The sequence below is a fragment of the Uloborus diversus genome, chromosome 1 (genome assembly GCF_026930045.1).
Source record: "Uloborus diversus isolate 005 chromosome 1, Udiv.v.3.1, whole genome shotgun sequence".
Taxonomy (NCBI): domain Eukaryota; kingdom Metazoa; phylum Arthropoda; class Arachnida; order Araneae; family Uloboridae; genus Uloborus; species Uloborus diversus.
The window spans coordinates 143,702,665-143,812,186 of record NC_072731.1 but is presented as its reverse complement, the minus strand read 5'-3'; the positions used below and the strand labels follow the sequence as shown (position 1 = coordinate 143,812,186).

Genomic DNA, 109,522 nt, shown 5'->3' with positions numbered 1-109,522 from the left:
TTAAGATGTCTAGGCGCCCTAGGTCAAATACTTTTTTGGGGTCCTCTATATTAAAACTTCATAACATTAACCATTGGCTGAAAGTAATTTCTGCCCTTTTGGGGCCTCGGCGCCCAAAGAAACGGACTAGTCGGCCTATTCAGCTATCATCAGGCCCATTGGAGTTAGAATTTTTTGACACAAACAGATTTAATTGGAAATGACAGTAATTTTACATGCTTTCATTCGACCATTGTTGTTTATAATTTTATCTTTTTCAACACATGTTCCGAGCTGGAGGCCGACGATGTGTCATCTCATTGAAGCTCTGAGAGTTGCCAAAAAGCTACTAGATAAAGTAAATTTTCCTCGCCAGCAAGTGTCCTCAGAATGGTGCGGTTCTACTCCTGAATTGAAGGCAAAGCTAGGGTGTTGTTTAGCAGTAAAAAGTAAAGTTAAAAAGTTGAGAAAATTAAAACTTTTCATATTATTCTAGATTTCTACAATGGGTGGTTGCCCTACATGCTACTATACACCATTCTGTGTAGTATTATGGAAATTTATTTTATTATACAAAATAAATATAATAAAAACCACTATCAAAGTAATAAATTAAAAAAAAAAAAAACTGTTGTGGAATTGGGGCAAAGTGAAATAGTTAAGGTAACTTACTTTTTCCAAAATGAACAAATTAGAAATTTATTCTGAAAATTACGGTACAGAAAGGAAGGAAAATATGTTTTGCGATAAAACTCGCATTGAATAAGTATTTTTTAAATTTTTGACAGTAAGTTTGTGCTTAGAAAAAAAAACTATTAATTTGAATTTTGAAATTTTGAATTCAAATTATCTATTTCGCAATCACGAGTTGCGACACGACTTACTCATTGGAGTTATTGTTTCTAGAAACGGCTCCTGTCCCTCTTCCAGGGCGGTTACGTGTGTATATTGGTGTGTGAAGGCGTGTGTGCATACATGTGTACGCTTGTGTGTGTGCGTAGACCTGTGTGTATGCACGTAGGCGTATGTGTGAATTTGTATGTGTGAGAGTGTGCATGTGTTTGAGTGTGCATGTTTGTAGGACATGGACACCACCGACCAGGAGCAGCGGATTCCGGGGGACAGTACTCAGGACCAGGTGCTGCAGAGGCCCCTGGTCAAAGCAGAAAATGGAACCAAACGCCAAGGACGGTGAAGTGAGAACAATAAGCAATCGTGATTGCTCAAAAAAAAAGGTGGTAATTTTTCATCTTATTTTTCCCCATGGGGCAAAGTGAAAAATGAAATATTTTCTTAATGAAAGTTTTTTAATTCGATCATTAAAGATATTTTTTGTTAAAAAAGTGTGTAAATAAAAGAATGAATGAATAAATGAAAAGAAAATGAAGGAATAAACGACAATAAATTAATGTGGGAATAAAATAGTAAATGATTAAGAAAATAAGTCAATAAATGAATAAATAAGGGAAGTATTTTAGAAGGAAGTAAACGAACTAATTAATAAATGAATACGTAAGTGATTTGATAAAAGACCGAATATGATACAAGCTATTTCACTTTGCCCCGCATGGACATGGTTAATTATACAATACAAATAAGTTTAATACCAAGAAAATAAACACTGCACTGAATATTTGTAAGGAAGCACTTTAATGATTTTAGTGGGTGGAAGGGGCTTCGAAGTGTAGCATTTTGAAGACTTTATTGTTTTAGACCAACTAGGAAAAAGGAAAAAAAAATGACGGGGAGGGGGGGAGGGTAAAAGGAATAGGAGGTGTTGGACTTTGTCAACAGTCATCAATAACTTTTGAAATTTTTTATTTTAAGGTTCTTTTCAAAAGCAATTAAAATTTTTTCCCAATATTAGGTGATCTTTGGAAGTAAGAAAGAGTTCAAAAACCCTTCTCTGAAAGGTACAACGCAGTTTAAGGTCATCTTTATAGACGTTTAGTGGTAAGGAGCGGTTTTAGGGATTTTCCTCTGAAACTTTTCAAAAGGAAATCTTATAGGCACAATTGCAGACTATTTTTCATAGTAACTAACATCAGTGAAAGGGTGTTGCTTCGGAACCCTCTTCCAGAAATGTTTTGAAATTGATGTCCGAAAAACGCCTAAATAAATGCGTTTTTAGGACATTATTTTCCATTATTACTCCAACCGAACCACAATATTTATTTTTGGTTCGTAATTTCTGGGAAAACCTGGAATTGTCAGGGAAAATGACATCGTTAAAAATGTCAAGGAAAAGTCAGGGCATTTAGGACATTTTCCAAATCTGTCCCCAAAAAACATTTTTTTTTTTTTTTTTTTTTTCAATTTTTCCCCAGGGAATTTTGTTGTATGAGATCTGATATTCCTTTTTATCTATATTTCCAAAAAAAAAAAAAAAAAAATTGAAAAAATTTGAGGCAAAATGACGCTGGTAGTTAAAAAAAAAGTGACGACCCCCCCCCCCCCCCAAAAAAAAAAAAAAAAAAAATCCACAGTCGCCATTTTTGACCCTCAATAGTTCCCTAGAGAAAAATTTCTCGGGTGAACAGGAATTATGCACAAACTCAACAGGGGAGAACACAATTTACTGTTTCAGAAGCACAAGCCTGAAGGTGGGAGGATTAATCAGGGAAAATCGTTTTAGGATTGGAAAGTCTTTTCAGCCACGTGTGAAACGTAGTTGCAATCTTTGGTCATTCACAAGATGGAAGTACACACGATCATTAAATGTTTAAGTTTCCAAAAACAAATATTATAATGTTTTTCTCTTTCAGTGTGAGCGACAGAAAGTATTCTATGAACAGTTAGGTGTTGACACTCTTTATCTTAAGTCTATGTTCATGTTTTTTCAATTGGGAGGTTAAATAAGTTATATCTCCGGAGTACCTACTACGATTTGCATCATTTTTTTTTCTTGTAGCATATTTAAACTATTCTCTCTCTTGCTATGTAGAAAAAAGGAGAAGGGTGTTTTTTGTTGTTTTGAAATAAAAAAATAAAGTTTGTTTTGCAGAAAATAAAAGTTTTCGAAAACTTTAAATCCCTTTCAATAATAAAAAAGGCCAAAAATTTTCAGAACAATTAATAATGGACTCTCAAAGGATTGTATCAATAGTTAATCGCTAAAAAGTTGTTTACTTTTGAAAAGAATTGTGTAAAACCTCCGGTTCAGACTTCGCAAAAATAAATAAATAAATAAATAAATAAATAAATATATATATATATATATATATATATATATATATATATATATATATATATATATATATATATATATATATATATATATATATATATATATATATATATATATATATATATATATATATATATATATATAAGTATTAAGAATAATAATTGAAGAATAGTAAGAATAGTATGAAAAATATTTTTAATGGAATTATTTTGCTTTTTTTTTTGGACATTAAAGGATGGAAAAAAAACATTACTGTTGAAAACTTTTCTTAACATAACTTGTTTGGATTACGTTACACCTGACAATGAACTTCTCAGTAAGTACTCCACAACTCTAGATTATTTTAAAACCTCTTTGAAACTTATTGATAGAAAATCTGACTTTTTCATCTTCTGATACAAAGGAAATAGTAAAAAGAAATTAAAAAAGAAAAAAAAAAATACGTCCGCGAAGCATGCCTTTCATTTCACATTTTATAATCGACGAAAACTATGTGTCGATTAACTTTCACAGCGAACGGTAGCCATCTTTGATGACGTCATAGCAGGAGAATGGGACAGGTGTCCATCCAAGTCCAAAATACTTTCTAGGACACACTAAACATTTTTGAAAAAAAATTATTCCTACTCAAATTTTTCTACAGAAGTGCTGTCAGATCCAGGACTATTATATATAGTCAGTCAGAGTAATTTGCATGGATTTCAACACATGCATTTGAGATGCGCTTTCACGATTTTAGAACGGCGGCCAATCAAAGGAAAAATGAATTTCGTCATTTCATGACGTAAAGCACGCACGTGTCTAAGATCGGGAAATACGTTAGAGTCATTGAATTAGCATTTGTATCTTTGCAAGATAAACGAAAACCGGGATTTTATTAAAGCCAAATATTATATCAAAATAAGCATAAAGAATTGAAAATATCATTTGGAATTCCCAATAAAGAGATCAGCAAGGAATCATAAGTTAAAAAAGAAATAATTTAAAGTTAAACAGCTTCCTCTTTACTACTCGACTGAACCTTAAGGATGTATTTCATCAACAAATTTCTAAATTTTCAATATTTTTTAATTTTAAGCGCCAGTGTTTTCACTTCCTCAGAGTTTGTGATTCAAAAAGAAAATAATTTCATAAAAAAAGAAAGAAAAAATATATGTACGTCAATGATTTTTGTTCAAATATTTCGCTTCAAACGCCTATCAGTTTGCTTTCAAAAGAAAGAAAAGAAAAAGTAACGTGAAAAGGTACTTCTTTTTTTTTTTTTTTTTTTAAATCTAATTCTAGGAGTGATTGGATGGGTTTGCTTTAATAATTACTTCGCATTTAAGAGCCATTGTCTGTAAGAATCAGGCAGTTTAAAGCATTTGTGATTGTTGACATTTTTAATTTTTTTTATCTTCACATATGTTGTTCCTTATCATGAATGTAATGTAAATCCGAAATTTGAGCTTTGTCTCACTGACCGTTTTTGAGAAAACAATTTTTTTTGTTTAGGGGGCGTGGCACATTTTTGCCGGTTTTTCAAATTTGCAGATTTTAATGTGCTTGTTGCTTGAAGCACCCTTATAATGACATGGATTTTTTAATTCCATATTACTATATGGTCTTGTTAGATACTGTTACAGCTGTCAAATCGGTGACACTACGAGGGCGACGCCCACATACTCCGTTTAAAAATGGCCGAAAATGAATTTTTTTCTATATTCAAGGCCAATTTTCTCAAAGCGCCTTCATGATGACACCAACATTTTTAGATCATTTTTTAGCCACACTTATATACATCAAAAATATGTATCAAAATCGGTGTCACTATAAGGGCGCCAGAAGATATTGGAACTTTTATTCAATAAATTTCACAAAAACACAAATATTTAGAATCTAATTACAACTGTCGCCCTCATAGCAGATATCTGATACTACATTAGGTTGATAACTAACATGATTGTCTAACATTTGCACAAAAAAAATCGGTGTCACTCCTATTATTTTTGGAAATATAATCGTTCGAAGTTAGTACGTTATGGCGTTTTTTTTATATTTATTTATTTAATATTTTCACACCCAGATTTTTTTTGAACATATTTATTTTTAATTTAATACAAAGAAGTGTACCTTATAACATAAACAGCTTTGGGCAGCAAGAGAGAATCTTTTTCTTGAATAGAAAATACCCGTTTTGATATAGGTACCAGGTGGATCTATTATGCATAACATGTCTAGACTATTATACCAATACTCGTCTTGTTTTTCCGGCCAAACAAATTTATTTATTCCAATTGTTCTTGACATGAATTTGACCTAAACTTGCAAATGGTCAACTTCTACTATTTTTCTGGGATACCATGTTTTCCCATGCTTCAGTGTGACAAAATTAGCAGTTTTCAATAAGAGATGACCGTCTTTCTGAAATTGGTTTGATTTGATTCTAAATGTTTTCTTCGTTTTGGTCTACGTTATCCTCAAATTCAGTTTCAGATTCTGAATGTTCGCTTTCTTCAATATTCTCATTTGATGTATTGAGAATGCATTGGTTTTTTTTTTTTTTGTTTTTTTCCATCGAAAAAAAGGGATAGGATTTGTTTCATAGTACAATACTCTGAAGCAACGAACAGTTTTTTCCCCGTTACGAACTGCATTTCTCATCTAGTGTGTAACTTGACAGGGATGTTGTTTTTTCCCAGTATTTTCACCAATCGTAAATTGTTCTTATAAATACTTCTGCTTTGAAGTGAACTTGAACTGAGCTCGTAAAGATAGGGCCCATCCAATTTCAATTAATTGAACTTTTGGTAATGCAGGGGTATTTATTAGTTGAAAATTTTAAGCATTTATATAAGATGTTTGTAAGAGCTTCTCTCTATACATCTTTCGTATAAAATCCATTTGCAAGTTGAGGTCAAAGGTATGTCAAGAACAATTGGAATAAATAGATTTGTTTGGCCGAAAAAATAAGATGAGTATTGGTATGATAATCTAGACATATTATGCACAATACATCCGCTTGTACCTATATCAAAACGGGCATTTTCTATTCAAGAAAAAGACGCTCTTACTGCCCAAAGCTATTTATGTTAAAAGATACACATTTCTGTATTAAATTAAAAATAAATATGTTCAAAAAAACTATCTGGGGGTGAAAAGATTAAATAAATAAATATAAAAAAAACGCCATAACGTACTAACTTCGAACGATTATATTTCCAAAAATAATAGGAGTGACACCGATTTTTTTTGTGCAAATGTTAGGCAAGCATGTTGGTTACCAACCAAATTTAGTATCAGATCTCTGCTATGAGGGCGACAGTTGTAGTTAGATTTTAAATATTTGTGTTTTTGTGAAATTTATCGAATAAAAGTTCCAATACCTTCTGGCGCCCTTATAATGACACCGATTTTGCTACATATTTTTGATGTACGTAAGTGTGGCTAGAAAATGATCTAAAAATGTTGGTGTCATCATGAAAGCGCTTTGAGAAAATTGGCCTTGAATATAGAAAAAAAAATCATTTTCGGTCATTTTTAAACGGAGTTTGTGGGCGTCGCCCTCGTAGTGTCACCGATTTGACAGCTGTAACAGTATCTAACAAGACCATATAGTAATATGGAATTAAAAAATCCATGTCATTATAAGGACGCTTCAAGCAACAAGCACATTAAAATCTGCAGATTTGAAAAACCGGCAAAAATGTGCCACGCCCCCTAAACAAAAAAAAATTGTTTTCTCAAAAACGGTGAGTCAGACAAAGCTCAAATTTCGGATTTACATTACATTTATGATAAGGAACAACATATGTGAAAATAAAGAAAATTAAAAATCCCAACAATCACAACCTGCCTGATCCTTACAGACAATGGCTCTTAATTTAAGCATTTGTGTTTTCAATAGAATCGATGTGTGTTCACTTGTGCCAAGTTTTTTTTTTTTTTTTCAAGGAAGAATGGTGGGTGGGGGGGGGGGGGGGGCGGTAGATGAAAGTAAGAACAACTGCTCTTACTCGTTTTAGTGAACAACTTTTCTAATGTTGAAAATATGCCTTCTGAATCCACACAAGGAGGTGGCACATCAATAAATGCGCGATGCTCCTTCGCTAATTGCTTCGAAATCTTTCATCTTCAAATAATCTGGTCTTTTGCGTCCGAGCGGACTGGGTTCCCCAAGAGGGCACTAACCGTGATTCCCAAAGGGTGCACCAGTTCGAGGACGCAAAAGAAAAAAGAGAATAAATTGAAAATTAAAAATAAAATTAATGAACAACGAATAAAGCGCACAGGAAAAAAACAAACAAAGAAAGGCGCACATGTTTGAAGACGCAAAAGAAAAGCAAAAAGAAAAAGAAAGAAGATATGAAATTTTGGCATTTTAAATTTAAATTATGTTTTTCGCAATCACGAGCGTGTCTGTGTTGGCTTTCGTGTATGTGTACGTTGGCGTGCGTCAGGGGGCGGATACAAAAAAATCTTTTGAAAGTGGCACGGGAAATTGGTTAGCCCCCCCCCCCTCCCACCCTACCGCTTTCGACGTTTCATAACAAAGTTTTAATGACTTGATTTTTAAATGTGCGTATTTTTTTTTTTTTTTTTAGGATTCCTTCAGGTCAATGAATCTACTTCTAAGTACATGAATACTATGCACTAATATAACTTTGAATGTGGACGGAAAACATCTTTAACGTTTCAAGCCATTTAAATACAAAATCCAATATAATGTCACCGAGATGCTAGACTATGAGCGGCTTTACTTAGGAACATTATCATAATGATTATAACACGAGGGCAATGTTATTAAAATAACCCATACCTTACTTGACTTTTTAAAAATTAATTTAATAAGAAAATCATATCTGAATAACATATAAATTTTAATGAAGAATTCAGAAACTATTTCTGTTCGAATTTCAAAACAGTTGCTGATTTGTTCTTAAAGTCATGACAGTTGAGATAACATATTGCTACTTACCGTTTCCATTACAAATCATGGATTTCCAAGAAACTACCATATGATTTTTTTCATTTTGCATTTTTCATAAGCTTAAAAAGAAATCTGTTATTTCGCAAATAGGTTCCTGAATCAAAATGACTCTTTTAGGTGCGCCAACACATTAAAAAAAATGTTAATTATTGATTCAATCAAAGAAGAATTAATGGACGAATCGCGACAATGCGGTCCCTTGAATCCGAAACCAGTGAGTTAAATGTATTCTGCAACTCTGGGCACCTGACTCCAGTAATACTTCTTTAACAAATAAAAATGCTTTTATTCAAAATATGCTGTGTGTGTTTTCTATTCTTTTTAATTAACTACGTAAAAAATGCAAAAGAAAGGTCAATTAAAAAGTAATAAATAAAATAGTGAAATTAATTCATCCTTTTAGGGCGGGGCACGGGCCCCCTGAGCCCCTCCTAAAATTCCTAAAATCCTCTACTGACGTGTGTGTGTGCGTATGTATGCGACAATGTGTCGGCATGCGTGTGTGTGTGCAGCATCGGGAGGGGCCTTTCGACGGTGGTGCTGTAGACGAAGGCGGGGGGGGGGATAAAATTATAGGAACGTCATTCAAAGGTCAAATGAAGACAATAAGCAATTCGTGATAGCGAAAAACCATTGGCACACTGCTTCAAGGGTGCAAAAAAAAAAAAAAAAAAAAAAAAAAAAAAAAAAAAACCACACACACACACACACACACACAAAACAAAAATAAATAATAAAATAAGAAATAAGGGTGCAATCGGAAACAAGGATCGGTTGTCTTGGTACCCCCCGCAAGCGTTCGGAACCGCTTGCGGTTGAACCGGTGATGTCACTTAACTGCGTTCGGAAACGCTGCGGTCGTTTTTTGGCGGTCGACTGGTAGCAACTAGAGATCCTAAATATGGATATAATACGGATCCTAAATCCGTATATAGGATCTCTAGTAGCAACCTGTCGCAGCGCGGTCTGGAAGCGGTTAGCGAGGTCACAAACATCGCAAAATCTGTGTTGGGTCATCCGGTCGTGTTTCATGTTTTGATCGTAACGCACGTGTGACTTTCCCCATCACGAAAGTTACGCTTTGATTGGAGCGTCGTTTGCTGCTGAACTAGAACTACCGCGGTGTAACCACAAGTGTTCGGAAACACAACTATTCTACCAGGCTTCATAAAGAAATTCCAAATACGTCATAACCACACCGGACTAACCTACTAGAGTCGCTTTAAAGATAGGCCGACGCATCAGCTTTTAATCTTAGCCATTTTGAATCGGATTTTTCATTGTTGCGCAAGTAGGGTTGCCACAGCAAAGTTTCGGATTTCGCCACCTTTGTTGAAAATAAAATTTTATTTAATAAACAATTCACGTGCCGCTAATAATTGCTCTCGGTGAACAATCACCGAACGCGATAACTCGCTTTAAAAGACAACCACTCAAACACGCGCTCCGATCAAAATGGCTAATCTTAAGCTGATGCGTCGACTCGTATATATTCGCAACTCCAACAAACTATAGAGGGCACTGCAGCCACCGTCTAATGGCGGATGAAAAAGGTAAAACAAAAGCACGCCGTAGGGTAGAAAATGCTAATAAGCCTAGTAATTTTTGTTTGTATGCATGACTTTTTTGTTTTACTCTTTTTAAATTATTTTTTAAAGCCTTGTGGATAAATAATCCACGTAGAAAGAAATGAGAAATCAAGAAGCATTAAAACGTTAGAACTTAATGAAAATTTCAGTTCGTAGTTCTGAAGCAGCCATTTCCACGATGTTGAATTCGATATTTATCAATTCTTGATGGAACTACATTTTCACTCTAACCATAAGAGCACTATAAATATTTCATGTAACAAAACTTTTGTTTACCAGTGTTATCAGAAGAGGAAGATGATACTTTTTTGTCTTGTTCGGCTAGCGCTAATTGTTTTACATCTGTAGCTGAGTTATTTCCCAAATTGCCGAATCGGTTAATTTTAATTTTTTCTGTTACGTATGTTTCTAATTTCTGAATTATGATTTAATTCTGTCATGCATTATCAATAAAATTCTCACGGATACATGGTGGTAGTTTTCTTTCTAATTGATATTCCATTTTTCTTAAAACTTATTGAATTCTGTAATGTATCTACCATTTTATTCCACACATGATAAAAAATAAAAATGGTTTACAACTGACATGCGAAATCCCGCCAAGGGTTCTTTGGTTCTTTGCTCGCACAATACTAAAACTAGAACCTTAAACTATAATCCCACTATTTTGGCGATGAAAATTCTCAATGTTAAACATTTTTCTCATTTCGTTCTACGATAATATATTCAAGAAAATATTTTGCAAGCTGTCCATTCCCACTAAATGCTGCAGTAAAATTAGGTTAGTTAAATTAATTATTTTTAAACTAGGTGTTGATGAAAGCCCCCCAAACAGCACAAATCGTCCCAAAATCGTAGAAGTAATGTATCATCAACGTGATCACATGTACCGAAATACTCTTAAATTCGTAGAGAACTGGTTGATAAAATAGCAAAATGTCCGCCCAGCACAGCGATTTTACGTGAAATCGCTGTAGATATGATATGACTTTCAACATTTTTGGGAACAATTCTCAACGTTTTTTGGATGCTTACAAAATATCAACGATATTTCTATTTTGGTTATATTGTACTCTGGAGGAGTTTTCAACGGATTTTAGAGGTTAAATGGATTTATCTACTAATATTAGATGAACTAACAACCTGTTTCAGAGGATTTATCAACGATTTTCTCATGTGTTTGTGTCACGAAATATCTACATAAATTGCATCTTGGTAAATTAATTATCAATAATTTATAGACTGTTTGCACACTTTTTGAAAGTCTGAAAAACTTTTTTACCCTCAAACTTTTTAAAACAGTAATATACTTAAGATTTTTTAAAAAATCGTTTAAATAAAATTCAAATTTGGAATATAACTCAATAAAATAATTAAGAAAGACAAGAAAAATGAAATAATTTTTAAATTAATTTCAAATATAAATAAATATGTATATTTTATTTAAATAATTTAATAAAAAATGGCTGATGTTAACTATTTTTAGCGTTTAAAAAAAGTAATTTTAAAGATTTAAAACTTCCAAAAAACATGCCAGTAATCTATGAATCATTGATAACCTATTTTGTGTTCATATTTAAGTAGACAATAAACCATTTCTTCTGTATGCACAAATCACAAATTTTATTCCAGCAATAATCTGAACAAAAAAACAAAATAATAATAATAAGAAGAAGAATATGAGAATTTTTAATTCAAAGCTATCTCTACGTCGTTCTTGACGATCAAAGCATTGTTTCTTGAATTTAGAAAACATAACTTACAAAAACTTAAAAAGCAGGCAATTACTTACTTCACGTTAATACAAGAAGTCGCTAATTCATTTACACACTCACACTCGCAACAATACACAAGCCGAAAACTGACAACGTGGAAACATACTACAGTCAGTAAATAGCCATTTTTCTAAACTGAAATTGTTGCGCATGAGCAGATTAAACAGTTTTCAGACATGTAAAAACTCGTCAAAATGATTACAAAAATTAGAGATACGCTATATACTATAAATGTAAACTTTCAAACATATTTTGGATTTATTTTGAAACCTGTGCCAATTTCGTACTTTTGTCAACCATATTTGGAAAAGCCTAATTACGTGAGGAAATCTACATCGCGTCGATATCCGTTTGTGATATGTCATGAGTTTTGCACCAGTTCAACGATATAACAACGAATATTGGAAGATCTGTGCTGTCTGGGCCTAATTCGTTTGCTTATGTTATCAAATCCTTCTGTCGAGCTTAAGATTAAAAAAACTCATATTCTTACAAATTCACACAAAACAATAAAAACAAACTTACCTGGTATAACATTATCCTGTTTCAAAAAAAAAAAAAAAGAAAGAAAAAAAAATTGAACTTTGACATCTTGAATTATTCAAATTATGTTTTTCGCAATCACGAGTTGCGACAGGGCTCTACTCATTGGGGGCTATCGTTTCTTGAAACAGCTCCTGTCCCCCCAAGCCTACCCCTCCTCCTGGGCGGTTACGTGTGTATAATTGTGTGTGTGTGTGTGCAGGCGTATGTGTATGTGTAGGCGCGCATGCGTGCATGTGTAGGCACGTAGGCGTGTGTGTATATGTGTGTAAAGGCTTGTGTGTATGAGCGTGTGTGTGTGTGTGTGTGTGTGTGTGAGCGCGCGTGTGTGTAGGACATCGACGTCATCGACCAGGAGAAACGGATTCCAGGAGGCAGTGCTCGGAGCCGCGCCTGCAGAGTCCAGTGGGCGGTGGTGCTAGTGTCCCTGATCCAAGCTAAACTAGTATGTTGTGGCCATCACGAAACTTTCTTCTATATTTTTCTTTTTCTTTTTTTTTTTCTGATCCCTCCCCATGCTTGACGAGGAAGCAATATTCCCAACAAAAACAAAATTACACATGCAAAAACTTGACCCAATGTCTGAATTATTGCAAAAGCAAAGCAAAGAGCGAAAATTAAAAGTTATTTTAAAAGCCTTGCTTGAATGAATTACAAATATTTTATTTGTTAACAAACATAAGATGGCAACAGTTAAAAATTTTAAATCATTGAGATCATAGACTAATAATAAGAGTAGACCGAGCTTTCTCATTCTTGCTGATGAAGAAAATTGGTTCATAGATGTATCATGTGACTAGTGGAAGGGCTTGGCGAAGACTTTGGCAGCATGGTTGCTAGATGGCAGCATTATCTACAGTTTGGCACTCGACATGTATTTTACGACAATGTGTTTTCATTAAAAAAAACTTCCAGGAGCAGAGATTGAACTGTTTTTCTTTTAGTTATGCATTATTTTGACATTAGTAATAGTTTTTGATCAGTTTTCGGTAACTTTTATATTTTATTTGGAGCTGTCAGCGTTGGCGTGAACGAAATGGCGTAAACGTTTTGCGTTAACGCAAAAATGTACTAATCGCTATCTTAAATTGAAACTGTAGGTAAAAATCTTACCGTTTGCTGATTCTTCTTGGTCGCTTGCATCTTTTATTGCTTAGAGAGTTATTGAAATCGACTAAAGAAAATGCACAATACTATCTAAACGAAAAACTCACTATATTAACAAAATATTTACAACTTAGAATAACAAATTTACAAATCGGACTCCATAAAAGATCATTCTTCCGTGTTCCATAAATTCTATTTATTTTATTTCGCGCTGGCGTTGATCGTCTGCTACGATTAACGCCCGCTGTTGCTAGGATATCCACCAGTCACATGGTTTGGTTTATGAGCAGCAAAAGGGTTGCCATAGCTCGGTCTACTCTTATTATTAGTCTATGATTGAGATAATATTTCCTATCATTTCCATACAATTAAAATCACGAGAAATACGCAGACGACAATCTATTACGATTTATCTTTCTTATTGTTGCATTAATAAAAATATTTTTATTCGCAAAAAAAAATCAACACCTCTTGGAGCGATCGGCGTCAAAATAGAACCAAAGCCTGTTTACATATGGATTCACATATATTCCAAATTTCAACCAGAACGTAGCATTACTTCTTGAGATAGGGCACTCAAAATGGAAAAAAAGAACGGGTGATTGCGCTGCCCCCTTTTTAGCTGTTGACACAAAAATAAAATCAGTTCTTATACCCACTAAGGGCTACTTGCCGATAAATTTTTCTTTCATTCCGTTCATTATTTCTTGAGATACAGCAGTCACAATTGACGACAAAAAACGTTCTATAGCTCAACCCCCGTTTGAGTTATTGACACCAAAATTGAATCAGCACCTGTTCCTGTTAATACCAACATATGGACCAAATTTTGTTTGATTCCGCCAGTAACTTCCTGAGGAATAGCAAGCACGCGTAACTCGAAAAACGTCCCATTGCTCCACCCCCCTTGGAGGAATTCGCGCCAAAAACTAATGGGCACAAGTTCACATAGGGGCACATATGTGTACTAAATTTCGTTCGATTTCATGCGGTAGTTTTTGTTGTAGAGCGGCCACAAAAAACTGGTCACACACAGACGTGACACACATACATACACACACACAGACAGACAGACATTTTCCAAAAATGGTCGAAATGGACTCAGCACACCTCAAAACGTTCGAATCCGTCAAAATTCGAAATTCGAAAATTTGCACGAATCCAATACTTTCTTCTATATATTAGATATAGAAGAAAGTAAAAAGGAACCGGACATCAATGACGGTGAAATGAAAGCAATAAGCAATCGTGATGGCTCAAAGAAAAAAAAAAAAAAAAAAAAGAAAATTAATTTGAATTCTGAAATTTTGAATTCAAATTATGCTTTTCGCAATCACGAACTATGATCGGACCTACTCATTGGAGTTATTGCTTCTAGAAACGGCTCCTGTCTGTTATTGTTTCTAGAAACGGCTCTTGTTCTTCCAAGTCTGCCCCTCCTCCTGGGCGGTTACGTGTACATAGTTGTGTGTGTGCGTAGACCTGTGTGTATGCACGTAGGCGTGTGTGAGTGTATTTGTGTGAAGTCATATGTGTGTGAGCGTGCGTGTGTATAAGACATGGACGCCCCCGACCAGGAGAAGCGGATAGCTCCAGGACCGTAGGAGCCGCGCCTGCAGAGACCAGTGGGCGGTTGTGCTGCAGAAGGACCTGATCCAAACTGAAAAAGGAACCGGTCAAGTGAGGATAATAAGCAATCGTGATTGCTCAAAAAAAAAAAGAAAAATTAATTTGAATTTTGTCATCTTGAATTCAAATTATGTTTTCCGCAATCACGAGTGTGTGTTTGTATGTGTGTGGGCAGTTGTGTGTATGTGTAGGTGTCTGTATGCATGCGTGTGTGTATGTGTTTGTGTATGTATGGTGTTTGTGTATGTGTTTGTGTGTGCGTGTGTGTTGGTGCGTGTATGTATGCGTGTGTGTGTAGGATATGGACGCAACCTGGAGACGGTTTTCGCTAGAGGAGCAGCATCGTGAGGCCGGCCGCCGCGACGGGTGGTGCTGGCAGAGGGTGGCGCCGCGCCGGTGGGAAAAATGATAGCACGCCAAAAACAGTCAAATGAAAGCAATAAGCAATCGTGATTGCTCAAAAAAAAAAAAAAAAAAAAAAAAAAAAAAAAAATGCATCCAACAGACTAGAATTTCATGCTAATGCGAAGTTTGTTAATCCAGATTTTTCTTGTGTTTACGCTTTCGCCATTTACGAAAATCATCTCACTTCTTAGAGAGAAATAATGAAAACTAACATTATTTTGAGAAACTCGAGAATACCAATAAGTGACGAAACAATTTCTGTTGCTGAAAGCAATATATGACACACCGAATGCGTTAATAAATATTCATAACAAACTGCCTAACTGCCTAGGTTGACCAGCAGACACACGTGGAACGCAATGTTTTACCTTTTTATTTAATTTTTATAAATCACCGCAAGGTAGCGTATTCTACCGCTGGAGTTGCGAATAGACTAACCATGCGGTGTAACCGGTGGATCATTTCCGAACGCAGCCTAAAAATTAAATACATAAAAAACAAAGACATCTGGTTCGAGAGTGCAAAAGTAACGTTAAAGAAATAATAAATAAACGGAACCGCACAAGTTCGAGGGCGCTAGGGAACTCAGGAGGGAAGGTGCACTTGCCCGCGGCCCGATGGTCCGTTTTATCTTTGCGTGAGTGTGTTTCTTTGGGGCGATGGCCGATGCGGGACTCTAGCCGATGCGTGTCATATAGAGGGGGCAAGGAGTCAAAAAAGATTTGAAACAGCTGGTTTGGCTGTAAAATAGCTGTAAAAGTTGTAAAAATGCAAGAATGGGCGCTACTTTATGCTATTAGGGCCCCTACGGGGCTCGATGTGCAGTAAGAATCTCAGTAATGTCATATACCATCAATGACGTCACGTAGAAAAAGGTCAATGGGAATTTATTCCCAGATTGAACAACCAATGAGATGTGTTCTTCACTTTGCTCCACCCACTTTATTTTGTGAATATTCGCAGGATATTACGGCATTCATGTTTATGTGTATGTATTTTGTTGGTTGATAAAGAGATGTAAAAAGACGAAAGATTTGAATATAAAGTAATGAATGGCCCATAAAAGTAAGTAATTATGCGAACGTTTTGTATTTCATCTCTTGTTATCAAACCTTACTTGATTAATTGATTGTAGAATTGATTAAAAAGGACATCTCCGTCGTATTCGCTGAGTGAGTAGTACGACTAGCCATTGAGTTTCTCGGTTCTCACTTTGCAACTTAAATTGTAATTTTAAACTTTATGAATTGCATTTTTAAATTATTGCAATGGTTTTTTTTTTGAACTCAGACTGTCTTGATTGAATTGTGATGCGACAACAATTTTAACTATTGCTGTTTGTATTGTATAGCTTCCTAACATTACGTGCTTGTCACCAATACTGAGTATTGTTGGGCGTTTTCAGTATATGAATTGTACTTTTTTTTGAAGGAGTCGAATTCGTTTCCAATGAACTCTTACTTGTTTAAGCGTGGTCTTTTCATTTGCAATTATTTTCACTTGTATGCGTTTCTAGAATATTATACAGTATGATTTCTATATTTTCTACTTTCTCAAATGCTTTTAATGTTAGTTGAAATTGGATATTATGAATGCTTTATTTGTATTTTTTAAATCTGCTTACAGTAAACATGTTTTTTAGTAGTATCATGCTGTTAAATTCGAGGTATGCAAAAAGCACAATTTTCTGGAGCAGAAACTAAAAGGTATTTTTGGGCAAAAAATGTCATATTTTTGAAAACACTTGAATTATAGATATTTTGCATGATCAGAGTTAAAGCGGAAGTCATCAAAATTTAGGTATAGGAGCTTAGAAAAGGTGCTAAGAGACGTGCACCATGTGTTAAAACTAAGCAGCTATTAAGCACATTTTGTAACCAAAAGATTGAATCTCTCCCAGACTTATAATCTAGTTGTTAAAACCCTTTAAATGCTAGATCAAACTCCAACTTGTATGTATTACAACTTGGGATTAATATTAAGGCCATAGCCAGAGGGGGGAGGGTCAGGGGGTCAGAACCCCCTTCCCCCCCCAAAATTTTCAGAGTTGCATGCTATAAAAAAGTTGTAAAAGCGTAAAAATTCGCCTTCAAACTCCTTCGTACTGCCTTATATCCTTTTTGGGTCATTCCATTTTAAATCAACAAATGGGGTGTCCATCACCATTTTTGATCTTGATGAAAATTTGTATGTGCATTCCTTTTATTTTCTAGACCTCAAAAAAAAAAAAAAAATAAATATTTTATTTTTAAAAAATTTACTTTGATATATCTAGGCCATTTTTGTTGTTGGCACCAGCAAAAATAAGGCATTTTGATGCTTTGTCTTATGGGCAACAACTTTTTTTCTATCAAAGCTTTTGAGCTCAAACATAGCTCATTGGAATGCTAAGAAAAAGATCTTTTCATATATCACATCAATAAATTTCTCAGATTTAACCCGGGAGAACTCGCGGTACCTTTTGTCGCACTAACGCTCGGGGGGGGGGGGGGCGCAATGGTTAGGCCCGGAATGGTTATTTCAGCAAATTAAGTTTGCAAAATAGAAAAAAAAATGTTTTTTCAACACTGAATTATAAATAGATAAACAGCCTCTAAAATATGTTTTAAAAAGTTAGGTTTAAGAAAGTTTTATGATACATGAATCTAAATCTTCTTCTAAGCATTACTAATGATTGCTTTACTGTTCTGTGTCAACTTCTTCTTCATCATCTTCATTAAGGGAGTTCTCTTCAGTTGAAACTTCAACCAACAAGGTCTGCAACCTCTTCATTTCTTCTTTGTAGCTTAAATAGCGATGCATTTCACAACCTCTTCCTTTACATTCTCTATCTGAAATGAAAAGCCTGAGCGCTCGCTCCGGGCCTCTGAGGCCCAAACCGAAATTTTCTGAGAAAAAGGGGTAATGTACATTCCAGAAAAGCATGTGGTCAGTATGTAGGTCACCTCGAACGCAGCTACTGTGGACCTCATTCATTTCTGTTGAAGGGGTGATTTTTGGCAGTGTAGTTTTGTAATGACCGGGCCTGAGAGGCCCGATGCGGGTTATCCCAGGTTTAAAAAAAAAAAAAAATTCAAGGTCAAAATTTGCAATGAAAAACTATTTTTTTACCACTTTTGAAAATTAAAAAACCCATGAAGGGTTTAGAATAACCAGCCCTATTTTTCATCATATATTTATATGTATGGCTACTTATTGTATAAAAAAAATGGCTTGTTACTCCGCCCGCTTTATGAAATATGCTCCCCCGAAGTTGCAAATTTTTAAGAAAATTCAGTTTTCAATGCTAAAAAAATTCATGTGGGGGGGGGGGCAGATAAAATTTCTTTTATTTCTGGTATTTCAAGTACTTTTTACCAGCTTTCTAACCAAATAAAAGTTGCTTTGTTATTGAAAGGTGTTTAGCAAATATAAGGGTCTGAATTTTCAAATAATTGCACTGAAACAACGATATTTTTTTTTCACTTTTTAATCTTAGTTTTTTTATTGAAATGTGTGCCCCCCTTGCAAGAATTTCTGGTTAAGTGTTGTGAAAAATTTGGAACCTGAAGAGCCACCATTTCATTGCCAGTAAGCATTCAGAGTTTCAAAAAAAAAAAAAAAAAGACGCTCTGGATAAGGGGGGCGCCCGTAGGCAAAATTTTAATGGGTGAGGGGAGCTCAATATTTTCCTCATGGTTTAGCAGGATATTTTCCCTGTAGAAACCAATTTCAGTACCGATTAGATTTAATAAAATTTAACATTTTTAAAAATAACTTCTTCGTTAATGGCAAAAGAAGAAATGTTTTAAAGTACTCTAATTTCTAGGGAAGGGGGTGAGCCCCTACTTTCCCCTCCCCCACCTACTATATGGGCACCCTTGGATAAGGTAGAAGTTTTAGTTCTGGAGACTTCTCATAAAAGTTTTCTTGTGTTGTCCAAGATGATGTCCAGACCTATCACTGGTCAGGTGTTCAATGCACACTTCATCCTTTTGTTGTATACTGGCAAAAAATGGAAATGTTCAAGCTGAATGTTTTTGCTTTGTAAGTGATTACCTGGATCACAACACTACCACAGACAAAGATCCTTGTTGAAAAAATTAAGGCAAACCACCCTTCAGTTTCAAAATTAACCTATTTTCAGATGGGTCTGCTGCACAGTATAAAACAGAAAGAACTTCATTAACCTCAGCCACCATGAAGAGGACTTAGGTATAAAAGCAGAGTGGCATTTTCTTGCTATGTCCCATGGGAAAGGCCCATGCGATGGGATTGGTGGAACAGTAAAGAAGCTAGTTTACAGCGCCCAATTAATAATCAAATCTTAAATCCATTAGATGTACATGATTATTGCACCAAGCATATTAATGGTTTAACATTTTTCTATGTTTCCTGTGATGATGTTAACATAGTAGCAACGGATCTTGAAAAAAGATATAAAGCAGCACTGCCACTGCTCCAAACTGTCTTTTCACTGCTACAACCCTATCAACAGACATATCATTCATGTCAGAGGCGCATCTGTTCCTTCAGATTTTACAATTTTTCAGGTCATGAAAGACGAACCTGCTGAACAAAAAGCAAGAATACGATCGAAATTATCAGATTTAGTTTGCTGTATGTATGATAGTGACTGGTGGCTAGGAGAAGTGTTGGAAGTAAAAGTATTCAATGTAGTAGAAGAATACAGGATTCAGTTTTTCATCTTAAAGGGCCTGAACATCATTTAAAAATCAAGTGATAATGACTAAACTTGGGCTCAGTTGAAAGACATTTTAAAAATGTTGATTGCATCAGAACTATGGTCTGTACAAGGAAGAGGTCACAATATCACACCTGTGATGTGAGTGAACATTTATCAATTCTTCTCCGTGAGACAAAATACTGAAGAAAATATCATTGAAGGACTTGTGTCTCTAACTTAAAAATGTTAAATTGTATTTTTAAAGTTCAAATACAATACATCATAACTCTTCAAGTCTTTTTTTTTTTAAACCATTTAAAGCAAAGAATGAAGTATGTAATTACATTTCAATAAAAAACTAAGATTACAAAGTGAAAAAATAAAGCTTTGTTTCAGCAAAATCATTTGAAAATTCAGACCCTTATATCTGCCAAACACCTTTGAATAACAAAGCAACTTTTATTTTGTTAGAAAGCTGGTAAAAAGTACTTAAAATACCATAAATAAAAGAAATTTTATCTGGCCCCCCACATGTATTTTTTTAGCGTTGAAAACTGTTTTTTTTAAAAAAATTTGCAACTTCGAGGGAGCATATCTCATAAAGGGGTCAAAAAAATAAGCCAATTTTTTTTATACAATAAGTAGCCATGCATATAAATATATGATTAAAAATAGGGCTGGTTATTCTAAACCCTTCATAGGTTTTTTAATTTTCAAAAGTGGTAAAAAAATTGTGTTTCATCGCAAACTTTGACCTTGAAAAAATTAGTATTTTTTTTTAAATCTGAAATTTATTAATATCATATATGAAGAGATCTTTTTCTTAGCTTTCCAATGAGCTATGTTTGAGCTCAAAAGCTTTGCAAGAAAAAAGTTATTGTCCATAAGACAAAGCATCAAAATGCCCTATTTTTGCTGTTGCCAACAACAAAAATGACCAATGTATCAAAGGGTAATTTTTTTTAAATTAAAAAATATATTTTTTGGGGGTTCTAGGAAATGAAAGGAATGCACACGTAAATCTTCATCAAAATCAAAAATGGTGATGCAACAACTTTTTGAAAATTTGTTGATTTAAAATGGAAGGACCCTTTTCTTCATTTCCAACTGTTGCCATTACCCTTTTGGGCAGTACATTAATGCAAATTAAATTTAACAAAAAGATGTGTTAAATGATATCTAGGAATATAAAAGTGCTACTTCCTGAGCAGACAGTGGGTTTTGGAAGTCATGTGTTATTTTTGTGCACAGTTAGGTCAATATATGCTAGGGGGAAAAAAGCTTTTTTTTTTCTTCATTGTATCACATGAAACAAATCCAAAAAGAAAAGAATCCTGTTATTCTAATACCATATACAGTCGAACCTGTGTATCTCGAACCTGCTTATCTCAAAAATCTGTCTATCTCGAAATTTTTTAATTTCCCTGCGTTTGCAGCCAAAATTCAATGTATTTTCCATGTTTATCTCGATCCGAAAACCTCTATATCTCGAATTTCAGCAGTGTGGTAATTTTCGGATTTGAAGCCCAGTCGTCTTCAAAACAACCAACACCTTTCCTTAAACGCAGAAACAGTAGTCTTGTCCTCAAAGGCAGAGAGGTCAGTGGATAAAAAGGAGAAATGCGTCCAGGAACAGGTTGGTTTTCTAGGAAGACCAACAAAAGGACAGTCGGTTTTGAGGGCTTTCTCAGAAGCAGAGCACAGGGCAGAGAATGGGACAAAGAGGTGAGGAGTGGGCTTGACAGATTTGACATGTGGATTGTGGGGTGAGTTTTTCAAGTTCAAGGTTAAAGGTCATTCAAATTAAAAGCCAATGATAGGTGTGAAAAGAAAGTTAAAAAGATTCTTTTAGAAGATGAAAAAAATAAAAATTCTAGAATTTTCGGACGGCAATCCATGAATGAAAAAAAATGAAACTGCTGCTAAGTTTAGTATTCTAGCTAGCACGCTTTCGACCATAATTAGAAACAGAATATCAGTAGAGCAAAAGTTTTAGTCAAATAAAACTGCGAAAAATATTTGAAAATGTGCTTTCCAGATGTGGACAAGTGCGTTTTAAAATGATTCCCCCAATGCAAGGACCAAAGTGTTCCAGTAAGTAGATTAATGCTACAACGAAAAACGGAAGATTTTTCCAATGATGGATTTTCAGCCATAGCCAACTTCAAGAGGATAGTTTAATCCAAAGAAATCAGGCACAAAAAACAATAAAAGACTATTTTGTTTGAAAAAGGTGTGCTTAAAATTTCATTACTGTCAAAATGATTCCTTAAACTTGCAATAATTAAAGTACTTGGAATAAAATAGTAAATACCTAAAAAAACTAATACGGAAGAATTTTAATCTTTGGCATGTATTGTCTTTAGTATAAAATACAAATTTTCATCATCAGATTTTCAAACTTCAATAAGTTTCTCAAAACCTCTTTATCTCGAATTTTTTTTAACTTTCTGTGAAATTCGAGATAGACAGGTTCGACTGTATTTCAAAGAAAAAGTAGTACAAGAACATTAACATCTTTAAGTAGTGTATCTTTTGTTTTAAATCAACTATAGAAATGAAATCATATAATTTTAAAAAAAAGTTTTTTTTTTTTTTTTCTGTTTGTTTTGTTTCTATGTAGAAAGCTTGTTTGGCAAAAAAAATTATGTTTAACACAGGAACTTCATTATAGCAAGTATAAAATATTTTACCCTTTGAAAACTATTTTCTGCAAAAGTGTAGAAAAATATTTGAAAATATAAAAGTAAAAAAATGCAGATATGAAATAAATCTTAAAAGTGGTAAAATTAATTTAGTATAATTTTTGTAAAAAATATTATAAAATTAGCCTTTCCTTTTTTTACCCTAAGTTATTATTTCCAAACATGTGTAACATGAAAATGAATGTATAATAAACAAACACTTAGAATAATGTTATAATCATTGAAATTTAAGAGAATTTTTTTTTTTTCAATCACTTGGGGTAGGTTAGGGTCCAGCAAACCCCACAATGAGGTGGATGGACATACCCCACTTTCTTGGCCCGAAAAAATGTCATAATATTTTTCTTTTGTGACGGATGAATTACAAAACTGCAAATAATTCTAACTATTCAAACTTGCTTTAAGAAAGAAGTTCATTTTTTCTATGAACTCACAATCGTCCCTGATCAAAAAAAAATCCTGCAGAATACAGTTGAACCTCAATAACTCGAATATTCCTTTATCTCAAAGTTTTCATCAGGTCCCAAAACTCTTGAGACTGTTTTGGAAACTTTCCATAACTCGAGCTACCAATAACTCGAACGTTTTAGCCCGTCCCTTGGGACTTTGAATTATTGAGAGTTGACTGTATTTAATTTTGTTCTTAGTTATGGATATTTAAATGTTTAGAAGATGTTAGAGCTAGAAAAAGTAGTTTTGTATTTAAACTGCTAAAAAGTTAAGAAGAAAATTTTAAAAATGCTCTTTTATTTAAAAAGGTCTTTGCTATATTCATTTTAATGAAACAATGACATAACTTTCATTTTTATTTTCAAACTCCTAACTGCACTGCTATTTTTGACTAGGCAAAATATGAATGAAAAATGGAAGTCACTAAAGAAGAAAGCTGCAGTTGATTCTGATTGGCTCACTCATGCACAAGTAGAGCATAATAATACTTGAATCATAAGATGTCCTAAGTACCACTTTTAAAAAAATTACAATCTATGTGGTAAGTTTTTTTAAAAATTTAAGTACTCAAGTTTTCACATTTTCATACAAATGCTTCGTTTCATACTTTTGGGTAATTCCATATCAAATCAACCAATGGTCAAAACGTCATGTCTTTAGATTTTGCTCATTTTTTGTTCCAATGGAGTATTACCACAACAGAGAAAATATACAAAGTTTTGGATTTTTTCACTCATTTGTTTTTGAGTTATAATATATTAAAGTTTTGACGAAGTTGAAAATTTTTCCTGACACATTTTCTTTAAACGGCCGTAATTAAAAAACTATTTGACTCAAAGAGTTAAAACTGGTAGTGTTTTGTTCTGTATATAATAATGTTTTATAAAATATATGATATGACCTAGTTCTACCTTTTTCTTTTTTTTTGACATTTTTTTGAAATTTTTTTTTTAATTTAAAAAAACTCGAAATCAAAATTTTTAATTTTTTTTTGAAAAAAATTTATGTTATTAAGTCTTACTTTAGCAACATTTATGCAAAATTTCATGATGGCATTATTGTGGTATCATGAGAAAAAAAAAATGTTTCCTCTTTCAACATCTTTATTCATGTAACAATTCATACTGCTTGATCAGCTGGTTCATCCAAAGGGGGTGGAGGATGGAGGGATGGCAAAGACTGTGCCATTAAGATTTTTAAGGGGATGTTTAAGGGGCATTTTTTCTGTAAAGAGGTTTCATCCCTGTAGGGGGGGGGGGCTGTACAGTATTTGAGGAGGTGTTATTGGCACCCTTGACTTGATTCCTTTATATATATATATATATATATATATATATATATATATATATATATATATATATAGATGTTTATTTATACAGAAATATGTATGTATATATATATATATATATATATATATATATATATATATATATATATATATATATATATATATATATGCAGGTTTTTTTGAATAGTCAAGAATTAAAATTTATTAACTGAAAATATATTAGTCTACTTATCGATGGCAAATGGTCCGGAATCGAAAGTGTTGAAATAATTCAGTAAAGCAAAGGTCTCCAATCAACATTTTTTTCAATCCTATGTTCATGGGTTGATACAGTAGAAGGGCTTGACCACCATGAGTCATGCTTCAGCACCTACATCCCTGATACCCATCCCCTAAGTAGCCACTCCCACTCATCAGCTGCCTGCTGTAACGAACCCTTAGGCTTTCTCCTGGTGTAATATGAAACACGTCTGCTTTCTCCCACTACAGAGGCATTGAAATCTTCTGTACTTTGTATGTTCTTGGATAGTGCACATTCTAAATTTTACTGCTTGCTTTCTTTGAGAAATTCCCCCCCCCCCCCCAAGTTTTATTGTTATTTTGATGTTAAATTTATGCATATTTTTGTTGTTAAGAGCCAACTTTCAGTTGAAAATGGATAAACAATGGAGCATATTTTGCTGCAATTCATTTAAAAAGGAAGGACATTGGGTGAAAAAAGATCTAAGAACTATACTGAAATCTTACATAAGAAGAAAGTATATCTATACTATATAGGACTTACAAATTGAGTTCTATAGTAGCAAAGTGAGTTACACACATCTCAAACTGCTTCTTAATGGGCTTAAAAAAATATTAAATTTTATATTGTAGCAATTAAATTATACATAAATAAAACTTAAATTTGCTTTTAAAATATGGCTAAAAAAGCTTCAGTAACTTTTAAATTGAAGTTTTCAAATTTAAATAAAATTTAGATTTTTGATTCAATAATAAATATTTTTTCACCGAAAAAATTGTTTGAACTTGTTAATATGCTTGCAATACTGCCAAGTACTTGTTTCTCTACGCAATAGTCCCGGTTTAAACTTTTAACTACTTTTCATTAGAACAAATGTTTTTTACAAATAAAATTAAAGCAACTGTTTCAAAGAGAATTTTTTTTTCTCCATGATACCACAAAAATGCCATCATGAAATTTTGAATTTATGTTGCTTAAAAAAGTCTAAGTACCCTGTTTTTTTTTCCCCCAAGAAAATTAAAAATTTTAATTTTTACAAAAAAATTTTTTTAAATGATTTTTTTTGTAGCTAGGTTTTGTTATATATTTTTTAAAGCCTCCTAAAATACTAAACAAAACAGCACAAGTTTTAACCTTTTAAGTCAATTAGTTCTTTGATAATAGCCTTTTAAAGATTACTAAACGATGTAAAATTTATGATGCTTCCAGAGTTAAAAAAATTTATAACTTTGGAAAGAATTGTTGAAAAAATTTTGAACTTCAGATTTGTCATCATGGAGGTGTGTATCATAGACAGATAAAAAATCATTACATTCCAAAACATTGACGTTAAAAATTTATTTTTTATTGGTTGATTTGACATGGAATGACCCATTAAAGCACTGTTAAAAGAGGAAAAAAAAATTTCTGCATGATACCAAAAGAATGCCATTTTAAAATTTTGAATAAATGTTGCTAACAAAAGGCTAAGTAACATATATTTTTTTCAAGAAAATTAAAAATTTCAATTGTGAATTTTTACAAATTAAAAAAAACTTTTTTATTAAAAAAATTATAATTTTTTTTTTAGCTACTGGGCTTTGTTATATATTTTTGAAAACCTTATAAAAGACTGAACAAAACAGCACCAATTGTAGACTCCTAAGTCAAATAGTACTCTAATAATAGCACTCTTAAGATTTTAATCAATGCAAAATTTCGGATTCCTACAAAATTTAAAAAATACATAACTTTGCTAAGAATTGTTGAAAAAATTTGAAACTTCAGTTTTTTCATCCTGGAGGTAAGTATAATAAACAGACAAAAAATCATAACAATCCAAAACATTGACCTTCAAAATTTATTTTTTTTGGTTGATTTGATATGGAATGACCCTTTTATGACCTTGTGACAACCCTGCAATGCGTCTAGGGCAAGATATAGAAAAAGGGTTCATCATTTTCATTTGTCTGTTGTACATTGTCTCACTTAAAATTTCGTTATAACCAGAGATATAAAGTTTCTGGAAATTTTGAAGTATGGACCAAATTTTCTGTTTTTTTTTTTTTTTGGACTGTTTTCATCTCTAATTATAACACAAACGTAGTTTTTTCTGAAATTTGTATGAATTTCTTGTTTACATAAAATATTATAACCTTTTGTGTGTGTTTCTGGGGGAAGGGGGGCGGGAAGGAGCGACATCACAAATTGCCACCCTGGGTGTTACTCATGCTAGATATACCGTTGCGTATTCTAAACATTTACAGTGGACCAAGATAATATAGACAAACACGGCGAACGCCGTTTCCAAAAAATTTCCAAAGTTTGCAGAAATTTTTTATGTTTTTAAACAAATTTCTGTAATACTACTTTTTTTTTAATTTTGATGAGCAACAAATGTTAATCTCCAATTTTGAGGTACCCCAATTGATAATACAGTAAAACCCCTCCGAACGGACATCCCTCAAAGGCAGACAATTTTTAATTCTCAGATTCTAAGGCAAAGAACATTATTAAACCCTTCTCCTGTGAACACCCCTCTATTGAGGGTGAAAAAATTTGTCCCATTAGTGTGCTTATTAGAGAGATTTCACTGTATCATAAAAGGAGTAAATACAGTTGAAAAAACATTCTGCTTGCATAGTTGTTCAGTTCATCAACAAAATAGCTTGATTATTTGGGAGAGCAAATTTTCCATTCAATTCGAATAAATGACTGTTCAACATTTTAAACTTGCTAGAACTTTAATCAGTAACTGGGACATATGTACATTGAAAATTGTGTAAAAAAGATGGCACATTTCAAAAGGTTGTGCAAAAAAGGCTCATTTTGACATTCAACAGCATATTTCAAACTCAACATCGACAGCAGACGAACATTCGAAAAGCCACGAGCCAATACAGAGACGCCCTTTTTGTAGGCATCTCAGTGTATTGCCAACAATCAATGCAGAAACTATCGAGTGCTCGTAACAATAGTAGTAGTACTCTACTCACTTTCAACATTAAATTTTTTCTGTTGGCCGCGATGTAAAAGGAGTATCGCATTTTTCGGCAGAAAATTTTTAAGCACTCATTTGAGTTCACTGACAGTTTTAAATTTTATCTAAATCTGATTTACAGTTTAATAAGATGCTAATTTTATGCATTTTGTTTTAGATAAATATGGCGACTCCAGATTGCAAAGAAATTGAAAAACGCATAAAAGATATGTTGTTCAGCAAAACTCCAGGCAGCAGTTCTGTTTTACCTAAACCTAAGATAGAACCTTGTTCTAATCCATTTTTATTCAATGATCCTTGCCTTGTGTCAAATATCGAAGAAAACACATTACTAGACAAGTCTCTTGGTGTTTCAGCATTAAACGATAGTTTGATTGCTGAATCTAGTAGCAAGTTGATAGATGTGGATGTTTTAACTGGTTTTGCTGCAAAACATATAAATGATTCAGATCTTATTTTAAACTGTAAGGATAGAATTTTACCTCATCCAGAACTTGAAGATCATAATCTTGTACCCAAAAGTACAGACTGCAAGCAAAGTGTTTCAGAAATTCTCAATAATATGTCAAAAGAAATTCAGAAATCCCCAAATTTTTTGAACATGCCGGGGAATCCCTTATTTGAAGCTCCATTTGGCTCCGAAAGAAGTGAAAATAGCAGTAGAGCTTCTGAAGCTGTTAAGAATTATGCTAAAGAGCAACTAGGTAAAGGTAAGATTAAACAAAAGAACAAAAAAATGCATAAAAAAATTGTGAAGGAAAAGAGAGTAAAAGAGAAAATGGCTGGCTTGTATGCGAAAGAAAACTTGTCCAATTTACCTTCAACTTCTATTAATAACCAGCATATCAAGGAAAGTGATGAGAAATCCCAAGAAAAGTCAAGCCCTGCAAAAAGAAGTATGTAGTTTTATACTCTTAAATCGTGAATTTTAAATCCAAATGCAAAATTTATGAAGACCAATATATTAAATAATAAATTTGTAAGTGAAAATGGCAGACTGTCTGACTGCTTGAAATTTGAACCTCTTTGTGTAAATGAGTTGAGTAAAAATATCTAAATTCAATTCTGTTAGTGTATTATATCGGCTGTATTTCTTGATTTGAGACAAGAAATAGACTAATTAAAGCTTAGCTATTAACTAAATATGGCTAATTAACTAAATTAGCCATTAACTTAACATAGCAGATTTTTCTACTATATTATTATTCAGATGCAGTTATGTCTATAATTTTATTTTTAAATTTTGTTATTTGCCAAGTTTCTGTGATAATTCTGTGGAAATATTTTGGCTGCAACAGCCCACGCTCATTATAACGACCCCCATCTTACAATCGGTCGCTATAACAAGTGGTTGTTGTAACATATTGCATGTTATTTAATCATTTTTTTAAAAAAAATGCAGTAATAATTTCTCATAGTTTTGCTTTGTTTTAAAAGAGAAGCAAAAAACTAACAAAATAAGTAAAAACATTTTTGTTAGTTTCTTTTCTTTAAAAAAAAAAAGCTGCAATCATAGATACTTTCTGCTTTTTTGACTTAAAAAAAATGTATGTAATTTGTAATGTCTACCATTTGTGTACCCTATTCACACTTTTTTGACCCAAAACCAACAAATAATTCTTTTCAATGGTAATATTTTATCTTTAAAAACACAAAATGTTTAAATGTCAGTTTTCAAATAATTGGTCCTGAGGATAATAACAAAAATTGAAACTTAGTTTTGGGCGTTGTTGTGGAATGAAAGGTTGAGTTCGAACACTTTAATGGACATTAAAATAGCATTGCATCTATGGAATAGGAAATGGGACTTCATACATTGGTCACTATAACAGAAGGGTTGCAGTAATATGAGGTCGTTCTATCGAGTGTTGACTGTATACACTAACTTGTGGATACTTTGAAATAAAGCTTGATATTCAGCTCATGTTTTGGCCTAAACTGAATAGTTTAAGCTGAATTCTTTAGCAAAAAAGCACGAATTGGGAAACCAGCTTAGCAAAGTGCTTAAATGTTGAAGGTTAATCCTCCACTGTGAGCAAAATACTGGAACCAAGCCGAATATACATTTTGTTTCATCAAATATTTCATCCAATACAGTCGAACCTTGTTATCATGACACCTCTGGTACTGTCAACAAAGTGTTGTCGTAGCCGGAGCGACGTCATAACCGGAATAGTTTAAAAATTCATTATTAAACATTAATTCACAATAAAATTAGATTTAATAAAGAAATTAGTAGTGTTTCTGCTTTTAAATAGATTCAACTAATGCAAATTTGAGTTATTGGTGAATATAATAAAAATTCTTTTTTAAAAAACTTCACTATTATTATTATTTTTTAAATTCTACAATACTTTCTAATAAGTGTTTGCTAAACTTTAGAATAACATTTTTAACACTCCTCCTTTCTACAAAATTATCAGCAAGAAAGAAACCAGTTCGAGACGCTTCATTTTTGTCTGCAATTTGATTAGATTTTGACAGCTGAGCCCCATTTTTCGAAGGTTAAAAAACCCTTTCTAATTCCTTTATCCATTTTAGTGATGTGTGCCCCTTTTCTATATAATGAGAAGCTCTTATCTCTTTTTCTCTCTTGAGAGAAGCTTGTAGTGACCACCTACAGCTTGAGGTAGCTATGGTCTTTCTCTTCTCCTGCTGTCTCCCTCGTCCAGTATTACAATCCACCCTCTTTTAATTCCTTTCTATTGTCCCTCTTGTCAAAGTCTGAAATCTGTACCTTTCAGAACTTATCTTCTCGTCCCCCACCATTTTTGAGGTGTCATGCCTCTTGTCCGAGTCCAAAGCTCCTACGACAAGCATTTCCAGATGTTTTCATTATTCTATGGAAAATTTTTCAATTACAAAGAAATATTTGATCCAATCCACCCAGCTCGAACTGTCCTCGTAACCGGAGTTGCCCCCCTCCCTCCCAAAAAAAATCTCGTAAAACGCGGAGTCACTTAACATTAAAACTGTATCGCATAAGTTCGGGACTTTGAAAAAGGGACGTGACATCCGGAGTGTCGTGAAATCTGAATGTGGCGATAACGAGGTTCGACTGTACTAATACTTTGTCTTATACTTAGTGTTTGAAATAAGTAGTAAATGAAATATTTTCAGCTGAAAAAACATTTTTTGTGGTCATTAGATAAAATGAGCAAAATGCTCATGTGTAAGTTCATAGATCACTCATTTTGAGGCTCATTTTGGTGGTTTAATGAATACATTTACATATCTATCAATACATACATACATGTATGTATATGTATCAATACATCTATTTTCATATGATTTTATCATTATGTTTCTTCTCTAGTTGAAAGTTAGTACAAAATTTAGCCTTAACCCGGGAGGACCCGTGGGGGTCATTTTATGACCTCAGGCCTTTTACAAATTACAATGCCCAAAAAACTAGCTACCAGTTCATTCTTTCCTCATTAGTAGCTGAGTTTGGTCCCTTCATCTACCTTTTGTTAATAGTTTGAAGGTATTTCAGGCATTTGTGCTCTACTAATACACGTTTAGTCAGTTATTGGGGTCATAGAATGACCCTGCGCGTCCTTCGTTTGTTCCACAGACAAAATACATTTGCGTGACCAGTGCGATTAGTTTGTTTCAATAAGTTCTACATTGATTTTTTTTCCTTGTATGTAGCAATGCCAAATCCATAAGAAAAAGAAATAGGTCCTTTACATAAATTTTTTGCTAAAATTGACTCTCATAATTTTTTTTATTAATGACGAAAATGAATGATGATTAAGATTTTTCAAAAGATAATTTCTTAAATCTAGATAGCTTCAGCAGATATGATCCAGAAATAAAAGCGGGTGGAAATTCTTTAAATAAATTGATTTTTTTTCCTTGTGGAAAAGTTGGTATAAAAGATTGAATGTAACAATTTTTTTTTCATAATTTTTAATAAAAAATGAAAAATTTTCCGCATTAATTCTACAGGTTTCTACATCAAAAGTACCAGTAACAGCATTATATTTATTTTAAAGCTTGTAAAGCGTTATTATCCGCACTGTATCTATGGAGGTGTTTAGAGAACAAGTGTAGAAATGCTTTCATTGTAAGAGCAATATAAAGCCAATTTATCAATTGCACATACATTTAAAAGTAAATTTTTCTATCTAAAATAATAAAACGTTATGGTTTTAACAGTAAATGAGTAAATAAATAATGTTTTTACCAGAGTAGGACTAGATTTTGATCTGGGGTCAGTCAATGACCCCCGGGTGTCTTAACGTTTGCCCAATAACCACTCGTTCTCCAGGGTTAATGTTAACATCTTTTAAAAAATAAACACTAGCTAATATTTTTTTTTTCAATTTGAAACAAAAAAATTTATTATTATACTTGTATATGATGACAATTAAGACAGAGTGCTATTGAACTTAATAGTAAGTACCTGGACGACCGAGCCTCGCTCGGCTTTAAAAGAATTATTTTTTGTCAAAGCGTGTTTTTTTTAAGGTTCAATACCTTTCCAAATATAATTGAAAAGCTTCACATTAACGAAATATTAGGCATTCGACCTTCTTATAACACTAAAGTACCAAACAAAGAAGATTCTGAATGTAATTAAATCAATATTTTGCTTTAAACTATCTGTTACATTTGTTTCCAGTATACAATTTTGTTGTCAGTAATTAAGATATTTTGACCTTAGTTTTGCTATGGTGAAATCGATTTTGAACTGAATACTTCCTTTCATACTATGATGTGTTTCACGATTTTATCCCAATCGAGATTTTCTTTTTGAATAAGTACTTTTAGTTTTTACGCCAGAAAATGCTACATACAGCATGATATCCATCAAAATTGATGATCCACAAACCATTCCAACAAATGATAACAATTGACTTAACAAAACATAAACAATCTCAAGACATAACGCTTCTTCGAAATAAAATTTAGATGCGTGATTTAAAAAACATGTTAAACTATTCTAAGTGTAAAAAGAAAATAAATAAAATAAAATAGGATGGTCAAGCAATAGTTTCACTTAAAAAAGAAAAAAGCCTTATATCGACTTACATAATGCTTTTGAATTTGTTTTCAGCCAAGTGTATTTGAAATTAGCCAAAGTGGCCAATATCAGCCAAACCTGGCAACCCTAAGCAAGTATAAAATTTTAAAGCGAGAAGAGACAAATTTTCATTGTTATGGTTGCAAATCGTCTGCCTGATGCGTCAATTCACAGTTTACTTCAAGGCTTAACTTAATTCGACTTTATATTAAAAAACTTTTTTGTAAAAAATCGCATTTTTACAGAAAAAACACTGATGTAGATGAACTTAGAATGCAAAACTATAATTAAATCCAAAATTTCATCTAAATCGTTAGAGCCGTTTTCGAGATACAAAATATATACATACCCACAAGAATTGCTCGTTTAAAGATATAAGATTTATGCATATTAGTTAAGATTTATAATATGATTAAGTTGAATATCTTCATGTTTCTTCCTCTCTCCAACTCTGCAGCTTTTGTTTTCTTCGTATTTGAGCAAAAATTCGAAAATACCTTTCGTCTTTTTAACCCCCGACATACAAAGGAATTGGGTTATAAATTTGACCTGTCTGTGTATCTGTGTGTCTGTCTGTGGCACTCTAGCGGCAAACAGGGTTTACCGATTTTGAGAAAAAAAAATTTTTTTTGTTCAAAAGTAGAGTTGATCCAGAGTGTTCTTAGCTAGGTTGCGTCTTCGGATGACATTAACTAATGAAGATGTTAATTGAAAACCCCTAAAAGTTTTTCATAATTTTTGCAGTGAAAATAAGATTAAGTTTTAAAAATTCAACCCAAAATAAAGAGTTTTTTTTTTTTTTTTTTTGCGTCTAATAGAATGTGCTTGGAACTTCCATGTTGTACAGAATTCAAATTATAACCCTTTTTTAAAGCAGATTTTAAATACGGCTAAGCCTTTATTCAAGCGTTTTGTAACCAAATTCATTGTTGGCCGACAAGAAAATTAAAAGCAATGATTTAAAATTTTTATCTATTGCCAGTTTCTATTTGTTAACAAATAAAATACTTGTAATTGATTTTTAATAGTACAAGGCTTTTAAAAGGATTTTCAATTTTCCCTCTTAATTCTACATTTGTGACTCAGTCGGGTTTTTTTTAATTTTAGTTACTTGTTAGTAATTTAGAGTGCAACTGTAGCAGAAACTTTGCTTTCTTGGTAGCATTAATATAAAATTGCAGTAGCTGCATTGAATGTGAAAATGAACAAAGGTTCAATAGAATGGCCTTAGAGTGTGGAGTTGATCATTTTTAATATAAACACCCAGTATATATTAAAATATACTGCAGGGTGGCGACAGATCAGGGAGATCAGGGAAAAGTCAGGGAACTTTATTAATCAGGGAAAAGTCAGGGAAATATCAGGGAATTTTGAAAAAATAGCAAAAAATCAGGGAAAGTTGATTTTTATGAAGAAAAAAATATTTTTTTTTTTTTGCTTTACAAAATTAAATACTCTAATTCCCTACACATGTTCCGCCAATTATCTGTTAAAAAAAAAGTAAAATTAATGAGGTGCGATTAAACACTGCCGAACATTTGTGCATCTTTCTTCCTCAATGTCAAAGTATTGAATCTTACTTATTAACCACAGAATGAACTTCCTAAGATTGCTTCTGTGTCTGTTAAGTTATTTATTTTACCTCGCTTGAAATTTCCTTTTACGCTTTCAATGCTACGTAAAATAAACAACCATACAGGCAAAGAGGAAGCCTTCATTAATGCCTTAGCTCCTTTGCCTTTATTCCATTGTCTCGAAGTAATTAGCGTACTGTAATCCGCCCAATCCAAAAAAAAGTGGACATGAGGATGAAAATTCAAATTTCATTTGATATGGTTGAAATTTTGCATACACACTGTTAAAAGTATACTATTTCATATTTTATTGAAAAAAAATTTCATTTATGTCATTAACATTCTTATTTTAATTACTAAAGTGGAACTATATCAGTGCGAACTAGACTGCACCAAAACTGCTTATGTTGCATGGTCTATTACAGCTGAACAAATAATTCTAGAAATCCATAAAGTTTCACACACAATCTGACATTCATTAGCAACAGTTTTTTCCTGAAGAGAAATGTCTACTAATCTTCACTACAAAAGGTAAGCATATTTAATTATTCTTAATTATTGTGTCACACCCGCAACAAAAAAATGCATTTATATTTCCACATAAAAATTTATTTGCCTAAAAGTTTTGAAACTTTGTATTCTAAAATAGTTTACTAAAGTACTTTGAATAACAAACAGAAAAAAAATTAATTAATGTTCTAATTGGAGTTATTAAGCGTTGCGGGTGTGACGTGTTCCTGTTGCGGGTGTGACATTTAGTTAAAGTCACACCCGCAACATCTTTTTAAATTAAACACAAATGTAATTCTGGAATGCATGTAGATGACAGCACTAATGCTTTAACCTTTGACCTAACCTTTGACCTTTGACTTATTTGTCTAGACCCCAGTTAATTCAAAATTAGTATCTTTAGAGCATGTGCAGTTGATTTATTCAGTTTGGTATTCTATATTATTGGTTCTCCTAAGAAACATTCTTGTATTTCTTGGTTTATAATTAAGGCAACTATTCAATAAGGTAAGATTTTTTTTTTAATAAAACTTTAAAAAACCAAAACAATATTTTATCTTTTTTAATATGTATAAAAATGTATAATTTTGCTTTCAGCATTTGACTTTTTCCCCCTTTACTTTTTAAAACAAATAATGTAATATTAGGGACAGATTATTTTTTACTTCAAATTCAAAATAAATATAAAGAAATAATAAAAATAGTAATGAAACTTTTATTAAAATATTTGTTAAAAAAAACTTTGTATAAAATTCTGTTAGTTAAAGTTTTAAATGAATCAAAACTTAATGTTTTTAATTTCATTTGGGGTTAAAAAATTCAAAGAACTTCAAAAAAAAAAAAAAAAAAAAAACATGTTCAACAATATGTTTTGGGACTTGTAGTGCTATATTTATTCACTTTACACATTTTTATTTATTTATTTTTTTTTTTTTTTTTGCAGAAGAATGAACAGCACTGAAAGATTCCGAAATCATCGTAAAAAGATGAAAGAAAACTCGGCTAAATACTCGGAATATTCTCTAAAAGAAAGGGAAAGAAACAAAGCAAGAATAGAAATTACGAAGAAACTACTTTAAAAAATTACATCTGTGGCCATGAAAAAAAAGAAAATGTAGAGGCAAAACCAGAATGAAAGGCAGAGAAAATGTAGAGAGAGAAAGAAATCTTCGACAAAAGGGGCCACACCATCTCCAACTGTAGAAGCAGAGTCGATGGCAATTTTTTGATGAGCTCAAACCTTTGGTAATGCAATCCATAGACAGGTACAATCTTCTGTTAATGTCATACAACCATAAAGACTACAACATTAAAATTGCATGGTCATACTTTGCAAGGACTCATAGATAAGGAGCTGTGGATGGTGTTGGTGCGGTAACAAAAAAAAATAGTGTCACTTGCCGTTCTACAGCGTAGAGCAACAGTCAATTCTGCATCGGATTTTGCCATTTGAGCAGAAAAGGCTCTTAAAAAAATCAGAGTACTTTATTCTGCAAAGAGCGACATCACAAAAGATGTTGCAAAAATGCTTCACGCACGCTGCTGCCTTGTACAAAGCTATACCAAACTTACAATCGGTACACCATGCTGTACCGATCAATATGGGTACAATTCAAGTGGCAGGCACTAACTGCAGAAAGTGCACTGAAGAAGTTTCATTGCTGCCTCAGTCGGAAACGATCTCCCTTGGTAATATAAATGCTATTGGAGATTTTGTAGAATTAGTTTTGTTTTCTACCTCAAAAAAAAAAAAAAAAAAAAATGGTCAAATCAAGCAAATAGATGGAGAAGACATACAAGTAGAATACTTGGAAAAAAAACCTTCAGAACATGTATACATCTGGCCCAATCAGTCAGACATATCATGGGAGAAACAGAACATTGTAATAAGAAAACTAACACCCCCTGAAATCATCAATTCTAGATTGGAAATGAGATTTATGTAACAAAAATTTCCTTAGTTATTTGCAATTTCTCTTATTTATTACTGTGCTAATCATAAAATGTCTGATTGATAACTATTTGTGTATGTTGTTATTTTATTGGCCACACAAGTCACACCCGCAACGGGGTGTCACACCCGCAACGGCAACTTTGAATATTTTTTACAGTGAAACTAATTTAGTGAGTATCTAAATTTTTGTATAGAATAATTAGTTAAGTATTACTGTCTAACATAAAAAAAAACCAGTTCGATCAGTTGATATAATTCACAGAGTTTTGAATGTTTTGATCGCAAGGTGAAAATGCATGTCCTTTTTATGTCACACCCGCAACGGGTAGAAATTAATTTTTTAAAAAATAAATAAAATATCAATCAACTTGCAAATTGGCATCAATGTACCTGCAAGTGATCTTTATTGAAAAATATAAAAATTGAAACCTATACTCTAAAATATTTTTGCTGATGACTAATTTAGTTAGTGTAAATGTCACACCCGCAACTTTGGATTGGGCGAATCACGATTTCAGGAAGAAATCGTTTGTTTCTGAATTAATACTATAAAAGCTTAAAAGTTATTACTTCTTTGCGTTTTTAATTTGATTGCTAAAATTGAACTTTCAATTAAAAAAACTTCGTTTTTTGCCGTTATACTATTTGTTGTCACCGCAGATTAGAAAGGTTTTCTTTTCTTCAGACTTAAGTGATCCTTTAATTTTATAACCAAGTCGTATTCTTCTTTTATATATTTTAAAATTAACTAATTGCTTTTTTTTTCTTTTTTCCCGCCTTGCATCTCAAAGTTGTTTGTTACAAAAGCAATCTAAGATTTTTTTTTCGTTACATACTGAAATCATTTGAAATAGATTTAACTTGTGTATAAGTAAATATCTTTTTTTTTTAATTGTTAAAATGCTATATTCATTCATTAAAACCTATCTTCTTGATTAGAGAAAAGCAGCTCCCTATGAATGGATGTCAAATGGTTTAATCTGTTTTGCATAAATATGTCAATTAGTTATGTAAGAATAACTACATTACTTCTATTCTTTCACTATTACTTGTTATTCTTCCAACAATTATTATACTGTTTGAAAACTTAGTTCAAAATAATTTCAATTACTTTTTAGTTCTATCATAAATACACATATGTTTTTAAGAGTAATTTTATTAGTTTCTTAAAATTCTTATGCTGAGTGGTTTCTGGAAGTAAAGTTTTTTTTTTTTTTTAAATTTTCTATAATCTTTCCATGCATAAAAATTTAATATACTGTTTTGTAGGTTTTTTTAAAAAATCATTTTATTAAAAAAGTAGCATCTTTTAAAAATATATCTTTAGTTCAACAACTTTACACAACTTAAAACGTTTAAAATACTGCATTTTATATATTACATACAATGGATTTCAAGTAGAGCAAAGAAAGAAAACCATTATCATTGGTAACGTAAGTCCGGGAAATTTGGTGAACTTAATCAGGAAAATCAGGGAAAAGTCAGGGAACTTTTTTTCACAATTCCTGTCGCCACCCTGTACTGGGTGTATATATTAAAAATGATCTGTACTGTATTACAATTGACTGTATTACAATATGGAAATAGACAATAGGGTGGGATTTTTTTATTTCGATGATGGGTGGTGCCGAAAAGGTACCTTTGATGGAGCAAAGTGCAAATAAAAAATTTGATTTTTTTTTTTGCACAATTTCTTGATTTGCCGTAATTGTGTTGAAGTTCCGAAAAAGTGCAGTTTTTTCATGTCATTCAAATTAGTAAAAATAGTATGTTTCTATTTTCGATGATGAGTTGCATGGAAAAGGTGTCATTGGTGGTACTAAACTCCCATAAAAATTTTGAGGTGTGTAGTATACTTCTTTCCTTTGCCACAAATGACTAGAAGTTTTGGCAATTTTCAGTTTTTTTTAACACTTTCAATAATTTTTCTCAAATAGTAAAAATTTAGTTTTCGTCATATTTCTCTGCCATAGTTATATAGTTTTATCACATGTGGTGCATCTTTAGATGCGTGGTGTGTTATAAATGAACTATTTATTGCGTATAGAATTTTAAATTTGAAATGTGCTACTCGAAAACTTTGTGCAGCTTCTCTCAAAATTACAATTACACAGCACAGAACTCAACAAAGAACAAAAGATGATGTGGATATACAGAAAATTTCTGCTTGTACTTTCAACAGAGTGTTTTATCTACACTGTTTTAGGAAAAAAAAGCTTTTTTCAAGTTGAATTTTTTACATTTTATCGCTTTTACTTGTTACAGTATTGCTACAAAGAAAGCATCTTTTCCTTCGTTGCCATCTGCAAATTCCGTGCTATTTTAGTAAGTTTTATCTACTACACACATCTAGCGTCATACTTCAGATTCTAAAATTGTTAATAGTCATTGTTAAATAGTTCTCTGATATTTTTGCAAATAATATTTGAGCTACCTTGATACAGCAAAGATTTTTTTTTTTATTTTTTGCATCTCAGTATGAACCATCCCAATGTAAAAAAATATAAAAATATTTATTATTCTTAAAGTAAATTATAATTTTTTTAATAAGTTATAAAATTAATTTAAAAAAATCTGAAACTATATTTTACTCTAATGAAAAATCAGTGTAGCACAGCTCTTATACGGGTACCAAAAATTTAAGAAAAAACTTTATTATGTTTTATGCAAAGCTTAAAAATTAATTTTAGTGCAGTTTAGGGACCCTAAAGCTTCGCAAATTGAAACAATGGAGGTCGATTCAGTTTGCAGAGATGTACAGTCCTTTGGAAGAGTTTTAAACAAGAAGCCTCCCATCTTATTAGAGTTTATACTTCCCTCCACTAGTGCAGCCAGAATTTACTTTCAAGGTTGGTATACATGTATATGAACTATTTTAGTTCAGAAAATGTGAGTGGAACTTAAAAAAAAATATTAGTACAGATAAAGGTGAGATTTTTTTTATCTTCTGGCTTGTGAGCTGGACAAGCAAAATAGAATATAAAACTTGAACAAAACTTCTAGATTTTAATTTGAATACTTAAAACTTCAATATCTCTTACTTTATTGGTCAGAATGCAATCCAATCTGGTTCTCAATCTTCCTTTGTCATTCTTTTTGTGTTTTTTTTTTTTTTTTTTGTAGTAGTAGTTCTGAAAATTTTTGAAGGGAGTTTGAACCCTACCCTCCTTCCTTTTCATATGGCCCTGCATTTAAAGCTCTTCCCTCATTATTACTTACATGTTAAAATTTCAGTATAATCACACCATATATAAATATAATTCCAAGTACTTATTAATAAATTATAAAAAAACAAGTGTAAACTTCTCCAAAATTGGCTGATAGGGTGAAGGTTAGGCCTCCCCCCCCCCCACCAATTTTGTCTTTTGCTTCAATTTTGAAAAATAATGTGTTTTCTAAGTTATTTGATGTGTGATTCTGTTCCTTGAATTATTTTTTGATCATTGAAATCATGTTTTATGTTATGATTTTAGAAAACAAGTCGAGAAAAGAGCGAAGTAAAAGCATCAAACTTAAAAGAAATGTTTTTTCTGTTCTGTCTACAGTTGGAAGAGAGTATACATTATTATTTCCAATGGTTTGTTTTAAACTTTCTTTATTTTCACTGTACATTTTGCATGTCAACTGTTATTTTCTATGTATATATAGTTCTGTCTCTACAATTGTAGGTCACAGGGTAGAAGGTTTTAAAAGGGATACAAAAAGGATGCCTGTATTTTAATTTAAGGGCATGTTTTTATTTTTTCTCTTGTTTGTCAATTTTACTGCGAATAATAAATGAATGTCTAGTTTTTTGAGAAATTAGACTTATAGGTTTGAACAAATTATAGTTGTTTGCTGCATTCAAAAACAACTCGAATTTGTGGGAACTTTTATTACGATTCTATCTCACCTAAATTGTAAAATGTCCAAACCCAAAAATTTACATTTTTAAAAAGAAATATTGACTGCTGTCAAACTGAAAGGCGAACATTTGAGGTCCGATAAAACTTGAACTATAATGTCATTTTTTCGTTTGAAATAGATGATTTTCACGTGTTTTGGTTTTGATAAAAGTGATACAAGTTTGAATAACACATTCTAACAATCATATATGTTATTTCTCAAAGGTGTTTTTTTTTTTTGTGGGAACACCATGATTTTAACTTTATCAAACTTCATAAGTAAACTATTTAAAAGAATTTTTTCACTGCTTTTAGCAAAAAATAAACAGACAACTCATATTTTGGGTGGTTGGTCTAAAAAAAAAAACAGATTTATTCTATTTTTATTATGCATTGCTAGCATCCCAAAGAAGAATACCATTGGTTTAGTTGGTTAGAGCATTGTGCAAACAATGCAAAAGTTGAGAGTTCGAATCCTCATGGGCCAAATGTCACTTTAATAACTTATTTTCCTCTGTAGAGTTCTGGACCAAATTCCCATGAAAATATAATCTAAACCCATAGCAGAATTCTGGACTACAGTTCTGTCGTTTTTTAAATCATGCAGCAAAACACAATATTTCAACAAAGCAGAAGCATGTATTTCAGAAACTTGAAACCTCCCCTAAATGATAGTCTGTATCCGGCCCGCCTGTGACTTCTTAAATACTTAGTCAAACTTCAAAAGTAGGACATCCAGCTGCAGATTTTTTCACTGCTTTCAGCAAAAACACTAAACAAGGCACATTTTTGGCTGTCATTCAAAAATTTTGCTTAATAACCAGATTATTATAAGCCAGCTGATGGTGTGATGGTAAGACGTGGGCCTTCTACGCCTAAGGTAGCCAGTTGGTGGAATTCGAGATGCTGAAAATTATCAGTGCCTGTGTCGTATGATTATATGGCATGTAAAAGATCCCTTGAGCATTCGTTTGACTTAGAATTCCCTTGGCAAAATTAAATTCCTTGTGCAATTTCACATCAAATAGAGCCAGGTTCCTCCATCTGGTGGAAACGGCATCAAAACTACTTGTGTCGTGCATCAGCGCCTTAATGGTGGCACATGAAAGACTGATGCTTTGTCAAAGAGCGCACTAGGTCTGGTTGTGGCCAAATGGCCTGTTACACAGCTCTACTGGAAACAAACAAATAAACAAAAAAGAAAATAATAATAATAATAATTTGAATTCTTAAGTTTTTGAATTCAGATTATGTGTTTCTCATTCATGAGTTGCGACAGAATCCTACTCATTGGGGTTATTGATTCTAGAAACAGCTCCTGTTCCCCCAAACCTGCCCCTCCTCCTGAGCGGTTATGTGTGTATAGTTGTGTGTGTGTAGGCTTGTGTGTATGCATGTAGGCGTGTGTGTGTGTGAAAAGACACGTGCGTGTGTGTATGACATGGACACCACCCCCCAGAAGTGGATTCCAGGGGACAGTGCTCAGGACCAGAGGATGCAGAGGCCGGCGGGCGGCGGTGGTGCTGCAGATGCCCCTGGTTCAAGCTGAAAAAGGAACCACAAGATCAAGGACGGTCAAGTGAGAACAATCAGCAATTGTGATTGCTCAAAAAAATCCCAGATTATTGAATTCCTTGTGATTTATATGCATTAACTCCTCAGTTTGTGATAATGCAGTTCTGCAAAAGGCAGCCATAAGCTCAGCTGCAGCCCTTCAAAAATGTAAGTCTTACAATCTCTCATCAGTTTTTCGCAACTTCAGGAATGTTCAGTTGACCTCTTCCTCCCCTGTTTCCCTGTGAATAATGCTTTAGATCTTAGGTGTTTTTCTGCTTTAGCTTATAAATAGTAGAGTGTTATTTTAAAATGTTGATCTTTCTTTAAAATCCAGTAAACTTGTTTTGAAAGTATAGCAAAAGTAAATGCTAAGAGGCGAAAAAGTTTTATTTTAGTGATTTTCTGTTTTTTCTTAAATATTGGTTCTTATGGAAATGTTTTTTTCTTTTTTTCTTCAATTTTAGAACTCATTACAATGCAAATTTATGTGTCATCTATGTGACTATAGTGCTGAAAGTAATGAACTTGTTTTAGTGCATCTAAAGTCAAAAAAGCATCTGAAAGTGAAAGAGGTTTGTATTGTATGATTTTGAATTACACCTTTTAACTTTAGCCAATTACTGTTTAGAATTTTAAGTTCCTAATTCATTTTGTATTATGATGCTTTTCACTCTTTCATTCAACATATTTTTATTATTCTTTATTATTTTTTTTATAAAGCAAAGTTAACTATTTTAATATTTGTATTTCTTGTACTTTTTGTTTAACTTTTACTTTTGTTAAAAACTTTTAATTCTTTTGGAAATACACTAAGCAATTTTTTCAGTGCTTTTTCTGTCTCTTGTTAAAAGATTGTAACATGTAGAGTATCCTATGTATGAAGTTAGAGATACGTTTCCATACTTCTGTTTTTTGCTGTGTAAGATCATGTTTAATAAAAGAATGTGTGACAAAAGGTGGCACATTGACTTTTTTGAAGATAAGGTTGTGTACAGAGAGTTAACGAACTCCCTGAAGTATAATTGAGTTCAATTGAAAATTTAAGTTTATTGCTGAATCTTATCAAAATATAGATTATGTTTAGAATATAATTATTCTTACTGCTCAGTTGATTGAGAATCCGATATTAATTCTGTATCAACTTTGTACAAATGTATCTTTAGATTTTATGCTTATTTGCAATGTTTTATCAGAATTTAGAAAAAAAATCTTGAAAGGGATATGATTCAATTTATACTTGAGCCAACCTGAAAAAGAATGTAGCCCGTCAAAAATGAGCAACACCGTTTTTTTTTTAAATTTATTTAAGAACTAAAAACACAAAATTTTCTTTTAATAGTGTTGAATCTGTGATATTTTTTTCATTAAAACCAAAATATTAGTCTAACTTTTCAAAAACAGTTTTGATTAAATTTCCATCCTTTTCCTATTGTTTTGTAACAAATAGCCAACATTTCAACAACTAAAATGAACTATAATCACTGTAATAATATATTTTTTTATTGTACTGTTTAGTATTGTTATCTTCAAAGATTTCAATGAGAAAAAAAAAAAAACTTAGATTCTTTAAAAGAAAAAAAAAAAAAAACACTTTGTTGAAAAAACTATGTATTAATAGGCAAACATAGATCATACTCTCATTGATTTGTTATTGCTAATTTGGAACAAATTTCAAATGTATTCTTAGTAACATTGATTGTAACAAACTTTTTTGATTATTTTCAATGAGAGATAATGATTTTTGTATTTATTTCCAGCAAAATAATTTAGATATGATGCTGCCGTTTCTTCCTGAACCTTTAAGCGGTCAAACTGGAGCTATAACTGATCTTTTGTACTCTTGTATTGAAAAGCATGGCTTGAGCGATGAAGAAATCAAAGCTATAGAAATCGTTACACAAAGAGTTACTGAGCTAGTTGAAAATCACACATCTGGTAAGTGAAGTTGTTTGTTCAAAGGGAAATGATTACAGTAGAGCATCGATTTTCCAGACATGGATCAATTGAAACATTAGTTAACCATTGCTAGATAGATAATAAACACGCATGCTTGCACACTGTGCACAAACGCCTTCATTTGCTGCCGATGTGCATTATCAGGGCCTGATTAACGCACGGTCCGGCGGGTCCGTGGACCTGGGCACCACAAATTTAGGGGCACTAAAATAGCCTAAATTAACTTAATTCCTTCCTTTTCAGCTTTGAAAAGAATCAAAAATCGTTTGAGAAGCTGCGTTTCTCAGGGTAATTTACAGGCGTTTTTCTTATCGACCATTGAAAATACTGTGACATCAAAACTAGATTTCGATGATGTGATCGACACATTTGCCTCTGTTAAATCCAGAAAGAAGCCTTTTTAAAATTTGTCAGAATTAGTTTTTTTTTTTGCTATTTTTGCAGTTTTAAATGGTTTTTTAATTCATTTTCACCTTGAGGTAAGGCAATTTTAACTATGATTAGTATGGGGACTATCAAGTGTTTGGTATTCAAATCCCAGGTTTCTGTAGTAATGTGTAGGTTCCTAGTGCATTAGGTTTCTAGTACAAAACATTGACTTTGAAATTGCGCTGATTTTCTCATTGGGGGGCACAAATTTTTACTCAGGACCTGGGCACCAGTTTGTTTTAATCGGGCCCTGTGCATTATCTGAAAATCATTAATTATCAAAATTAAACATTGGTTGTCTTCAAAATTTGCAGATAAGGTAATGAAAAAAGTTCACATCTTGCTTTCATGCATACATGATTTAAAGCAAAAGCCAATGTCTTGCAAAAAATTTTATCTAATAACTGAATGTTGTTTTACATACTTGCAGTTAGTTTTGAGTTTGTACGCTAGGGTGGTTCAAAAATACATATAAAAAAAACGTTTCTCCTAGATACCGGGAAACCCTTCAATATTTTTAGACTTGTGGATAGCAATATACTTGAAGAATTTTAGCTTCCTATTTCAACTGAAAGTGGGTGCTCAACCCCCTCCCCCAAACGTCATAAGGGAGGGGGGGGGGGTTAAAAAGATACATTGAACAGAAAAAACAATGCTACATATAATAATATACACTAGTAATATGCATATATACATTGCAATAAAATCATTATTTATAAAAAAGAAAAAAAAAACAGCTGAGGAAGTTAAATGTTTCTAAATTCGTAGCATTTTCTATGGTATGGTTAATGTTAAATTGAGGGGTCATTGAGCACCCTCTTAAAATTTGAGTAAGAAGCTAAAACTTTTACAGCATAATGCTATTAGTAAGTGTAAAAAAAAATAGGCGGTGTCCTGGACTCAGGCTGAAAATTTTTTTTTTGAATCACCCTATTCTACGCTTTAGTTTTTTTTATCTGACTTTGTAGATACATCCTTGTGCAAATTAATTGAAACAAAATATTTTTTCCATTAATTTTAAAATCATTCAAAGTATTTTTCACCAATCAAACTATTATTTGTAAAAATATTTATGGGAGGAATAAATCTTTTACCTGACATCAATTTACATCAATCAGGGGACTCTGAGAGTGCATGTGCAGGAATTTCTGAAGATGAAAGCCGCAGCTATGATTACATCCGTTGAGATTTTACTATTGTCTGCGATGGATGTGATAATGCGAAAGCTAGGGTGTCCCAAAAAAATGAAAGTCGTTTTTTTAAAACGCATACCCTCTTATTTTTTTCCTTTTATATCAAAACCGTTGGAAAAAAAGTTTCATGCAATTTGAAGCACGATAACCCGTGCCGACTTGCGCCTAAAGGCCTAAACATGTAAATAGCACGTGTATATAGTGCACACCTGTAAATAGTGCACAGAAAACAAATGAAAACAGAAAAACATATGTTGGAGGGAGGGGGGCTTATCCGTAGTAATTTGCAAACCGTCAAACATGTCAGTACGAATACATTCCGGTCAGCGAGCGCAGTATAGTCTTCCATAGGGAACGAAACATGGCAGTGGAATTGCAAAGTTTGAAAAAAGGGATATTTTTAATAGGAGTCGTAAAACAACAAACTACGGGCTTGAAACTTCCCTCTAACAGACAAGTTCTGTCGGTTTTGTTTTATAACATTCGAGAAGTAAATTTAACCATCAGTGAAAGTGCTAATATCGCTATTCGGGAATGCATCATCTTTTGGGAAAAGTCACGCGTTCCCACCAAATCGTTGCTAAATTGTGTGAATAAACTTAAAAACCTGTATCAAATCTAGAGAGACTTACAAAAAAATGCAGAGAAACTGCAAGAAGTATTCAGGCAGCGCCAACAAGAATTTTCAAGTAATTTAAACAATTTATTCAATATTGCACATGCTGATGCACTTCGGTTAATCAAAATAGAGGAAGATGGGACTGTTGCCTGCTTTGAGTGCTCAAAAATCAAAAGAAGATCGCTTATCTATAGTTATTTTGTATGGATGTGACGGAACAACTCATTGCTGAGTCTAAACTGGATAATTCCACAGGAAAAGAACAAACAAAGGCTGTTTGAAAGGCAGTTTTAGATTGGAATCTCGAAGACAAAGTTAAGTTGTGATATTACAGCTTCCAGAACAGGTCCTTTAAGTGGTTCTTGCGCTATTCTTGAGCAAAAATTTGATAGAGAAATGCTTTCCTTTGCTTGCTGCCATCACATATATGAACTGATCTATCTCACTTAAATACAGTGTTATGGAGGAACTGCGGAGTTGTTCCGAACTGTACCCTAACTTGGAAAATTTACTTGACTTTTACCGTGCTGAACTTACTAATATTACGCTCAGGGATGACTATCAAGAGTGACAGAACTGCCTATCATATTTTTAGGTGGAGATACAGAAAATGAATTTAAAATAAGACCACCGGGAGTCATGCACAAAGCTCGATGGATGGCTCGAGCGATTTACTCCCTAAAACTATTATATTTAGTTCACAACTAAAATTAAATACGAAGGAAAATGAAGCATTGTTTGATGTCTGCTTTTTTGTAGTGACAATATACGTGAAACCATGGCTTCAATGCATTTTGACAGTCAAAGCACCCAAAATGATTTGTGCTTTTTGATAAAAGTTTACGAAAATGTGGACCCAATTATCTCAAAAGCTGCTCTACAAAAATTCATCCAGCTTTTATGGTATGGTCAATAATATTTCATTCCTTTATGTGAAAAAGAGTGTCTCAAAGCTTAGTGCAGTAAACGATGCAGCTGAAAGAGCGGTAAAAATGATGCAGAACTTTCATGATTTGCTAACAGCTGATGAGGAACAAAAACAATCTGTTACGTTGTGTTCAAGAGCAGAGGACATTCTATTCTGACTGCAAAAAGCAAACATTGAATTAAAAATATGTACAGTAATGTTTCTTTTAGTCTAATATTGTTGTAAATATCTGCTTTAAATAAATTGATGTCGCGTGTAGTAATGAATTATGCAGTTAGCAATTTTTCCGCTGTAGTCGCCTTACAGGATTTTAGGTCCAACTTTGACCTCAAGTCGGCACGGGTTCCCGTTATTTAATTGCAATGGAACTTTTTTCTCATGGTTCTGAGGTGAAATGGAAAAAATTTGGAGGGTATGCGTATTCGATTTCACAAATTTTTTTTTCGCCATTATATCTTGGGACACCCTAGCGAAAGCGTACAAAGATCGTTCCTCTTTCCGAGACCTATGGAAAGATTTCAAAAGTAGTTGGCGTTAGTATTGCAACTGTGAGCCCAATTATAAAAAAAAATTGAAAAACGGGATCCATATTTACAAAGCGGACAAGGAAATATGGCTGAAAATCGAACTTAACACCGAGGGATGACTCTTTTCTACTTATTCATTGTAAAAAAGACCCTCGAAAGATAGTGCAGCATTTAATAGAGATTAAAAAGAGAATGGAATAAATTTTTAGCCCGTCTACTGTTCGGAGCAGGTGCTTTTTTCTCCCACTTGTGGGAGTTAAAATATAAGAATTAGACTGCTGAATATTGAGGGAATGTACTATTTAGTGGCTAAAGCAGTTTCACTGCCCTAGGACAAAAAATTCAAGTGCAGACATCTGCAGGCGAAAGGATGTGAACCAATTTGAAAACACCCCCAAAAGAATATGTTTTGGAGTTGTTTCGGTTACAATGGGGTTGGTTCTTTGCAGCCTGTTTAAGGTACAGTGCGTTCTGAGCAATATATTACCATTCCGGAAAAAAAGGTTTTGCCAGAGTTGAAAAATCGATACCCAAATGAAACGGGAATTTTCCAACAGGATTTAGATAGTTTCCATCCTTCCTAAATAGTCAAGAAATTTATGTCTGAGAACCGATTTGATTAATTGCAATGGTCCAGAAACTTTCCTGGTATCAAGCCAATTGAAAATCTTTGGGATATAGGCACAAATCGTCTATTGCATACGAACTATTCAACTAGGGAGAAGCCAAAAACTGCTCCAATTCATGTTTGGGACAAGGACCAAAACATTGTAAACAAATGGTGATTCCACCATTTTTGGACCGAATTGTGTCGAAATGTTAGTAAAAAAGTCCAGGACATCATATTATGCACTAAAAACATTTGATTTTATATAAATTTAAATTAAATATAATTTTTTCTTAGTTTTCTCGATTTTTCGAGTTTGTTTCAATTAATTTGCACAAGGATGTTGATGAAAATATTCCCGTTGACAAATTTATTTTTGTGTACCTTATGGAATTTTGGCTATTGAACTTTTAATGACTAGGCTGGAATTCTGTTTTTTGTTTAATTGTAAAATCTGATGCAAAATATCTAGTTTTGTATTATACACTCTCCTCTTGTTTTTTACATTACTCTTTTCACTGGTGCAATTTTTTTGTAAATGATTGTTTAACAAAAAACTCGGTTATCTGAATATTCTTCTTGTTTCCTTTTTGTCGATGCTCCACTGTATTTTTTAAGAAAGTTGTAGATTGTTTATTATGTCTGCACTTAAAAGCAAGGGAATTTCGTTGTGAATATATTTTTCGCTCTACTTCGCTGTTATAAGTTATGAAAACATATTAGTCTTATTAGTATTAAACATCAAAAACATTTAAGTATTCCTTTGAAGGGTACATCAAGAATAGATCTGAGCAGAATGTTTTTTAGAGACAGTAAATAACATCTTGTAATTTTTGTAACTGATAGATTGAAATTAAGCTTTAAAAATATGGTTCTATTTGTGATTACATTAGGAGCAGTTTTTTTTTTCAACATGAATGCTTTATATTCAGCTCTCAATGCACTTTTTAGTTGATTACTTTTGTAAATGAAATTCTAACAACATTACCAGCTTTTGTTGTGGTTACACTTTAAAAAAGTTATGGCTGTGATTACAGTAAAGCCTAAAAAATAAACTTTCATACTGAAAATGATAAAGGAGAGTGGAGAAAAAGGGGAGAGAAGATTGGTTTTATGATTAATCTGAGTGTGGTGACTGAACATAATGCTTGAAAATCATTAAAAAGGCAATAAAATAGCACATTTGTCGACTTTTACAGATTAAGCTTCTTTTTAGTGCATCTAATATGAAAATATCAAGTTGTAATTTCAGAAAACAGAACACTGAATATTAAGATTATTATTAGAAATTGTTGTTGTCTTCATAAACATTTCTATTTTTTGGCTTGAATCAAGAATGTTTTGTAACACTAACATTTTTATGATCCTTTTTTATAAACTTCGTTTTTTTTTACTTTTAAAACTAAAGAGAAAATTTCCCCTCAATTAATGAAAAAGTCTTACTGCAAATCTTTGCTTTCCATGATTATTCTTGAAAAAACTGAATGATTTTTAATGTATTCAGTTACAAAATTGTCATCCTATCGATATGTTGGACTGGTCTTTAAATTTTTGAGAAATTCGATTGTAATTTTTTAATGCAGCTGTATTATTGTTAGGGATGCTCTGGTTAAGCAGACGCTGTGAAGATTATTTACAATCGGCTGGCTTTTCTCTAACATGAAACCAAGATAAAGGAATGTATTAACAATATATGAATGTAATTTTGTGAAAATGAAGCATGAAGGTGTATTGCCTAAAATAAGGACAAACAGTACAGAATTTGTGCAAAACTAAATGTAATATTGAAATTAATCATTACAGCTGATCTTTATGTTATATTATTATGACGAAATAAATTGCAATTTAAAAATATGAGTGTTTCAAATTTGTCAGGACATAAACTATTCTTGTTAGTTCATGCATATGTCCTCCTGCACTAAATAATGATTCACTTTATTTCATTATTTCACTTGCTATTCAATGTTTAAATTCCATGAACATGCTTTAAGTTTCTTTTTTTCAAATATTGATAGTAGAAGTAATATTAATTTTGCTGATACATTTTTGCTTTGACTAAGTATGCATATTCTAAATGTTGCAACATGCTTCATGTGTCAATACTTTTCTCTATCCCTACCTTTAACTTGGTGCATTTTGTTACCTACTAATATTTATAAATGGTAAAAGCCTTGGATTAAGTAGTTACTAAGAACAAAACAAGTAGCTACTGAGTTAAAAGGTTCTGCTGAATAAAGGGAACTGAAAAATGTTTTGAATTTTCATGTCTAGTTAACATAATGTAACTTTATTAACAATAAAACAAAAGTTTACTCACAGAAATTGAATTAAATTTTTAAAAAAGAAAGGGAGAAGGGGGGAGGGCAGGTGGACAGTGGAGAAATTGTAGTTTTGAAAGTCATCAAAGATCATCAGTGGCATTCATAGAACAAGTGTCACCTGGGCCAATAATATGTGGTGTCACACCCCCCACCTCTCAAATTTTTTTATATTATGTATAGATGAAGCTCATACAATTTTCAGAAACAAATGTTTGTTTATATGGTTTAACGAAAGTTTACATTGCAATAAATATAAATTATGAACATATTTTATGGAAAAACTTGTCCTATATGAATATGTAACTACCCCCTCCATTCAGCATTGTGCTGCATTTTTGGTTAAATTATATAGCTCAAATATAAATTAAAATATGTGCATGAAAATTTTTAAGAATCAACGTATTTATATTTTTATAAACTCCAAATTCATTTTGAGTATCACCACCCAGAAGGAGAGGACCACCCCCTTCGCTACGCAGTAGTGATGATTAATAACAACCTTACCCAATTAATCGACCAATTAATCAACAATTGGCCAGTATGTTTATTGCCACATTCCTAATTATTATGCAACTTATTTATCTTGCAACTGTGTAAATTAATATTTAAGGGATGTTATTTTCCAGTGGTAAACAACAATATTGACTTTTGAGCAAAAAACATTGTTCAAAAGTCAATATTGTTATTTTGTTCGATATTATTTTGTGCATTTAGAAATCTTGCTGTTTTTAAACATTCTTTCAGCTTTATTTTGTATTAACAGTTAAATTAATGCCTTTAGCATGCTCTATTGAATTGATTGGATCGTCTATGACAACCATTGGTCTTAAAGATGGCACTGTTGAATTTGCTTTGAAAGCTAAGGATGAAGATAGCATTCCAGAAGCTTTAGAAGACATATATGAAGCAATTAAAAAAGGTACTTATTTCTTTATTTTTTTCAAAAGTTATGAGGAACGACTTAATCATTTAAATTATAAGACAAAATGTGTTAGAGGGGGTGAAAAATTAATTTTTTTTTAAGTAGTCAAAAACAAGAAGAGGGAAAGAAAATCATAAATAAGCTAGATTTGATATCTTTTGTCATTAATGAACTAGATTTTTTACAAATGAATGCATAGAGAAGTAGCTTTGTTAACAGGAATAAGAGGAGGAAACGTGATGTGGATAGAGGCTATAACTGCAGCTCAGCACTATTTGTCTTAATAGCAGTTAAATATTTTCTGTAGAGCAAGTAAAAGTAATGGTAGAAACATATATGTAAGACAAGGTTCAAGCTTAAAAAACTCCATTCAGACAGTAAATAAATCAATAAATAAAAATATATAAACATATGATAATCATTAGATCAGTGTTTCCCAAAGTGTGTACTGCGGATCCCTTGGGTTCCGCCGTGATTTAGCCATTGCATAAATTTATTTTCCACTAGTTTCAAGAAAAAGGAAATGATCAATATTAAGGATCTAAAATGTCGCTCCAGAATGAAGTAGTAGTCGTCACAATGTTTTGCATCGCCATGCCAGCATAAATCTGACTTCTTGAAAAGTTCTTGATAAAGCTTCAGTGATAGTTTATTTTGTCAAATCTTGTTTTCTCCATTTAAGACATTTTCGCAAGATTGACGAATGGGTAGGCAGCACAAGTCACTACTTCTCCATGTGAAATATGCTGGCTATCCAAAACAAAAGTTTTTCAAAGGGTTCATTAACTTAAAGATAAAATGAGAGTTTTTCAACTGTGGAGCAAAACGCATCAATATTTTCAGCTGTTTTCAATGTTATTCATGAGAAATAATTGATGATAAATGTTTTGTCGACATTTTAGGCGAACTGAGCGAAGTGGCTATTTTCACTCAAAGGGAAACCACATTTGTTGTGAGGGCAAAATAATAGTGTTAAAATGAAAGCTGAAATTTTATGTTCCCTGCCTAAAAAGAACAACGTGGAATTTTTTGCTCCCTTAAAGGGAATTTTTGCCAGACACAATCTCTATGAGGAAAATGCACTGCATCTATTTTCTCATAAAACTGTATAAAAAAACATTTCTCATGTACTGTACATTTTTGTATTCCCTTCAGGGCCCTTATGGTCATAGGGAACTTGTTCAATTTACGACATGATAAACCCATCATTCCAGAGGACCCTGAAGTGTGCAGTAAAGTATGATGTGGACATAACGAGACTTTCTTCTTTTTTTTTTCGTATTAGCAATCGATACTTACATATTATCGCATTTACTAAAATTCAGTTTTATGGCGACATTTGAACTTAACGATTTATATCAGCCAGGTTGAAGTAATTTTTCCCGTCTTGAAATAACTTCAAATTTATGTATCATCATAACCAAATTTGATAGATAAAGTGTCTTGGCTACAGTTCTAATAATGCACAGGCAATGAATCATGAAACAGACTATCAGTCATGCTCATGTTGGACGATAAAAGCATTGGAAGCTTTTCTCTTGAGCACTAGGCTGCAACGACAAAGGCGAATCAACAAATGTGTCAAACGAGATCCTCTTGTATTTAAGTTTTTGTTTGAAATCTTGCATTATATTCTGAGATATAAGTAGCAATGCTTGTCGAGAAAATCAATCTGTTATGTCGCTCCTTTGAAATGATTGGGGAAAAAAATTATCTGCACCTCTCCCATTGAGATACTATGTGCATCAATTTTTATGCAAATCCTTGTGCTATTGTTTGACAGACAGCAGTCACACTAAAAGTGAAAATGGTTAAGATTGGGTCAACCTCTGAAGAGATTAGTGCTAAAATTAATCACATGGGGATGCACATGTATCGAGTTTCTTTCAATTCCATCTATTACGTTTTGAGTTAGATCACCCTCAAGAAATAGGTCAAATACATGCTAAACTCAAATGGATGGGCGGACAGAGGGCTTCCAAAAATGTTTAAGATAGGTTCAGCACTCTTCAAAATTTGTTAATCTTTCAAAATGCGAAAAGTTTCTGGAAATTAAGTTTTTTCCAGAGCTGCCAACTGCTACGAAAAAATCGTAGTTTCTAAGAACTACTGCCTTAACTACAACACTATGAAAAGAAGTCCAAGAAGTTTCAGGGATTTATTCCTTCCACCTTGTCTAGACGCTAGTGCAAGAGCAATCTTCATCTTAACCACATTTGGAAAACACTTGTTTAAAAACTATTGTAAAACTTAGAAATAACGTAAAAAACGTAACTTATTTATTGTGTCAGTTAAATTTGTAATTTAAAATTATTGTTCTCCCCCCTCCCCCTTTCCCTTTGCACAAAACTCTGCTATGAATTTAGATTTTAAAAAGTTGGCAGCCCTGGTTTCTTCTATGCAGAAGAAAGTAATCTATTGATGATCATTTTTCATCTTTATCGTTAGATTCCTAGCCCATTAAAATTTTGTCTTTTAGTCATAAACAAATATGGGGCTCCTTGAAGTGAAAACGAATTACTTAGGGTTCCGTGGCCTAAAAAGTTTGAGAACCGCTGCATTAGATGATTAGATAAAGTATGATACAGTATTTCAACGGTATTTTTCTTTCTTGGTAAAATAATTAGGTTAGAATTTTTAATAAATCACCTTTTTACTTGAGGTAGTGTAGTGATGTTAGTTACCAACTCTGTTTATAACCTGTTACCAATCTGTAACAGACCTGACAATTTGTGCGCATTTTAGCTGCTTTTGCTCTAGCTCTGATTTTTACGCATTTAGAAATCTGTTTGCATATAATTCTGTAATGCTCGCATGTTCCATTTCAACCATTCCTGTGATTCATTTTTTCTGACAACTGCATGCTCATGATTTTGCCACGTCTGTAAGGAAAGTTTCTATCTAGTTCCATCCAAGTAAATTTAAGTCTACACCATTCATTAAGTTTGTTCCTAATGCTTACTGTATGGCCATCGATGAGATAGGAAGGCTAACATCCGGTTTACAAGAGGTATCTATTAGTTTTCAGCAATGCAAGTTTTTACAGATGTGTGTTTGCCACTAAATTAAGCAGTCACATTGAAATGAGCAAAACACACACAGCACATGAATTTTTTCTCACCCCCTTTCAGATTGACTTCATGAGACCACAAATTTTTTGTTATTGTTACAGGAATTTTGCTGTAATGGATTCAAACAAAGGTTTCAATCTGAAAAAAAAAAAATAAATAAATAAATAAATAAATAAATAAAATAAAAACCTATAGTTTGGGTTTATAACTGTACTAGTTCTGATGCTGCACTTGTTTAGAAAAATTAGGTGCTTTAAAGTGCTTTGTTTTAATTTCTACTTTCAAGTGAAGATCCTAAAACTTTCCCTGGGGAAATGTTTTTTTTTTCCGGAAAATATTAAAAAAATAGTTATAATGCTAATAGATAGATAATGCTATATTAGATAGCAAAACTTAATAAGGAACAAACAAAAATATATTTTAGTAAATCAACAAAAAAGGAAGACTTTTTAAAAATTTTTCTTAATCATGATTTGTGTTTGTAGACAGCTAAAATTCTGAGCCAAATGGTGAGATTTCTGCCAAAAGTCCTCTTCCTGAAAAATTGTCTTGAAACTGAGAGAGTCTAGCCCTTGAAAAACTGAAAACATTTTTTTGCTTAAAATGTGGGAATCCTCTATCTTTTTTGAAAGAAAAAAATGCATGGTAATTTACTAATTATCAATAAAATATGAAATAGAGATAAATTTGAGGTTGAGGTGCATGTAGATGTTGTTATCAGTGACTGAAATAATGTTTTATATGCATGTAATTTTGAAATTTTTTTATTTATAATTTCAGATGATATGTACATCAAAGTTCAGAATGATTTTAAACAGAAACGACCAAGCATTATATTTACTGACAAAGAGACAAACTTGTCTTGCAACTTAGTATTGGATTATGGCTGTTCTGTGCGGTTTGCCAAGCTTATTTCCATTTATTCAAAATTAGACAAAAGAGTCAAGCCTCTTGGAATTGCTTTCCGATATTGGGCCAAAGTTAGTTATTGTTATAATATTTTGAATTTGTTTTATCAAACCAAAATTTATGATGTGAGATATAGATATTTAAGTTGTATCAAATCTAGCACATGAACCACCGCAGTGCCATTTTGTGGTAGTTCTTGCACTTCATCAATACAGTGATCTCTCGCTTATATGCAACCTCTGTTATATGCGTTTTTCTCACGGGCCCAGCCAGCGATATAGGGAAACAATGTTAACTCTTGTTCATTTATATGCGAAACCTAAAATGCACCTTTCACTTATGCGCGAGAAAATTTTTTCAAGTTTTAGTCAAATCGCATATTTGCGCTTTGCTGATCAGAACATTTGTACCCTTCTTGTTCTGTCTCTTGGAATGTATTGCACGCCTTTATTCCATTGTTCGAATTCTTCCAAACACGCCTCTGTTTTGCACAAATGAGCAATTGGGGATGAAATTAGTCTTGTGATTGACACCGAGAAGAGAGAACGGGTTACATACGAAAAGGTTGTCGTCATTAAAAGTTGTGGTCAAGCGGTTAGCATTGACGTTGCTTTTCGAGGATATTTTGCATCCTCGTAGACTACAGCTTTGATCACGCGACATTTTTTAAGTTTTGGGGGATTCGCTTACTTGCTGTACAGTGTATAAAAAATAACTGAACGTGCAATTTCATTTTTTTAAAAATTACAATGCATAAACCGAAATTATGTGCATATTTATTCATTAATATTAGTAGTGTACTATTAGTGTTACTATAATTGATGTAAACTTATTGCATTTAAGCTCATTTTTGGGTTTTTCGCTTATGCGCGAATTTCACTTGTGCGCGAAAATTTCGTTGTCCCCTTTAGTTGCGTATAAGTGAGAGGTCACTGTAATTTTCTACAACTGCTGTGATGAAAATCTGTTAATGTTACCAAAATGTTTATTTTGCTGTTGTTTTTTCCTATGATTTTTAATATTTATGTTAATTTAATACCCAAAAATTTTTTTTCATTGTGCAAGACTTCATGTATGGTTAAGTTATTTCCAAATTTTGATCGTAGAATATATCTTGAAAATATAAATATCTTGTTCCTAGGAATTTTCGTTTTCTTGTTTTAATAAAAAATAATATTGACTGTTTTAGATGAACTAATCTAATTTTCAGAAAATTCGTTGTTTTCTTTTGTTTTCTTAATTAGCTGAGTTGCCTGGCTTTGTATGGTCCACCTCGAAAATAAAAGTGATTGTCAACTGACACATGCTGACCAATCAGGCTTCAATTAGAGAAAAAAAATACTGTAAAATTTCCCATCAAAATAATCACTCTGAAAGAAAATTAAACGGGAAATCGAAAATTCCCAAATAAATTAAATGCAACCTTCCTAATTATCTTCTGTTGGCAGTACAAAAAAGAAAAAAGAAAAGAATATAAATCGCCAAATAATAATCAAAAGGGGAAATTTTTACCTCGAAACAAAAACAAAGTTTTATTTAGTCACTGCTGAGAAAAAAAGTGGCAACCTTCGGAATGGTTTTATTCACGTTAATTTAAAATGAAATCTGACAAACGATAAATAAACTTCCGATTAAAATTTCTGCTCCATTAGGCTTAATAATGCTTTTAAATTCTTTCCCTGTGATTTTACAGCTTTGTTTTTTTTTTTTTTTTTGAAATTTGAAGGAATTAATTCAGTTTCAAGGCTATTTTTGCGAGTTTTCAAATGGCAATAAATTTGAATGATAGGATAATTATTTCAAGTAGAAAGAGCCATTTAATGCCATTTTCAGGCGCCAAAATTAAAATTCGATAGGTTTGGTCCTTTTTTGACGTTCGAAAACCCCTTAACGTTCCTTCTCAGGTGCCCAAGTACCTCCCTGCTAAATTTGGTCCAGATCTGACGAAAACTGGACCTGTAAAAGGAAACATACATATTCTTTTTATTTATATAGAATCTTACATTTTTGGAAAAAAATGCTTATAAATTTTTCATAAATATTGATTGGATTACTATACAGTAGACCCTCGTTTTAGGCTAGTTTACTATACGCGGTTTCGATTATTCGCGGTTTTAGATTTGACCCTCTTATTTTATTTTACGTGGATGCGATAATGCAAACATAACATTTTCCCCTCTTTCAAAATTCAAACTCCTAAAGATTGCTGATTACATGTAATAAACTGCATTTTGGCATGCTAATAATCGAGCTTGGACCACTGGAGACATTTTATGAGATTGGTTCCAGAGCTCTTTCCAGAAGTAAAGTTATTAAACTCACACAGTTCAGAACTCACTGAAGAAGAGCTTTTAGGAGTGACGAAGGAGGCCGAAACTAACAAGGATACCGAGTCGAGGCACAACCAAAATTGTTCACATTGAAAATTTTGAGACATTCCTAGACAATAGATAGGATCTTTCTGATTTGTTAGTGAAGGAAGATTTTATCGTGGAAATTACGCAAGTGATCATGGATGCGTAAATGCTCTGCAAAGAATTACAGAGAAAAATTCTTAATGACTGCCAAAAGACTTTCATAGCCAGCTCCTCTGTAAAAACAGAACACAAAGTTAATTTATGCTTTCTATATTCATGTTGTGCATAAAAATCAATATGAGTACACATTAAACTTATTATACAATTAGTCATCACTTGTATGAAGTATTTTTTTAATCTACGGAACCTAACCCCTATTTTAACATTACTATTATGTCTCAATTTATGGGGCATTTCTGTGGAACGCAACCCCCTGCTTAAAACAAGGGTCTACTGTATTTCAAAAAAAAAAATAATAATAATAATGCTAAATTTTAAACAAGAAAAGTGTGATAATAAACTCCTAGTTTTTCAGTTACTTTTTAGAGAACAACTCCCTGTTTCAAAGTGTCCAAACATTCATGTTCTTATATTTTTTGATATAGTATAGTCCTAGGAGGGAAAAGAACAAAGCTCTCTTTGCTTACTTAAATGTTATTTATACTAGACATATAAAGTATGTCAATTTGCCAAGAAGAATTCATGAAATAAAATGCTGTTTATAAAATTCTGTTAAGGGATTGTCTTAATGCATAGAAATATCAATTTTTAACTTTAACAAAGAACTCTGGTTCTAATTCAGTTTTGTAATCAACATTAATGTATAACATTGTATGTCAGTTTGCTCTGTAACTCAATTAAAAAGCACTGTGTAGACAAACTTAAACATTAATAGCTCATTTATGTGATGTGTTGCTTTTATTTTTTAGAGTATTTTTTCTTCAATGGGAGGGCTTTAGCTTATAAAACCCTCCCCTTGAGACAGCTTTAGTAAGCATTTTACAAGTTATTTGATTTGAAATCCTAGGAACCAAAAATGAGAATAAAAGTAAAATAAAATGCAACTTGGCAATGGTCGGACAGAGTAACACTTTGATGCTGTAAAGTAAGTTCGCTCCTTCAGCAGTTAAAAAGGATGATTTTTTGTTTGATTTCAAAATGATTTTTCAATGATCAAAGTATAAAATTATGCTGAAAAGAATTTAATAAGGGGAAAGACTGTATTTAAAATGCAGAATATACAGGAATATTACAACAGTAAACTTTGTTGTAATGTGCTATTTATTTATGGAGTTGAAATGTTACTATTTTACTTAAATGTTTTTCAGTTGTGTGGCATTGATAATCAAGAATGTGGTACCTTACCCTCTTTCACTTACATAATACTTTTAATCCATTTTCTTCAACAAGTTCAGCCACCTGTTCTGCCTGTATTACAAGAGGTGAGAAATAATCTTAACTCCTATTTATCTTGATACTTATTTTGACAGCATATTTTTATGTTAGTTAATCCTGTAATTAATTCAGTGTCAGTGCTAACAAGGTAATAAATTTGCTTCATCTGATTGAATTGTATGAATAAATGTAAACTTAACACCAAAAACTAAAAGCCAGAAATTTGAGTATTACTGCTTTATTTTTGCTTTGTGCTCTTTAATGCCCTAGAATTTTGAATTTAATATAAAATACAGTTAAATTATTTCAGTTTAGTCCACAGTTCAAGTACAAATTAACTTTTTATTCTTAAAGATTTTTTTTTTAAATTTCAAAAAAAAAAAAAAAAAAAACTGCAATAACAAGATATTTTTGCTGTTGTACTATTTATATTTGCTTCTGCAATGTTTTGTGCTAATGTAATTTTTCACTAGATTTTATAGAATTTCATGGTTTTTTTTATTTTTTGTAATGTCTGCTTATTATTTCAACAAACATAGATTCCTGTAACATTTATATATTTTTTCTCTCTCTCTCATTTTAGTGTGAAGATTTTGGGAAAAGTGATTTTTTCACTGAATATGTAGAGGTAACAAGTTGTTGCATTTATAAAAATCTTATTATGCATAATTTAATAAATGTAAGGCGATTTTACATAGCATTTCCCAAGGATTTTTAATTTATGTACTTGCCATTTTTAAAGTCAATATGGTATTTAGAATAATGCATGAAGAGATTTCCTACAATTTCATTAATTCTACGTAACTTTTCTGTGAAACTGCTGTATTTTATAGGAAATTTCTTTACTATAGTCCCTCCCCCTCCCAAATTTTATGCATTTATGTCAGCTATTATTAAAAATATTTATTCCTTTTAAGTGCATTTGTTTTAAGTTTAAGCATCAGATTCTAGTTCTTGATTTATTAATTTAAAAAAATATTTTTTTAGATTTTACTCTATTTCTTTTTATAAAGATTGATTTTGCAGTGAAATAGATTTTCTTTTAAATAAAAGTATTGCATGATGCAAATGGTCTGCTATTGTTATGTTTTTAAATCTTTTACTCAAATTCCATTTCAAATTGATTGAAAGCAAAAATCCTATTGCAGGGAAATAAATGGTGCAGTCAAAACTGTGATAACATTGGAGAACTGTGGATAAAACTTTTTGCATTTTATAATTTTGAATATAGAATTGGACAAGATGTAGTTTGCATTCGAAGTTCTAGACGAATTTCTTGTAAAGATCGAAATTGGAGTACGAAGTTTTATGCAATTGAAGGTAAATTTCTCTTTTTGAAATTCTTTTTGAGTGTTTAAAAATACTTTATTTCAATTTTGCAATGTTTAATGAGTTTTGTGTGTTTCAATTTGCAACTATGTAATTAATGCATTCTTTTTGGCACCTGAGACGCATGGCATACAGATCCAAAAAGTATGAAACAATGCCACACAGCTGGTCAAACAAACACACTGGATGAGAAGTTTTCCCGATCATTAGTGTTAAATTGAAAATTTATAACTGTATTGCAATGACACACTGCAGTGTTGATAAATCCTTTTCTTTAGTATGAGCAGCATATCATTAAAATTTCATAATTTAGAATAAAAATTTGTGAGCATACATCATTAATTTCAAGTACAAAAAACAATCTGTGAACATCATAAATTTGTTGGGCCAATTGTAGCATATGAGAATAACTCAAGTAGTAAGCTCAGCTACTTTTCACATCAGGGTGAGTTTCTGAACTCTATTTCACAGTTCCTTGAGTTTCGCTAATGCTTTTTTTTGAGTTGTGTCACTTTTGTAATATATACTAGTGTGTGATTGTACTAGTACCATAAGAAAAGGTTAATCATGGGCAAAGTTAAAGAGGATGAAAATAATGCTAATCTGCCAGTATTTTTTTATTTTATGTGTGGTTTTCAGTAGTCAGATTAAAACTACAATATGTTTGGTATTATGTAACATAGTTAAGTTGAACAAAATGTTTAACAAGTACTTTTTACTTCGAATTACAACGTTATTCAGTACTCATAAATTTTTTATGTTCACTATGAAGGAAAAGGCTGTGAATTCAGTAAAACACCGTTTATACGTTTCTCTTTTATAGGATTTTATCAATTATATGTTTTGTGCATTGTTCCCTACAGAGTCAAATGGGCATTAATGTATTCCTATTTTGCATTTTTTCATTTATACGCATTTTTCATACAGTCCCTTCAAAAACGTATCAACGGTGCTTCACTGTATTTATATTTTAAAACTAGGGGAAAAAAAAGCATTTATTGATATTTAAGTATTGTCAATATTTATGTGTAATATTTTGTTACAAGATGTTACTTACCTAACTTGTTTTATGTTGTTTGTTATGCAAACATTTTTTTTTTCTGTATCTTTGCTTGTGTGTGTTATTACATTCTGAAAATTTTGTCCTCTTTAAATTGATGATGAAGAAGATTAAGTTTAATGTCTCATAACTGGTTTAGCTATTTAAGAAAATCATGTGATGTGGCCCAATGCACAATTTTTTGTATTGATTATATTAAAGGAAATACATGTCCTTGTAATTTTTTCTAGTAACAAACTATTAGAAACTTGCAAATTCTTGGAATTTCGTAATTCTTAAAATTTTCATTGCAACATTTATTTGGAAATGCTTTTCCGTGCTTTTCCTGGCATTTTCATGATAAAATTAATTTGCACACTTTTTTAACCAAGTGATGCCAAGACAACTTTTCATTCATCCATAAAAAAAATTCTATGTCAGTGTGTGCATGTGTGTCCTGTGTATATCAATTGTTAATGTTAAATTTGTACAAAACCGCATTTCTAAAGCAGTTCCTAATATAACACTGAAAAACCACTTTTGTTTTCAGTATCATGTAGAAAATTATCACTTTAATTTGTAGCTACAATACTTTTATTTTGTTCCTGTGATACAAATATTATCGGTCCATCCTTTGTTTGCTTGCTGTATGTGCCAGTTTGTGTATTAGTGAAACTTTTAATAAGCAGACAAACATCTTAAATGGATTAGTATTTTATTTTGTTCATTCAATTAATTCCAGAAACTTTGCTTTTTAATCACAACAGTATGTACTTACAATGAAGTATTATTAATTATCCACATATATTAATGTAACGGGTATACTGGCATATTAAATTCAAACACAGATCTCTTAAATTGTTCCACTAAATATTTTTTATGGTAAAATATATATAGATTTTCATTAGAAATTTTTAATGATAAAATAATTGTTGTCAGTTGATATGAGTCTGTGGATCGTCGTTTGTTCTATTTGTGAAGTTCTGTATGTTTGTGACATTTGAATCCTTTTTTACTTTTGTTTTTGCACCTTTTGTACTGCTGTCATTTCAGTATCTATTAACATTGATTCACTGTGACAAATGTGCTGTAACGTGCAAATGTACTCTATAAGCATATCTGAAAAAGGTTTGGATATTATTTAATTAAGCCATCATCTAAGTTCTTCTATAATATGTGTAATTTAAGCCACTGAAGTCTTTCCTACTTTATTTAAAAAAAAACAAAAAAACCCAAAAAATCTGAATCAAATCAGTCTGCAATTTTTTTTTCAGTACTTCGTTCTTTCAAAGATAAGTTGCTGACAGTGAGTTCAAAAAGTAAGTTTTAAGATTTTTTAGCATAAAAAAAAGTATGGCAATATTCTAATTTAGTAAATAAAATTTTTGAATTTAATGCTAAATCACTTTCAATTAACAAATGTTTGAAATCACCCCACATGAAATTACCTCCATATTTTTCATAGAATTTATTATATTTGACATTGAACCTGTTTTACACCATTGAATGGATGGATTTATTGACTTTCCAAAGATTTATAATTTGTCATGTCATCGATTAACGGAAAGAAGGAAATGCGAAGAAAAATTTCAGCTGCTTATCCCATCTCACTGCCTGTATTATTATAAGGGATTTAAAAGCTGTGGCCAGCTGTGTAAGCCATTAGGTTAATAGTGCTTTCAAAGTACCATGTCCGTCATCTTCATAGTTAACTGCCATTTAGAAATCAAAATGGAGTAGTACAATAAATAAATAAAAAAGTAAAATATAAAACTTAGTAATTTTTTTCATATTACAAAACAGATACTGGTTCTATTAGATATGCTGAAACTTTTCACATCTGTTGTCAGACGATTTTTTTTTGCTATTGTCCTAGTTATGTTTTTTGCATAAACTAATTCAAAGTGATGCCCCTTATAGCAGAGTTCCTTTTATCTACGTAGTAAAGCCTTTTGAATAAAAAAAAAAGTTCTTGCTTAACCCTGGCCTAGGGATAGTAACTTACTGCTAAATACTTTGGATGTTTTTATAACTTTGTTAATCATGATTTTTACTAAACGTAATACAGTTAATGAATAAACATGACACAACTTAAGCAGCCGTTTTGAAGAACAAAAATTCAAACATCTAAATAATTCCATAAGAATAGTAAAATTGATTTAAATTCAGGCCAATGATCTAATAACATAAATAAATCAATTGAATAGATAAAATATATTTTTAGTGCAACTAATTAAGGTAACAGATATGTCTTGTAATAAAAGTACTTTCCTCAAAAAAGCTTCTGTTCTTTAGCCAAGCATTGAAAAGTAAAGGTGGCTACTGGTATTTCTTTTCTAGACTTGCTTCACTCACAAAAAAAAATGTTCTTATTTTCAATTTCAGTTTTGTAATTTTAAGTATTACAAATTATGTATGATAACAAACATAACCCTGATGTCTGGAAAGTTTTATTTAATTACAAAAATTCTTTGTATTGTTCTTTCAATAACCCATAAAAAACAAGGTCATTTTTTTATCTGCCTTTATTAAATTGCTTTTTTAAATATAATTTGGGGTGTATTTCATAATTAAATGCATCAAAGTAGAAAATTGCTCTATCCATTTGCAAGACTGACATTTTTATGCATATATTTTCCCATTTAAAATTTCTGCTTGAAAAAAAAAAAGATTTTTGCACATTGCTGGTGTAACCATAATGTCATGCCCACAACATGTACAAATAAATATTTTTTTTAAGTAGAAGTATATTTTTTTGAAAGTTAATACTTCATATTGTGACACATAATGGATCCTTATACTCGAATATATAAATATTAAAAGCCAAAAATTAAACTTTCGAAGATAAAGTGCAGATATATGCGTAAAAATATCTCCCTTGTGCAAAAAGAGCAAATTATGGTTTTTCTAAAATTAATTATTTTGTAGTTAGGCTTTGCAATTGGGTTAGTTGTATTTCAGTTTCCTCTCGATGTACAGTAGACCGTCGTTTTATGTGGGTTTATTTTACGCGGTTTAAGATTTGACACCTTTATTTTATTTTACGCGAATGAGTTTCGCTTTTATGTGGATACGGCAATACAAGCAGATAAAATTTTATCCTCTTTCAAAATCCAAGCTCCTAAAGATTTAAGATTACACGTAATAAACTGCATTTTGGAGCGCTAATAATCAAGCTTGGGCCACTGGAGACATTTTATGCGATTGATTCCAGAGCTCTTTCCAGAAGTAAAGTTATTAAACTCACACAGTTCAGAACTCATTGGAAGAAGAGCTCTTAGGAGTGGCAAAGGAGGCCAAAACCAACGAGGATATCAACGTCGGTGACACACACCTAAAAACATTCACGTTTAAAATTTTGAGCCATTCCTAGACAGCAGAAATGATTTTTCTGATTTGTTAGTGAAGGAAGATTCTATCATGGAAATGATGCAAATGACCATGGATGTGTTAATACTCTGCAAAAAATTACAGAGAAAAATTCTTAATGACTGCCAAAAGACTATCATAGCCAGCTCCTCTTTTTAAACAGAACACAAAATTAATTAATGTTTTTTTTATGCATGTTGTGCATAATAGCTGATATAAGTACACATTAAACTTTTTACACAATTAGTCGTCACTAGAATAAAGTATTTTGTTATCTACGGAAACAAGCCCCTGTTTGAACACTAATATCAGGTCTCAATATACGCGGTTTTGGTTTACGGGGCATTTTCGTGGAACGTAACCGCCGCATAAAACGAGGGTCTACTGTACTCTAAAGCAATCACCTGGAGTTCCTGCAAAAATCCGTTGTTAAGGGAGTTGGTCGCTGAATGGAGGCTGCATCGAATTAGTCAATAATATTTTCGAACACATGCTTCAGGTGGGAAAAAAAAAACAAAGATCTGCAATTAATAGTCCCCCCCCAAAAAAAATTGCAGTTAGATGTTTGTTTTTTATTTTCATACTTTCTTAACTTTTTTTCATTTTTACTTCTGCTTAATCAATTATATAAGTTTTTTTTTTTGTTTAAGTGTGAAAAAAAATAGCTAAATGCCTTAATAAAGTTTGGAGAGGCAAGGAGTGCTATCAGAAGTGGGACAGCCACTTTCTCAAAAGAAAATGATACTTGATCGATCTTTGTATCGCCAAGAGGTCTATATTTTTTCCAGAAAGGGAGATGACACTTACCTGAATCACTGCTTTTATGTTTATATACAGATTCAATTTTAAAGTCAAATTTTTTTAAATTAACTTTTACAAGGATGAAAATATGGTGATTTCTAGAGGGAGGGCATTTGCAGTGGTTGCTTAATCGAGTGCAAGTTAGCATTAAATTAATTGCAGAAAAATTCTGTTTCATAAAATTTTGTTGTTGGAAGATGTGTTAGGTCAAAGAGATTTCTCTACACATTGTGTGTGTGTGTTCTTTTTTCAAAGCTTTCTTATATTTGTTTTATTATCCAATACTCTGAATATTTACAGAAATTTATGAAAAAGGGCAAACATGAGTGAAGATGTATGTCATATAGTCGGTTGTTTATGTTTTTGTGCATGAAATAATCATTGACTCTGCAAATAAACAATTGCATTTTGCCCTAAAATTTTCTTATGTATTATATTTGTACTTCTTGGTACTTTTATCCCCAAATTATGTGATAATATTGCTTCTTGCTTGTTTGTAAGAGGGATTGTTTTCATATTGTGAAGAATAATTTTGTTTGAAGGACTTTCCTGTTAGTATGAATATACCTGCATAATATTAAGCACCCAGTAACAGAATTTTTTTCAACTGTTTGTCACACAGATTAAAAAACGCAAAAATAAGCTGCAAAGTAAACCAGCATTGGATTATTTAGCAGTAATTTACCGTCCCTAATCCAGGGCTAGTACCAGAACTACATGCAATGTACCAGACAGTCCGATTGTCGCATCCAGAGATTGCAGTTTGGTTGCTTGTCTGGTATTTTGCAGCATTAAATTAGTTGTAACAGTTATTATAAAAACATCACCATGGAATGCTTGAAAATAAAATGTTAAATTCAAAAAATACTTGCAAAATGCTTCAAAATGAAATGGAAAACTGAGGCAGACTTTCCTGAAGCTTTCTGTGTGATGTTATTAAATGCTCTTAAGCATTGAAAATGATTGCAAAATTTTTCCTGTTTTCTAAAAGAGGTTGCTGGAATTTGTTCATATCTTCTGACCTGGTAGTTAAGTCATAATTTCTTTCTTCTTTGTTCTGTCACATAAATTTAATTTATAACCATAGCCAAAAATTCTCTTATCTTTCTCACAAATTACTTCTACTATTTCTTAAACTTAATGTTGCAATTTTTGTGAAATTATCCTTTAATAGAAAAATTTTAAAATGACATTTTACTTATTTATATTTTCTTTTATTTGTTTTTAAATTAGTAAAATTATTTTTCACACACACACACATTCTTAAATACTTTATGTTGTGCTAAACTTTATAAACTTCACTTTTTCCTGTTTTTCCTCTTTTCTTTTATTTCTTTCTGCCTCTTTTTTTTGACTCTATTATTTTCATTTGCTTTTGCAGAATTAATATTTGGAAAGCTTCATTTTATGTTTCATCACAATAAAAGTAAGTAAAAAAGAAAAATAAGTAATTCGAAATATTCAAGACTGAGGCACACAAAATCTTTTTTTCTTTTATTTATGCTCAGAATAGTTAATATTTTGAAGACACAGAATTGCTTAGTAGTCAAACTTCTGCTTCAATGAAAAAAGTCATTATATTAAGTGTAGACAACTGAATGTAAGTTCAGTGCATGTTTGATAAATGCCATTAATTATTTGAAAAAATGCATATGAAGTTCCAAATCAGGTCCCCCATAATGATCCTTTTAACTACGATACTACTTTGATATTAATTCATATTTCTATGACTTTTTCTTTTTTTTCCGTACTGATTGCCATATCTTTATGTAATGACTGTCTAAAAGCCACAAATTAAAAGCTGCTGTATCCAACTTTATTATCAGGATGCCTTGTTCGTCAATAAAAATCTGTTTCAGAAATCGACTGCTTTCCAGAAGAAAAGGTGTGTTTGACTGGGTATTCTTAAACCCTGTTACTTTTAAGATTGTTTTTGGTAATTTTATTTAATTCAAGACTTACTCAAAGGCCAATTTGTATTTTTTGTTCCAGAAAGAGCCTTTTTTTTTGTTTAAAGATACAATTGTATGTACAAAATACCAGTATTTTATATTAACTTCTGTATTAATTTCCATAATGGTAATACTTCTTGAGAATCATAGACTATGTATTTAATATGGTATATTCAACACTGACTGAATTATTAATATATAAGGGTGTCTTAATGCATTAAATGGGACATAATATAAGTTATTTATGACAATCTTGAATTCTTTCCTTCATTATAGGATTATTCCACGTCAAATCGCCTAAATAGTCGGCCGTCCCGTCATGTCTCCGATTTTTTCCATTATTTTTTACGAATAGATATGATAAAAGCCCAAATTATATTTTTTTAGATTTTTTGAATAAAAATTACCCTTCGGAGAATTTTTTTAAAATTCGATTTTTGATCATTTTTTGGAGTCACCGTTTTGGTATGAATTCAGAAAATCTCTCTAATTTCTTTATTTTTTAACCAATTAAGCTGAATTTGGTATCAATTTCAAGCTAATATTTTTCTCTTTCAGTGTGAACGACAGAAAGTATTCTATGAACAGTTGGATGTTGCCACTCTATCTAAAGTCAGTTTTTTTGTTTTTTTTTCCAATTGGGAGATTAAATAAGTTATATCTCTGGAGAACCTACCACGATCTGCATCAAAAATTTTTTGTAGCATTTTTAAATCATTCTCTTGCTATGTAGAAAAAAGTAGGAGGTTGTTTTTTGTTGTTTTGAAATAAAAAAATAAAGTTTGTTTTGCAGAAAATACAAGTTTTCTGTTTTAAATCCCTTTTCAGCTTAAAGGCCAAAAACTTTTCAGAAAGATTGATACTGAACTCTCGAAGGATTTGTATCAATAGTTAATCGCTAAAAAGTAGTTCACTTTTGAAAAGAATTGTGCAAAAACCTCCGTTTCAGACTTCGCAAAATAAATAAATAAAACACTTTTGATTGAAAGTGTACTAAATATTAAAAATAATAATTTGAATAACAATCTAAAAATATTTTTAATAGAATTATTTTGCTTTTTTTTTTTTTTGACATTTAAGGATGGAAAAAAAATTATTGTTAAACTTTTCTTAGCGTATTCTTGTTTGGATTACGTTACACCTGACAATGAACTTCCACACTTACAGTAAGTACTCCACAACTCTAGATTTCTATGAAACAGATTATTTTTGCTGATTGAAGTATATTTTAAAACCTCTTTGAAACTTATTGATAGAAATTCTGACTTTTTTATCTTCTAATACAAAGGAAATAATGAATTTTTTTAGAAAATGCCGTCCACACAAGCATGCCTTTCATTTCACATTTTATAATCGCCGAAAGCTATGTGTCGATTAACTTTCAAAGCGAAAGAAGAATGATGCATATTGCATGAGTATTGTAAGAGCGGAAGATCATTGTTAGGTGTTACATAATACAAACAAATTTAAGCTATGAAAACATTTCAATAGTAATTATTCTTTCCCCCCCCCCCATCTTTTTTGTCAAAAAAAAAGCTAAATAATGCCATTAGAATTATTTTTTATACTAGTATTCAAATTATTTTTTGTAATATTTAGTACACTTCCAGTCAAAAGTGCTTTTTTAAAAATTTATTTATTTTTGCGAAATCTGAAACAGATGTTTTAGCACAATTTTTTTCAAAAGTAAACGACTTTTTAGTGATTAACTATTGATACAAATCCTTTGAGAGTCTAGTATTAATTGTTCTGAAAAGTTTTTGGCCTTTTTTAAGCTTAAAAGGGATTTAAAGTTATAGAAAACTTGTATTTTCTGCAAAACAAACTTTATTTTTTTATTTCAAAACAACAAAAAACACCCTTCTACTTTTTTTCTACATAGCAAGAGAATGATTTAAATATGCTACAAAAAGAAAAAAACTTGATGCAGATCGTAGTAGGTACTCCGAAGATGTAACTTATTTAATCTCCCAATTGAAAAAACATAAAAACTGAATTTAGATAAAGAGTAACAATACCCAACTGTTCATAGAATACTTTCTGTCATTCACACTGAAAGAGAAAAATATTTGCTTGAAATTGATACCAAATTCAGCTTAATTGGTTGAAAAATAAAGAAATTAGAGAGATTTTCTGAATTCATGCCAAAACGGCGACTCCAAAAAATGATCAAAAATCGAATTTTTAAAAAAATTCTCCAAAGCGTAATTTTCATTCAAAAAATCTAAAAAAATATAATTTAGGCTTTTATCATAGATATCTATTTATAAAAAAATAATGGACAAAATCTGAAACATGACGGCACATGGCATTAGCCGATTTGAAGTGAAATGACCCTATGATGATCTTTATGCCATATCATATGGAACAGCAATATGTTATTTTGGGCTCTGTAATTACAATCCTTTGAAACTGCCATTGTAATATTCATTTGTTTTTATTCAGTATTTTATGATGTAAATATGTATTTGTTCACTTTCATTGGTTGAAATATTTTGAATAACATGTGTAAAAATTTGATATTTCTGTGCAATCAAAATCAATGCCCACAGCTCATTTTCATTATGCATCTACAATTAGCCTAAAATAGGCAAGTTTTTTTTTCCTTTAAATTGTGCATCTGAAATGTTAATTTTAATGCAAGTCTGTCACAATATTAACTTTTTAAAACAAGATATTGAAATGTCATTGTATGTTTCAGTTTGAAATGGGTCTTGTTGGAATTCATTTGCTAATAATATCAATTTTAGTTTGATTGGTGTCATGAACAGTTTTCTACTTATGAGGTTATTTGATTAAGTATTAGTAGATTAGTTTATAAATTATATGTATAAACTAATATATGGATAACTGTAAAAGAAAAAGTAACAATATGTGTTGCATACTGATAGGAGGCAATATACGAGAGCACGCTAACCCACTGCACCACCGAGGCATTTGCATACTGATATATATTAATATTTTTCCCCCTCCAATAATGTTGATAATTGTAGCAATATCACGTGTAGTGATTGCAATACCGGTATACCGAATACCAGTATTTGAAGCTATTTTGCAATTTCGTAGTACCAGTATTAGATGGAGTAGAATGCTGATATTTTCGGTGTTAGCTAAAAAAAATAAATTTTCATTAAAGCGTTTTCAATATAAGTAATCAGATATTTTCTGTTATTTCAAATATAAATTTCTTTTTAGATGAGACATTTTCAAAATCAATTTTATGATGTAAAAATTTAGCTTCAAAAGCCCGAATGTACAGAGTATCAATGAATAAAAGTATCGGACAGATTACAAAATGATATTTTTATAACTAGATGTGTGATGAATCGCACTTACCATGTTTTTATTTTCTCCATTTCCTTGACTTGCCCTCTAGTGAAAACTAATTTTAAGTGTTATTATGAATTTGTTTGCAATTAAGAATTTATTCCTACCATCAATTGCAGCAATTCTTTATAATTATATATATATATATATATATATATATATATATATATATATATATATATATATATATATATATATATATATATATATATATATATATATATATATATATAATATTTGTCTCAGCTGTACTGAATTTTGAGAAAAAATTTTAATATTAGTATAACAAACAGTAATAATTTTTTGCCATCAGGGCTCAATTTAGAAATTTCGGGACTGTAAGCGCAACAAACCTATAGGGGCTCCCTTGACTTGCAGAACTGAAGAACATGCTCAATCACACATCTTTTTGTCATTGCAGAGGTCCCCCCCCCCAAATGGCATACCATGCAAATAAAATGATACCCCCCCCCCCAAAAAAAATAAAATCAGAGGTACAATCTGCACCATTGAATTTTTTTAGGTTGACCCCATTGACATTTGCATGGCTATAGGCTGCAGTAAACCAAGGGTGTAAATAAATATTTTTATATCTTTTGATGATGTCACTGTAATTTGTTTGTAATTTGAAATTTAAGTAAATAAACAATCATAAAAGATTCAAACATCTTAAATTATTGTAAATCAACAGAAACAAAATAAGTGCCTTATTTAAGCAGTTACAGTGAGATCCGTACTGACATGGAGTGACATCTGAGTGGTCTCATCACCTTTGCTCGATGTCACTTCAGATAGTTTCCTCACTCCATAGGAGAGAGTTTTCCACTGAATTCATAAACCTTGTTGAAACAGAGCCAGCAATAACAATATAATTTTTAAACTTTCATTAGAATAAAAATTATTTCGAAAAATTTTACAGTACAAAACAAATGAAAACATTCATAATGAAAAAAAAGGTTTTGTAATTTTTTGGGGGCCCCAAAACCCGTGCTTCTTGAGCTTACACTTAAATCAGGCCCTGGTCCCTGGTTGTCACCAGTATTAGCGTGCTGTTCTGTCTCGCTATTCAGCTGTGTACCAAGCGAGATAATACCTTGAACATTTGCAAAGAGGTAAGGCTAAGGCAAATCAGTTGCAACATATTTTCAGGAATTTACATAACTGTAAAGAATTTTGAATAGAAAACGGAAACGAAAAAAAAAAGATACTAAGAAGATCAAATTCATCGTAAATTTCAAACCAAAGGATTAATAAAAAGCAAACCCAAACTTATTTTGTCCAAGAAGAAATAGTTGAAGATAATGCTAGTACTAGAAAAAAAAACTATTATTCAGAGATCAGAATTACCATGTATAGTAATTGTTCAGCTATAAAGAACATTGATAAAAAAAAACTACCCCCACAATACAAAAGACGACACTACGAGACCCGCACTCACAAAAATGATTTTTTTAACCCAACAAGTTGAAAAACAAATTATTTGAAGATTAAGGACTTCCAGGCGGCTACATGAGGTGTATCGCGCATTATTAACAGTACCGTCAGCCTGCGTGAATTCAGAAAGAATATTTTAAACTGCTGTAAATTTTTTCCATAAATGAATACCAGGCTTTTGACAATTAAATAGATGCATTATGTTTCTTGCTATTATAGATTTTTTATTATATTTATTCTTTCATTTTATATTTGTTCGCAATAAATAAATAAAGCACTTTTTGCAAAAAATAATATAATGTAGCAACGAAACATTATGTTGTTTCTGAATGTCTTTTGGGAAATTTCTAATACCGGTATCAATATCGGTATTCCAGTATCACATTTAAAAAATACTGAATACCGGTATTGTATTTTTGGTGCAGTATTGGAATCCCTAATCACATGTCACCTGTAGACCTAAAACATTTTACATATCCTTTTATGTTCTTCTATGCATATGTAGTGGCTTCAAAAACCACAGAAAAAAGCATTTGTATGAAATTGATATTTTAAGGGACTAATAATTTTAGGTTCACATGTATGAATCTCAGGTCCGAATAAATTTCAACCCGGTTCTCAAAAGTCAAATAGTTGTAATTTTTTCCCTTTAAATAAATTAAGAGCTTGCAATAAATGTTACAAAGTTTTTGAAATGGATCAAATTATATTTCATGATTTTTTTTCTCGTTAATGCTGACTTGTGCTACTAGTTAGCATCTTCAAAAATTGGCTGCTTCTTCTGGAAAGTGTTGGCTAGTTATTGTAATTTACTTTAGAAAATAGACTATCAAAACTAGACACAATGCTATCTTTTATACGTTTTTAGGAACTGTAGGAACATTTTTGATGTCATTACCTATCATAAGACTAAAAACATTCTATTGTAATGTTTGCAAAAGAATAATTGATTTCCACATGCTTGAAATATGTATACATTTTTCACAGCTGAATATTTTAGTTTGTGCTGCTACAATAGTTCACTACCAGGTTTTTGTTTTCTAAGTAACTTTTTCTAGATTGATTTATGTAAAAAATAATATTAATTTTAAAATATAGTGAAGCACCTTTTTATATGTTTCTGTTTTATACGTTTTTATTAAATATACGTTTTTTGAATTGGTCCCTGCAGAGTCTAATACACATTAACCTATACCTATTATACGTTTTTTTTTCATTTGTACGCTTTTTCATACAATCCCTTCTAAAACATATAAACGGTGCTTCACTGTATTACCAAATGGACATTAGTTTTTATTTATAAATATTTGCTCTTTTATTTAGACGAAAAATTTAGGCGATTCTTGCCTAAAACATTTATTTTTACATTCTGTTCTTATGTACTACTGAAACAGAAACTTTTAGATTTCCATTTGTTGTTTTTTGGAAACACCAAATTAATATGTAAACTATATGTTCCTGAACATTCTATGAAATTTATTTTAATATCAAGTGAATGTCTTTATATGTATTTCTTCCAGATCCCTTTGCACGTAGAAATTTGGGATATGTCATACCAACATATCAAGTTTGTCATTATATTCAGCAATGTTTTATGAAAACTTTTAGATATTTTGCTTATCCTCAACTTAAAAATGGACGCATAAAACTTCTGAAGAGCAGTGACTTTGATCCTCTCATGTTATCCGATTGTAAGTATTTTATAGTAATAATTATAACAATAAGAAGTAGTTTAAAGCAATTTTAAGATTATAAAAATCTCCCCCCCCCCTCGCTCCTCACAACACATTATTTTCTATTCTTAATCAAATGGTCTAGTGTCGGCAAAGAAAATTCTACATAAAGTTAATTGAAGCTTCAAATATAAATAAGTAAACAAAAAAATTAGCTCACTCCCTTAAAGGGCCCAACAGCCCAAGAAATAAGGGGGAAAAAATTAGTAGTAAGACTTATTAACATCACAAATAAAGATACTGCTGGTTTCCGGAAAGGGACCCTACAGACCAGGGGGCCCAAAATTTATAGATCTGTGCCTGGTGGTTGCATTATCAAGCAGCATGGAACTCAGAGTTGCTTTAAGTTATTTTTAAAAAACTTGACTATAGAAACTTAGGTGCTGTATAAAAATTTAGATATCATAAAATTTTATTTTAAACTTCCTATGTTATAACCTCTTACTTCATCCAAAACTTTCTTGTCATTGAAATTATTTGTCTACAACCAGCAGTTGTGAAAAGAAAAGAGTAAGCACTGTACGCAACTTTTTGTACCTTCTGTATTTTGTCACTGATCAATACGACTAAATCAAATGCATTGAATTCATGTATTGAAAATACATTATTACTTTATGGAAGACCAATGTTTTTATACAGAGATCAGTAGTTAATAACCTATGTGAGATTGTACTCTTCTTACTAACAATTTTCCAATAAGTCATTTCAAATAACATACAAATTTTTGGATAGATACTATTAAAAAAAAGGTTAAAAAAATCATCTTGATTATGCTTTAATTGCCCAAAAACATAAAATACGTAATAGTTTAAAAAATTCTAACACTTATTTAAAATATATATATTTGAATTAGGTTTCAATGGTTTTAATGCAAAAACAGGACAAACCATAACAATTATGAGATTACTGTTCATTAGTTATTATTAATAGTACTGCTGTTTGCAACATTTGTTCCCAATGTTTTTCTTGGCAGCAGTCTTTATTGTGGCAAAGTCAAAAATATTGATTATGAAACCTTTTTTTTTTTAAAGTGTTATTCTTAAAATATTTGTTTGATTTTTTTAATACTTTTATTTAATAATTTTTTGTCATAGTAAAATTGTTTTGCATCTTTTTTTTTTTTCCAATCATTTACAACCTAGATTTATCAAACAAATCTGTGATGCAAGAAAATGTGTCTGAAGAATCTGAAACTTCTGAAAACGAAGAGTCTTTTGCAAATGATGATATTGATTTAGAGGATCATGATCCTGAAATAACGCTTGAGGATCTAGTGACAACTGTAAAAAACATCTGTGTTGAAGAGACTGATTTGCCTGATGATTCAAGATCGCTTGAAGAATTAGCTGAAGAAATTACTGACATGACTGATAATTCAGATACTCTTGAAAAGAAGGACTCTGAGAAATCCATAAAAGAATCCAAACCTCTTGTTGATATTGCTACACCAGTATGTTCATGGGATGTTGGTGACAAAAATCTGACCATCAATTCATTTCAGTATGACTTTAACTCAAAACTGTTTTGTGCAGATAAGGTATGTACTGTACCTTTTTTTTTTCACTTAAAATTTCGCTTTTGTGTGGCATTTTAATTTAATTTGTCAATAAATTTCAGCCACTTCCTGTTATATGCAGAGGATGCAAATCAACTGGCCATTCCAAAAAGGTACATCTTTATTATATATAAAATGGAAACTTTGTTTCTGACATACTTAATGTAAAATAGTATCACAGTAATTAATGTAAAATAGTATCACAGTAATTGTAGGAAGTGATTTGCCTCATTCAAAATGGCACTCAGCTTTTGGAGTCTTCTTGTTTCATCTTCAATTTACAAGTTTTTTTAAAAACTTATAAATTAAAGTTTAACGGGGTTGTTAAAGAAATGTTCTACCGTGTAAACTGGTACAAAATATTCAAAGGTGTCTCTCAACAGTATGAATTGCTAAAGATTTATTTAAGTCTATTCTTTGGGAATTGTGTGTAGCAAAATTCCTTTTTTGGCAAAGTAGTTTTCACCGGCTGTGATTTTAAGGGAGAGTTTCATTATGAAGTTTGTTTTTTCACTTCTAATATAAATGAAAAGTGCGGTGGAATAGTCTTAATAGCGCCTTCCACATTGAGCACGAAAATGGTGAATTTTCTGGGCCAGAAGAGGCTCATTGACTCAGTTTAAGGTAAATTATATTTAATTTTCTGGCTCATTTCAAATTTAATTCATGAAAATTGATGCTCAACATAGGTAGGAAAAAAAAAAAAACTGCTGTATAAAAGTTAAAAGACTCATATTCATCTTCTTGGCACTGAGGTGCTGTTCAGACTGTCATTTATAATATTTTAAATTAAAAATTGAAGTTTAATAGTTCATATGTTTATAAAACTTGTTCTTCTTCAATACGGTATTATTTATGTAATGTCTTTGTATTTTTATGCATGCATCTATTGTTATTAATATATTGGGCAGTTTAATGTTTAAGCTTTAGAGGATAGTACTAAATGAGTGTTTTTACATTTCCAGTAGTCTTAGAACATGTAAACTTCAGTCCTCTCAACAACCACCAATTCATTTTTTTAAAACAATTGTCACTCCTAGCTATATTTATATTTATAAAGTTGAACTTGCAAAAGTACAATCAAGTTATTGCTTAAATGACGGAATTAAAATAAAATAGCTCTAAATGTACAGATATTTCTCTATTAATACTCCTGTCCTTACAGTTTTGGGGCTTCAATAATACCTCTCTGTCCAAGCTTGTTAGAATGCAGTGCAAAATTTAAACACGAACTAAACGTGAAACACAAACGTTTCCACATGAACATTAGAGTGGGCCGAAATAAGCTGAAATTTTTTTTTTTTCGAAATCAATTTTTGGATAGCGCGCAAAAGTTGCGTAGTGTACTAGTTAGCACTCACAAAAAATTTCTTGGATATTAAAAAATATCTAGCCGACGCTATTTGACACTGAAAAACCGAAAAAAAAGAGAAAAATGAATTTTTGTCGAAATTTTTAAAAAATAAATAAATTCCAAATATTTTGCTGGAATGCACCGAAAATGTTATATAATGAACCAGTTCGAGCCCATAAAATGTTTCATTGATTTTAATGAGCATTTAACCGCTCCTTTTCGACATCAAAAATTGGAGAAAAATGAAAAAAATATTGAATTTCTTTAAAAACCAATGTGAAAATTATTTTTCAAACTTAAAATCATAGACTAATTAATTAAATAGCACTATTAATCATAGTAATTATTATCACGCAATAGTATCATACATTTTCTAGAATTACATATATAGATAATAGAATTTTAAAAAAGAAATCTTCAAATTTGATTTATAATACCTCATGCATAATGAATATTATTTTTTGGAATAATATTGTCCCTTTTTATCAAATGAGGGAAGTTCTTTCCTAGCTTGAAGTTTGGCACGAATGTATCCATCTCGTGCAGTTTCACCACGAACTTTTATTGCAGCTTTGGTTATTAGTTTCACACAACGTTTCACAGCTTGCGTGTGACAGGGAAATTTCTCGAAAGTAAACTCTGTAGAATGTTCTTTGCACATTTCTTTCCATTATTGGTCTTTTAGATGCATTGTAAGAGTTGACTCTGTTACAACACAGTTTGCCCAATCAACTAAATCAACATAATCAACGGCTTCAAAATTGAGTTTAGGACGCTCAAAAAAATCGTACACCATCCGAGCTCTTCGTCTTCTTATTTCTAGAGTTTAGAATGCGCCTAACAGCTAATTCCCGAATGTATTTTCTTGAGTCAAACAACATTGTCAACAGTAGCTGTTCAGGATGAGCGAAATATGCATTACTTGAGAGAACTTTGAAAATTATCTCCTTAACGTTGTCTGGAAACTGCCTTCCAAGAGAAATTATTTTCCAAAAATGTTGGGCGCCGTACTGGCAGTTCGGTTTCATTTTTATTTCAAACCACATTGGAGCATAAACTAACATTACATTCTTTACAAGCGTTGTAAGATTTTCTGATGGAGTTGGAGTGCCTATATACAAGCGTAACAAATGGTTTGCAGTTGTCAGCCATCGCGCATGACTGACTGAGTTTGCCTGGGCTATTGTCAGCCACGCTTGAAGGACAACTACCATCTTTTACGGCAAGACAGATTCTATACAAATATTGTTGTTCAGTATTTAAATTTTTTATATCTTCCATGTCCAAAACCAGAAGATTGCGGTCAATTTTATCAAATTTGACCACCGGATTTTTTTTACAATCTCTAAGAAGTTGTTCGATAGCTCCAGAATATGAATGTGGCCACTTAGTGCAACTGTCCAATTCCAGTATAAGATGCCTCAGTGGCAACTCATTGTGGACATTGGACACATGAGAGGACCCCTTTAATTGCTTAACTCCCAGCTGTTGAGGTGTAGAATTACAGCATTTCTTGTCGGGGGGGGGGGGGGTATTTCTCTTAAGTGGGTCATTAAGTCGAGAGGAAGAAATGGCGTGAAAAAAAGAAGAATACTTGCGTTCAATTCATTAATCAGTTTAAGACTTCAGAGGATTCACATTTTTTTAATACTGAAGGGCTCTATTTGTCAATTATATATAAAATAGTTATAAAATAATCTTAGGAAAAATAGAAGTAGTTGAGCGCCGTTTATTATCCAGAAGAAATTATTGAAACCAAAGATTGAAAAATTAGCATCTTATGTAACTATTTTTTATTTGAGTGGGTGCATTTTTTAAAATTGGCGTACAAATGTCGCATAAAATTGATTGAATTTTTACTGTTTTTTCTAAGTATTGTATTGCGTAACATTTCAGTACTTACTTATTTCGAAAGTACTTTTAAATTTTTTTTTTTCATTTTTCCAATGTTTCAGTCTTAAAGGAGTGTAGCTAAATATTCTACGAAATGTATAAAAATCTTCGAGGATTTTAACTAATTCACTGACAGATACTTCTAATGTTTGTTGAAACTAGCTTCAAACTTTTATTTTTGACCCCCCCCCCCCTTTTTTTTTTGAAAAAAGTGCATTTTTGTCCATTTTTTTAGTTTTTCAAGGTCAAATAGCGCCGGCTAAGTATTAAACAAATTTAGCGAAATTTTTTATGGGTAATAATGGGCCCATATAGCAACTTTTCCGCACTATCCAAAAACAGATTTCCAAAAAAAGTTTTTTCGGCCCACCCTAATGAACATGTTGGACAACTCAACATGTGGTAAATATGAGGTGTAATGATCATCAAAAATTTAAACAGCTCAAATGAAGACATGAGAATTATTTTTTAACTAAAAAAAGTTATATCTCTCATTTAAAAAAGTTTTTTCATATTATCAGTATTGATTTAGATGTAATATATATACAGTGAAACTTTTAAAGGAACCACTCACCGTTCCTGAAAAAAGTGGTCCTTAATGAAGGTTAGTCACTTTTAGAGGTCGTTTTTGAACACACCAGACACAATACTATCACCAATAGAGATTATTTAATATACAGTCGTACTTTGCGCTTCAACTTTCGCGGCTTCATTACATCGCGGGTTCTTTCTAGTTTTTTTTTCAAATATAGTAGTTAACCTTTTTTATGCGCTCGTGTAAACTTTTTTCTACAAAAGAACAACATGTCTTTTAAGTAAGGTAAGCTTTTAAGTAAGGTCTGAAGGGTTAATTGTACTATTTGAGGGAGTGGAGGTATAAAATTGCCGAAGAAAGTATTGAATCGCTATCTCATTTTAACTGTTAAGCACTAACTGGAAAGTATAAATCACTGTATTATTACTAGGGGATAAATACATCTGTAAATGGTGTTCAACAATGTTCTAGCTTTTTAAGTTGTACTCGTAAGCGTAGAGGAAGACAGGGGAGCTTATGGTTACTAACGGGCAAATGATTCTTCATTGAACAAGTTGAGATTTCTTCATAGAGTGTAAACTGCATGTATGTGTAGTTTTTTTTCACAATAATTAAGAATGTGATATCTATTACGTCTAACAAATCTAATTTTCTCATTTTGTGCAAGATATTAAGTAATACAAATGTAATGGTGGTTAAGGTTGCTGTTTCATGTATAGGGGGCTCTAATTTTGATAAAAACCTATTTAAATTGTTGTAAGTTTTATGCGCTCTGATTAGAAAAATACAGAATCCTACTTTGCGGAAATTCAATTATCGTGGTAAAGTCTGGAACGAATTAACCGCGATAAACGAGGGTTGACTGTATTAAGAATATTATGAAAATAATATATTTAAATAGAAAAACTAACATTTTCCCTTGAAATTTTTTAACATGAAATTTAATTCTTACATTGTTCTTCTATTTAGAAACTAATTGGCTTTAAGTTGTAAGAGATTTGTTTGCTTCAGATTCTAACTTTTGTTTCTAGTTTAGCTTTCAGCTGCAAAAATAAGTTATTAATGTCCTTATCATTAATGCAATCTGAGGGCAATATAATGCAATTTATTTCTTAATTGTTAAAATGAGCTAAAAATATAATCTATCCACTCAATGATCTTGGAATGCCCTTCTTCTATTTGTAAGCAACCTATGAAATTAGAGAAATAATATTTTGGAAAACTACTGTCCTTATCAATTTCTCACAATGATGCACCGATGCATGCCTGTCTGCTTCAGGAAGATATATATATATATATATATATATATATATATATATATATATATATATATATATATATATATATATATATGTAACCTTAGCTTTTTTTCCCAAGGGCGCCTAAAACTATACTTTCCTTTTTGTATCATTTTCGTGGTTCTAAACAGGGGATACTGATTATGAAAAGAACTCTTTTGAAACACCTAGAAGAATAGATTTAACCCCCTTATTCTGGTTTCTTTTCCAGAACTTTGCTTTTCGTGACTGAAAATTCCTTTGTTTGTTGGTACTGAATTTTGGGATTCGTCAGTCATTCTGATAATTTTCTATGCTTTTTCCTAGAGGATTTTTAACATTGACTAAATAGGAAGGAAAATCAGTGCCTTAGTAAATCGATCATTAGTAGAGGTGGGGGCCGCTCATAGAATTTTTCCTGTATTTGATAATTTATTAAATAGAATCGATTTAAATTCTATTAAGAAAGCACAACTGTGTTTTGTAATTTTAGTATAGTTTTTAGATTTAGTTTGGACCCAATTTCCATTTTTTGTCTTCTGTGAGATTAATGTATTTACTATTTTTGTTTCAAAATTTTCAGAACTGTCCAAATGATGATCTTCCACCACCATGTGCTTTGCCTCCTATGACACCATTCTTTTTAAGCATAATAGAAAAAGTACTTCTTTATATAAAAGGTAATTATTTTTTTTTTGCCGTTTTTCACTAGAATGGGTGTTATGTTAAGTGTATATTTAATAGATGTTCATGTTTAAGTGTTCACTTTATGTATTTAGATACTCAGAAAAAAAAGGAAAAAAAAAATCAAAATATTAAAAATAACATAGCATTTACTATAGCTTAATGTATGTATATCGATGTCTCAGAGCAACAGTAGGATATCTTACTCTTATTCCTTGGATTAGGTGTCTTATTGTTGCTCTGCAGCGACGACATATATATATACAGTAGAATCTCAAAAGCTCGAGGTTCTGCTTAATCTGAGGTGCTTCATTTATATTTAAGTTATATTTTTGGCAGCTAAAAATTTGATTTTCATTAAAATCTGAAATTAGAAATCTTTTGCTCCCATGAAACTTATTGACCATATACAGTAAATAGTAAAAATACATTAAGAGGTTAGTTATGTTTTGGTGCCTTACACGTATAAATGTGTACAAATATCGAGAAAAATAGTCACAATTAAAGGGAAGTTGAAGTTTAAGTGATAACTTTTTCATGAAGACAATATTTTCTATTCTTTTCACAAGGAAGTAAAAGGTGTCTTCTATATGTTTTCCGAATAATGCAAATTTTAAATCTGGAAGAATTTTCCAAATAATCCAAGTTTTCAGTATTCGAAGGTGAGGTGAGCACTGATTACCTCGGATTTTCAAGACTCCACTGAAAAAAGAAAAATAAAGTAGCAATCAGTTAAATTGTTATTTTATTTAATGACAAAACTCCTCTAAATTTCAGGAATTAATACTTGCTACTCTCTTAAATCTGCAGCAAGGAAGATATATCCTTATGCAATGTGTTTGTCAGCATCGTAATTAACTACAAAATATTTTGATTTGTTGAAATTTTAACTGTATAATACTTTTATCATATAACTTTTACATCTTTCCGACCAGATTTTTTGCCCTTGAAAATAGAATATATAAAATGAATCATTTACATGATGATTAATTAACTTTGGTACACATATTTTTATTTTTCATTCCTTAGTTTTAATTTTGTGTCAACTCATATTTTAGATTTTTACCTTTCGTAAATCAATGTTTCAAAAATAATATTTTTTAGTTCAAAGATAAAAAAAAATATTTCTTCAAAGAACTAAGCCCAGTCTCAAGTGCAGGGGTAGGGGTTGTCCTAAAAATCCTAAAATTTCAAATTTTGTCCTAAAATTCCTAAAATGTTCATTATTCATTCCCTACTTACACAGAAAAATAAAAGTCAACCTAAAATGAAATTTTTCTTAATGATATGCGTACGTTTTAGGATAAAATAAACTTTGTAGACCCTAAGAAATTTTCCCGAAAAAATAAACATAAAAACCTATGCTGCTGCTGTTTTTCTGGAGAAGGTGGGGGGGGGGGGGGGGCATGTAGTTAACCAAAACACACGCTCAGTATAAAGCTGTTTGTTTTAAATATAATTTGTAACTCTTGCAATCATTCCTCTTTAGCAAAAAAATATATATAAATAAAATAATAAAGAAAGTAAAAACAGCTGTGCAGCAAATTTTGCAGAAAGAGTGGAAATGATCTGATGTTTTTGATTTTCCCCTTTGAAAAGAAATGAAAAATATGTGAACCAGGGGTGCGGAATAGGAGTATTACCTACTTCCCTCAAATTGCAGTTCCGTGGCAGAAGGGGGGCGGGAGGTGAAAGGAACCATAGCTAATTGAAATAAAATAAATGCAATGCGTTGAGTTGGAACCCAACTATGAACACTTGGTTCAAAAAATTTATTTAGAGCAAAATTTAAATGATTTGTCCCCAGGTGGGATGCAATATTTATTTTTATAGTGTTCGTCTTGAGTGTGATTTAAGCATAAGTTTGTTCTTACAGTACAAAGGGTCAATTTGATTTGTGTTTCTGTTCAGTGAAGTTGAATTATTTCTTGCACATAAGAGGCAGTGGGAAGCAAAGGGAAGTAAGTGGCAAAATTAAAAATTTGGTGATAACCAATACACATGGTAGGTGAACCTCTCCTCTGTCTTGGGGCAAGAGATGGTACTAGTAGCCCTGGTAGTTGCTGCTATACAGTATGGTTTAGAAAAAAAATTTCAATAAAAGCCTACTTGGGATGATATTTTTAAACACCTTTTACTCAAAACTTGAAAATGTCCACTTACATCCCTTTGCTTCTCACTGCTTCATATAATTTTTTAAATTTAGTCACTAACTTTTTGCTTTAAACTGGTAAAGAGTACAGTAGACCCTTGTTTTACGCAGGGGTTACGTTCCATGGAAATGCCACGTAAATCAAAACCGAGTAAATGGAGACCTAATAATTGTGTTAAAATAGGGGTTAGGTTCCGTAGATAAAGAAAATACTTCATTTAGTGATTACTAATTGTACGTATAATACATTTAATATGTACTTATATCAATTTCTATGCACAACATGTATAAAGAAAACATAAATTAATTTCGTGTTCTGTTTATAAAAAGCTGATCATTTGGCAGTCATTAAGAATTTTTCTCTGTAGCTCTTTGCAAAGCATTATTGCATCCATGATCACTTTTGTCATTTCCATGATAGAATCTTTCTTCACTAACAAATCAGAAAGATAATTTCTATTGTCTAGGAATGGCTCAAATTTTTCAATGTGAATGTTTAGGGTTGTCTGTCATCGATGTCAGTATCCTCGTTGGTTTTTTCATCCTTTGTCGCTTTTAAAAGCTCTTCTTCCAGTGGGCTCTGAACTGTGTGAGTTTAATGATTTTACATCTGGAAAGAGCTCTGGAACCAATCTCATAAAATGTTTCCAGTGTGCCCAAACTTTATTATTAACTCGCCAAAATGCATTCTATTACGTATAATCTGCAATATTTAGGAGTTTGGATCTTGAAAAGAGGGGAAAATTTTATCTTGTTTGCATTGCCGCATCCACATAAATCGAAACTCATCCGCATAGAATAAAATAAAGATGTCAAATCTTAAACCGTGTATAATCGAAACCGCGTAAAATAAACCTGCGTAAAACAAGGGTCTACTGTAATTTGTTTCATTAAAAAGCCACGGAAAACAAAATTCTCTTCCTTGTGGTTGGGAAAGAGCAGACAGAAATGGATACAAGATCAGCACATTGTGCTGTGCAGAAAAGGATGAATTTAAAGCATTTTGTTCTGTTTGTTCATTTTCATTTCAATAGTGATAGTCAAGGATTTTCACAGGTATTGTTTCATGCTAATGCAGCAAGACATTAAAGGTTGTCAAGTAGCTTGAAAAAACAAACTGTAATTTTAATTCCTTGTTCTTCGACTTCTATTGAAAACGAATTTATTATGCTCATATGCTCAAGTAATCCAAAGCTTTTGTTCCAAATTCACTCCAAGATGAAATTTCGAAAGTGGAGCTTTTCTTAATTTTAGTTTCTGTAAAAAAATTACTCACTTGCATCTTTAAGTGATTTTTTCTGTAATTTACAGGAGATATTTTTGTTGATTCTGAGATAGCAAAAAGTATCAAATTATCTGATGAAAGTTAAGTTCATAATAAATTTTGGACTTGCACCTTACTTTAAATCCCTCCTTATTAATGATATTTTTTCATCATTCTTTGTAATTTACTTTGATGAAACAACAAGGCAATTAAAGAAGTAATTGGACATACATTTATTCTACTGGTATATGGTACATACTTCTACTTCACAATGTGACCCTGTTTAGAAGAATAAAAGATTGAATGCATTTTATTGTAGTTTTCAAGATTGAGTTTGAAACATTTTATCATCTGCTACTAAAATCAAGCTGATAAATTTCATTTAAATTAAAAAATCTTGATTTTGTTCTCCTAAAAATGTCCTAAAATTTTATCAAAATTTTGTCCTAAAATTTTTAAAATCACCACTCTGACCCCTGCAAATATCTTTCCTTATTGATTTGCAATAATTTCTACTTTATAATTATAGTTTGAAAAGTCGCCATATATCACTGTAACCATTTGTTTTTAGGTATGATTTTGTTCTTTACAAACTTGTTGTGTGTTCATAATTTTTAGAGCAGCATCATCACAAAGGAAAATATGCATAATTGAAAGTTTACAAGTGCAGTGCTGTGTTATATTAATTTCTAAATTAGTGTTGCTAAAATAATTTTTTTTTAGTTATCAAAGAAATGGACAGTTTAAATAGCTTTCAGAAACATATATATTTTTTATGTATTGTAATTTTACTTTTTTTAGAGGATGGTACTTTTTTTTTTCATTACCCTTGCTGGTGTTTTTATGTGTGCAAATAACATATTTTATTGTTTTTATAGACAAGAATAAAGTTTCTGATATTGAAATCAAGAATATGAAAGATATCATGTTGGACATACAAAATTCTATTAGAGAAGTGTTTCCAGGTATGCATTTATCTGAATTTTTAAACATAGAAATATAAAGTCTAGGTTCCTGCTTTAAAAAATAATCAGTAAATAAATAATTGAATGCTGGAATAAGAACTTTGCATTAAAATACGTAAATAAAGTAGAAACTTGAAACAATTATTTATTTACATTAAAAGGTAATAATAATTGCAGTCTATTTATAGAGGAATAAAAATTGTTAAAAGCTGAAAAACTGAGGGTTTAAAATAACTACTAAACATATTTGAAAAAATATTTAATTCATCACATGATTGAGTACTATAATTACAGAGAGTAAGTGAAAGAAGTTTAAATCTTGTTCAAACTATGCAAAGGACTGGAGATATGTTCCTCTTATTTGAGATTTTAGAAATTGACATGATTTTCAATTCGAATGAAAGTACATGAGGAGTATTTTCCTGATTTTTATTGAGCATCTGTTTTTTAAAGTATGCATATCAGTCAGTTCTTAACATTGCAAACAGTTAGTAAAATTATGAATGTTCCTAAATTAGAGGTTTGTACAATCGAGCATCAACTGAATATTCAAAAACAACAATGCAGAAATTGAAAGTAAATGTGACCCAAGTTAGGATTTAGTCTCTTTACTAATGAAAAACGAGCTGATGTGTGCATCACATGACCTCCTTTTACAAATTTAATGTCATTTCTCCACTATTGGCAATTTTATTGTGATTCAATAGTTAACTCTCTAAATATCACCAATAGTGGCCAAAATGAAACCAGATTTAAAGAAAAAAAAGGCGCCAAATTTGTTGCCAAGGTGGCGACAACTTGGCAACCAAAAACTTAGCGATATATCACCAAGTGTTTGCCAAATTATACTACTTGAGTTTACATTGAAATTAACAGTGATTTTACCTCAAAAAGGTGTAAAAGGCCCGTTTTGGAACATCCGAATGCAACAAAAAAGGGAGGTGCTCAACTAGACCCCACTAGGAGTCTAGGTACCAAATTTCAACTTTCTAGAACATATTGTTCTTGAGTTATGTGACATACATATGCACATACATACATATATATCGACGTCACGAGAAAACTCGTTGTAATTAACTACGGGGATTGTCAAAGTGGATATTTCGGGTGTCCGTACGTTCTTAGGCACTTATACTCGTGTAATGGGGTTGAAAAAAAAATTCAACATTCTTCGAGGGTGAGCAAAATTGAAGTTAAGGCTAATTTTTGAGTGAATTTTTTTTTCAAATACAATACTTCCTTTTTTGTAAAAGAATGTAAAAATAATGAATGTGATCAAAAGAGGTTCATTTCTGTTCTATAATTTACTATAGTTTATTGTTGCCTATTATAAGTTATAGATCTAGTTTTGTTTACAAGGCTGTTACTTGAATGTTTTATGGCACAAAGGATGTTTTAGTATCATTAGAATGTTCTTTAGTATGGTGAAGTTTATCTATGTGAAATTTTCATTAAATTATATAGACTCCTTGTAAAGCTTATATACATCTAAGGTTTTATTTATTCATTTATTTTATTATTACAATATCCGTTTTTTTCCACTGCAAATTCAATTTGCGGTTTGAAGGGTCAAGGACAGCCCTTGTACGTAGTACACCTGTATCCAGGGCTTAATTTGCATGGGAGCTCATAGATGCTCAGCGCTTCTTTTCAATTTTATGTGATTTTTCCCATTTTGGGAGGAATTCATTCTATTTATACAACAGGGCCGTATGCAGAGAAGAGGTTTATAGGGTTCAACCCCCTCCCAGTTTTTTAAGAACAATTCCAAAAAGGGTTTTTCGTGGTACTTTTCTCGCAGAAAAAAATCATTAATTTTATTCCTAATTTCATTTAAAAAATGAAATTAGTGCTGTTGGACAATACAGTATTTTTCTTCAGATTTTGAAAACCTATCAATAACTTCATCAACATTCAGATGTATAATCACTGCAAGTGCTACTAAAAGCCTGGCAATTTAGAAAATTTTTTCCTGTTGTATTCCTTTAATACAGTTTCAGCCTCCTTAGTGGGGAAAAGGTTCTCTCTGCCATTTATGGCAAAATGACAGCTTTACCCAAAACGCTGCAAATTTTGAGGAAGCTTATGAATAATTTGGAGGATAAGCTTTGTTGAATTTAAACGAATAATAATCATAACAATAATGGAAAATTTTGATTTTTCCTTTGCTGTTTTCTACTTTGACTGCAGTACGAATTTCAGTAATATTTAGCTGCTTGAAGTAAGATTTCTGCATAAAATATGATACATTCATCTGAATCTCTTGGGTTTATCATTAACAAAAAAAAAAAAAAAAAAAAAATGTATCAATGGACTTAAATAAATATATTTTTAATTAGTTAATCATCAGTAGAAATTCAAAATCTCAATGAAGCAAAGGAATTTCTATCATCAGGATTCTTGTTACTATTATTCTTATTGATAATTTTTTCAGAACCATGAATTCTTCCAACTGCAACTTTGTGGACGTCTGCAGAGTATTTTGATAATAGATAGAAACTTTTCTCTGCTTTTTGCTGGTTCTTGGGATGAGAGAATTGTTTAGTAATTGTTTTTTTTTTTTTTTTTTGAAATTTCAAATCCTAGATGCCAACAAAAACATCAAAACTCTTTAAATTCAGAGGTACCAACTCTATATTAGCCAAATTTTCCTAAAGGTCAAAAAAAAAAAAAAAAAAAATGTATGAAGTCAAATTTTGATTGATAATATATATATTTTAGCAAATGTGTTCCTTGAAACCCTCCCAGAAACATGAGTGGTTTCGGCCCTGATTTTCTCATTAAAATAAGTTCTAGGGACCATAGAGGCTTGCACTTCTTTCATTAAAAACTAAGCCCTACTTGTACCACTGTTTGCATTCTTGTATTGGTGTTAAATTGGTATTCTATTTGAAATTACATCTTTTGGTATGTCAAAGATTCTCATTTTTCTACAAACTATTATACATGGAACAACGAATTCTCACTTGTGCAGTTGATGCAAATAATGGGTCATAATAATCAGCCAATTGGCCAAAGCTTGGTGTACATCCATTCAGGGGGCAGACAGCCAAGATGTGCCCCTTGTCATTTTGATTACCTAGCTTCCCTCCATATAAGTTATAAAACATATGCTACTCCGATTCAGAGCAGGGTCCGTAGTTTGAGGTTAGATTGACATGACTTCTTGTTCTGAATTTTGAAGTGTACTGTTTTGAACTTCCACACTGTAAGAATGCTTGCTAATATTCATACTATGCATAATTGCCTATTCTTAATTACATATATTTTTGATTTTTAAATCAGTGTTCTGTATGAAATTAAACTCTTCAAAAGTAACTTTTTAGTCTTGTTTGATGTTTGTTGATGTTTATTACTGTGACATATAAATCTGTAATTATGTATAGTATGTGACTTCTCTGTGTTATAATGTATTACTTCAATTTTTCCAGATGCTAATCTAAGTTTGTTTGGTTCCTCATGTAATGGCTTTGGATTTAAAAATCTTAGTGATATGGACTTTTGTTTAACTTTTAAAGATGTAAATGATAAAGAGGTTTGTAATGCTGCAGTTTATTGTAATTTATAATTTATTTTTGTTTTAAAATGTGTTAAAAAATTTTTTAAGAGCCTTTGACACATGCAGCTTATGTAATGCATCAGGTGCTGAGTGCATTTAATATTTTATATATTTATCTATAATACACCTTTCTTTCTACCACTTTTTTTACATTACTCTTATACGTTAATTATTCATGAATAATGCAGTAAATCTGGAAATTAAAATGGTCCGCTTAACTTGGTCTTTACTCAATTTACCCCTTAAATTTATCTTACTTATTTGCATGCAAATTTATTTATTCTAAACACATTTTGTAGTTATTAAGATACATTAAACCCATTTTGTAGTTAAAAATGGGACACAATCATAGATTTCAATGAATATAACTTTCAAACAGATTTTGGTGGTATAGTACAGAACTTTTTATTTGGGATCCAGAAAAACAAAACAAAATTGCTTGATTTTGCCCCCTTTTTAATAAAAATGCAAATTTTATATATTATGTAAAAAAATAAAAAAAAACTAGTTTATAAACTTTTTTTAAAAACTTTTTAAAATGCTAACCACCCATTTTCACTGGTAGATGTTTTAGAGAGGATGTACTACCTTTATTATTTTCTTTTTCTTTTGTCATTGCTGTATCTATATATGATTGAATACTTTATCACTGGTGTAGGTTGACATTGCGTTTGTTGTATCTGTTTTATGCTTGCTGTAATGAGCACTATGTGCTCCAAATAACACAACAGATTACTACATAATTTGCGACTTTTAAAATTTAAATTCATATGTCTTGTAACCATATTTTTAGCAATGACTCTGTGGTTGGATTTACTTCAGAATTTTATTTTTTTTTAACTTTTTATCATTTTCAACCTTGGTGATTGGGATAAATGTAATTATCTAAAACTGTGAATTTAATTTATTGCAATTTTAATTTGCTAGATTGTAATAAATTTTAAATTTTTTAATAGGATTTAGATTCTAAAGAAATTATCAAAAAAACTGCGGAGCAGCTCAGTAAACACCCTAACTTGAAGAATATTATTTCAGTGGTTACTGCTAAAGTTCCTATTGTGAAGTTTACATGGTCAGAAACTGAAACTGAAGGAGATATCAGTCTTTACAATACTCTTGTAAGTACTTTCATGTTTTTGTTGTTATTTTTATCTATTTATTGTTTTCCCATGCAGTTCAAATTTGTGTTTTAGGTATTTTGCATTGTGAGCTAATGTACAGAAGGATAGATCACTTTTAATCAGATTATTTAAAAGTTTTTTATGTGCTGAATCATTTTCGTCTATTTTGTATAATACATAAATGTATTTAAATTTGTAGAAATTAATTTCTTTTTCTAAATCAACTTATATTTTTGCATAATTTGTTTTTAAGAGCATTCAAAGCTAGCTATTAATTGAAGAATCCAATAATTCTGTAACATAACTGAAAGTATTTCCTTAATGTAAAAAGTTAAAACTATGAAACATTAATGTAATGTTGTCAGCAAATGTTAGATGCTTTCATTTTATGTTTCCATAAAATGCTATTAAACAAGCAGGCTCTCAAACTGTCATAAAATGTCAGAAAAAAATAGGAGATACTAGCATTGCCAGTGAAGTAAAACACTGAACAAAACTACAGAATGTATTTCATAATTCCTTCGTATTCTGATACGACTTCAGAGATAGTAACAGAAAATCACAAAATGTGATAAACAAGGTTCTAAAATTACTGGTAAATAAAATTTTCTCTTTCCTTTCAAATTTAAAAGACAAAGTGCTCCGTAATTAATCGGATATGCTCATTTATTTTCTTTATATTGCTTAGTTCTACATCAGGCTTTAGAAAAATTAAGATGTCAGTCTGCTGTCAGCCTCCAGCAAATGTCATTATGATGAAATTATCTTATTTTGAGTGCTTTTACATTAAAATAAAATGATAACTTACATTGTTACATTCAAGCACCCTTAATGGAGCAACCAATTTTCCCTGAAAGCTTGTTCTCCGGGATCAAAATGACAAATTTCATTGTTTCGGTGCCTTGAAAATTTATTACATTAAGCATGATATTCTTTGAACCGATATTCCAATAAGTGAGCTGGACTGTTTTGCTAAAATGTTCTGAATGCTGTCTTTAGAGTCGACTAACTGACTTAGTGAAATAGTTGTTTTTTGTCATGAGATTTTTCAATGCTAATGATACAGCACAAATCTCAGCATCTAAATTTGACATGTGACATATTGTGCATATTGTGAGAAGAGTTTACTGTATACTCATACTCTGGCATTATCTGTTATTAACATTTTCAGAATAATTTGTTTTCAGATATATTTTATTTACTTGCTATTTAAAGATTTACTGTTTTCTAGTTGCATAATAAATAATTAACTTTGTGAAAATTGTATACATGACTCCAAATGACTCTCCACTCGTTGGCATAAACTTAATTTATTTTTGATAAATCAAATTTACATTTAAACTTAAACTTTTAAATTGCCAACATAAATGTGGATATGATATGACATTTTCCAGATTTTGGGCTTAGTTACTAAAAAAATGTGTTCTTCCCTCGATTATTTGCATTTTTTTAAAGTGCTAAGAGATGCCCCTTCAAACAATACTACTTTGATCATGGCAAATGGAAGGCAAAGTTGTTTTGAGCCTAAAAATGGTAAAAACCTCAAAGATGCTCCTTTTTGATGACCTTGCTACAGAAATTTGGATCAAACTTTTCATTTTGTGAAGTTTCACCTTCTTACATCTCATATATTAAAATGGTTTTTTGTTTGGCAAGTTCTTTGCTCAAAGAGTTATGGCTCATAGCACTTCCCTTGTCTTAAAATTCTATTTGGTGCAGTACATTGACCTATTGCTAAAAACTGCTCTCAAAAAGACAGCAAGAAATTCTAAATTTGGTCTTTTAACAAAATAAGTGACAATTAGTAATTTTTCAACGAAAACTCGGGTTGGTATGAGTCACTGGTGTGACACTATCAAATTCCTACTTTTAGTAGTTCCTTAGAGTTTTATGCTTATTAGTATTAATATTATGTTCTTTTATTTAGGCTCTTGCTAATACAGAAATGTTAGAAGCTTATAGTAAAATTGATGAACGAGTGCAGATTTTAGGTTTTGCTCTGAAATATTTTGCAAAGGTAATAAAATTCATTTTTTTCTTGTATTTTATTTCTACTGAATTTATTTTATGATTGCATGTTTTACAATGTATAAAATCTTTAAAATTTATCTTTTTCTAATACTCTCAAGTACGCTGGAATTCTCTTCATATTATCTGAAACCACTTATATAAGTATGTGTTTAGGGAATGCAATACCAGTATTTCGAGCAATTTCGTAATATCGGTATTTGCTGAGGTAAAGTACTGGTATTTTTGGTATTAGCTGAAAGTAATAAATAGCTTCTATTAAATAATTTTCAATTCAACTCATTAAGTACCTACTTACATTTTAAATGTACATTACTTTTTCAGAACCAAATCAATCTATTGATGTAAAAATTTGACTTCAAAAGCACAAACAAATAGAATATCATTATACAAAAGTAGCGGAAAGATTGCAAAGTGATACTGTCATTACTAAATGGGGAGAGGAATCACATTTTCATACGCTTTTGTGTACCATGTTTTTATTTTTTCCATTTCCCTGATCACTCACTTTCTCTTTTGTGAAAGTTAATTTCGAGTAGACTTTTGAATGCATTTGTCCTGCGAAAAATTTATTCCAACAATTAATTGCTGTACTACTTTATGATTTTTTTAAATTTAAATATTTGACTAAACCTTTTTATTGTTAGCATAACAAATGGTAATTTGTTTTCACCAATATTGGTTTGTTGTCCTGTCTTGCTATTCGGCTTTAAACTAGGCAAAATAATGTTCAGAAATTATATAGTGCCTTGAAAATTTACATAGAGGTGAAGCAAAATCAATTAAAATATATTTTCAGATATTTAGGTAATTATAATTGTAAAGAATATTGGAAAGAAAGCCAAAACGAATAAGAGAAACCATTAAGATCAAATTTAGTCAGATTTATTGTCTATTTCAAGCCTAAAGGGCTAATAAAAGCAAACACTAACCACTCCTACTCAAGAGAAAATGAGGTTAATATTTAAAAAATATTGTCTCTCCGAGAAAAACTGCATCTAGCTATAAATTAAAAAAAAAAGATTATAATAAGCAACAGTAACAAACACACACACAAAAAAGGATTTATTCAAAAATAACACGCAAGAGGCCATAATAAGTGAAGATGAAGGACTTTTAGACAATAAGAGGAGTTGTATCACAGATTGTTAACAGTACCACCAACCTGCTTGAATTCAGAAGGAGTATTTTCAACTGTAGAAAAGCTGAGCACTGAGATGAGTTCCAGACGTAGAAACAATTCAATATATGCATTATGTTTTTTACTATATTATTGATTATTTTCTGATAATTGTTCCTTCATTTTATATTTGTTCACCATTATCTTTCATAAATAAAACAATTTTTGCACAAAATTATGAAATGTAGTAACCAAACAATACGTTTTCAAGCATTTTTTGCGAAATTTTAAATATCGGTATTAAAACCGGTTTTCGGTTATCATGCTTTAGAAATACGGAATACCGGTATTAAATTTTTGATCTGGTATTGCAATCCCTATATGTAATGAATAAGGAATTAAATTTCAATTAGAATTATACTGTGTAAGTTTAAATTATTCTTAACGGACTGTGAATTAGAAATTGTTAAATACTCTTGTGAACTTGTTTCCTTTGCTAGAAAATCATCCATCATGGTGCAAACTTAATTTCAAAGATTTCCCATAAAGTTTGACGTTTTCAACTTGATATGCAATAAAGCCCCCTCAATAGCAGAAACTAATGGGACAAACATTTTTGACCATTGCTGAAACGAAATTTATATTTGTTTGTACACGAATGAGTTAAGTGATGCATTGAGAAAACTGCATATTAAACTTGTCCAATTTAACAATGGTCAAATGTATTTCTGATTCGTGTTGGATTGAAGTACAATGTTCTGGTTGAGCTCATACTTTTTGAAGATTTATTTATTTATTTTTTGTTTATTATTTTCTTTCTGATTTTGCATTTTTTTTTTTGTTATTCATGTTTAGGTTTTAGGTATTTGTGATGCTTCACGTGGTAGTTTATCATCATATGCATATTTATTAATGGTAATATTTTTCCTACAACAACGAGAGCCTCCAGTGATTCCAGTGTTACAAGAGGTATGTCTTAAGGTTATTTATTTTAATTTTTTATATTCATATATCTTTTAGCTCAGAATTATACAAAACTTCATTTCATTAGTAAAGTAGTTATGAAAAAAAAGATGTTCATTGTGCTCAATTACTTCAATAGTTTTCTCATGAAACCAGGTTTTCCTTCTCGTTATTCAAAGCATTTTTTTCCTGTCTTGTATGGGGACAGTTTTGAGCTTTAATTAATTAAATGTATTTAGGTTTAAACAACATAATTTTTAAAACTCAATCTACTGCTTTTATTGATAACTAGTGATACCCACACATCTTTGCCCGTAATAGAAAAAATCAAAAGGTCTTTTGGTTCGCCTGTATATTTACAAATAATGTATGGTGAATTTTCTCGCCAATTGGCTTGTACCCATGTTACGGTTCCACGTTATGATCATTTCGTATCTCGCCAATGGGCTTGTGCCCATGTTACGGTTCCACGTTATGATAATTTCGTAATTTACTGATCCATCTTATGATATTTTTGTTCTTAAAATTGGAATAGAAAAAGAACCACATCGAATTTTCCAAAAATCGCTTCGAGGTGCACACCCCCCTGCTACATACTAACTTTGTGCCAAATTTCATGAAAATCGGCCGAGCGGTTTAGGCGCTATGCGCGTCACAGACATCCTACAGACATCCAGACATCCACAGACATACAGACTTTCAGCTTCATTATTAGTAACTAGTGGCACCCGCACGGCTTTGCCCGTAATAGAAAAATTAAAAGATCTTTTGGTTCGCCTGCATATTTACAAATAATGTATGGTGAATTTTCTCGCAAATTGGCTTGTACCCACGTTACAGTTCCACGTCATGATAATTTCGTATCTCGCCAATTGGCATGTGCCCATGTTACGGTTCCACGTTACGATAATTTCGTAATTTATGATAGTTTTTTTTTCTTAAAATTGGAATAGAAAAAGAACCACGTCGAATTTTCGAAAAATCGCTTCGAGGTGCACACCCCCATGCTACAAACTAACTTTGTACCAAATTTCATGAAAATCGGCCAAACGGTATGGGCGCTATGCGCGTCACAGACATCCTACAGACATCCAGACATCCAGACATCCTCCGGACAGAGAGACTTTCAGCTTTATTATTAGTAAAGACTAACAGCATTCTATTGTTCTACCATAAGATTTTATTTCACTTTGAAATCTCTGTTAACTTTTTGAAAAACAAGTTTGAACTGATATGTTTGACAAAAATGAATCTGTTTATTTATTTATTTATTTATTTTTAGCTTCATAGTGAAAAAGAAAATCAACAAAAAATTGATGGTTGGGACGTTTGTTGGTTTAAAGATATTGATAATTTGGTATGATATTTTTATCATTTGAATGTTTCAGTTTTTTCTATACTTAAAATTGCACAATCTTAGTTAATGCACCATTTGCTATATTTTAGGCAACTGTTTGGCTTGACTATGGTAAAAACAAAGAGAGTGCTGGACAATTGTGGTTGGGCCTTCTTTCATTTTATGCCTGTGATTTTGATTGGAAAGAATATGTTGTATGCATTCGACAAAAGAAACCTCTTACTCGATTCAGGAAATTATGGTGTTCTGACAAAATAGCAATTGAAGGTATTTTAAAATTTTCAAGATATTGGTTTATTTTCATGTGATTTCTCCATAGTTTTGTGCATTCTTATGAGTATGTATGAACAGTAGTAAATATATATTTAAGAAATCAACTGCAATTTACAATTGTTTATGCAGCAGGTTTTTAGAAGCTCTTATATGAGGCAATATGTTTACAGCTTAATATAGTTAAAAGTAAAACTAACTGATCCCTGCAAATCATTCGCTCTTGACAGTGGTAATTCAAAAATACGATTTTTTTAATGGTAATTTTTCAAAATAGTGTCAGAATGTGAATTGTCTGTTTATTTTTTGCTGAAGTAAACTTTCTTTTCTGAATTTAATGCTTAAGTCCAACTGTGACTCAGAATGCTGTGGTGAGTTTAGATTATACGTTTTTGGAAATTAGGATCAATATTAACCCAAGGAAAAAAATCATTCAGAAACGACAAAACCCATAGTGGGATTGAACCTACGATGCTTGCATTTCTAGCACCCCACTCTAACCACCTGAGCCACATGACCTCACTTGTGGGGTGGTATACATTTTTAAAAAATGGGTAGTAAAAACACAGAATAAAATAATTTTTCTAAAAAAAAACCGCCTTAGTTTGAGTTTTTGGTTTATTTGTCGCCAAAACCAGCTAAAAATCCCTTGAAAATGATGACTTACGTGTGAAATTTGAATAATTATTGACCAAGTTATGGTGTAGTCGCAAAAAAACACCTTTGAGAAATAATATACAGCGAAATACGTTTAACACAAAAACGCTTACATGAAAAATCGGTTAATGTGAAGCGATACAGCTGTCCATACAGTATCCTGTGCACTTTAATTCAATTCTATTAACATGAAATTCCTTTTACATGAAAAATTGTTTTGGCCCCTTCAGTCTCGTGTTAAACGTTTTCCACTGTACATTAAAAACCCTCTGACACGGACACTAATGGGAGAAGCATTTTTGTGCATAAAAGAGGTGTGTGAGCAGGACAGGAGATTTATAATTTTATTTACCTAATTTGTTCCATTTATATTTTACACTTAACATAAATGTCTTTGTTATGTGTTTTAATATCTGATCAAATTTTTAATTGAATATTTTTCTTAGCCCTCTGTTTAGGTATTATCTTTCTTCATTGATTGCATTATTTTCTTTGCTCAGTTACAAAGTCTTCGGTCACTGTTGTATTCAAGTACTATGTATGTGAAAAAGTGAAATGAAATTATATATATATATATATATATATATATACTAGCAAAAATACCCGGCGTTGCCTGGTTCAGTAATAATTATGAGAAAAAATCGTTACTTGCTTTTGTTTTCTGTTTTAAGTGAAAGAATTTAAAACACATCTTTTTGACGTGATTAAAAATCGAGTTTCTTCATTTTCCATAAAACTAAAATAGCAATAAGTATAAAGAACAAAATAGTATTGATTTAGAAACGAAAGCACTATATTTAAGCATATACAAATTTCCAAAACATGAAATTAATCTTCTCATGTTTAAAAAGATTAATCTGTCAATACTTTTTTTTAAACATGGAGTCTAAAACCTTCTCTGTATGGCTATTGAAGTACGAAATTTTTAAAAAAATGTAGCCGCGCTCATAATCTCCTTATACTTGCTTTAGTTATTTTGGGAAATTTCAATCATTGTGGGCTCTTTGTGCGATTTTACTGAATTTGCGGGAATCGTTTTGGGATACCTTCGAAGATGCTCCCCCCTTTTTTCCTTACTTTGGTAAGACGATATGATATTAATTTTTGTTACAGAGATATTATCGCCAGATGCTGAGATACTTTTGGTCATCATAAAATGGCGCTAAAGAGTTTCATCCGAAATGTTTCCAAAATAAGTAGTAAAATTTGGCGATTGTTTGAAATTGTGCAAAAAGGAAAATTAATGGAAGTTTTTGTGCTGTTTATGGATTTGCGAAACGTTATAACGTAGTCTTCGGCTTCAAAAACAGCAAAAATTTTGGCAATCTGCTGGATGATTGGATAATGAGTAAGTGTTCAATCAGCATAAATAATAATAAAAATTATTAGTTACATTAAAGTTCCGTTTAAATGGAAAATCATCAGCCAAATCATGTATTATTTGCCAATCTTGTGCAAAAATCTTACTTCAAGATTTGACTTGAGAAAAGCCTTGAACAATCACGAAAAGCAAAGAAAGTCAACAATACAACAATTGTCGCTATCGACAGGGAGTTGAGATGATACACTGTATTGAGTTGAGGAAAACCTTCGAACATGTAACTAAAAAGCTCATAACTCGCTTTTTATTCTACTTAGAAATTTCGAACAGGTGCCATCTTCAGCAGAGAAATCAGAGCTTTCGATGGACATATAATGTAAATATGTGCAAGTATTTTTTTAATCCCTATATTAGAGAATTTACACGAAAATTGTATTTTATTGCCAAACTAAGGGGGTTTGCCCCCCATAACGGGACGAAAACTAACCTATGTGTTATTCTGATGCATAAGCTATATTATTGTCAAGTTTCATCAAAATCCGTTCAGTAGTTTTTGCGTGAAAGAGTAACAAACATCCATACAGCCATACAAACTTTCGCATATATAATAGTAGTAAGATAGTGTTTTATAATGAATTTATAACCTTGTTTTCAGATTAGTGTAACTCAATGATTGTTGTCATGTATAAAATGAGTATTTTGTATTTTTTGCCAAACCCTATAAGTTTAAGCTGTACCTAACTGCACCTTTATGTGTTACAATACAGCAAGTACAATAAACTCCCGATTATCTGCTTGTCAATTAACAAATGGTAATGTGTATTTTCGCAGTAAAAACCAAATACCAATGACTGTTTTTTGTCAAAAACCTGTAAATTTAAACTTTGCTGTTTTTGTTCTATTTATTAAATTATTTATTGTGCTTTCTTCATCAAACATACACTTGTTCTTTATTGGTGTTACGTTCTATTGTGCAAAAATGCAAAACATTTTTACTATGCTGTATATAAATTTTTCAGGAATGAAAATTTTTACCTTATTTGTTCCTCGTTTTAGCCTTTTTTTGATTTATCTGCGATTTTTATTATTCGCGTCACTTGTGCCACCCAATTTGCGGATAGTTGGGAGTATACTATACTTAATCAGAAAGTGTTTTAAACTTATGTTTAGATTGCAAATTCTGTGTATTTTAGCTAATTGCTGTGTATCTAATTTTTTTGCATAGTTTTGTTTGTTTTATATACATTTCATTAACTTAAAAGTTTTTACTGATGTATTTCAGTTAATATTTTGTTGTGAAGCTAGCAAATTAAATTTTAACGAATTCTAGCAAGATAAACTATTATATTCTAAAGTAAATAAGAATGAATGTTACAGATCCTTTTGAACTGAAGCATAACCTTGGTGCTGGACTTACTAAAAAAAGTGAGTTGTATTAATATTTTGTATTTTTCCATGACATATCTATACTATTAAAACCTGTGTACGTCTGTCTGTGTGTTAGTAACCCTATGGCCTCTGGGCTGTCAATGTCTACCAAGTCAATACTAGTAAAGCCATTCCGTCCTGTCTCACCCCTCCAGACTGGGCTGATGATAAGGGCCCTGACATTCAGGATGTATTGAGGACATCTTGAGGTGAAGGCATTAAAATCATGAATTACCACCCGCTGCAGGCGGCAAGGGGGGTTGGTTAGTGAAGCAAGTGGTGAGCCCGGTAGGTAATACAATAAGCTCCGCCTAATTTGATTTCTTTGGGGCAGATATAATTTGATAACTATAACCGAAAAGAATCCAGGACACAAGAAAATTATGTTTTTTTTTAAAATTAAGAAGCATTTATTTTTGCAACGATAAACAACAATTTTTGAGCAGCAATATCCAACGCAAGTAGTAGACATTTCTGACCTGATTTGAATCCCATTGAGCACATTTATGACATGTTCGAGACAGAAATTGTAGCTCTTAAACATCACCCAAACTTACGTCCCAGAACTCAACAGCACTTTTTATAATCCTTAGAGCTCTTTGAGGCCCCAACTTTCTGTTTGTAATTTCTTTTTTTTTCTTTTATTTTTTATGTGAAATGCATATTTGTAAAAAAAAAAATGTATTTTCCTGATTGAAATAAAATGAATTGAATTGATCCACAATCTCTTAGAAAGTATGAAAATCGTTGTCCCACATGCAAAGCAGAGACAGGCACACACTTTATTAAACTGCTAAATCAATGTTTTGCTTTTATTTTTTTAACTAAAGTGTAAAATATTCATAAGAGATTTACTGAGGTGCCATGAAGAATTTCTAATTCTTAAAAAAGTGCCACGAACCAGAAAAGATTTTGATTCCTACATTTGGTATGAACAAGATAGCTTTACTGACAGAATCTTTTCTTATTCTACTGTATATTTTTGCCAGAACCATGTCAACTTATTGTTTGTCCACATTATTTTTTTCACACTTATGTAATGTGTTTGACAGTGCTCTACACCATTCTTGCGCAATCAAAATGGCACAAAATTTGAAATAATGCCTAAACAAGACCTTGTAATAAAATACACTGAATTTAAACTTCTCTTTTTATGTTTCATTATTGAGATTTTAAAATACCTTTTAATGTTTTGTTTTAGTGAATTCATATATTATGAAAGCTTTTCTTCGAGCTCGGGAGCGCTTTGGTACACCACTTCTTCCTCAAAGAATAAACTCCATTTTAGGGCATGAAGTGGTAAGTATTAGTCTTCTAAAAGAAATGTTGGCTAATAATTACTGAAGGAATTAAGTTCTAATTTCTTTAAGTTTAGTGTGAAAATTTCATTTTTAGTATGTTCCTAATCACATGCTATGATTTGTGTTATTGTATAATAAGTATATAGAATTGTGTATAAAAGAAAAATTTTCCTTTCTTTTGTATAGGCTTTCTTTTTTGATAGACGATTTTTAAATTCTGGTTGTGAACCCCCTCATGACAGGGGCTGCAGAAAATGTGGAAAAATTGGTCACATGGCCAAAAACTGCACTGAAGAAAAAATTTGCCTTTACTGTCAAAAACCAGGGCATATAATTAAAGATTGTCCAAGAAAAAATCGAAATCGAAAATTGAAAGATGAGAAAAATAGTAAGGGTAAGCATATTCGAAAGGATTTATTTTTCAGTGTCAAATCCAATTATTTAGATACATAAAGATAAGAATTAGTATTGGTTGTCAACATTTATGGGAATTGTTTTAATCCATATTTTAATATACCTTGCTTCTGAGTTGCTTTTGCACAAAGTAGCCATTAACTTAGTTTTCCGTCTTTCCCAACAAATCAAGATTGCACAGGTGAAGTTTCAATTTTTAATCATTAAAATAATGCCTGCTATCTTAATAATAGTCTGAGCCTGTATTTTTATATTTTGCAGTTTGCTTTGTCTTGTTTAATAGTCCCCCCCCCCAAACACACACACCTATTTCTTCCTAAAGATAGCTTAAAATGGTCATTAGTTTTAAAAAGACTTCAAGGAGGAAACTCCAAACCGAAATTTCTCTCTCGCTCTTTTTTCATTACTTGGCAAATTCCAAGTCACATTTTGAATACATTAGTCTTAATATATTTTCCAAGAATGCAGCTGTATCCCCAGCATTGCTAAAGGTTGCCTACAATTGTGTTTTTTCCAGTGACGTCTCCTCCCCTTCCCTTAACCTCACCAAAAGTAGCCTAAAGTTTCATATTATATACCTCAATGATGAAAAATTTCTGCAGGGAGCTGATAACCGTCTAACATGGCCAAAAATGACCCACAATTGACTTAAATTTTCATAAAAAAATAGGAATACCTACCTCTTTTTCCCCTACTATTTAAAATAGCAATTTTTTATGTCAATTTAGGTAATTTCTTTGGGAAAGGAGCCTGTGACCTCCATTTCCAACTTAATAACACTGCCAAAAAAGGACTAAAACCGCATTTTTGAAACTTAAATTAAAAAAAAAAAAAACTAATGGGAGAGTTCCCTCTATCCGTCACCTCTGTCCTTTCTCTGAGGTCACACAGCCTAAAATTACATTTTTGGGACTTGTAACTTATGGTATTTATCTTCTCTTTAATGCAATTACTTAGTAAACTGATCTTAGGCTTCTTTTTTTTTCATTAAAACTTTATATAGAAACTTTAAGGAAGATAAGTAAGGACAGCAGTTTCAAGTTGCCCCCCCCCCCTTCATAAAAAATTTTGAGCATGTGTTGTATATGTGCGTATATTGTATAGGCTTATAAGTGAACACCCCTCCCCCCTCCACACATACACACAAAACTTCTCTCTACATCAAAGAACAGGTTGTTTGACTACTATATTTGGTTTTGTATGTTATTTAAAAAAATTATGTAACATGAAAAACTTGTAGTAGATGTTAGAAAAATGCTGTTTCATGTAAATTATCCAATCAAATGCTTATTGAAAAAAACAGAATACAACTTTATGAAGCAGTGGTGTGCTCTTGTGTAATTTTTTTTCTGATCAACTAATCAAATAATATACATATTTTAAATTCTAAAGACTAAGCTTAATTTTCACTTATTTTAAGCAGCCAATAAAATTTAAATTAAAAATTTGTGAGAAAAAATAGGGGGTGCACAATTTTGTACAAGTAGCTTTTACTATACCCCCTATACAGTAAAACCTGTCTACAACGATACTGTTGGGGCCTCAAAAAAATATCGTAATAGACAGGTTATCGTTATAGACAGTTTGATTATTCATGCTGACATTTTGCTGGAGCCAAAAAAAAAAAAAAAAAAAACATTGCTATAGACAGTTATTGTTATAGACAGTATCGTTATACATAGGTTTCACTGTATTTCTTCTTTTCTCAAGTTTTTTATTTAAACTTGATTGGTCCCTTTCAAATTATTGTTGCTCAGAAATTATACTTATTTTATTTCATTAGTGCAAACCAAGCTTATAAAAATGGTCCTTTGAATTTAAAAGCACTTGTTATATATTTTTAAAAGTTTTTTGGTTTTTGCAATGTATTTGCGGAGAAGCATTTTGAAATTTGAAACATAGTTACCTATTACCTATCACCTTTCATTTTAATATAACTTTATCGAACATAAAGAGAGAATAACTTATATTCACCATTAGTTTGCTCTAAATATTGCAAGTTTGTATGCTCAAATTTAAATTAAGCAATTGAGCTAGTGTAGTGGGGAAAAAAATAAATGATTTTAAACAGATGAATTGAATCAAAGAAAGCTTGAAAACCTACATTATTTAAAAAGTTTTAACTGCCCAAAATTCACAAGTATGCTTGTTTCAGTTCAACATTGAGCTTAATTTGAAATTTATTAACAAAAGTAATTTTATAATTAATGATTATTTTTCATTGTTTTTGGGCTGTTGTCATGGCAGTAATTAAAAAGTGAAAGTTAAAGGTAGCCATTAGGACAGAGAAAGTACTATAAGAAATATTCTTGAAAGTATCACTGAAAATGAATATGTTATGCACATTAACTTTTGTAACTTATTTTCCCTTTCAAAGTTTTTTGTTTTTAAAATTCAATTGTAATGCATTTAAAAGCCTACCTCATAATTAAGACATGCTAATTTAAATTGGAAAATATTTACGACTCTCCTTTTAAAATGCATCTTTGTAATATAATGATTTTTGTTTTTAATTTTTTAGATATGTTATCTGCGTATGATAAGAAAAACAGTTCTGAAAACCACAACTCCATTATCTCTCAGAATGCTCAACCAATTGGGAGTAAAAATTCATTGCAGAACCATACAATGAATACCAGTGATAGAGTTGAGAGTTCATTACTGGGAATACCTGTTCATCGATATCCGCCCGGGTTTAATACTCGAGCTTTCGTTCAACCACCTCCTGGATTCAAGCCGAACCTGCCTCAAGGAAATTTTCCGCAATTCAACACTCCCCATCAACTCGGTGCACCACCTTTTCCACGATCTGGCAGCATGAGTGATAAACTTCCTCACAGTTCTGTTAATCAGTACAGTCAAAGTCCACCGAAACATTATGGCCATAGTCCACCAAAGCACTATGGCCAGAGTCCATCAACTCATTATGGCCAAAGCCCTCCTAAACATTACAATGAGAAAGGTCCGAAATTCTTTAGTCAGAGTCCACCGAAGCATTATAACTTTCCTCCACCAAAGCCTTTCAGCTCTTCACCTCCAAAGAATTTTCAAGGTGTCAAGCCGTATCATTCAATGATGTCATCATCACCCAATGAATCATCGTGGCCTACAGGTTTAAGACATGGATTACAGCAGCTGGAACGACATCCTGTTCCTGAAAATCTTTGGAAGATGCGGCCTTCCTTGCCACAAAACATAAGTTACATGTCCAATCAACAGCAAAAAATAGACCACAGACACAAACGAACTAATTCTGACAATTCGTACTATTCCAATCAGTTAGACAGACGGTAGCTTCTGTGATTTTTAAAAATATGCTTCAATGCATTTCCTATAGGTTTTTAATCTGGAAAGTGCAATCAAACAAAAGGGACTAACTGATACTGATTTATATTTTAGATAAACTATTCTCCAAAGCTATCCATCTCATATTCAGCAGTTTATTGTCTTTTCCATGCTATTTGTTCCGTTTATAATTGCATATTTTTCTGCAACATTGATTATTGTATTACATATAAAATTTGTTTTTAGATCCTTTAATGCAGTGAGATTAAGTGATTCTCTGACAAATTTTTGACCCGAATTTGTTAATTCCAGCATTATGATTATTATTGTTGTTATTAGTTTTTTAATTTAATATTATTATTATTTCTTTTTTTGACTTCACAAATGCAAAAAAATACTTTGTTATTTGTAACTATTTTAGACACACATTTTCATTTATATTATTGTTATAGAAATTCAGTTAAATGTTTTTGACAGCAGGGTGCTAAAATATTCAAAATTATAAGCAGAATGGAGACACATCTTCTAGTGTTTTGTGTGGAAAGAATTGCATTAATTTAGAAGAAAGAAAGATAAGCAATGATGGTTGACAGTTTTAGCCTTTTGTGTATTCTCACATTGTATAGCTTGCATCCAATTCTACGTATTTTACCTACAACATTTTTAAAGCTTGTAAAAATGACCTTTTTTTTTTTTCATTTTACTAAATTTGTACAAGCATAGAAGAATTTAATATATATTTTAAATCCTGCTCTAGAGCATATTATAGTTAAAAAGAATACTGTTCAAATATAAACTCTGTACATTATTCTGCTAAAAGTTGAAGCAAAGCATTTTCTGCTTCAATTTTTAATAGAATTATATGAAGGGAGAACACAAGTATTTGTAATGCATTTGGCGATTTGTCTCCACTCACATCAAAAATTTTAAATGTAGTAAGTTAAAATAATATTGAAGAATATTCTTTCAAACGTTACAGATTAATGTTTACTTTGAAATCAAAAATTTTAATTGCTGCTAAGGAGGCAAAAAAAGAAAAGAAAAAGGCTGTGTAATACTTTGTAGGTACTGTAAAGGAAATAGAAAAAAGTCATTATGAAAAATTCTCTTTTTAAATAAGTTTTTTATTTTAAAGATACATATAATCCTCCATCTTTGGAAATATCTGTATACTTCTGATGAATGAGTGAATTTTCTTTCCTAAAAATAATATTGGTAACCCTACATTTATTATTTTATTTTTTATTTTAAGTCTGTTTCTACTAAATTATTTCGAATCTTTTGCATGAGATCTGAGATTTTGACAGATTCCTGCCATACTGTACTGAATTTTAGTCCCAGGGCACATATAGAAAATAGCAGCATAATTTTTAGCGAAGCCATGACTCAATTGTAATTTAGTTTTCTGCAAATCTTTTGATACATGAAATAAAAATTGCACAAATGCCTAAAATGTTAATGCTGGAAGAAAGCATATTTAAGAACTGCTAAATGAGTAGATTATTATTTATTTTTTCTTATGTCCACAAGTGCTGTTCATAAAAAATGCACAGATAATTAATTCTAGGAACTTCATGTTTTGTCAACTTTCCTCAAATTTTATTTTTTTAACTTTCCAAAATTTAAATTTGAAATTAAACTTTCCATCCTAAAAAGGAAAAAAAAAAGTAATTAATATAAAATGGGTGGAGAGTGGAGGAGATAATGTTTAAGATATTTCGCTATGGATTTAGTTTCCTAGCTTGCTATTGTTGCTAGATGTATTGGGGAAAAACTTATTTTTTATCATTCGCAGTTCAATATTGCTAATAATCTCATTTATTTATATTTTCATTTACACTTATTTTTAGATGAAAATATTTCATTTCCTTTTTTTTTTCAAGAAAACTATTTTTAATTATAAGTCTCTTAATCCAAATTCTGATGTTCATTTTAATCTAAGTTTTAATTTTTCAACAGAATGTTCTACTTAGGCATAAATGTTACAAATATTTAAGAAAGTGATTAAGTGCTTAGAAGTATGTTAGAAAACTTCAAAATTTAAAGCTACTAAGTTAGACATTAAATCTGAAATTCATGTTTTTGTCATGTTGAACTGGAAGTTAGAATTTGGTACATGGGTTTTGGTGAAAATATTAAATAAAAAATATATGTATTTGCAATCCATTGAATGTTAACTTTTTCCCTTCATTTATTTGTATGAATGTTGACATCTTCCCATTCATTTAAAAGAAAGAAAGAAAACATGAAGATTTGCAACCCCCCCCCCCGAAAACGTTATGTTTATTTTGGTTATGTGACATATTTTTAGTTTCAGATTATACAACTGCTGCTCTTTTAAACAAAAGCTGAAGGCTGATTTTTTTTTTAGTTGCTCTCTTTCTGCAATCTAATCAGAAAATCATTATATAGTTTTAATGATTCTTGCAACGACTTAGTGTGCATAACTAGTGAATTTTGAAATTTGTGCTAGTTAATGTTTTATTTGGTGTTTTAAAATGGGAATGGGTGGTGGAATTTTCCTGATGTTTCTTTTTACGAAAATTTTCAGTGACATGTTTTATGTGTAATATGCTTTAAAAGTATGTGGTAAGAGTTTAGTTTTTTAAAAATAGATATGAATCATAACCCATAGTATGGTTATTGATGGAGGTTTTGGTAAAATTCTTTTTTTCCCTCTTGTTAACGTTTTAAAAATATTTTTATCATTTAATCTACTAAAATATTCATTTAGTAATTTATTTATTTTCTTATCGTTGATATGATGTCTTATTTACTATTAGTTTCTGTACATCAAAGCAATCAATGTTGAACTTACAACTATTTTTGGATATGGGAATTCGCATATGTTTAAGCTGCATGTACATTTCATTTTCATTGCTTTTTAAAATTAAAAAAATTGCCTAAAAAATTTGGTAATGATCACGAAATTTTTAATACATGTTTTAGAAACATTCATGTTCATCTTTTAAAATATTTGATTAATTTTTTTAAAATAAAGTTCATTCTATTAAATTGGTCAAAAATTGTTGATGCAGTGAAATTTAATACATATTTCATAATTGGAAGAAATGTACAAACATTATTTTTAAAGCATTTTATTTGCCTTGAAAAAGTGCTGAAATCACAATTGGTATTTGCAATCATGTATAACTGCTTTAAATTTTTGTATGTTCATTATTTTTAATATTGCATTAGTTTAAAAAGAAATCAAATGCTGCATTTTTATGATTTTGACATGAATTTTGGCTGATAAATTTGAAAAAAATTGTGATTAACATTCAGCAGCATTACATCAAGAAAGTACTTAACACTTTTCATTTAAAATTGTTTTTATGAAACGTTGTCTGTACTTTTTGTAATAAAATTGTTTAGATTTACTTGGCATTCTTTTTTGTATTATGTTATTATACTTAGGAGTTCCTTATTAACTGTCTATGAAGTTTTTTTTTTCTCTCTACTGAAATGCTATGCTATTTACATTTAAAAAGTTTTTTACTGAATTTACTGCAATTTAATCCTGAAATGATTATGTTATATCACTTTTTAGAATTTACCTTTTACATTGTCAAAGTTCTAATTGAAAACTGAATGGGTAAAAAATGTGCATCCCCTATTGCATCTTTTTTCTATTTTTCACATAGTGCTCTAGTTACAAAAATTGCCAAAATTCCAATTATTTGTGCTGAAAGTGAAAGTTTTATAACTAAAAGTAGTTTCTTTTTTTCTGAAAATCTCATCATTTTCAACTTACTGATATTTTTAGCAAGTTTGAAAATCATTATAAAGATTCTCCATCTCCCTCACACCTTTTTTTCCCCAAGACGACTCTAGCCTTCTATTAAGAAGTGCAGAGTCTTCTAAATTGGGTTTACCTGTTGTATAGTTAAGAAAAAAAAATTCTGAGGAGGATATATTTTAATTTACTCTTTTTCTATGGTCAAAAAAGGAAAATTGCTTAGGTTTAGAGATATAACTCCCCTCCCCCCTCCCTGTCACGGCCCTGGGGTTTACAGCCAAAGTACCTGAATAACTTAAATTAATGTTTTATTACCACAAGAGTAATTTCATACTAAATTAATGTTTGAAGTAAAATCAAAGGTTTGCAATATTATTACTGAGTATAAAGTGTAAATTAAATGCGTTTTATTAATTTCTTGAATTTTGCCAATTTTGTGCAAATTTTGAAAGTTTGAATTAAGAGAAAAAGAGCTCTTGCCAAGTTCCTTTCAAATACTTTATATATCCACTAGCGGTACCCCCATACCCTTGCCCATTTTAGAAAATTAAAAAGGCATTTGGTTTGCTTGTAAACTTCCATTATGCGTTTAGTAACATTGTTTTTCAAAATCTATTCATATATTCGGCAGCTTTGAAAATTTGCCACTACCAGTTCTTTAGGCCCTGTTTAGTCAACACTTTTATTCATGAGAAAAATGTGTAAGAAAACAAACTCATACAATTGTTCAGGCCTGGATTTACAAACTTTGGGCCCCCCCTGTGACAAAATCTAAGGCCCCCCCCTGATTGCAACATTATAAGCCTTAGTGCTAGGTTTTTTTTTCCAATTTCTTGGGCCTGTAGGCACTTTTAAGGCTGTGCCCCCCCCCCCCCCCCCCCCCCCACTTTTGGCTTGAAATATTTCGAGGTGTCTCTGTATTGTTATCACATGTTTACCATTCACAACGTCACTTCTGTTTCATTACTGCCACAATTTTACTACGTATGAAAGCAGTTTTAAATTCTTCAGGCCAAAATTAGTATAAATTTTAGATTT

The 109,522-nt window shown here is 31.3% G+C and overlaps 1 protein-coding gene across 1 annotated transcript; it reads left to right on the top strand.

The window, feature by feature from the left end:
* Positions 1 to 16,164: 16,164 nt before the first annotated feature.
* Positions 16,165 to 108,087, top strand: LOC129232606 (terminal uridylyltransferase 4-like). Its single transcript, XM_054866744.1, has 26 exons — positions 16,165 to 16,248; positions 23,400 to 23,545; positions 27,671 to 28,409; positions 40,057 to 40,160; positions 42,489 to 42,596; positions 43,782 to 43,959; positions 51,386 to 51,523; positions 55,378 to 55,577; positions 59,192 to 59,305; positions 59,842 to 59,886; positions 60,407 to 60,578; positions 74,030 to 74,200; positions 75,385 to 75,779; positions 75,860 to 75,910; positions 81,440 to 81,536; positions 85,835 to 85,921; positions 89,353 to 89,456; positions 90,437 to 90,598; positions 92,529 to 92,618; positions 94,605 to 94,718; positions 95,995 to 96,069; positions 96,159 to 96,336; positions 99,695 to 99,742; positions 100,947 to 101,044; positions 101,233 to 101,440; positions 103,982 to 108,087. The coding sequence occupies exons 3-26, from the start codon at positions 27,677 to 27,679 to the stop codon at positions 104,752 to 104,754; spliced, it is 4,443 nt and encodes a 1,480-aa protein (XP_054722719.1). The 5' UTR covers positions 16,165 to 16,248; positions 23,400 to 23,545; positions 27,671 to 27,676; the 3' UTR covers positions 104,755 to 108,087.
* The last annotated feature ends 1,435 nt before the right edge of the window (positions 108,088 to 109,522 follow it).

Bases quoted from the DNA above. Each gene is read 5' to 3' on its own strand.
- LOC129232606 (XM_054866744.1), top strand. From the start codon at position 27,677: ATGGCGACTCCAGATTGCAAAGAAATTGAAAAACGCATAAAAGATATG. The intron at 59,887-60,406 runs GTAACAAGTTGT...ATCCTATTGCAG, and splicing joins TTTTCACTGAATATGTAGAG to GGAAATAAATGGTGCAGTCA. The intron at 85,922-89,352 runs GTATGCATTTAT...CAATTTTTCCAG, and splicing joins TATTAGAGAAGTGTTTCCAG to ATGCTAATCTAAGTTTGTTT.